This window comes from Oncorhynchus kisutch, linkage group LG7, assembly GCF_002021735.2.
Source record: "Oncorhynchus kisutch isolate 150728-3 linkage group LG7, Okis_V2, whole genome shotgun sequence".
NCBI lineage: Eukaryota > Metazoa > Chordata > Actinopteri > Salmoniformes > Salmonidae > Oncorhynchus > Oncorhynchus kisutch.
Genome location: NC_034180.2, coordinates 989650 through 1133828, shown reverse-complemented (window position 1 = coordinate 1133828; position 144179 = coordinate 989650). Strand labels below are relative to the sequence as shown.

Genomic DNA, 144179 nt, shown 5'->3' with positions numbered 1-144179 from the left:
GAATGTGTAATGCAGTTTAAAACCATTATATTTCCATAATCCACCTCTATGCCATTGTATAAATTAGGCAATACCATGGTATTATTTAGGTGCATGGCAGTACCATCATACTTCAAAGCTAAAACCACAGTACATTTCCATGATTCAGATCTATACCATGGTGTAAATGATGCAATACCATGGTCATATTTAGGTACAATGGTAATTTCATGGTAGTACCATCATACTTCAAGGCTAAAACCATGGTACATTTGCTGAGATTAAGACTGTACCATGGTATTAGTGAAAATACAATAAGGTTACCATGGTTATGAATTAAAGTACCATAGTGGTACCATGGTACATTTTTGTAAGGGATAGTTTGAAGGCATGTACTGCAGAAAGATTATCTGGTTACATTGGAGACTGCCTGATTCACTGACTAAAAGTCTCATCAAAGAGAGAGAACTTCTACGATCAAGACAAGATTTTTTTTTAAATGCCTCAGAAGATAACAAAGCACTTCATGTAGTTACTTTCTTCTGAACTTGTTTATGGTACTTTCTAGTACGTCAAGCTAGTTTACAGAGTATCTAGCTAACTAGCCAGCTAGCTTTGTACCTATGAATTGTTAATCTTCCATTGTTTAGCGAAGTAGCTAGCTGGTTGATGTTTTCCTTCTGTAACCAGGACAGATTTAAGTAACAATCACCTCCCTAAATGCTGTTTACATTGATATCCATACTGAATGAAGCAGTTATGGACCTCATGGGCACCCTTAACTTTTCACTTAATTTAAGAGGGAATTCACCTTAAAATTATTTGTGCAATTGACTTAAAGTTAAGGAAACTTTAAGGGAAATGTTAAGGGGAAATTAACTTAAGTTGTTTTATGCAACTGGGCCCTATTGCCCGTTTTGTTGCCCAGTGTATTTCTCATACTATGACCCGAACAGATTGTCTACTTCAAGAGAACAGTAAGTAACCTATAATTGACTAATTGGTGTTTCTGTTACAGGTGAGGAGATTGGCATGCTGGAGGACATGGAGGTGGGCATCTCAGACCTGCACCGGGTGGCCTTCAAGATCACCCAGGCCAAGACAGACAACCCCTGTGACCTGCAACCTGTAGTCATCGGCAGGCGGTGAGACTCTATTACCCAGCATCCTTTAACCAGTGGTTTTGTCATTACATGGGAGATTACATAGTGTGAAATAGTTTTTTTTTTTTTAGATCAGCTTGTGGACTTCATACATCATATCATATCATACTGTAATACAGAGTAAGACATTATTATTGATCCAACTTGGCAAATTGTTTTGTCAGGTGTATCAGGTGTATAGCTTTTCCTATTCTCTCTTGGACAGATCTCAGTAAACATAGCTAGTAGCGAGAAATGTGATGGGTGGAATAATGAGTAGCAGTGGTTCCTGTGTTTGGGTTTTTCGTCACTGGTTATTTGGACAAATCATGATTTCGCAGGTGTTAGCCTATTTCAAATTTAGAAAGGGGAGTGCGCCTCCCGGGAGGCGAAGTAGTCTAAGGCACTGCATCGCAGCGCTAGCTGTGCCAGCAGAGATTCTGGGTTTGAGCCCAGGCTCTGTCGCAGCCGGCTGCGCCCGGGAGGACCATGGGGCGGCGCACAATTGGCCCAGCGTTGTCCAGGTTAGGGAGGGTTTGGCCAGAAGGGATATCCTTGTCTCATTTTGCACTAGCGACTCCTGTGGTCGCCAGGTGTACGGTGTTTCCTCCGACACATTGGTGCGGCTGGCTTCCGGGTTAGATGTGCACTGTGTCAAGAAGTAGTGCGGCAAACAGTGCGGCTTGGTTGGGTCGTGTTTCGGGGGACGCATGGCTCTCGACCTTCGCCTCTCCCGAGTCCGTACGGGAGTTGCAGCAATGAGACAAGTCTGTAACTACTAACAATTGGATAACACAAAATTGGGGAGGAAAATGTTGTTTTTTATAATGGGGAGGGCACATTTAGCCTGTAGAGAGGCTGGAGCTCCCCGTTCTGGTTCCGCTCCTCGTTCTAGCATCTCTTCTCTTAACACGTATGGACCCAGAACTTAATCGAGCAGCTGACCAATTACATGAGACTTTAGTTCTGGGTTAACCGAGATTAAGCTTTTCCAATTTAACCAATTCTACCTACTGATTGAGGTGGTGTAGATGATAGTCTACTTATTCCGAAAGCAGTAGACATACTGCAGCGAATTTGGGAGGTAACCAGGGTTGAAAAGTCCTTAAAAACATTTTTTCAAAAACAGATTTTCCATCTGACAATAATGAATAGGTTAACTTCCACATGACTTACAGTGAGCCATTTCCTGTTATCCAGGCTAATCTACTTCAAGTCGATTGTAAAAAATAAAACACCTGTTTTGATTGGTCGTGACTCATGAGTCAAAAGTTAAATAGGCAACAAAGTCTATATCAATAAAGATGATTTGTGTTAGGAGCTTTTCTCAGCATGACACAAAAAATATTGTATAGCAGATCATCAAAAAAATCAAAAATCAAAAAGTGAGACATTTGGTTTTCATTATTTCGTTATTTGGAAATATCCCACTGAAGCCTGACTGTGTTTGTTTAAACAACTGATCCTGTATCTCAGTAACGGGAGTTGCAACACATTTGTCTTAATGCTGACGTGTGCTGTTAACCAGTAAACCTGTCAGATGGGTGATAAATAGTGAAGAAATACTATCAGACCAATCAGTACCATGTCAAGGCCCAGTGAAAGTTGTGTGGACATCACGCCATCCTACTTACTGTAACTTCAGACTCCACCAAGCCTCTGTTCAGGCTTGTGCTCAGATTTGAAGTGTTAAAAGAATGGGTGTGAAGTGCTTCAACGTTGGTATGTGATGCTTTCATGTCCACGCATATCAAATCTCTGTTTACACTTTCTCTTTCACACTTCGCTCCTCCCTCCCTGCCTCTCTCCTTCCTTTGTTCTTTCCTTCTTTCCTTCCTAACTTCCTTCGTACCTCCAACTCTCTCTCTCTCTTTCCCCTCCTCCCATTTTCCCTTCCTCTCCCTCTCTCCTTCCCTCTCTCCCTCCCGCCTACCTCCCTCCAGCGACCATTATACTGTAGAAGTGCCATTACCACGGCTGGCCTTCCAGACGTTACCCCATGAGATCAAAGAGGGCAAGGCGTTGCAGGTTTACCCGGTGCTCTTCAACGTGGGAATCAACGAACAGCAGACAATAGCAGACAGGTACTGGAACACTTTTCTCTTTTACGGGCGAATCATACTTTAGTACCACTTTAGTTACAAATGTTCACTTATTCTCCCATTGACATCAGTTCATGATTAAGTGACATTTTGACTGAAGTAGAAGTTCAGTCAACCAGCCTTTACTGATCCCTCAGTTTCTTCTTACACACTATGGGAGAAAAAAACATTTGTTTTGGATGAGATTATGTTGTCTATAGAGTCATTTCCCATCATGTACCCAAGGTCATTGTCACCCAGTGTAATGTTATCACCTTTGGAGCATCGAATAGGATTGTTTCTATCCAGCCAGTAAGCCTGGTTTGAGACAGGATATCGTGGCCATGATGTTAGGCTCACATTCAGAAAGAAACTGTGTTAGTGGTCATTTATTGCAATCATTTCAAGACTGCCAGACCTAAGTCACTTCTGGAATGCACACAATCAGTCTCCCTGACCCGCAACTTGTACTTTCATTGTGGAGGGGGTCTGTGGATCTGTCTCCATCCATTAGAACATTGCTCACATGTGATATCTCAGACTTGGGTGAGATATGCCATAGAGATCCGGCATTTACAAAATCACACTGATTGCCGTAACGGGAGGTGCTATAGTAATCAACTGACATTCCAAACTGAACAAGCATGTCTCCTGTTCCGTCATAAAATGTGATTCATATATGCAGCCTCTCATGACCAACACGTTTCTCATAAGGACCTATAAGGTCCCCCCCATTGGTTTTTCTGCTAATTAGACTTTTTCCCCCACCAAACATTGAACAAGCATATCTCCCATTACGACCTATATAATTTCGGTACTTAAAATTAAATGATGCAATAATTGTCACTAACTGACATAAGAAGGAGCGCTCTGTCATTCGTGGAGGACAACATGTTTACTGTAGACTTGTTCTCTCTTTCTCCCTGTACAGATTAATTTGTCCTTTCAAGTTCTCTGTACAGATTAATTTGTCCTTTCAGGTGCTCTTTCTCCCTGTACAGATTAATTTGTCCTTTCAGGCGCTCTTTCTCCCTGTACAGATTAATTTGTCCTTTCATGTTCTCATTCTCCCTGTACAGATTAATTTGTCCTTTCATGTTCTCATTCTCCCTGTACAGATTCGGAGACATCTCTTTGCAAGAGAGGATAAACCAGAGGAACTTTGAAATTTTAGACAGTTATTACAAATCACTAAGCGATAAGGTGCCATCAGAATGTAAGTGCATCAACTGCCACTTTAACATAAAAACATCAGAAGTATATAAATGTCATCAATCATCATGCAATAGTATCCATCTTGCTTTTTTATAGAACACATTTTGACTTCATCCCACAGAAGAAAATGAGTTCTGTATATTGTAACGATCCATGCCCATTTGTATATAAGCAACATACACTGAGTGTACAAAACATTAAGAACATCTTCCTAGTATTGAATTGCACTCCCCGACTTTTGCCCTTTTGAACAGCCTCAATTGGTCGGGGCATAGACTCTACAAGGTGTCGAAGCGTTCCTCAGGGATGCTGGCCCATGTTGACTCCAATGCTTCCCACGGGTGTCAAGTTGGCTGGATGTCCTTTGGGTGGTGGACCATTCTTGATTTACACAGGAAACTGTTGAATCCTTCCAGTTCTTGACACAACCGGTGGCACATAATTCCATCCCCCGTTCAAAGGCACTTAAATATTTTGCCTTGCCCATTCACCCTCTGAATGGCACGCATACACAATCCATGTCTCAATTGTCTCAAGGCTTAGAAATCCTTCTTTAACCCGTCTCCTCCCCTTCATCTACACTGATTGAAGTGGATTTAACAAGTGACATCAATAAGGGATCATAGCTTTCACCTGGATCCACCTGGTCAGTCTGTGTCATGGAAAGAGCAGGTGTTTTGTACACTCAATGTAGTTTTATTACAGACATAAGATACAATGTGTCTTTATTTTACTGTCCAAACACACACACACACACACCAGTATTTCCATTTCCCGTCTATCATCGATTCAGCTCCTGTAAAATACACCCACGTGGGTCAGATTTGCAGACAGATACACGACAACAGAGATCTACGTTTGTGATGATGTTATTGTTGTTCCACACAACAGCTCCTGTCATCCATCTGTCAGTAGTTTCCATAGATGTCCTCATTCTCGTTGTCAGTGTACCGTATCTTTATCTTATCAATACCTGCATCCTTCCTGTCGCATGAACACACACACACGCACACGCACACACACACACACACACACACACACACACACACACACACACACACACACACACACACACACACACACACACACAACTCCTTCCTGTTACAGCTCTGTCGAGCAGCCAAATGAACCGACCAAAGCCAACTCGCGTTTCGTTTCCTTTCACAGGTCTGCCATGTTTTCAAACGCAGACGGACTTGAAAGATTTACTCAAAACCCTGGGCCAGAATGTAGTGACGAAGAAGAGGAAGAATGTGGAGATACTGTGGCTCGCTGGAACGGTGAGGATAGAATAAGATATATAACAAGTGGATCTATTCTTAGACATCTGGCTTGACGTCATTCATGCAAACTCGTCAGCCTGCTCATGTCCCTACGTATGGAGGTTGATACATTGGTGCCCTGAGGAGAAGTTTTGAACTTGTGAATGCAATGCACCTGCTACACTGAAGACTTCATAAACATATTCGACATCTGGCAGAAGACCATGCAAGGCTCCAAATAACCCTGATGATTTAGGAGAAATCTCCCAGAGAATGGGCATCCGATTACCTAATCACATAGGTAGGCATAGAGCAGCAATGGAAGCTACACGTGACCGATTTATATCATAAACTGTATCCAGCCAAACCAATCCGGAAAACCCCACACACACATGATTAATAACACTATTGTTAAAGGAGTTGTTGAACACACACATTCCTTTCCAGGTAGTTATTCCTCTGGTATTTGGCTAATGATTCTTCTGGTATTTCCAAAGACTTCAGACAGTCTTTGGAAAATGAAAGCAGATCCCTTCTGGTTGTAATGAGCTTCCTTCTCTTTCCCTCCCTGGTCTCTGGACTTACCTGAGCCCGAAAAGGAAGTCTGGGAAACATCATATAAGCAGCTGCATAGAAAGTAGTGCACTTTCACTTTTGATGTGAAAATGATTTTCATAAGAACAAAAACATGTTTTCATTGAATTCCCAGTGGAGTTTCCAGGGTACTTTTCTTCCCAATTCTACCTCACAGTCAGAGTAGTTTTCAGTTATGCATTATGTTTAAAATAGTTTGTTTTTGTTTACGTTATTGAGGTGTTTTCTTCTGCTTCTCCCTTGGTCCAGATCTGCCGACGGCTGAACGGGATCAGGTTCACCAGCTGTAAAAGTGCCAAAGACAGGACGTCGATGTCTGTAACCCTGGAGCAGTGTGCCCTGCTGAGAGACGAGCACCAGCTCAACAAGGATTACTTCATACGAGCCCTGGACTGCATGCGGAGGTGAGAGAGAGAAACTCAACTTTGGGGGAGAGGTCTTTAAAGTTATTTCCTGATTTATAGTAGGGCTCCTCGTGTTCTCTCTCCTCGCGTCTTCTCTCCTTGCCTCATTCTCAAAAGGAAGGAATGGAGTGGGAAGTGAGCATTGAAGGGGGAAATCTGAGCACAGGAACCTCCAATCTGCTACACCGCTGCTTGCATCACTTCCCTCTAATGTTGTGGTTGTGGTGGTGAGTGAATGGGAGGAGGTCTACCGAAGGAATCAGAGATGGACTTTTGAGATTCCCCTTAATGTCTCTGGGCCCTGAAGTTGATTGGGTAACCTGGTCAGGAAACCTCCTGGTCCTAATTATAATAAGCCCCAGGAGTCTTTCCTGGCTAAGTAACCAACCTCACTGGGGAAAAACTCCAGGCTCTACGTATGCCAATATTCCCACATTGTGAAAAGTAACTAATGTTTGAAAGGACAGAGGAATTGGCAAACATCCTGCTGATGTGGCTGCCAACTGGCTAATGGAGCTCAGTGGCATGTGCAAATACGCAGCAGCATGTCTATCACACTGTTCACTGGCTCCAGCCATTTCACCACCCCTAGTTGGTATCAGCAGCCACGCATCCGCCCTGAAAGCCTGCCTCATCCCATTTGACTTGGTCAAAGTTCACATCAGAGCCACTTTGTAGCTTGGCATGGGCCCTGCTCGAATACTTTAGAAATGTGTCATTCCCTCCCTTCCTTCTCTCAAATAAATCACCGATCTGATGTGACTGGGTGGGTGAAAGCTACAGTGCTGTAACTAAAGGAACCCATGTTGTCACCTATCCAGTGTTGTGAGATCAGTGATAACCTAATATAGCATTTCTACAGCATTTGAACAGGGCCTATAGTGCATCATGATGTCACCCAGGCACATTCCCATAATCACCCTCTCCACTGTCTGTCCTCGTGATGTCAGAAGCCCTCAACCATGTGACCTGAGGTTACCCAGAGATGAGAGCATACAATTCTGTCAACAGAGAAGTTTGGCAGAAGAACACATGATCACCACAACTTTCTTTTTTACATTTATTTATTTAATTATACCCATTTTTCTCCCCATTTTTGTGGTATCCAATTGGTAGTTACAGTCTTGTCCCATTGTTGCAACCCCCGTACGGACTCAGGAGAGGTGAAGGTCGAGAGCTGTGTGTCCTTCGAAACACAACCCAGCGAAGCTACACTGCTTATTGGCACAATGCCCACTTAACCCGGAAGCCAGCCACACCAATGTGTCGGAGGAAACACCCTACACCTGGCGAGTTTCTGGGTGCTTGAGTATGTAAGGAATCTTTGTTTCATCTGTGCATCAATTGTAACATTTCAGCACTTTGCCCTCGAATGGATTGAATGAAATTCAACCTCAAACAAAGAGTGATTAATCAGAGCTTGAGAATGGATATGCTTTCCCATGTGTTCCAGTGTCAAGATGGTTCAGAGTGACACTGGAAGATGGCTGTAGGCTTGACCCGTCTATGCAAAGTTGGACCGGTAACTTTCAATCTTCAGTAAATATGTTTTAGTACTGAGCAGCTGTAAATATCAAATCAAATTTGATTTGTCACATGCGCCGAATATAACAGGTGTAGACTTTACCGTGAAATGCTTACTTACAAGTCCTTAACCAACAATGCAGTTCAAGAAATAGAGATAATTAAGTGTGATAGATCTTTCTTTCAACATAGTTTGGTCAGAATAGCCTGTATACTGTGCACCACATAATGTAAATGGTCAGTTGAATGTGGCTAGTTAGTGATATTCCCATGAGTAAAAAAGTGTGGATCAAATATCTGGGGAAGTCAAATGGCAGTCTTTTGCTTACAGAAATGCTATCACACCCACTGTGTGCAACTGCATACACTGTGTTCACACGTGAAAGGGGGATACCTAGTCAGTTGTCTAACTGAATGTATTCAACTGAAATGTGTCTTTCGCAATTAACGCAACCGCTCTGAATCAGAGAGCTGCGGGGGGCTGCCTTAATCGACATCCACGTCTTCAGCACCCGGGGAACAGTGGGTTAACTGCCTTGCTCAGGGGCAGAACGACAATTGTAACAAGGGCAACAAAGATACAGCTCAGATGATCACTAAAGCAGAGTCTGAGAGAACTAAGTCATTTCTAAAAACCTGTTAGATAAAACTGGTTTATGTTTGGAGAAAAAGGAGTGCTTTGATTATATCGAGGGTCGTTATGAGGCTTGTAGAACCGGTTATGGTTAGACAGTGTTGTGGCTTTGGAGCGGTCCAAGAATAAACCGGCTCTACAACAAGCCTATGGCTATAAAATGTCATCATCATTAGAGACTATGTGACTACTAATAATCGAAAACGTCAGAGTTACTTAACTCAGCAAAAAAAGAAACAGCCCTTTTTCAGGACCCTGTCTTTCAAAGATCATTCGTAAAAATCCAAATAACTTCACAGATCTTCATTGTAAAGGGTTTAACTTGACAAGTTTGTTCTCTACTTTGCTTTACTACTTTCTCTCACCTTGTAGTGACTCATGTATAAGACGGGTTGGCTGACGAAACGGATGATGTGGCCGGGTGGTGTGTGTTGTTATGATTGTGATAGCTAGCGTCAATGACAAAACGTTGCCATGGGGGAAACCGTGTGTGGCTAGTTGTTATTGAAACCATGTCTTGTTTTGAGGTGTTTGGACTAAATATAGTTTGCATGTTGTTAAAAACTACTTGGCACCACACGTCCCGCTAGGGCACCTCCCCCCACTGCTCAACTGACACAGTAGCACACAGAACGCAAAAAATATTCTTAGAAATATTTAACCTCCACACATTAACAAGTCCAATAGCTCAAATGAAAGATAAACACCTTGTTCATCTAGCCACCAAGTCAGATTTCTAAAATGTTTTACGGCGAAAACATAGCACATATTTATGTCAAACCACCACCAAAGATAGGCTAATTTACATAGCCATTTTGTAGAACAATAGATGCAATCACAAAAGCAGGATTAAAAGTAAAATAATTCACTAACCTTTTGAATATCTTCATCAGATGACAGGAATAGGACATGTTATACAGTACATTTATGTTTTTTTCAATAATATGCTAATTATATCCATAAATCACGGTTTACATAGAAGGTCATGGCTAAAAAATGCTACAACAATGCCTGGAGAAATTATGGTAACTCTGCCAGATAACAGAAATACACATCATTAACGTTGACTAAATATACATGTTCTACATATACTTAGAAAGATACACTTCTTCTTAATAAAACAGCTGTGTTACATTTATTTTTAACTTTACAGATTTCGTTCACTAGGCTATAATGTGAGTCGGCGCTCAGGAATTAGCATTTTGGCTCCTCCACAGAAACCCAAATTTAACACATAAATGTTCGCTTACCTTTGCTGTTCTTCCATCAGAAGACCTGGAAGGGTTTATACTTACCAAAAACAGCTTTAGTTTTGAAGTCTGTGTCTTTCGGTTATCAAACACGACATATTTCGGTTGAAATGCAGCCAAAAAGTAAAGTTAGTTCGCACCAAAACGTCGAAATTACATATTATATGTCGACTAAACTTGTCAAACTTGGTTCAGAACACAGCGTTAGCATGCTATATAGCTTCACCGCAATTCTCAGGACAAAGAGAAACACACGCATCGTTTAATCAATCTTGAAAGAAAGACAGCACAGGCGCAGATTGCGCTTGAGAGTAACCTGTATTCCCGCGCGACCGAAAGGATTCGGCCCGTCATTAATCTCGTGAGCGCGCGATTCACACAATGAGAAGCCCCATTGAAAGCGGACACTCCGCTGAAGGCATAGGAAGTGTTCCCAGGACCGTAGGTGCTTGGGAAGGGTGGGGGCGATGACGTCAAAGTTGGGCCAACTTTTTGGATGACAAGAGAGAGTTTGGGAGAATGAGTGCCCTGAGAGTTCTGCTTTACTTACAGACATAATTTAAACGGTTTTAGAAGCTTTAGAGTGTTTTCTATTCAATAATATTTATTATATGCATATATTAGCAATTTCTTACAGATTTTTCTTCTGTTTACTATGGGCACGCATTTCACCAACGGGGGCAGTATTCTGCCCTAGCCATAAACAGTCTAAGGCAACCAAGTCTGTTTTTCCCCATAGTGGCGCATGCATTGGTTTTGTTGCTAAACAACCAACCCCTCCATACAGTATAGTTGGTTGCCTTAACCACAGACATACTGGGAGTATTCATGTTCATGAATTTCTTCCCAGTGATAAACATGACTCATTGCCATATTTTCCACTGCTGTAGGCATACAGTACAGTGCTTAAAGTAACTACTCAATAAAAATCTGTTTTAAGAGTGAATCATCTGTTAACGCATGCCCAAATAATGTTGTTGACTCACCCTATACTACACTCTAAAAACCCCACCTCAAACTTCTCAAACAGACCATTTAAAAAATGCTTGCTATTTCCTCATGAGGAGGATGAGCTGGCCAATCAGTGGTTTAGAGGAGGATGAGCTGGCCAATTAGCCGTCTACGTGCATGACTATTTTTAATGACCAGTATACGCCCACACCATTCTGTTGTTGGGGTACACCCACACCATTCTGTTGTTGGGGTACACCCACACCATTCTGTTGTTGGGGTACACCCCCACCATTCTGTTGTGGGGGTACACCCACACCATTCTGTTGTTGGAATACACCCAACCCATTCTGTTGTTGAGGTACACCCACACCATTCTGTTGTTGGGGTACACCCACACCATTCTGTTGTTGGGGTACACCCACACCATTCTGTTGTTGGGGTACACCCACACCATTCTGTTGTTGGGGTACACCCACACCATTCCAACACAGACACGCTGCTTTTTAACATTACCATTTTTTAGAAGTACAGTGAGTGTACAAAACATTAGGAACACATTCCTAATATTTAGTTGCACCCCCTTTAGTCCTCAGAACAGTCTCAATTTGTCGGTCCATGGACTCTACAAGGTGTCAAAAGCGTTGCTGGCCCAACAGAGATGCTGGCCCATGTTGACCCCAATGCTTCCCACAGTTGTGTCAAGTTGGCTGGATGTCCTTTGGGTGGTGGACCATTCATGTTACACATGGGAAACTGTTGAGCTTGGAAAAACCAGCAGCGTTGCATTCGAAGGAATCTTTGTTTCATCTGTGCATCAATTGTAACATTTCAGCACTTTGCCCTCGAATGGATTGAATGAAATTCAACCTCAAACAAAGAGTGATTAATCAGAGCTTGAGAATGGATATGCTTTCCCATGTGCTCCAGTGTCAAGATGGTTCAGAGTGACACTGGAAGATAGCTGTAGGCTTGACCCGTCTATGCAAAGTTGGACCGGTAACTTTCAATCTTCAGTAAATACATTTAAGTACTGAGCAGCTGTAAGTATGATGGATCATTCTTTCAATGTAGTTTTGTCAGAATAGCCTGTGCGATCACCACATAATGTAAATGGTCAGTTGAATGTGGCTTGTTGTTGATATTCCCATGAGTAAAACAGATGTGGATCAAATATCTGGGGAAGTCAAATGCCAGTCTTTTGCCTGCAGAAATGCTATCACACCCACTATGTGCAACAACATACACCGTGTGAAATGTAACAAAAACGATACAGCACAGATGATACCCCGTTCAAAGGCACTTCAATCTTTTGTCTTGCCCATTCACCCTCTGAATGGCACACAAACACAATCCATGTCTCAATTGTCTCAAGGCTTATAAATCCTTCTTAAACCTGTCTCCTCCCCTTCATCTACATTCTACACTGATTGAAGTAGATTTAACAAGTGACATCAATGGATCATAGCTTTCACCTGGATTCAACTGGTCAGTCTGTCATGGAAAAAGCAGGTGTTCCTAATGTTTTGTACACTCAGTGTAGGTCATAGTTCATATAAATCTGGAAACACTGGACAGTTAACTTTAACATAAAGTACAATAAGTACTGTAAGTGATAAATAACACTAGATCAACTCCCCGAGCTGACAAGGTAAAAATCTGTCGTTCTGTCCCTGAAGAAGGCAGTTAACCCACTGTTCCTAGGTTGTCATTGTAAATAAGAATTTGTTCTTAACTGACTTGCCTAGTTAAATAAATATTAAATGTTCATGAAGCTTGACTATCTCTCTGTCAATAAATTTACTGACACTGTTCCCTTATTTTATCCATGTCTTGTTTAAATATTGACATAGTCTGAACCCAAGTGTACATTCTAACTCCACAATGGTCTGGTTTCACCATGGCTTGTTCTGGATATGTGGGGGTAAGGCTTATCACATTTCCTTAAGTTTTGGGTTGAGATCTTTAAATGTCCCTTTCTGTTGGCTACATGAAATCAAACAGGTGCAACAGAATGCATCCAAAGCTTTGTCCAAATCATTTTCAAGTAAATCATTGAAAGAGGAGAGATCCAGATACATGATCGTGCCTGCCTCTACTCACCCCCTTCATACTTCAACTCCTCTATTCATGTGGGACTTACACTCTTCCATTCATCTTTCCATTTACCCATTTACCCATTCATCTTTCCATTTACCCATTCATCCATTCATCTTTCCATTTACCCATTCATCTTTCCATTTACCCATTCATCCATTCATCTTTCAATTTACCCATTCATCCATTCATCTTTCCATTTGCCCATTCATCCATTCATCTTTCCATTTACCCATTCATCTTTCCATTTACCCATTCATCCATTCATCTTTCCATTTACCCATTATTCCATTCATCTTTCCATTTACCCATTCATCCATTCATCTTTCCATTTACCCATTCATCCATTCATCTTTCCATTTACCCATTCATCTTTCCATTTACCCATTCATCCATTAATCCATCCATTCATGCGTCTGTGCTTGCTGGTTGTCTTTGGCCCATGTCAGCGGTCTCTCCTTTACTAACCCAACGGTTCTTTCTGTCTATTCTCTGTCTCACCTCCTCGCCCCTCGCCCCCTCGCCCTGCAGTCGGCACACCCAGGGAGAAGTAGTGTGTCAGTGGGATTCGGACCCCGAGGCGGCGTGCTCTGTAGCGGAGAACAAGCCGGCCTCGCGACACTTCTACCCCATCGCCCTACTGCTTGTCAGCTCACACCTGCTGGTCGTGTGGTTAATTTTAAGTCTTGTTTTTCTGCTTGCAAAATATCAATAAAGTTGCTGATGATGCCATGTACTAACCTTGTGTGCGTCAGGTGGTGATTTTTGTCTGTGCAGCTTGTTTTTTGGGAGGGAGGGAGTCTGGAATTTGTGTGATTTCATTGATTTTGCTTTGAAAAGGTAATTGGGTGGATACATAATTTAATTTGTACAATCAAACACAAGCTTTCGACTGTTAATCCGACTAGCAGGCTTGAGGATAGGATGGAATCGATTTAGAATGTAAGGGATTAAGAAAATCAATTCTCTCCGCTAAGACATATTAGCTTTCTCTATTTTCACAGATACCATACTGTTGAACCTTGGAGTCTTTTTTTCTCCCCTACCAAAAGCATTGGCCATATAATACTATCAGAAGGACTGGCGATAAACAGTTATCTCTTCTTGTCAATGACAGAGAGCTAACGTTCTGAGAGCTAGCATTGCGTTCTGGTTGGCTGCTCTGGCACAGATACCAAAGTGCTAACAGCGTAACTGAAGCCGATCACACTGTTACACACTCCAGTATTAACTCCAAGCAGCTCCAAGCAGCACGTTCTTATCATAACCTCCAGTTGACCTCTGTCAGTTGAGGGACCCTCCTCTTCATAGAGACTGTGATTTATTTACTAAGATTCTACATTTTAGTAATGTACTACATCTTTTCAACGATTCCTATGTCCTCTGGAATAGTGGAAGTGTAACCCCCTCACTCTTCTTCCCCACTCCAACTATCTCCCCCTTTACTCTAAAGTAGAGCATAGTAGGATCCTGATGAGCAGGGGGAAAATAGAGCCGTATAAATCAGTACTGATATGCTCCAGGACACTTCAAAAGCAGTTGTTTTCTCTCTCTCCGTTAGACTGCTGTTAGTGTGTATAGACTGTTAGACTGCTGTTAGTGTGTATAGACTGTTAGACTGCTGTTAGTGTGTATAGACTGTTAGACTGATGTTAGTGTGTATAGACTGTTAGACTGCTGTTAGTGTGTATAGACTGTTAGACTGCTGTTAGTGTGTATAGACTGTTAGACTGCTGTTAGTGTGTATAGACTGTTAGACTGCTGTTAGTGTGTATAGACTGTTAGACTGCTGTTAGTGTGTTTAGACGGTTAGACTGCTGTTAGTGTGTTTAGATGGTTAGACTGCTGTTAGTGTGTATAGACTGTTAGACTGCTGTTAGTGTGTATAGACTGTTAGACTGCTGTTAGTGTGTTTAGACGGTTAGACTGCTGTTAGTGTGTTTAGACGGTTAGACTGCTGTTAGTGTGTTTAGATGGTTAGACTGCTGTTAGTGTGTTTAGACGGTTAGACTGCTGTTAGTGTGTTTAGATGGTTAGACTGCTGTTAGTGTGTATAGACTGTTAGACTGCTACTGTTATTCTGTCTCTAAAACAGCAACTGCAGGAGTGATCCCAGAATGTAGGAGCGATCCCAGAATGTAGGAGCGATCCCAGGGAATAGGAATGATCCCAGAATGTAGGAGCGATCCCAGGGAATAGGAATGGTCCCAGAATGTAGGAGCGATCCCAGGGAATAGGAATGGTCCCAAAGTGTAGGAGCGATCCCAGGGAATAGGAATGATCCCAGAATGTAGGTGCGATCCCAGGGAATAGGAATGATCCCAGAATGTAGGAGCGATCCCAGGGAATAGGAATGGTCCCAGAGTGTAGGAGTGATTTCAGCTAACAGTGCAGGCACAGTGCACAAACATTTCTCAGTCTCAGCCAGGTATGGGATGGGATGTTTACAGACTAGAGGGAGGGAGGAAGGGAGATCAAAGATAATTATCCACTAATAAAATCCAAACGAGTTGACAGAATTGGAAAATGATTCACTTGGACATGCTGCCAGGTATGGGATGTGCGCTACTGACTGAGCAAACGGGTATGGGATGTTTACAGACTAGAGGGAGGGAGGAAGGGAGACAGAATAACAGTAGCAGTCTAACAGTCTATACACACTAACAGCAGTCTAACCGTCTAAACACACTAACAGCAGTCTAACAGTCTATACACACTAACAGCAGTCTAACCATCTAAACACACGAACAGCAGTCTAACCGTCTAAACACACTAACAGCAGTCTAACCATCTAAACACACTAACAGCAGTCTAACCGTCTATACACACTAACAGCAGTCTAACCATCTATACACACTAACAGCAGTCTAACAGTCTATACACACTAACAGCAGTCTAACAGTCTATACACACTAACAGCAGTCTAACAGTCTATACACACTAACAGCAGTCTAACAGTCTATACACACTAACAGCAGTCTAACAGTCTATACACACTAACAGCAGTCTAACAGTCTATACACACGAACAGTTCTGAATTTATGGGCCGGATGCATGCAAAAATGTGGCTATTTACATTGACTGGAATTAAATATAGATAGGCGTCATTTATTTTATCTTGGCCTGCGAATCGCTTTCTCCAGCTGGCTACACTGAGCTCTAACACCAAACATCATAGTTTCTAAAATCAAGTACTGCAAGACAGTGTTTCAAACTAATATATATATATATATAGATAGATAGTATGGGCTGATATAGGCAAATAATGTTAGATAGTCGTATAATGGACCACATGAGAATTTCTGGTAACATATCCTCTATCTGTGGAAAAAGGGGGCACATTTTGATCTTGCCTAGGCTGCAGAATTGCTGGGATTTTGGTTGTTTGTCCCTCCCTAGACGTAGTTTGACAAACCCAGTTTTAAATAATAATTTGCACGGGCATCATGTTGCACCAAGAGCTCCATGGCCATTGAGAGGCCATAAGGAGAGTAAGCTTGTCCATGGTGGTCTGCGAACCCACGACCTTCCAGCTCGCAATCAAAATCCCAATGTCGCCATGTAACACTCTCGAGGTGAAAAAACGGTTTGTCAATCTGTATATCTAAGGCTCTGGTCTGTCCTAGGAGTGGGGGGAAAGGTAGGCATGTTCTTAGCTATACTACGTTTAATTATTATTTTGGATAGAGGGAGGATCACTTTTTTCAAGCGTTCAGGGAGGGTCAAGTGAAAATATATTTGGACTAAATTAGGGTCATCCATTTTAATTTCAGAGAGGTCTGATTTTCTCGATGTATCCCTTATTATGAATAACGTACAGTCCCTTACCTTAGCTGTCCTACGGGTGATACTTAATTGTTGTCTGTCTGTCATCTGCTTCCCATCTGTCCGTCTGTTACTCAGTTGTTGGTTGTTGTTTTCCATACTCAAAACACAGACCCCCTTTTTGAGAAAATTATTCATAATTTCATTTCATTCTTCTTCCCTCCTTTTTGTCATCATGGCCACACCACCAAACCAGGGAGGGATGTCGGATTGAGAATGTGCAAAAGAATATTAAATGCCGGAAGTATGCCTTCAACATGCTGCAGCTGATGGCATTCCCCAAGATCTACCGGCCGCCGGAGGGGACCTATGGGAAGGTTGACTCCTGAACCCAACCTATATGTAGGAACTAAGATGGCTACGTCCTGATTCTCCACCCTCCACAGGGAGTGTGCATGTGCACACTTTGGGAGAAGTGTAGGGAAACAGGACACAGCCGGTGTAAAAACAAACCATATGATTCCTGACGTAAATCTAATCCAAGCAGTAAATATAGTAGCAATATAAATTGTCTATAGCCATGCGCTGCAGGTCCAGATGTAAAAAAGAAATGAAAGGTTGTAGGTGATATTGGCCCTGTTATGTAACGTTGCTAGGACACACTGTTTTGTCTGAGTTAAGTTTGTCCGTATTTCTTGTTCAGGTGTTCCTTTGTCATTTTCTTCTTCGCTGAGTCATCGTTTGTAATATCTGCGAAGCGGGTTGCTTGCCAATTGAGCATACTTTCTCATGCTCTGTTTATGAAATGCCTTATACTTTGTCATGCTCTGTTTATGAAATGCCTTTAAGGTTAGTCACATTGGCACATGTAAACACAGTAACTAATTTGCGTCAGACATGGCTTGAAGGAAGCCTTGAAAAGGTTCTATATGTTCGCGAAAAAGCTGAACAGACTTTCACGTTTAGCTTGTTGTTCATGTTCCCTCAGGTCTCTTTTGTAGAAGGCTGTCTGTCCCTTAAGGAGCCTGAGTGAGCTTACTGTAAATATGATTTAATTCCATGAATATGTTCTCCTCTCATTCTCAATCATGGTTGCTTTTAAGACCACCTCATATTTTTTTGTACAATAATAAACTCAATCGTAATGTGTCTCACAAAATTTGTTGAATTACTATCTATCACATGCTGTATATAACTTTACTTTTGTTTAAAAAATATTGTTTTCCTTTATTTTCCCTCCACAATCAGTCAATTGAAAACCAAACCATAACCCCTTTGTATCATAATATTTATTTTTATATCCTTTTTTATTCTGTTTTTATGCTTTATCCAAGGTCACTGTCTTGGATTCAAAAGCATCCAAAGCTCTTCCTGTATGTTAAATATCTTTGTTTGCGCTTTGCAATGTGTTGCATTCCTGTCTGATTAAATTGCTTGGGATGGATGTTAATATCTGTGTTCATCTTTTCATAATGTCTGTATCTTATTAGGGCAATGGATGTTGATCTCTCTGCGGCAGGAATGTCCAAATAAGAACACGCACGTGCGCACACACATTCTCGCCTCATTGTTTCCTAGTAGGGAACTGATCTACTGAGGTAGTTCGACGCCGAGGACATCTGCTGCAGGGTGGGGAACAGCAAGAAGACCGGTAGGATGATGGACTACTTAGCCGAGAACCCCAGGGGCCTCGTGGAGTCCATACGCCGAGTGAGGACCAAGGACTTTGTCATCGGGAAGATCACCAGCGAAGTCGAGGTGGTGAAGATGGAGAGGAGAGAGGCGACCATCTTGTCAGCAGCAGGTAGTTCTTCGCCGGTCTGTATATGTAAAGAGAGAACTCCCTTTGTGTCGTTGCAGAGTGGCAGTAGTGAAGGCACAGTCCATCCAAACCTCTCTGTCCAACTCCGAAGACAAGTGGGGTCAAAATGAAGCATCCTTTTCCTAGAGTGCCCTTCCTGAAGGAGTTAGTGTCTCTTCTCTGCACAGTCTCCCAAAACCAGGAGAGCAGGGCGCCCCTTCAGTGCCCCTTGAGGACTCCGAGCCCGGGACCTTAGTCTGAGAGCAGTGACCAGTTTCACACCATCCGTTCCTTTTCGTTCCTTTTTGTTCTAGCAATAAAATGTTTTACTGAAAACGTTATTTTATTGAAATGCAAAAAAAATCCTGTAGTTCTCCATCATGAAAAAAACAGAACTATTACAAAATGGATGCGTGCCAGAAAGTTGTACTGGAGAGCTTTAGTTTCATATCGTCATCTGCCACAGTATCAGGAAATGGAGCACGGCACAGCTTCCTGTTTCTTTGAGGCACAGTCCCACTTCATGTCCTTATTTCAACTTCTGCCAGGCACCCATATTCTAGGAAATGATCAAATCAACATGTTTATGTTTTCTGGGATTTTATTTTGATTCAGGATGCGCAATTTTGACATACTGACAAGAACTCAAGGGAAACTAGTTAGTGACAATTAGTGACAGTTAGTGTGTATATGACATGGACGATGAAACAAAAACATGTAAAGCTCCAAATAGGCATTTCAATAAAATGTGTTAATAAATATGACAAAAGTACAGATGTAAAAGTTATATTTGATTATATACAAAAATATAAACAGCTAGTTACAATTACACTTGAACTGAGAGGTAATATACATTTGGACACGAGCACTAGCTGTCACAATTTCTTCACATACTATCATGACCAAAGGTAGAATAACACACACATGACATTGTTTGCTACATTATTTATGAAAAACAATTTAAACACATATTTACAATATATTCAACTGACAGTTTGCCCTATTCTCTCCAAAAGGCGCTCCAGGTTGTAGAGGAATATTGTGGAGTTGGCAACTCTCTGTGCCTCACACGGTGAGCATCTAGAACTGTTCTGTAAATGCAGAAAAAAAAGAGAAGCAATTGGAAAGCAGAGTGACATTGGCATTCAAAATACTGTTGCTGCTAATCAAATGAATGCCAATCAAAAATGTATTGTTGTTGAACCATTGGAAGTATGGAGAGTCAGGACTTTTCACAACACATATTTGGGATAAACTTCAGAACTTTATTTAAAGGTTGACTTACATATTGGCGTTCATGTTCTTCCAATTGTTTTTTCCGATGGTAGATGGATGTTTTTATTTCGTCATGGTAGTTATCTGTGACCGACATGTCCTCGAACAGGACAACCTCCAACTCCAATAAATAACAGTGCATGAACTTAAAGATGCAGTTGTCCTGGGGAAGAACAGAACCACAGGCTGTGTTACAGTATATACACAGACTATAAAACATTGATCTGGAAATCTATAAAAGTATGCAAAAGAGGTGTGTTCTAATCATGGCATTACAAACAGGGGAGGACTGGGACCAGAAATCGGCCCTGGCATTTCTAACACACTGGACCCTTTTTTTCCATGACGCCCCACACCGCATTTTCAAAGGACCAAAAAAAAAAAAGTTATATTTATTGCATATTGCTACAAGAACTTACATTGTAGATGTCATCGTTGGTAGGAGCATACAAACAGGCATCTGATTTCTGACAAGAAAGAAAACCATTTGTATGAATTATTTTTTCTTATCCGTCAATGTCACACACATGTTACTAGTCCTTTGAAAATTCCGCCTTTACCCTCATTTCACACCAAATGCGCCATACCAGGACTACAGGATATTCATTAGCTGTAGTCTTACTTCTATGGTACTTTTCAAGTTTTTCAACTCTGACTGAAGCTCTTTAACGTCATGTATTGTCATCCCGTGTGTTTCAGCAGCACCAGCAATGGGCAAATGTGCGGTGGCACTCAGGCAGCTTTAATAGAAGAGGTACGGATGAATACAGGGATGATACACAACGTAACACACAACACAATGAACTAATATGTCCTTCGTTTATTTTGTTATGATTGTGGTAATCTCTCTAAGCTATTTATAAGTCATATGGTAAAAAAATACAAATGAAATTGCCAAATCAGGAGTCTGAAATAATACAGGTTGTGACTTTATAATCCAGGCTGTATCACAACTGGCCGTGATTGGGAGTGGTGGCGCACAATTGGGTGGAGCACAATTGGCCCAGCGTCGTCCGTGTTAGGGTTTGGCCGGGGAAGGCCATCATTGTAAATCAGAATTTGTTCTTAAAACTGACTTGCTTAGTAAAATAAAGGTTAAATAAATACAACAAAAATGTCACAAAGGCATGTATGTATTCATATTTTTATTAGGGGTGCACAAATCAGCTCCTCAAGTTCCACTTGCTGGTTCTTGTTTCTCCCTGGTCCCTAATTGATTAATGCACTGTACCTGTCAAAATTTTGGACACACCTACTCATTCAAGGATTTCTTTGTTTTTACTATTTTCTACATTGTAGAATAATAGTGACGACATCAAACTATGAAATAACACATATGGAATCATGTAGTGACCAAAAAAGTGTTAAACAAATCAAAATATGTTACATTTGAGATTCTTCAAAGTAGCCACCCTTTGCCTTGATGACAGCTTTGCACACTCTTGGCATTCTATCAACCAGCTTCATGAGGTAGTCACCTGGAATGCATTTCAATTAACAGGTGTTCCTTGTTAAAAGTTAATTTGTGGAATTTCTTTCCTTCTTAATGCGTTTGAGCCAATCAGTTGTATTGTGACAAGGTAGGGGTGGTATCCAGAAGATCCAAGTCCAAGTCCATATTATGGCAAAAACTGCTCAAATAAGAAAAAGTAATGATGGACTGTCGTTTCTCTTAAGACATGAAGGTCAGTCAATCTGGAAAATGTCAAGAACTTTGAAAGTTTCTTCAAGTGAAGTCGCTAAAACCATCAAGCGCCAACATGAAACTGACTCTCACGAGGACCGCCACAGGAAAGGAAGACCCAGAGTTACCGCTGCTGCAAAAGATAAGTTCATTAGAGTTAACTGCACCTCAATTTGCAGTGAAATGCTTCACAGACTTCAAGTAACAGACACATCTCAACATCAACTGTTCGGAGGAGACTGCGTGATTCAGGCCTTTATGGTCAAATTGCTGCAAAGAAACCACTATTTTTTTTATTTAACTAGGCAAGTCAGTTAAGAACAAATTCTTATTTACAATGATAGCCTACAGTGGAACAGTGGGTTAACTGCCTTATTCAGGGGCAGAATGACATTTTTACCTTGTCAGCTCAGGGATTCGATCCAACACCCTTTCGGTTACTGGCCCAACGCTCTAACCACTAGACTACCTACCGCCCCAAATCTAAAGGACACCAATGGAACCAAAATTTCAGATTTTTGGTTCCAAACGCTGTGTCTTTGTGAGACGCAAAGTAGGTGAACGGATGATCTCCGAATGTGTGGTTCCCACTGAGAATAATGGAGGAGGCAGTGTGATGGCGCTTTGCTGGTGACACTGTCTGTGATTTATTTAGAATTCAAGGCACACTTAGCCAGCATGGCTACCACAGCATTATGCAGCAATCATTTGTTTTTCAACAGGACAATGACCCAAAACACACCTCCAGGCTGTGTCAGGGCTATTTGAACAATAAGGAGAGTGATGAGTGCTGCATCAGATGACCTGGCCTCCACAATCACCTGACCTCAACCCAATTGAGATGGTTTGGGATGAGTTGGACCGCAGAGTGAAGGGATGCTCAGGATATGTGGGAACTCCTTCAAGACTGTTGAAAAAGCATTCCAGGTGAAGCTGGTTGAGAGAATTCAGCTTGTCACCAAAAGCACTCACAAACCTTTACAGATGCACAATCAAGAGCATCCTGTCGGGCTGTATCACCGCCTGGTACGGCAACTGCTCCGCCCACAACCGTAAGGCTCTCCAAAGGGTAGTGAGGTCTGCTCAACGCATCACCGGGACACCTACACCACCCGATGTCACAGGAAGGCCATAAAGGATAACAACCACCCGAGCCACTGCCTGTTCACCCCGCTATCATCCAGAAGGCGAGGTCAGTACAGGTGCAAGCAGGGACCGAGAGACTGAAAAACAGCTTCTATCTCAAGGCCATCTGACTGTTAAACAGCCACCACTAACATTGAGTGGCTGCTGCCAACATACTGACTCAAATCCAGCCACTTTAATAAATGGAAAAATTGATGTAAAAAAATATCACTAGCCACTTTAAACAATGCCACTTAATATATTGTCTACATACCCTACATTACTCATCTCATATGTATATACTGTACTCGATACCATCTACTGCATCTTGCCTATGCCATTCTGTACCATCACTCATTCATATATCTTTATGTACATGTTCTTCATTCCTTTACACTTGTGTGTATAAGGTAGTTGTGAAATTGTTAGGTTAGATTACTCGTTGGTTATTACTGCATTGTCGGAACTAGAAGCACAAGCATTTCGCTACACTCACATTAACATCTGTTAACCATGTGTATGTGACAAATAAAATTTGATTTGAATACCAATAGTCTGCAAAGCTAGGCAAATGGTGGCTACTTTGAAGAATCTAAAATACATATTGATTTGTTTAACACTTTTTGGGTTAGTACATTATTCCATATGTGTTATTTCATAGTTTTTATGTCTTCAGTATTATTCTACAATGTAGAAAATAGTTCAAATTATGAAAAACAATAGAATGGGTAGGTGTGTCCAAACTTTTGCCTGCTACTGTATGTCATTGGATGACTGAAGGAATACCAAACTGTGGCCCTTGAGGACAGGAGTGGTGCACCCCGGCATGTATGTTTGAAGCATTCAAATTCCCAAATATATATTCTAATGGCATGGAACCAAGTGTCAATCCCACTCTGGGCACCATTACAATACAGAGATTTCCCAGTGTGCAATAGTGATGTAATGAAGACATAACAACATTATTGGATTTACCCTCAAAGCAGTAAAATGAATGATGTCATCGCCCGGCTGTTTTAATAAATGAATCGTAATCTTAGCAATGCACTTGACTCGTGAAAGTGAAAGTGTATAGATAAACCTCAGGGCTTGGTGTCATACAATAACAGCTACACTCCTGCCTATGCAAGGTTAATGCTACATTACAAGCGCTCTGTTAAAAACATACGGTGGTATACCTTAATATTATGAAGCAATTCCAGAGCTCAATGTTCAGACACTGGTGTTGATAGTAATGGAAACCCCAGAAGAGACAGATCCATCGCACACTTTTCTAGAAACAATCACAAAAAAAGAAGACACACTGGAATGCCTTGTAGTTCAAAATCCACAGGAAGGTTTTTTTCTAGCGCTGGTCAACGCCCAGAGCTAGATGTTTTCCCCAAGCTGGATCACAGCCAAAACTATGTGAAAGTGAAAGTACTTTAACTATTGACAGCTTCTGGGAGAAAGTCACTTTTTTTATACATTCATTGGAAAATAACAGAAGAACATACAGTTCTGGCATTTATCACTAAATATTCTTAATAAACCCGTTTTTAGTTGATAGATCTGAACGTTAACACAGAGCGAGCTTTCTTCTTGAATTTCTGAAATAGGTAACAATGTTTACTGGTTAGGGATAGCTTCTAAAGCCACAACGGTTATTGTAACTTTAAGAGTCAGATACTCTCCAGATCAAGGCAAAATAGCCTGCTAGTTGTCTGATCTACAGACGTGTTACTTCAGCACCAATTGGTTTAAATGTCATTTACAGTTAATTGACCAATAAGTCAATTGTGCCACGTGTCCCGTGTGAGGACAAGCTATTGAAAAAAAACGTGTTTTTAATATCTTTTTAACGTCAATGTCAGTAGGCTGGATGAGTCATCACAAGTCAACAATCTATTTCCAAACTCCTGTGATTGACAAAGGCATATGTCGGTTATAAACAGTGGCAGTGTGCCACGCGTGGACTTTGTTTCATAAAGAAGCACTTCGATCCGATCATTTCACTGTGTGGCTGAATAATATGACAGAAGGCAATGTAAAAAGAAGCCGTGGTTTAGGCTAAATACATTTAATCACCAGGCATATGCATTGGGCATACAACAAAACAAGTTTAGAAGTCAGACTGTCGCAGGAACTCCCTAGAACCTTTACTTTTTAGTGATAAACTTGTAGTTTGTCAAATATCCAATATTGTACCCGAACATAACCTACACAATGTAGGCTAATGGTAGACAATTGAATATTTGTAAATACCTTTGTCCTGCGCTCCAATAAACGAATGCAAAAAAGGAGCACTGTCAAAAAACCTGTCATCAGCGTTGTTCGCTGCCCCCCGAGCAGTTAGGGCAAAAGCCAAGATCACATTTTAACATTATCCGAGAGTTATCCGTTTCACGTGTCGTAAATTCCAACCATGCGTTATTATGACAAGTATACCGATAAAAGAAACGTTTGGCTCATGTATTGCACGAGGACATAAACTCTGTGCCCTCGCCCTGAACACATGATGTGCGCAATGGCGCGCTCACCAGCGCTGGGTTTGCTGTAGCCTAAATGTTGCACCCACCCTCACACAATCGTCATACTCGCATGGAAGCCGGTGTTTGATGTCAATCCCCAACGTCTATGAATGACTATTTAATTCAAATGACCTCTAATACTGTAAATGTTTCATTCTAATCCAATTATACTTTGCAGTGAAAGAACGTCGAAAGAAAGGCTATATGAAATTCCCGGAGATTACACAAATAATGTCTCCATTAATATAGTGTTTTAGTCCACCAGAACCTATTCTAAAACCCGGTTCAAGGAGAGTAAACATTTAGTACCCACTCATGTACCACACCCGTGTTTGATGATGCCTATAATGGGTGATGGATGGCTCCACAATGCGAATAAAATATTTCCAAAGTATTCCCACGCATAAGAGAGAGAAACATTTGATCGTATACAAACGTAACACGGTTTTAAATTATGTTTAGTCAAACAATATCTGTTTGGGCATCATGCAGTCAATTTGCCTTCTACAAATTATTTGTATTATGTTCCGCCCCACCGACCATCCGCTCAAGAAAAAAAACGTCCCGCGGCTTAATCTAGTTGATGATCACTAGAGTAGGGTTTGACCATTGACTGGAGGTAGATGGGAGTGGTTGATCGCCTGTCATGAATTTTAGACTTACTTATCATTCAATATGTATGACTGCCCATAACCAAGTAGCCTACATCTGATACTACATTACACTGACAAATCACTACTCAAACTATCATTGTAGTGCCACTAGAGTAGACTATTGTATACAAAAATGAATCTACAGTTAACATAGGCCTACAGAAAGAGCATAACGTTTATTGGGGTTTTAGATCCTATTGACTTAGCAGTGATAGGGCAGCTACAGCTTCCACACAGTTTACAGATTCCAGACCTGCCAACCTTGAATGAGCCTAATGTTTTAGTGTACCACTTCATCGCAGTGGCGGCACCCTGGCCCCACACTGCTCAAATCATAGGCAAATGCACCTTTTTAAGCCTAATAATGCTGTTGGCAGAAGACTGGCTCAATATGAATGGTAGGCTATAAACTGTTGGTAATTGTCTGCTCTTCAGCAGCGAACATACTGTATGTTTAAATGTAAAATCTGGGGTGTAATTAGTCCAGTTGCAAAATGTTCTGTTTTGCAACTAAATCGTGAGTTTCTATTGGAAAACTACAGGTAAGTCCGCTTAATAAACATTTTGCAACAGATCGGCGGAATGAATACACTCCAGGGTTCTTCCTAGTATTGTCTGACAAGGTGGAGATTCTGTAGGTCTAAAGTTGGGTAGGGGAGGTCTGGATTGGGTCAGTCAATTTCCCTCATGAAGTTTTGCTAAAAAAAAAAAGAAAAGCCATTTCCTGAAAGCGCAAGCTCTTAAAGCGCAACTATGCCACTTTTCAAAATCATATTCATTAAGGCTAGGGCCTATATATCTAGCATCAAAACGGTGTCTACATACAGTATGTGAAAATGCAGCATTTCTATGATCTGTGGTTAAAAATATAAGTTCCTAAAAACAATTCTCTGTGACATCACAGTGTGGGATTAATAGTTTAAAAAAAATAAATACCTTATTTACATAAGTATTCAGACCCTTTGCAATGAGACTCAAAATTGAGCTCAGGTGCAACCTGTTTCTATTGATCATCCATGAGATCTTCTTCAACTTGATTGGCGTCCACCTGTGGTAAATTCAATTGATTGGAAATTATTTGGAAAGGCACACAGCTGTCTATATAAATCAAACTGTATTTGTCACATGCGCTGAATACAACAGGTGTAGACCTTACAGTGAATGCTTACTTACAAGCTCTTGGAGGCCAAGCAGTTGCCATACCAGGCAGTGATGCAACCCGTCGGGATGCTCTTGATGGTCAAATCAAATCAAATCAAATGTATTTATATAGCCCTTCGTACATCAGCTGATATCTCAAAGTGCTGTACAGAAACCCAGCCTAAAACCCCAAACAGCAAGCAATGCAGGTGTAGAAGCACGGTGGCTAGGAAAAACTCCCTAGAAAGGCCAAAACCTAGGAAGAAACCTAGAGAGGAACCAGGCTATGTGGGGTGGCCAGTCCTCTTCTGGCTGTGCCGGGTGGAGATTATAACAGAACATGGCCAAGATGTTCAAATGTTCATAAATGACCAGCATGGTCGAATAATAATAAGGCAGAACAGTTGAAACTGGAGCAGCAGCACGGCCAGGTGGACTGGGGACAGCAAGGAGTCATCATGTCAGATGGTCCTAGGGCTAAGGTCCTCCGAGAGAGAGAAAGAAAGAGAGAAGGAGAGAATTAGAGAGCGCACACTTAGATTCACACAGGACACCGAATAGGACAGGAGAAGTACTCCAGATATAACAAACTGACCCTAGCCCCCCGACACATAAACTACTGCAGCATAAATACTGGAGGCTGAGACAGGAGGGGTCAGGAGACACTGTGGACCCATCCGATGGTGCCGCTGTAAAACATTTTGAGGTTCTGAGGACCCATGCCAAATCTTTTCAGTCTCCTGAGGAGAATAAGTTTTGTTGTGCCCGCTTCACAACTGTCTTGGTATGCTTGGACGATGTTAGTTTGTTGGTGATGTGGACGCCAAGGAACTTGAAGCTCTCAACCTGCTCCACTACAGCCCCGTCGATGATAATGGGGGCGTGCTTGGTCCTCCTTTTCCTGTAGTCCACAATCAACTCCTTTGTCTTGATGACGTTGAGGGAGAAGTTGTTGTCCTTGCAGCACACAGTCAGGTCTCTGACCCCCTCCCTATAGGCTGTCTCATCGTTGTCGGTGATCAGGTCTACCACTGTTGTGTTATCGGCAAACTTAATGATGGTGTTGGAGTCGTGCAGTCATGATTAAACAGGGAGTACAGGAGGGGACTGAGCACTCACACCTGAGGGCCCCCCGTGTTGAGGATCAGCGTGGTGGATGTGTTGTTACCTACCCTTACCACCTGGGGGCGGCCCGTCAGGAAGTCCAGGATCCAGTTGCAGAGGGAGGCGTTTAGTCCCCGGGTCCTTAGGTTAGTGATGAGCTTTGAGGGCACTATGGTGTTGGACGCTGAGCTGTAGTCAATGAATAGCATTCTTACATAGGTGATCCTGCTACGTGTTATTGTTACCATGTCCGTTGGTCCTGTGAGTACCTGTGCTGTTGTTTCGGCTTCCATGCTACGTGTTATTGTTACCATGTCCGTTGGTCCTGTGAGTACCTGTGCTGTTGTTTCGGCTTCCATGCTACGTGTTATTGTTACCATGTCCGTTGGTCCTGTGAGTACCTGTGCCGTTGTATCGGCTTCCATGCTACGTGTTATTGTTACCATGTCCGTTGGTCCTGTGAGTACCTGTGCTGTTGTTTCGGCTTCCATGCTACGTGTTATTGTTACCATGTCCGTTGGTCCTGTGAGTACCTGTGCTGTTGTTTCGGCTTCCATGCTACGTGTTATTGTTACCATGTCCGTTGGTCCTGTGAGTACCTGTGCTGTTGTTTCGGCTTCCATGCTACGTGTTATTGTTACCATGTCCGTTGGTCCTGTGAGTACCTGTGCTGTTGTTTCGGCTTCCATGCTACGTGTTATTGTTACCATGTCCGTTGGTCCTGTGAGTACCTGTGCCGTTGTATCGGCTTCCATGCTACGTGTTATTGTTACCATGTCCATTGGTCCTGTGAGTACCTGTGCTGTTGTTTCGGCTTCCATGCTACGTGTTATTGTTACCATGTCCGTTGGTCCTGTGAGTACCTGTGCTGTTGTTTCGGCTTCCATGCTACGTGTTATTGTTACCATGTCCGTTGGTCCTGTGAGTACCTGTGCTGTTGTTTCGGCTTCCATGCTACGTGTTATTGTTACCATGTCCGTTGGTCCTGTGAGTACCTGTGCTGTTGTTTCGGCTTCCATGCTACGTGTTATTGTTACCATGTCCGTTGGTCCTGTGAGTACCTGTGCTGTTGTTTCGGCTTCCATGCTACGTGTTATTGTTACCATGTCCGTTGGTCCTGTGAGTACCTGTGCTGTTGTATCGGCTTCCATGCTACGTGTTATTGTTACCATGTCCGTTGGTCCTGTGAGTACCTGTGCTGTTGTTTCGGCTTCCATGCTACGTGTTATTGTTACCATGTCCGTTGGTCCTGTGAGTACCTGTGCTGTTGTTTCGGCTTCCATGCTACGTGTTATTGTTACCATGTCCGTTGGTCCTGTGAGTACCTGTGCTGTTGTTTCGGCTTCCATGCTACGTGTTATTGTTACCATGTCCGTTGGTCCTGTGAGTACCTGTGCCGTTGTTTCGGCTTCCATGCTACGTGTTATTGTTACCATGTCCGTTGGTCCTGTGAGTACCTGTGCCGTTGTATCGGCTTCCATGCTACGTGTTATTGTTACCATGTCCATTGGTCCTGTGAGTACCTGTGCCGTTGTTTCGGCTTCCATGCTACGTGTTATTGTTACCATGTCCGTTGGTCCTGTGAGTACCTGTGCTGTTGTTTCGGCTTCCATGCTACGTGTTATTGTTACCATGTCCGTTGGTCCTGTGAGTACCTGTGCTGTTGTTTCGGCTTCCATGCTACGTGTTATTGTTACCATGTCCATTGGTCCTGTGAGTACCTGTGCTGTTGTTTCGGCTTCCATGCTACGTGTTATTGTTACCATGTCCGTTGGTCCTGTGAGTACCTGTGCTGTTGTTTCGGCTTCCATGCTACGTGTTATTGTTACCATGTCCGTTGGTCCTGTGAGTACCTGTGCTGTTGTATCGGCTTCCATGCTACGTGTTATTGTTACCATGTCCGTTGGTCCTGTGAGTACCTGTGCTGTTGTTTCGGCTTCCATGCTACGTGTTATTGTTACCATGTCCGTTGGTCCTGTGAGTACCTGTGCTGTTGTATCGGCTTCCATGCTACGTGTTATTGTTACCATGTCCGTTGGTCCTGTGAGTACCTGTGCTGTTGTATCGGCTTCCATGCTACGTGTTACTGTTACCATGTCCGTTGGTCCTGTGAGTACCTGTGCTGTTGTTTCGGCTTCCATGCTACGTGTTGTTGTGTACTTGTTTTACGGGTCTCGTCCCGTGTATTATTTAGAGTTTTACATCTCGCTCTTTTGTTTGGGTGGAGAGAATAAAACCCCCTATTACGTATTCCTGCGCCTGTCTCCAATCATTAGACAATGTGACAGCAGCTCGTGTTAGACATTGCAAGTGAAGGAACAAGACGCACATTTCTACGATAACGGGATCTTTAGTCTACCAGAAGCTATAGGAAATATGAAGTGTAGCTGAGGTTACTGAGAAACATGAGGACGATAGACGGAACGCAAGTGGATACAGTGAATGCAACAGCGAGATAGCAGAGGTACAAATCACAGGAGAGTGCACCCATGAGAGGTCAGGTGACATTACATGACAAAAACAAAATAGCGTGGTAACAATCACAGGTGAGTAGAGAGCAATGCCCAGCTTATGGCAAAACATGCAGGTCTTGTGGCCTGCATGTTGAGGCAGGGACAGATTAGGCCTAGTAAAGAAAGTGCATGTTGCGGAGGATAATATACAGAGAGGGAGAAGCTCTGACAATGATGAACCGGTCTACACCACGGAATGCATCAGTAAGGCTCACTCTCAGGGACAGAAATGGTTGGTGCAGCTAAGACTGAATAATAAAAGATAAGAAGGCCAGCTTGACAATGTAATGAGCAAGAGAGTGAAAGAGAGAATATCACCAATTATAAACTGGGTGGTTCAAGCCCTGAATGCTGATTGGCTGACAGCCATGGTATATCAGACCATTTCCCATAGGGATGGCAAAATATAAAACATTTTACTGCTCAAGCACAGACTACTCTTTGAACTTGTTGAGACGGACCAAAATCCACCACTCTCTGGTTCTACATGTTAGCGCTTAGGACCCATGACTGAGACAATACCAGCAGAGTGAAACAAAGTGGAGCAGTGTCTCAAATGACCAAAGAACAGCTGCTGAGTTATTATGACGTTTTCAACGATCCAGTGGTCTGTGCAAAGGAGATGTCCACTTCATACGGGACCCAAGTTTCACCCCTGTACAATGTGCACCACGGAATGTGCCTGTAGCCTTGAAGGCACGAGTGAAAGCCCAACTGGAGAAATGTGAACATGATGGATATATCACCCCAGTGACTGTGCCGACGCCCTGGATAAGCAACATGGTCATAGCCTGAGATCAGATTATGTATGGACCCAAAACCCCTTAAATGAAGCACTGAAAAGATCTCACTACCGTATGCCAATATTAGAGGATGTGTTGTACAAACCGTCTAAGCGTATTTACGCTGGTGGATGCCAGAGATGCCTTTCTCCAGTGTAAACTGGATGAGGACAGCAGCAGGATGATGACGTTCTGGTTGCCATGGGACAAGATGAGATGGCTGAAACGTCCCTTTGGGCTGTCCGTGGTCCCCGAGATGTATCAACGTAAGCAACGTGAACTGATGGGGGACCTCGAGCCTATCGCAGATGATATTCTTGTTGCCGGATGCGGGGACTCCAATGAAAAGGCAGAGCGTGAAAACGCCAACAATCTGCAGCAGGCACTGATGGAGCGGTGCCGGGAGGTGAGACTCAGGCTCAGTGTGCTAAAGCTGCAGTTCAGTTTCATGGACACGAGGGCCTGAGAATAGACCCAGAAAAGACCAGGGCTGTACTGAACATGCTGGCGCCCACGGATGCCAAGGTAGTACAGCTCTTCATTGGATTTGTGACATACCTGGCCACGATCCTGCCCAAGCTGTCTGAAGTGTTTGAGCCACTCCAACGGCTGCTGGACAAGAACAGTGTGTGGCACTGGCTCCCTAAACTTGACCAAGCTGTACGGGAAATAAAACGCCTGAAGTCTATCACGCCTATTCTGAGGTACTATGACGTCTTGAAACCGGTCACTGTGCAGAGCGACTCAAGTAAGAATGGCTTGCTGCCTAACGCAACAGGGACAGCCTGTGGAGTTTGCTTTGTGAGCATTGACGCCAACGGATCAAAAATAGACAAGGAATGTTTGAGTATTGTATTTGCTTCGTAGAGATTTCATCAGTATCTCTCTGGCAGAGGGTTAATAACAGCTGAGACAGATCATTAACAGTTGTCACTCCTCTGTGCCCCTAAGCGTCTCCAAGGTATGTTAATGCAGCTGCAAAAACTACAACGTGGGTGTCATCTACAAGCCTGGGCTGGAAATGTACATCAGCAACAACAGAAGGCAGGAGGACAGACGCACCACACACACACACACAACACACTGTGAGCAACGCAGAGAGTGAGCAGGCTGCATTCACACACATTGACCAGGCAAGGCATCTCAATATTACAAACCACAGGTTCTGTCCGATTTTACAGTACACTGAGGTCGATGAAGACTTTACAAGACTTAAAGTCAGTTGTTCTCTCAGGATGGCCAGCGGTGAAAGAGGACACCTCTCTGAGTGGAAGAGATTATTAGTCATTTTGTGATGAAATCAACATGCAGAACGGGGTGCTGTACAGAGGACAGTGTGTTATTATTCCAAGGGCACTGAGGGCGGAAATGTTGAGCCGCATACATGCTAGCCACAATGGCGGGGAGGCATGCTATAGACAGGCAAGTGACACTTTTCCGGCCGAACATGAGCGAGGAAATCAAGGACTATGTATCCAACTGCTCAGCCTGTAATGAATATGCAGGAGCACAGCAAAACAAATCCACGGTGTCACATGACATCCCAGAGCGCCCCTGGCAAACAGTGAGCATGGACCTTTTTGCCTATGCAGGGAAGGACTTCCTGATCATGGTTGATCATTACTCAGATTACTGGGAGGTGAAGCCACTGCTAAACGTGTCAGCTGACACAGTGTAAATTCCAGTTTGCCCGCCAAGGGCAACCAGACTGTGTAATCACGGACAATGTCGGGTGCTATGAATCAGCCAGATTCAAAACATTTGCAGAGAAGTGGAGATTCACTCATATCACCTCCTCCCCTCACCATCCACAAGCCAATGGAAAGGCAGAGTCAGCGGTCAAGAAAGTGAAAGGCCTAGACAGCACGGACGTATAGTCAGCTTTTCTGCAGTGGCGCAACACACCCACGGAGGGGATGGACAGTAGCCCAGCATCTCATGTCACACAGATTCAAGTCATCGCTGCCGGTGGCACCCAGCCTGCTGCAGCCCTCTGTGGTTGTGTGTGTCACTGAGAAATGTAGACAGAAAAGGAGGATTGCCAAATCACACTAACGTGGCTGCCAGAGACCTCCCTGACTTGAACGTTGGAGATCAGAATGTGACCGTTATCAGGTGACCGCACAGGACGGTGGCGGCTCGGTTCCTGTCCGAAGAGGGTCGCTCCTCAGTCATTTCTTGTGGATGGCACACTCTACAGACGCAACAGAGTGGACCTTCGAGTGGCAGAACAGGCCACACAGAGGCACAGGGATTCAACTAATTTAACACCACAGCATGAGAAATTTGAGCGTGGTCAGCCAGACTCAGACAGGGCAGTCAGAACTGGAAAGTCTGGAAATGAGGCTGAGAAGCTGAAGGACTGTGAAGAAGGGCAAATGGGGGAACCACATAACACACAGGCATATGTGCCAAGAGCACATTGCTCACCTAGACCACAAATATATCAAAGGCAATAGTAAAAAAAAAGGAAAGGGACCGAAACAGACCAAGAAATGACGGAAAGAACCTCTGACCATGACACCTCAGGAAGAAGGTAGGCTTGCTCACATCCTCTAAGTGATCAAAGAAGGCAATGACTCCCTCACAACACAATTGAACTTAAATGGTTCAGCTGCTCCATCTCAGCACAGTAGGCTGAAATCAAACTTAATCTCAGGTTTGACAATGACTATCAGCACGCTAGGATCACTAATAGAAGAAGCTGAAGAGCATATCAACACTGCTGAGGACAAGATAGAAGGAATGGGGACGACTATTTGGAAAACTACAGTAGGCGAAGCAACATTAGAATTATCAGCCTCCACAAGGACTGTGAGGGGACGGAGCCCATTGATTTCTCTGCTGCCATTATCCCCTCTTTACTGGGTAAAGAACATTTTGGTGAACCTCTGGATATCGAACGGGCACACAGGTCACTCGCCCATCCCCTGATCAGAACCCACAACCCTTATACGTTTGGTTCCTGAGGTTCCAGGACAGAAAGAAAGTTATGATCCAGAACAACGGGGAGGCAATTCAATTCTTTCCAGACATCAGCCCTCGAAATGGTGAAACGCAGGAAGGAATTCGAACATTTGAAAAAAATAACTCACCTCCAAGAGCATTCCCTTTGAGCTGCTTCAACCTGCAACGATGAGAATCATCCATGAGAGAAGATTCTTCAAAATCACAGAGAAGATTCTTCAAAACGAAGGCGCAACTTTTCTCCTCAGACTGCAGGCAATCTGCTCAGGACTGGGTTATTTTAACTGCTAGCTGGGCTATGTCCCACTAGTCTGTTTTATTACTGGCATAACCGGTAGGACTACTTTGCTGGATTATACTCTAGTTTACTGACAGATCAATGAGGTAAGATCCCAGTATCCATGTAAACAAACTATTTGTTTTTACCAGAGTGACATTGTGATGTTATTTGGGACAGGCATGGGGGGGGGGGTGAATTGTTTGTGTTGTTTACTTTATATTACAGTAGTGTTTTGTGAGAGACCTTCCCTTTATAATATGGGTTTGACTACAGGCTACACCGAAAATAGACAATAGAATATCCAACACCCTTATTGGACATACTCCTGACATTTGCATGCATGTATTGAGTGAACAATATGACTAAGATAGTAAATCATAGATAGTAAATCATAGATAGTAAATCATGCATCATTAAACGTTAATGGACCTGTTAAATGAAAACGAGTCTTTATGTACTTGAAAAAGCTAAAGACTGAGTTGCTTTTAAACAAGAAACACAGGGGCAGAACATAAGTTAGAGGGAATGGGTAGGACAGGTCTTTGCCTCTTCATATAACACAAAGACACGTGGAGTAGCTGTGTTGATTAATAAGAATGGACCCTTCTGTGTAACCAAAACAATTATTGATCCACTGGGACGTTATGTAGTTGTCCATGGCAGAATGTGTTCTTGGACCTTGCTGAATGTACAGTTGAAGTCGGACGTTTACATACACTTAGGCTGGAGTCATTAAAACTCATTTTTCAATCACTCCACAAATTTCTTGTTCACAAACTACAGTTTTGGCAAGTCGGTTAGGACATCTACTTTGTGCGTGACACAATTTTTCTAACAATTGTTTACAGACAGATTATTTCACTTATAATCACTGCATCACAATTCCAGTGGGTCAGAAGTTTACATACACTAAGTTGACTGTGCCTTTAAACAGCTTGGAGAATTCCAGAAAATCATGTCATGGCTTTAGAAGATTCTGATAGGCTAATTGACACAATTTGAGTCAATTGGAGGTGTACCTGTGGATGTATTTCAAGGCCTACCTTCAAACTCAGTGCCTCTTTGCTTGACATCATGGAAAAATCCAAATAAATCAGCCAAGACCTCCACAAGTCTGGTTCATCCTTGGGAGCAATTTCCAAATGCCTGAATGTACCACGTTCATCCCTTACAAACAATAGTACGCAAGTATAAACACCATCTGAACACGCAGCCGTTATACCGCTCAGGAAGGAGACGCGTTCTGTCTCCTAGAGATGAATGTACTTTGGTGCAAAAAGTGAAAATCAATCCCAGGACAACAGCAAAGGACTTTGTGAAGATGGTGGAGGAAACAGGTACAAAAGTATCCATATCCACAGTAAAATTTGTCCTACATCGACATAACCTGAAAGGCCGCTCAGTAAGGAAGAAGCCACTGCTCCAAAACCACCATAAAAAGCCAGACTACGGTTTGCAACTGCACACAGGGACAAAGATCGTACTTTTTGGAGAAATGTCCTCTGGTCTGATGAAACAAAAATGTTTGGCCATAATGACCATCGTTATGTTTGGAGGAAAAAGGGGAAGACTTGCAAGCCGTGAAGCACGGGGGTGGCAGCATCATGTTGTGGGGGTGCTTTGCTGCAGGAGGGACTGGCGCACTTCACAAAATAGATGGCAACATGAGGAAGGAAAATCATGTGAATATATTGGAGTAACATTTCAACACGTCAGTCAGGAAGTTAAAGCTTGGTCACAAATGGGTCTTCCAAATGGACAAATACCCCAAGTAAACTTACAATGTTGTGGAAAAATGGCTTAAGGACTACAAAGTCAAGGTAATGGAGTGGCTATCACAAAACCCTGACCTCAAACTTATAGAAGATTTGCGGGCAGAACTGAAAAAGCGTGTGCGAGCAAGGAGGCCTACAAACCTGACTCGGTTACACCAGCTCTGTCAGGAGGAATGGGCCAAAATTCACCCAACTTATTGTGGGAAGCTTGTGGAAGGCTACACAAAATGTTTGACCCTAGTTCAACAATTTAAAGGCAATGCTACCAAATACTAATTGAGTGTGTGTAAACTTCTGACCCACTGGGAATGTGATGAAAGAAATAAAAGCTGAAATACATCATTCTCTCTACTATTATTCTGACATTTCACATTCTTAAAATAAAGTGGTGATCCTAACTGACCTAAAACAGGGCATTTTTACTAGGATTAAATGTCAGGAATTGTGAAACTGAGTTTAAATGTATTTGGTTAAGGTGTATGTAAACTTCCGACTTCAAATGTAATTATATTTTTTAATCAAAATATATTCCTCAAGGTAGCAGAATTTCAGGGAACACTAAGTTGGGGCGACTTAAAAAATTATTCTGGATAGATCCTCAACAAAAGCAACCTCGTTGACTAAGTCAGCCAAATGCACTCTATCTTTAATGAAAGACTTACATTTGAAAGACATGGAGACAGCTCCACCCCCAAGATTGGGATTACTCATTCTACTCCTGCCCTCATTACTCTCATACCCGGATTTATTATTTTCTCCCATCAGTACAGGTAACCCATAGAGTTTTGGAAACAGATCATTCTCTTCTCACACTTTCTGTTTGGATGCCGGATGGAGTTCAAGGGACCTATAGATGTCGCCTAAACCAAACTCTTTTGAAACAGGCATAATTTTGTCAATTTATCAGAGACCAAATTACGTTTTTCTGTGAAACAAACTGTCCGTACTCTCCCATTTTGTACTCTGGGATACATTAAAAGCCTTTCTTAGGGGTCAAATAATTTCCTATACCAAAGGTCTCAAAAAGAAATACAATGCTGAATTGAAGGAATTAGATAATTAAATCCTACTACAAAAATAACAAATCTGTCTCTAAAGAAACATACTGCTCATTGATGAATAAAACATTTAAATAAAATACCCTAAGTACATACAAAACTTCGATCTAGGCAAAGATATTATGAATTGGGGGAGAAAACACACAAAGTCTTGGCCTGGCAGATAAAAGCTGAGGACACAGAACGGTCAAGTGTCTCACAACCAGGAAGAGATGAATGATTCATTTAAACAATATTTTTCTAAGTTACACACTTCTGATGGAACAGAACCAGCAATGAGACACATTTCTATCTACTATTGAACTACTGCACCTCATACAGGAAGCCCAAAACTAACTAGATCGCCCCTTTACAAAAACAGAAATTGAAAAAAAACAATCCCCACTACAAACCTGGAAAATCAGCAAGAGACGATGGCTTTCCCCCAGAGTTTTATGAAGCGTGTAAGGATTTGATTATTCCTCTCTTGATCATTGTTCTAAATTTAGCTGCTGGGATGCAGAGCCTACCAGACTCCTTTTCCACGGCTATTATAACAGTTATAAAATAAAGATCCTCTTCCTATAGGCAGATCTTGACCTTCAATGCCGACTAGTAATCCATTTCTAAGGCGATGGCTAATAGATTAGGACAATATTTACCAAGCCTGATTAACACCGCTCAAACAAGCTTTACACAGAAAAAATATTTTGCACAGGTTATTCAACGTAATTCACATGGCCAGTGTGAGGAGCGATCCGAGTATAGCAGCATCTCTAGATGTCCGAAAAGGCCTTTGATAGGCTGGAGCAGCCATACCTATTCAAGGTCCTTGCTAAATTTAACTTAGGTCCTTTGTTTGCCCACTGGGTTAAGATTTTATACCATAAACCGCAAGCCAAGATCACAACTAATGGTATGATGACAGCCACATTCCCACTCTTAAGGAGGTAGTAGACAGGGCTGTTTACTTGCCCCACTTTACTTTCCCTACTCCTTTTTGTGCGAGCCTTAGAACCCCTGGCGGAGGCCATAAGAACAGATCCTGGCATAAAGGGCTTTCAGGTTGGCCAGATAACGCATAAGATCTCATTGTTTGCAGACAGCATTATTTTGTTCCTCGCTGACCCGACCCCTCTCAAAGCTACAGACGCTTTTGGATACATACAGCTCGATATCAGGTTACATAGTCAACATGGGCTAAAGTGAAATACTTCCACTGACTCGCTTTGACCATAGTGTCTGTGAACGAATGGATCCCTTCAGATGGTCGCCACAGGGGTTCAAATATCTAGGAATCACAGTTGACAATGACTTAAGAAATGTTGGTTCAGAAGGTGGTGGACAACTTGAATAGATGGATAGATCTACCTCTTACAGTATTTGGGAGAATTAGCTGTATTAAGATGAACGTTATGCCTAAAATGATGCACCTATTTCAATCTTAACCCATATCCCTACCCAAAAGTTTCTTAAAGTCCCTTAACAAGACCATGAGACAATTTGGATGGAACTGTAAAACTCCAAAGGTGAGCCAGGACAAGTTAACATGGGATTATAGTCTAGGAGGTCTCTGCCTACCAAATGTCAAGATGTATTACTGGGCAGTGCAAATTAGATTCATTTCATTCTGATTTGAACCTGAACCAGTCCCTTTCTTGGACTCAGATGGAAATGTTAGCTCTTAATGAAGAGATTGGGAGTAATATTATCTACAAAAATGAGCAATCCCGGTAAAATCAATTTAGTAAGATCTTGATATGAAATTCGTAAGTTATTTGGTCTGAAACAAGACTTGTCACCCAAAACAACCCTGTGGCAAAACAGACTCCTGCCAATGATCTTGGATAGCAACATTTTTCAACATTGGCATGAGAAGGGAATAACTGTTAAAGGAATTTAATTCCTATATGTTCATCAACCAATTCAATTAAAAGACTCTGCCCATTTCTAAGAATTTGTAAGATACTTATTTGTATAAAATAGACAGAGACCCGTCTCAAAATCAATCAATAGCGTTTATTCTCGAGAGTACTGATCATAGTACAATATACATCAGGTTATATACTAGAAATGAGGTCATAGGTTTTAAAATGTCCTTCCTCCACTCCAATACAATGGCAGTATAGTTCACAATTCTTCCCACATTGTCTGCCACCTGTTAAATAATCTACTACTAGCCGGTCTGACGATAACTCCATTTGTTTCTAACAAGGAACAGACAGTCCTTGTTCCAATTCTTGATTATAATTACACACATTATATTCAGTACTATGATTATAATAAGATTCATACATCCATACAGTAACATAGTAGTATTCTGTTTAGTTGTAGTTTTAAGCTAAATGTATACATAATTTAGTCATTATTCATCAAAATCCCATGACAATAACGCATTTAGAGCATTGTCATATTATTATTATTATACATTGCTTATGTCATTTGAGCAACTGAAAAATAAATACCAATTATCCAATAATCATTTATTTGGTTATTTACAGATAAGAAACCCTCTCAGAAGCAGTCTTGGAGATATGACTTTACCAAATCAACTACTCCATGACTCATATAGATGTATATCCAGTGTACTCCTTGCTAATGCAACAATGCCCAAAACCAGATGTACATAAGTCAAGAGAGCGATGGGAATCCGATTTTAATACTACAATTGATGAGGGGCTATGGTCAGACCTGTGCCAAGATAGTGTGTCAGCAACCATCAACTCTAGATACAGACTTCTACATTAAAACTTCCTCCACCAACTCCATCTGACACCTCCGAGTTTACATAGATATCACCTTGAAATATCAGAAATGTGTTTTAGATATGGAACAACAGAAGGCACTTTTTGTCATTCTACTTGGCAGTGTACTAAATTACAAGCCTGCTGGCATGATGTTTGTGATACCCTGACCTTTATTATAGAGGTCCTTTCCCCACTTGACCCTGAAATATGCCTTCTGGGTAACTTCACAATTGTGAATTTGAGGAATAACTTCCAACATAAAATGTACAGAAATCACCCTTGCCACTGTAAGAAATTGTGTTAGATTGACATGGAAATCAGATTCCTCTCTCAATTACAAGATGGCTCTCTGAAATAAGTGTATTCCTTTGGAGATTACCTATGATTTAACAAATAAATGTAACTACTTTGTGAAAATACGGCAAACCTTCCTGGACTATATGGAAACACGTCCCTTGGGGTTGGTGGATGTGAGCTTGGAGATCAATGTAGATTGATGTAGCTATTGTCTCTCTGTAATGTACTGTTTCTATTGTAATGTTGTTATCTCTTGTCATTTGTCTTATTTAGTCATTATTAGTATTATTACTATTCTAATTGTATTTCTTTTTCTTTTGTGATTTGTCATTGTTTCAATATTTTCTTTATTTTGGGGGGTGGGGAGGGTTGAATGACCTTTGTTGTATTTACACTTGCTGTATTGTATTGTTCTGCTGTTAAACAATTCAAAAATAAAATATTAAACAAGTATTAAAGTAATAATAGTATTCAGAGCCTTTACTCAGTACTTTGTTGAAGCACCGTTGGCAGCGATTACAGCCTCGAGTCTTCTTGGGTATGACGCTACAAGCTTGGCACACCTGTATTTGGGGAGTTTCTCTCATTCTTCTCTGCAGATCCTCTCAAGCTCTCAGGTTGGATGGGGAGCATCACTGCACAGCTATTTTCAGGTCTCTCCAGAGATGTTCCATCGAGATCAAGTCCGGGCTCTGGCTGGGCCACTTAAGGACATTCAGAGACTTGTCCCAAAGCCACTCCTGTGTTGTCTTGGCTGTGTGCTTAGGGTCGTTGTCCTGTTGGAAGGTGAACCTTTGCCCCAGTCTGAGGTCCTGAGTTCTCTGATGCAGGTTTTCATCAAGGATCTCTTGAGAAGCCAATGAATTCAATCTTGATAGCAACATTAGTCCAGATAGCAATTCAGGAGGGATTTCACACCTGGCACAAATTATTGTCTAGTTCTGTTTTTCCTGCCGAGGGGTGCCCTATACCTGCACCCAGAGGGGAGTAGTTTAAAGTCCGGGTACAGGGGGTGGCTTGTGTCTAAAATTATTTTGTGAGCCTTGGGGAGGGCTCATCCAGGCCTTAAAGATCTCATCCAGGCCTGTTTGACTCCAAGTACCTTGCTCTGGTGATAATGCTTCTCAGCACATTTCTCTGGCTGACAGTTGCATTGTCAAACCAACAAACAATACAACTTAAAATACTCTCAATAAAAGATTTGTAAAACAGAGTCAGTATAGTACAGTCGTGGTCAAAAGTTTTGAGAATGACAAGTATTCATTTTCATAACATCTGCTGCCTCAGTTTGTATGATGGCAATTTGCATATACTCCAGAAAGGTATGAAGAGTTTTCAGATTAATTGCAAAGTCCCTCTTTGCCATGCAAATTAACTGAATCCCCCCAAAAAATTCCACTGCATTTTAGCCCTGTCACAAAAGGACCAGTTGACATCATGTCAGTTATTCTCTCGTTAACACAGGTGTGAGTGTTGACGAGGACAAGGCTGGAGATCACTCTGTCATGCTGATTGAGTTCAAATAACAGACTGGAAGCTTCAAAAGGAGGGTGGTGCTTGGAATCATTGTTCTTCCTCTGTCGGCCATGGTTACCTGCAAGGAAACACGTGCCGTCATCACTGCTGTGCACAAAAAAGGGCTTCACAGGCAAGGATATTGCTGCCAGTAAGACTGCACCTAAATCAAACATTTATCGGATCATCAAGAACTTCAAGGAGAGTGGTTCAATTGTTGTGAAGACGGCTTCAGGGCGCCCAAGAAAGTCCAGCAAGCGCCAGGACCGTCTCCTAAAGTTGATTCAGCTGCAGGGTCGGGCACCACCAGTACAGAGCTTGCTCAGGAATAGCAGCAGGCAGGTGTGAGTGCATCTGCACGCACAGTGAAGCAAAGACTTTTGGAGGATGGCCTGGTGTCAAGAAGGGCAGCAAAGAAGCCCCTTCTCTCCAGGAAAAACATCAGGGACAGACTGATATTCTGCAAAACGTACAGGGATTGGACTGCTGAGGACTGGGGTAAAGTCATTTTCTCTGATGAATCCCCTTTCCGATTGTTTGGGGCATCCGGAAAAAAGCTTGTCCGGAGAAGACAAGGTGAGTGCTACCATCAGTCCTGTGTCATGCCAACAGTAAAGCATCCTGAGACCATTCATATGTGGGGTTGCTTCTCAGCCAAGGGAGTGGGCTCACTCACAATTTTGCCTAAAAACACAGCCATGAATAAAGAATGGTACCAACACATCCTCCGAGAGCAACTTCTCCCAACCATCCAGGAACAGTTTGTTGACGAACAATGCCTTTTCCAGCATGATGGAGCACCTTTCCATAAGGCAAAGTGACAACTAAGTGGCTCGGGGAACAAAACATCGATATTTTGGGTCCATTGCCAGGAAACTCCCCAGACCTTAATCCCATTGAGAACTTGTGGTCAATCCTCAAGAGGCGGGTGGACAAACAAAAACCCACAAATTCGGACAAACTCCAAGCATTGATTATGCAAGAATGGGCTGCCATCAGTCAGGATGTGGCCCAGAAGTTAATTGACAGCATGCCAGGGCGGATTGCAGAGGTCTTGAAAAAGAAGGGTCAACACTGAAAATGTTGATTCTTTGCATCAACTTCATTTAATTGTCAATAAAAGCCTTTGACACTTATGAAATGCTTTTGATTATACTTCAGTATTCCATAGTAACATCTGACAAAAATATCTAAACACAATGAAGCAGCAAACTTTGTGAAAATGTATATTTGTGTCATTCAATACTTTTGGCCACGACTGTACAGTCAACATTCAAATATCACAGCTTTCTGAGAAAGTACAGTCTCTGTTGACTCTTTTTGTAGATCAGGTCTGTACATTTTCTCCACTGAAGCTTATTGTCCAAAAGGACACCCAGATATTTATAATCCTCTACAATCTCTATGTTCTGACCTCTGATAGATGTTGCAGAGGTAGGTGTTGTACACTTTCTGAAGTCTATGCACATCTCTTTGGTCTTGTTGGTATTGAGAACCAAGTGTGATTCGTCACACCACTGTACAAAGTCATTTAGGACCGGGTCATGGTGTTCCTAGTCATCATGCATCAGGCTGATCAAGGCAGTGTCATCAGCGAACTTAACAAGGTGTCTGTCAGGATGGGAACTAGTACAACTATTAGTGTACAAGATGTACAGGAGTGGGGACAAAACATGAGCCTGTGTTGGCGGTGCGTATGTTCCACATGTGGGGACATACTTTAACCCGCTGTGACCTCTGGCTCAGGAAGTCCAACAGCCATAAAACCAGCCCCCCCATCTAAGGAGAGGTCCCGAATGAGTCTCTGTGCCAGAATGTAGGGCTGGATTGTGTTGAAGGCAGAAGAAAAGTCAACAAACCGTACCCTGCTATGGGATTTGGCACCATCTAGATGTCTATAGAGCATACTGATGAGAGTAAGAATGGCATCATCAACTCCTCTGCTGGGCGGATAGGCAAACTGAAACGGGTCAAGGAGCTTCTGGGTGGCGCTGAGAATAGGACTTTTCACAATGATATAAAGGCGACAGGGCGGTAGTCATTCAGCACAGAGGGATTAGGTGCTTTAGGAACGGGTATAATTATTGAGTTTTTCTACAATACTGGCACGTGTTGCTAGTCGAGCGAGGATTTTAACTTATCTAAAAACATCAGCCAATTATTCAGCACAGTACCTCTCCCTATGACTATATCCTCCACAATCTATGCTCCCAGACGCAGAGAAGAGAGATCAACAGCTCAGCTCATCAAATTGTCCAATCTCTGGAGGGGCCAACAGACATTGCTCAATCTACGCTTGATTAGGCCCATGTGCCACCCAGCCAAAACGGACGAATACATAAATTCTTTAGCTATTGTATTGTAACATTTTGTGTGAATTTCATACAAGCTTGCAAGTTGTTACATTATTGCTTTGTAACTCTCAGACAAAAATAATATCCTGTAATCGTGTCCCTCGGGGCTACAATGTTAAATGTCAAACTCCATTCTCTTATATGCCAAGGTGGTGGACAGTGGCCCACCAGCACTCAGTATGTAACCTGACACCACTGGAGGTGAACTGATGGACAGTGGCCCACCAGCACTCAGTATGTAACCTGACACCACTGGAGGTGAACTGATGGATAGTGGCCCAGCTGCACTCAGTATGTAACCGGACACCACTGGAGGTCTTGATGGTATTTGTGTAGAACAAGAAAGAAAACCAGTAGGTGGCCGTTACAAGCAGGCAACTTTAGTGAACAATTTACAGATTTACATTTTAGTCATTTAGCAGACGCTCTTATCCAGAGCGACTTACAGTAGAGAGCATACATTTTATTACATTTTAAATACTGGTCCCCCGTGGGAATTGAACCCACAACCCTGGCGTTGCAAGCGCCATGCTCTGCCAACTGAGCCACAAATACAAAATAATTCATAGTAGTAGGAGAAGATGGGCCTATAGTTTACAGCACCATGAACGTGACCATATCCCTGGCCAACTGCAGTAGCTCAGACAGCTTCATCCCAAGGCCGATGTCCACGTACCCCAGACCTCCCTCATCCCCATACCACTCTTCCCGTATGTCCTGCTTGCCCATCAGGAGGGCCCACTGAAGCTCCCCTCCTGCATTACACCAGGGTGCCAGGGGAGGGCTGGCAGGTCATCCAAAATAGACAAAGCAAGGATATTTGTAAACTATGTGCTTGTAACATTTGTTTGGTAGGGCACTGGGTACAAAACATAACAGCCCTGTCCTAGTTCTATGTGACAGCATTTGTTTCACCAATAGGGAAAATGATATTGATATGTTTTAGATGCCATCCACCATAGCTTTAAAGAGTTAATGTATAGAGAGAAGCACATCATAGACCAAGGCTATATGTTTTATACGAGGATGCAGGATGTTTTGACATTTTTCCCTTCAATTTAATTGAATTACATTTCTTGCAAAGTTGTTCTTAGTTAAAATACTTTTTTTTAACATAAATATTATTTGAACCAATCTTACTCTGATTAAGCAATTGATTGTTTTGGAATAGCAGGACATAAAGTACCCCATGCTGATCTCATATTGAAGAGACAGGTTGAAGATACAGGAGGGGGCTAGAGAGGAAGGTCCCCATGTAGTCACAGAAAACTTAATTAATCAGACATCGCTCCTAATATTGGTTTGACGTCACTCACAGTGTCGGTGGCTACACATGTTGTTGTGAGCGTCTTATAGAATCCTGTTGGAGATGATAAACCAATACCACAAAAGCTTTTAGCAAATACTATATGCCTACATTTCTTCACATTCTGTTATACGGGGTGACTGTACTGATTGCTAGACTGATTAATTGGGACACAGCTCGAATTATAAGCTTGGTTTGTTAATAGGTCACAATTGCATAGGTTTTTAGTAACGTTTTCAATAACTTCCTTTTGAAACAAGTCGTGATTGTTGTGTTAAATAGAAAATATCATCCAACTGTCTCATGAGGTGCACATATAGAGCAACCTGCAGCAGTCCTCTTAGTCCTGAATCATTTACTTGCAAATACACAAAAAAACCATTTGATTTTACTCTGCTGCTACTCACTGTTTATTATCTATGCAGTCACTTTACTCCTACCTACATGTACAAATGACCTCGACTAACCTGTACCCCTCGTATATAGCCTCTATTGTTTATTTTGTTACTTTAGTTTATTAGTAAATATTTTCTTAACTCTATTTCTTGAACTACATTGTTGGTTAAGGGCTTGTAAGAGAATTTCACGGTAAAGTCTACACCTGTTGTATTCGGCACATGTGACAAATACAATATGATATGTTCATGTTTCCAGTGGGTTTGGTTTTTTCCCCCAGTGGTTATGTCAGGGTTGTGTGGTGGTGCTTCCTGCCTGCAGATTTCCCCTCCTCCACTTATCCAGATACACAACCCTGCTCTTAGCTCTCACATACATGCGGTCTGCTGAGCTCAGTGCTAGTGGGCATGTACTAATGGGCTCCTGTAACCAGAAATAGCAAGATGCCAGCCCGCACGAATCAGTTTATGCGACCCTGAGTAGATTACGTTGAAAATAATGGTCGACCATTTGAGGCTGTCTCTAGTTCTTATTCTAGTTCAATGTGAGCTACATTGCCAATGAATCAATCAGGAACATCACTTGCAGCTTGGGTCAAAGCAGCCAGGCCTTATGAGGAGTGGAGTTTTTATTCAATCAGATCCGCATGGCGGTGTCGGAGGTGGAGCTGTCAAATCCACAAGCGGCTATTGGCATTACACCTAAAGTGGACATTGCCATTGACTGCACGGACTTGCATTAAGAGCAATCTCATTCAAAAATCCCTGAACACTGGAATGTGAGATGTAATCTACACCTGGATTAGTTTAATAGAAATCCTCATTTAGTTTAAAGGCCCCATGGAGTCTTTGTAAATGTACTTTAAAATCATCACTGCATGTCTAATAAATGAAAAATAACCCAACATTTATTTTTTATAATTTATTTCCCTGAGCCTCCTTTGGCCATTGAAATGCTCAGTCTGATTGTGTGGGCATTAGGAAACACCATTTTAGAATATTTACATACACCGCCCTGATTGGCTAATAGGATGGTCTAGAGCCCACCCCCTTACCCAGATGAACATGTCATTGGTCTATTACAATCAGATCACATTGTGACGTCAGGACAACTTTTGGTCCACATATCTGAACATGCTGAAATTCCAGGCATTTATTTTCAACCTCTGTGTGGAAATATCATTAAAAAACTGTAAATTAATGTTAACTGCACTGCCCCTTTAACAATTTTCAATTGGACATCTTTATTTATATGGCATACACTTTATCATTCTGAACTTCAAACCCAAGAGGGACGTTGTGGCTTTGTGATAATGATCAAGAGCAGCTATTCACTGATTTGACAGCTCAGAGAAGTTACACCTTCAACATCACCTAAAAACATCAGCTAGGATCTTTTTAAACATAGCTCTTTATTAGCTAGTTATAACTGGCATGTTCACACGTCTCCTGCCATGATCAACTGAAGATGACCTCACATAGAATGCATCCAATTACAAGTCAGTATGTTGACACATGAATATTACATGCGGGAGTCCACTATCGCCGGTTAACGCTTGATCTGGTTGAATCTAGGCGGGAATTATACACTAGCCAGGTAGCTGGAACTTATTTAATGAAACAATACCATAACTAGAGATAGGTAGCAATGGTAAACATGCATAAAGATGGCAGAATTAAGGTATTGATTTCGCTCTATCCACGCATACTTTTTAAAACTATGGCGTTTCTAGTGTACTGATGATTTCCAAGAGCATCAATGGGGAACTGAAAGAAATATGGAACTACCCAGACTCTGCCTAGCGCTGGCCAGCTGACCAAACTGAGCAACTGGGAAAGAAGAAACTTGATCAAGAACACAATGACCACTGACAGAACTACAGAGTTCCTTAGCTGAGACGGGAGAACCTGCCAGACGGACAATAGTCTCTACAACACTTTACCAATCTGGGCTTTATGGGAGTGGCCAGACGGAAGCCACTCCTGAGAAAAAAAATCATATGGCAGCCTGCCTAGAGGCACGTGAGACAGACACTGGTGAGGATAGAGGGAACAATGAATGAAGCAAAATATATGTAAATCTTCTTCAGAGTGCAAATGACCTTAGACTGGGTGAAGATTTATGTTCCAACAGGACAACCCCAAGCACACAGCCAAAGCAACACTTGAATGGCTTCAGAAGAAGAATGTGAGTCATTGAGTGGCCCAGCCAAAGCCCAGAATAGTCTCATTGAAAATCTGTGGAAAGATTTGAAGTTTGCCATTCATCTAACTTAACAGAGCTTGAGAAAATCTGAAAGGAAGAACGTGAAAAAAATTCCCCAAATCCAGAAGTGTAAAGCTGATAGACATACCCAAAATGACTCAAAGCTGTAATTGCCGCCAATGGTTCTTCTACAAAGTATTGATTCAGGGATGTGAATACTTATGTAAATGAGAGATCTGTAATTTAATTTCAATATCTTTGCTAAAATGTAATTATGGGGTGTGTGTAGATGGGTTAGGAAAAAAAAACATTTAATCCATTTTGAATTCAAACTAGTAACGAAACGTGGAATAAGTCAAAGGGTATGAATACGATCTGAAGGCACTGTACTCTTGCTAATGACCATACAAAATGATTAATGTAACTGATCATAACATATTGCTGAATAAACTTAGGTTATGGATTGAGAGATAACAAAAACCCTTTGTTTTATTAGAAAGTTAACAGAAGGCTCTCATGCAAATTCCATTGAGTGTGGTGTACCACAGGGTAGCTGGCTAAGGACATTGTTTTCAGTTTTTACAAATAACCTTCCCCTGACCTTGAACAAAGCCTATGTGCCTAGGTACGCTGACGACTCAACAGTATACATGACGGTTGCAACAGTAAAATAAATAACAGACACGTAACATACCCATTCTAAAACTGACTGGAGCTGTAACTAGCAATAGGCTTGTGCTAAATATCTCAAACTAAAAGCATCATTTTTAGGACAAATCACTCGCTTAACCCTAAACCTCATTTAGATCTATTATTGAATAATGTCGCTATTGAGCTAACTGAGGCTAAAATGCTAGGTGTAACTCTAAATAACAAGCTTCCATGGTAAAATCATATAGACTCAATGGTTGCTAAAAATGGGAAGAAGTCTGTCCACGATAGGGCGTTACTCTGCCTTCTTGACATCTCAGTCGACCAGAAAGCTCCTACAGGCCCTAGTTGTCGCACCTAGACTACTGCCCTGTTGTGTGGTCATGTGTGGCAAAGAAGGAAATAGGTAAATTGCAGTTGTCCAGAACAAAGCAGCATGTATCGCACTTAGATGTACACGGATGTGTCAGTAACATGCATGTCAGTTTCTCCTGGCTCAACATTGAGAGATTGACTGCATCACTATTGGTCTTTGTGCTAGGTATTGATGTGTTGAAGGTACCGAACTGTCTGTTCAAGCAGTTGGCACACAGTTCAGACACTCATCGGTACAACACAAGACATGCAACCAGAGGTCTCTTCACAGCCCCCAGGTTCAGAACAGAGGCTTGGAAACGCAAAGCATTAAATAGAGCCATAACTACATGGAACTCTACTAGGGTGCCCATATTACTTCCACACCTGCGGTCAAATTCCATGTAATTAGGCTTCTCCAAGCTCTGATGCTGCTGGTCAGTAGTAGCCTACCAAACTTGATAAATGTCTTGTACTCAGCACTCTATTGTCCCTCTAATCACTCTGACATCAATGAAAATGTAATTGAAAATGTAACCAAACACTTCATGAGAGCCCATGAGCTCACGTTGTGCAACATTTCAATAGGCTAAGCAGAGGATGGCATCAGCTTTCTATAGGCTAGGCCTGCTGTATTTATCTACCAACTTCTCTAATATTAAGCACATTGCTTCTCTTTACAACAGCATTATAGCACACCTGGCCTGAATGAAAATGAACCACGGAAAAAGCGTCCTCCCTTCCATATTTAAGTGCATAGATGACATGTATTTTTTTCCCCATGCCCCAGTTGAGACAGGTGCATGATAACGGTCCATTCTAAATCAAAATACATTTTACACATATTCTTTAGTATATGTAAAGACATTCAATTAAAAATAATTAATGGGTGACAATATTAGCCTATCACTTGTTTATTTCACCTTTATTTAACCAGGTAGGCAAGTTGAGAACAAGTTCTCATTTACAATTGCGACCTGGCCAAGATAAAGCAAAGCAGTTTGACACATACAACAACAGAGTTACACATGGAGTAAAACAAACATACAGTCAATAATACAGTATAAACAAGTCTATATACGATGTGAGCAAATGGGGTGAGATAAGGGAGGTAAAGGCAAAAAAAGGCCATGGTGGCAAAGTAAATACAATATAGCAAGTAAAACACTGGATTGGTAGATTTGCAATGGAAGAATATGCAAAGTAGAAATAAAAATAATGGGGTGCAAAGGAGCAACATAAATAAATAAAATACAGTAGGGAAAGAGGTAGTTGTTTGGGCTAACTTATAGGTGGGCTATGTACATGGTGCAGTAATCTGTGAGCTGCTCTGACAGTTGGTGCTTAAAGCTAGTGAGGGAGATAAGTGTTTCCAGTTTCAGAGATTTTTGTAGTTCATTCCAGTCATTGGCAGCAGAGAACTGGAATGAGAGGCGGCCAAAGAATTGGTTTTGGGGGTGACTAGAGAGATATACCTGCTGGAGCGTGTGCTACAGGTGGGAGATGCTCCGGTGACCAGCGAGCTGAGATAAGGGGGGACTTTACCTAGCAGGGTCTTGTAGATGACATGGAGCCAGTGGGTTTGGCGACGAGTATGAAGCGAGGGCCAGCCAACGAGAGCGTACAGGTCACAATGGTGGGTAGTATATGGGGCTTTGGTGACTAAACGGATTGCACTGTGATAGACTGCATCCAATTTGTTGAGTAGGGTATTGGAGGCTATTTTGTAAATGACATCGCCAAAGTCGAGGATTGGTAGGATGGTCAGTTTTACAAGGGTATGTTTGGCAGCATGAGTGAAGGATGCTTTGTTGCGAAAATAGGAAGCCAATTCTAGATTTAACTTTGGATTGGAGATGTTTGATATGGGTCTGGAAGGAGAGTTTACAGTCTAACCAGACACCTAAGTATTTGTAGTTGTCCACGTATTCTAAGTCAGAGCCGTCCAGAGTAGTGATGTTGGACAGGCAGGTAGGTGCAGGTAGCGATTGGTTGAAGAGCATGCATTTAGTTTTACTTGTATTTAAGAGCAATTGGAGGCCACGGAAGGAGAGTTGTATGGCATTGAAGCTTGCCTGGAGGGTTGTTAATGAATGATTGTGAATGATGCCCAGCTTGTGTGCAGTAAGGCAAGAAACAGCTTGCCTTTTTTTTGGCTACTTTTTAAATCATAGTCACACACCTACCTCATGTAGCCTAGCCTATAGACCTATATGTTTTGATAAGGTTTGTGAAGTGGCCAAATAACTTCTTATACTTGGAGCACATTTAATATGCTTTATAACCGGTGCAGAGCCTAACTGGCATACACAGGATGCGTGTGAGTTTCAAGTTTAATCGCATTTGTCCTCACTATTAAGAACAGTGCGAATGCAATCGAAAAATCACATCAAAACATCCTATAATACTTTTACAACTCACCTCACTGTGATGATCCATTTAAAGAAGAAGTTCCACAGCAGGCTGAAGCAGTGTAAACAAAATGGACAGCACTTTCTAAGGTGATAATTAATTCAAAACAACCATATGCATATTAGTTTATGGAGAGGCTTATGAGCCCAAGGCCGAATCAATAACCCAAATAAAAATTATGATTGTGCCATTATACAATACATAACCTACCGCATATTATGCATGGCAGAAAAACAAAACAGATTTAAGATGTCTTTGATACATCATTTGTGGAATTTCTTTCCTTAATGCGTTTGAGCCAATCAGTTGTGTTGTGACAAGGTAGGGGTGGTATACAGAAGATAGCCCTAATTGGTAAAAGGCCAAGTCCGTTTCATAGCAAGAATAGCTCAAATAAGCAAAGAGAAACGACAGTCCGTCATTACTTTAAGACAAAGGTCAGTCAATGCGGAAAATGTCAAGAACTCTGAAAGTTTCATCAAGTGCAGTCGCAAAAACCATCAAGGGCTATGATGAAACTGGCTCTCATGAGGACAACAGGAAAGGAAGACCCAGAGTTACCTCTGCTGCAGAGGATTAGTTCATTAGAGTTACCAGCCTCAGAAATTGCAGCCCAAATGTGTCAGAGTTCAAGTAACACACATCTCAACATCAACTGTTCAGAGGAGACTGTGTGAATCAGGCGTTCATGATCGAATTGCTGCAACAACAAAAAAAAAAACACTACTAAAAGGACACCAATAAGGATAAGAGACTTGCTTGATCTAAGAAAAACGAGCAATGGACATTAGACCGGTGGAAATCTGTCCTTTGGTCTGATGAGTCCAAATTTGAGATTTTTGGTTCCAACCGCCGTGTCTTTGTGAGACGCTGAGTAGGTGAACAGATGATCTCTGCATGTGTGGTTCCCACCGTAAAGCATGGAGGAGATGTGATGGTGCTTCGCTGGTTTTATATCCTATTCAAGGCACACTTAACCAGCATGGCCACCACAGCATTCCGCAGCGATATGCCATCCCATCTGGTTAGGGCTTTTTTGATTTTCAACAGGACACTTCAGGACACTTTCTGCTATTTTACCAAGGAGAGTGATGGAGTGCTGCGTCAGATGACCTGGCCTCCACAATCACCTGACCTCAACCCAATTGAGATGGTTTGGGATGAGTTGGACTGCAGAGTGAAGGAAAAGCAGCCAACAAGTGCTCAGCATATGTGGAGGTACCACAAGTCAGCACAAAGACAACAGGAGCACTGCCAGTTATTACAGCGCCATTTCAGCTTAAACATAAAATACTTTAATACACTGAAAACCAACTTAAAAAGACACCCAAAACTATTTAGTCCAATCAATGTTGCTAAATATTGTGTGGCTGTCCTGTTTCCTGTCTGTGTGTGTGCGCAAGTAAAACTAAACATGGACTCACCCACTTGTAGAACACCAATGTCATCCTCATCTTTTTCATGTTGGCAGAACGGTCTATGGCTTTGTCATACAGTACACTTTTAGTTTTTGTTGTCATAGGCTACCTGGCTAAGATGCTTGCTAGCCTAACGTCCTCGCATTTGCAACAACGAACCAGCTAAGTCTGCCAGCTAATTAACATGAGCCTACATCTCAGGTCAGTGGCACAACATTCATTTATTGTTAGATTATAATCATTGGCCTGTACAGTGAATTAAGTCAAAACCACAAGTCCAAATCCATGGATTAAGGGATGATTTTGCAAGCTAATTATATATATATATATATATTTTAAATGTATAAAGGGAGGCCAAAAGCTTGCTAGCATCAATCAATCAAATGCTACACTAACAACATGTCACACTCTTTTGGTCCAGACAGCATCAGATACATGGGCTACACATACTGAGACAGAGGGGTACTGTTTCCCTCACTCTGATGATTTCTCTGGTGAGATTCCAGCACCTTTGGAATTGACGGAACATTTTGAAAACCCTGGAGATACGAAAAGTAAATGTAATCATTTAAAATGTTTTAATGGTCAAATATTTGGGGAAGCCTGGCTTCCATGAATACAACCTACTGTTAAGCTGTCTGATAAGTTACATTATTTTAGCCTAAAACTTAAAAAGGATATTTCACCAATGTTAGGCAGGAGCCATACAGAAATTTTGGATTACTGACTATCTTTTTTAAACGTGCTAATGTCCAAATACAGAAACAATCAAGCAGTACACATATGGTGATGAACTATCACTTTAAACAGCTTATTACAGTGTACTGCAATGCATTGCACACACACTCCTTGTATATATCTAGTCCTCTTCTTTGGGAAGCGGAGAGGTGGAGAGATGTGATGGGAACCAACCTCCGCCTAAGGAACTGCTTCGATCACGAGGGTCCCTTCAATTTTAAGACCGGCCAGAGAGTCAGCTATCGCTTCTTCCTCCTCCTCATCATCCTCCTCCTCCTCCTCTTCCTCCTCGTCATCCTCCTCGTCATCATCATCATCATCTCCGCCATCTTCTGCCTGATCTCCCTCCCCTCCTCCGGACGATGACACGTTCTTCCAGTAGGAGTCATAGCCAGAGGCTCCATAACCTCCATAGCCATAGCTATCCTCGTCAGCACCACTCTGTCGGCCAAACTTTGTCGTACGGGCTGCAGGGTGAATACAGGAATACAGACATGAGCTGAGAGTTGAGTACTAATCCCCATCCAGGGAGTGCATATATATACAACAATTAAAAGGTGTTGAATGTGGCGGGATACATTTGAGGTTTAAGATCTGACATCTTCTACAAGAAAAGAGTATGAAAACAAGTGATTTGTAATGATGCAAAAATGACTCAATCAACATCTAAAATGATGATACTACAGTATACATACAACTGCACTGCCAACAGTACTCAGTTTCTCTTAATGACTGAAGAGTTTTAATCCATGACTGACTTGAGCACTGATTAGATGTTAGATGGCAGACTCACTGGACATGCTGAGGTCCTTAGTCTCCTGGGTCTCATGGCCACACTTGGGGCAGGGAGGATTTTTACCCTTGTCCTGTTTGAACACCTTACTCTTCACATGGTCGTCACAGAAACAGGCCTTGGAAGGGGGGGACACAGTTCAACCCAAATGGGCCTTGTTACTATAGGTTACAGTCATGCGTCAAATCCAGGAAATGTATTGCCTGTCCAAATGGTAAATGGTTGTAACTAGAGGGAATACAGCCATGACTGGAAGTGACTTTTCATAGCAGATTAGGATACATTTTTTATTTTAGCTAACCTTAACCTAATTCTCCAAACCTGCTGCAAAAAACGTAACCTCTAGTTGTAGCTGTATTCCACTTCAGAAGCCTGGTAAACGGGTGCTTATTTACCGGAAAAATCAACTAATTTAACAGTGCAACTGGGAATCTACACATTTTCCCCTGAACCAACACCCTTGCCTTTCTTGCACGAACACTTGCCTTTTCTTACGAGCACCGACTGCTGAGGGACTGATTATCTCACCTAATTACCTTAAGACGAATGCACTCACTGTAATGCCGGGCGTACACGACACAACTTTCAAAAATCCTAGCAATGCTGAGCCTCGAGCATAAACAACCGTATTTCCTATAGTAAACCATCTGGCAGAGACGGGTGTCGACACACTACAAGATTCTTCACTCGGTCGGGAGGATTCTCCATACCACCCCGTCTCGCCAAAACAGTGTGAATAGATTGTAGCTAGCTACGTTAACAACGAGCTGTGGCTCTAAGTTCAGTCAGACAAACACACTTGCCCTACAGTGTTGAAATATCTTGCCAATACATTTTGGACCAAATAACATTCGGTGTGAACTTCAGAGCTGTAACCATTTTACATTTGGGCTTTGGTGAAAGGCAAGTGCAAACCCATACTAGTAGTAGTTATCGCTCCTGCTCGAGCGAGTGCACATTCTGGGTGATGCGAATCAAGAACTTGGTCTTCTTCCCTGGCTAGCTCTCATTTGGCTATCGCTGATCGCCGTTCTCAAAACTGGTCGTGGTACATCTCACATTACAAGAGAGTTGCAGATTTTGTGCCGATAAAACCAAACACGGGATCGGTAGCCCTCAGATTGTGACACTGACGCTCATTTTAATGTGAGCGGGTCAGTGGCAGCTACGAGTAGGCGACAACATGGGGATTTTGTCTCCGATCTCAAAAAGTTGTCTGGGACAGCTAAAACCAGGGCCGTGTAGTGTACGCACGGCTCAAGTCGCTCTGGAGAAGAGCGTCTGCTAAATGACTCACATGTACATGTAGATCTCTCGGTCAATGTGTATAGAGTCAACAGCCGTAACAAACAACTACACTGGCATGAGGAACAGTGGGAGAGACAACACTGTGTTGATTTAATGCCTTAAGTAGCTTCACATTTCATTGTGTTAAAAAGTGGGATTCAAAAAAAAGTTATATTTTTCTCAACAACCAAATGTCTAACATTTAAGATGAATAGAAATGATAGTTGTTGCTTAAGTATTCAGCTTCCCAAGTCAATACATGTTAAAATCACCTTTGGCAGCAATTACAGCTGGGAGTCTTCTTGGGTAGATTTCTAAGAGATTTACACACCTGGATTGTGCAATGTTAGCCGATTCATCTTTTCATAATTCTTCAAGCTCTGTCAATATTTTGGGGATCATGGCTAGACAATTTCCAAGTCTTGTCTCTCAAGAACATTCACTGTCTTCTTGGTAAGCAACACCAGCATAGATTTGGCCTTGCGTTGTAAGTTATTGTCCTGCTGAAAGGTGGATTTGTCTCCCAGAATCTCTTGTAAAGCAGACTGAACCAGGTATTCCTCTAGGATGTTGTCTGTTAGATCAATGGTTCTCAATATGGGTCCTGGGGACCCTGATTGGCGCACATTTAGTTTTTAGCACTCCACAGCTAATTCAAATGATCAACTCACCATCAAGCTTTAATCATTTGAATCAGTTGTGTAGTGCTAAGGCAAAAACAAAATGTGCACCACTTTGGGTCCCCAGGATCAGGGTTGAGAACCGCTGGCTTAGATCCATCCCGTTTCTTTTCATCCTGAAAACCTCCCTGGTATTTGCCGATGTCAAGCATACCCATACCATGATGCAGCCACCACCATGCTTGAAAATAAGGAGGCAGTTACTCAGTGATGTGTTGGATAGCGCGCCAAACACAAGGCTTTGCATTTAGGCCAAAAAGTGAATTCCTTGGATCGGTATAATAATTATTAACTAGACCATTCTTAAAGAGACATCCAAAGTCTTATTTGTTATTTTTACCCATCTACCAATCACTGCCCTTTATGAGGCGTTTGAAAAGATCCTTTGTCTTTGTAGTTGAATCTGCGCTTGAAATTTGACTTAGGGACCTTACAGATGTTTTATGTATGGGGGACAGAGGAAGGGTTAGTCATTCAAAAACCATGTCAACCCCTATTATTTCACACAGAGGGAGTCCATTTAACTTGTGTGATTTGTTAAGCCAAATGTTACTTCTGAGCTAATTTAGGATACTTCTCAATTGTATTAATCTTTTTTTTTTTTATTAGAATTGTTATTCCACTGACAGAGTATATTGACTAGATTGTGGACAAAAAAAATAATTAAATCCATGCTAAATCAGAACATTTTGGGGAAGTGATAAGGGAATTATATGCTTAAAAGGTAATGATTAGAATATTCCACCCTGAAACCATATAATTGTATGAAATTTATTAGAATCATAAAACTATAATCTGATGGTGTGTAGTTTTAGTCAGAATTAGAACAATGACTGTTTGTTCCTTTTTAGTACGTAAACAGGGTGCAAGTGTGAAACAAATGATAAGAGGAGCCATCAACAGACAAGCTGGACTACTGTGTTCCTTACAGGACATTGTCTCCACCCATGGAGAAGAGAAACTGTTAGGCTTGCAGAAAATTATGAAACATGTTGCAGATTAAACAGACTGTCTAAGCAAGGCATAGTTTAAGATTTTAACTTGTTTGTGTGTGTTATAAAGACCGGGGTTGCATTTTTGATGTTAGTACATTTTATTCACGAGAACGTTATATATTTTTGCATAAGTTGAGTCTTTGACTAATTATTATTAAACCCATGGTCTTACAGATCTCGGGGATTGGTCAGAGCTATTGATTGGCAGTTATTATCATTGAAAATTCTCACAACAGGAAGAAATCCAAGGGGTATGAATACTTGGATCTTCATTTTCCATTACCTTGCAACGCAGGCAGGAGTGTTGCCCCAGTCTGTTGCAGGAAGCACCTGAAATTAACATGGGGGAAAACACAGTATACATTAACACATTGAAAATGTTTATTTAAAATCACTATAGCTAGGGATGAACCTTTCTCTAAACTTTCAACTGGTAGAATGCCTACTTTTCTATACGTAACATGGTATTCCTCATGTCTGCCAAAGTATGCCCTAAGGCTAAACGTCAACAGGTTATAGTGTTGAAAACTCTTGATTTCTCATGAGCCAACACAATGTGGATGTTTGACAGGTGAGAAAGACACCATAATTGCTCACATTTGTAAGTCTCCGCCTCCAGGACTTGGCAACTGGCTTGGTGCTCAAACTGGTCATCCTCACACAGGAAGTTGTGGCAGAAGGAGCAACGGTATACCCTTCCCCCTGTGTCAGATAGGAAAAAAGGGGGAATGATTACAAAGGGGAAACAAGGTGGATGGCAAACAGCATTTGGGTGCATGTACGGACATAAAAAAGCCTTGTTTAGTTTTGCAGACCAGGCAGGTTGGATAATATTATAAAATGGCATAAGTTACCATGGTCCCATACACAGCGTTCACACTCGATACAGTCGGCATCCATGAGAGGACATGTGCAAGCGTGGGTACTGAGGCACTTTCTCCCGTGGCACACCCAGGCCTCACAGAAGTCACACACTGCCCCCTTGTGGACAGAGACAGCACTTCACATATCAAAAGACATCCAATGATAAACTCGTGATTGTTTACAATCTGGGCACATATCACAATGTTAAATAGATGTAGGTCTTCACCAGGGGTGTATTCATTACGCCTGGCAATGGAAACCATTTGCCATTTAAGAACCAAACGGAAGCAAACAGAAAACGAAACAGGGCGGGACCTACCTTCAATTTGTGCAATAGAAACAAAACATTTTTCATTTGGAGTAAATGGTTACAATTGAAGAATGATTTGCAACAGAATCGGCATAATGAATACATCCCGTGGTCATATTCACTAGAAACCAAAGGAGGCAAATATCGGGGACTACCTGAATTTGACCGATAAGAAACACTTGTTTTCCATTGCGAAACGTTTTGCTATGGTGTGCATTAATGATTACTACTGAGAATTTATTACTCCAATCTCAATAAAAGTTCTTCAAACGGCTCTCATTTCTTACCACCATGCCCATTCCCGTAGCGTGGATCCCTGGGTGCTTGATGACACAGTCTGATGACTTCATGCATTTGGTTTTGCCTTTAGTTGGAATACAGGAAGACAGTATCACACCACAACATAATACATGGTTCTTGCACTCCTATACAAACATCTTACATGTAACATTGTGCAATATATTTCTTTGCCACTTGAGGGGATAAATCAAGTTGTATCGAATTAAGTTGGCCTCAAAGAGCTCAAGGGATTTTAAAATCAGAAACATGCCATGCGTCACAATTTATCTTAGACTCACCACATTGACCGCACTGGGGCAGCTTCTGAACATTTGCACAGAAGTAGCAGAAAGCTCTGTTCTTCTGCCGTCTTGGGTGTCATTGAAACAGGGGAACAAAGTGTCAAAGCCTCCATCACCTGTAGATTATAGTTGCTAATAAAGAAATAATGCATCTTGTTCAAATAGTTGAATTGTGTTCCCACTATTTAACTGGGCAACTCAGTTAAGAACAAATTCTTATTTACAATGACGGCCTACCCCGGCCAAACCCTAACGACGCTGGGCAAATTGTGCACCCCCTTATGGTTCTCCCAATCACGTCTGATTGTGATACAGCCTGGAATTGAACCAGGGTCTGTAGTGACGCCTCTAGCACTGAGATGCAGTGCCTTAGGCCACTACGCCACTCGGGAGCCCCAATGTTATCCATTAAGATGAATGTAAAAAAATATTAATTGAAGATGTCTTACCTCTGGCATTTGTCACATTCCTGCAACACAAGATGAGGACTACAGTAAGTACTAGGGAAATAATCATGATTTACAGTCATTGTTGGCTATCCATTTCATATTGTGCTGTGATGAGAACATGTATATTATTCCATACCATTGCTGAATTGCAAGGGGACTTTGCAACGTCAACAAAGCCCTTGTTGGCTCGAGTCTGTTTCTCCCGTTCCTTGCGGTTCTCTGCCTTCTTGCGTGCACCAGTCTTCTTTTTCGGCATCTTTCAGTTTCAGTAGCTGGCTTTACCTGAAGGCATGTGGGGGATTAGCCAACCATTAACTAACGAACCAAGCCAGCTCAGTCAATGGCATCACACCTTGACAGACTGGACACACATCATTAGTCTAGGTCCTTACGAAAATATAAATGTTTTAAAACTGTATTGGCTAGTTAACTAGGTATCTACGTAAAAAATGAAAAAATGAGCTATTTAGGCATCTAACGTTATAACTAAACGTTACTGTACGTGTGCTGAGCAACACGGTTCAAACACGCGCTAACTAGCTTGACTTCATGGAAATCAGATGCAGCAACGACATGTCATTTTATAATTAACAGATAAAAGCCTTAAGCGATGTGTGCTGTTTATACATTTTTTAACACAGTATAACCCGAAATGTAAAGAGAGATTTACCAGGAATGTTGCAATCCACGGCTGGCTCAGCTGAAAACGGAAGTTACAGAACGGATATTTAGTCCGACTGAGAATTCTTCTCGCCTGAATTATAATCCGCCTTAATCGTTCCTATGTGAGTTCCTATATTTCTATTGTACATTAATTTCCCTTGTGCTCAATGAAATGTTATATTAAAGTATGAATTGTATATTACATCATGGTTTGGCCAATTAAGCCTGTTATTATCAACGCTAGTTCAAAAATGCATACTTATTGTATTTATATTATATTCTAAAGTCACTTCAGTCTCCTGCCACCATGACCCATGAATGTTGTTAAAATTAATTGGGTTTTTACCAATGAAGCCTTTGCAATGTTTATTTCTGTAACGTAAACTACAGTGAATGGGTTAACAATGCCCCAGGAGATGGCAGTAAACCATTATTTTCATCACACATGCTTGAGGTTTTGGAGGTTCCTTTAGCCTTATCAATCAGTGGAGGCTGGTGGGAGGAGCTACAGGAGGGCGGGCTCATTGTTATGGCTGGACTAAAATGGACGGTATCAAACACATCACACATATGGAAACCACATGTTTGACACATTCCATTCCAGCCATTACAGTGAGCCTATCTTCCTATAGCTCCTCACACCAGTCTCCTCTGATGTCTATGTTTCACACCAGTAGTTCTCTGTACCGTCCGCCCCCCAACCCCATTTTGTACCTTGATATTATCTGATAGGGGGACAGACAAACATTGATGGCTGATGGTGGAACAGTATCTGCTTAAGAACTATACAGGGGAATGTGTGATGGAGGCACTAACCTCTGTTCTGCAGCCAGGAATGAGTGAATGTTTCACTGTATCCAGAACAACATAGGCTAACTGCAGTGGTGCAAAACAATATCTCACCATTATCACACAATGGGTCAGTCAGCAAGGCCCTTGGAACTTAAGTCTACCTCTTAAGGATACGCCCCCCCCCTTTTTTTCTTCTAAAATGACATACCCAAAACTAACTGCCTGAAGCTCAGGCCCTGAAGCAAGGATAAGCATATTCTTGGTACCATTTGAAAGGAAACACTTTGAACTTTGTGGAAATGTGAAAGGAATGTAGGAGAATATAACAGAATAGATCTGGTAAAAGATAATACGAAGAAAAAAAAAGTTATTTTGTATTTTTTTTTTGTACCATCTTTGAAATGCAAGAGAAAGGCCATAATGTATTATTCCAGACCAGGTGCAATTTAGATTCTGTCCACTAGATGGCAGCAGTGTATGTGCAGCGTTTTAGACTGATCGAATGAACCATTGTATTTTTGTTAAAATTGTATCAAGACTGCCAAAATATGTTTATTAATCATTTTTCATGTTCAAAATGATGCACTCTTCTCAAACATTAGCATGGTATTATTTCACTGTAATAGCTACTGTAAATTGGACAGTGCAGTTAGATTAACACGAATTTAAGCTTTCTGCCAATATCAGATATGTCTATGTCCTTGGAAATGTTCTTGTTACTTACAATCTCATGCTAATCGCATTAGCCTACGTTAGCTCAACCGTCCCGTGGAAGGGACACAAATCCCGAAGAAGGTTCTACACCTGGTCTGCAGAACACAGGCCTAACACACCTTCACATCAAAAGAAATAGGCTACAGTACTAGGCTACTACATGTCTGTAAATGTATACTAGACAAAAATATACATGCAACATGCAACAATTTCAACGATTTTACTGAGTTTCAGTTCACATAAGGAAATCAGTCAATTGAAATAAATTCATTAGGCCCTAATCTATGGATATCACATGACTGGGAATACAGATATGAATCTGAGTTGAGTTGAGTTTGAGTTTATTTTTTATTTTCACAGAGTTAAAGCTGAGTCGGTTCAAACATAGGTCAACCTGTTATGGCTGCATCCCTTTGTTTTCAATTTTCGCCTGAAGACATACCCTAATCTAACTGCCTGTAGCTCAGCCCCAGAGGCAAGGATATGCATATTCTTTTTATTTTATTTTTTAAACTCTGTTTATTAAGTTTTACACAGACACAGACAGGACAACCCAAAGCAATATAAATAATATACTCAACTAGAAAAAAAATACAAAGAAAAAAATAGCTTTAAAGATACCAGTCTGGCCACAAACTGACCATCCACTGGACCAAAAATAAAGTTTACAATGCTTTAAAATAAAAAAAATTAAATTATTATTCATGTAGGCATGAACGAAATGTAAAAATAAAAATAACTGGGAAAAACAAGCTCACACTTCAGTCTCTGCCCGGTCAAGATGAACAAGGCATCCGCGGGGCACAATCAATAAGCACATGAACTTTAATGCCCCCCCCCCCCCCCCCCCCAGCAAAAACACAGAGAAAAGCTCCTCCAACCCGTCACAGGGGGGTCAAATACAGACTTATTTTAGTTTAAATTGGAATGCCATCAGAGGATGGACTGTTTAAAGTAAGACCGGAATGGAGCCCAAGCCTCATTAAACAGTTTGGGGTTCCCACGTGAATTGAATTGAATTTTTTCTAGTTTCAGAGAGCACAGTTTCTAGTCTGGAGATAGCGGAAAAAGTGGGATTGGGGGAGATTGAACTTTTCCCGCAGCTGAGAAAAAGAGGCAAATGTATCATCAAAAAATAATTGGGCTAGCGAGAAGAGGCCTAGTGAGTGCCAAATGCCAAAAGCCCCATCATTCAAAGATGGAGGAAATAAAATGTTCTGATTGATTGGGCCTGATAGAGAAAAGCCTCGGAGGCTAAAGGCTAAACGGAACTGATTCCAAATTTTAAGAGACTGCTTAACAATTGGGTTGACACACCTTTTGCCTAGGGACACTGGGAGAGACGAGCACAACACAGAGGAAAGTGCTGCAATTTACACGATTCAGACTCCATCTGGACCCAGAGTGGTCTAGGGCCAGTAGGATCCGTCTGCAGCCAGTACAGAACGGCTCTGAAATTTGCAGCCCAGTAGTATGTCTGAGAATTTGGTCGAGCTAAACCCCTCAATGACCTAGGCTTCTGTAAATGTTTTCTACCAATCTGTGGTACCTTGCCATCCCAAATAAAATGCATGAATGTTTGATCCAGTGAAATAAAAAAAGATTTTTGGAATAAAAATGGGTAAACATTGAAATAAATATAAACATTTGGGCAACACATTGATTTTAACGACATTAATCCTTCCGATAAGAGAAAGGAGTAGCGAATTCCAAAAAGTAAAAGATTGTTTCAAACTGTCTGCTAGAGCAACAAAGTTTTCCTGAAACAAATTGGAATATTTCCTTGTTACTTTAACTCCCAAGTAGGTGAATTGATCCCGGACAATCCTAAACTGAGAACTTGTAAAAGAGCACTTTAAAGCAGCCTTGTTTACCAGAAAAAGCTCACTCTTACCTAGATTCAGCAAGTACCCTGAGATTGATCCAAACTTTTTAAGAACAGATAGGGCACGTGGCAATGAGGTATCAGGGTTGGAGATAAACAAAAAGGAGGTCGTCAGCATATAGCAAGACTTTCTGCTCCAAGCCCGCCCTGGTTATACCTTGAATGGCATCATTAGAGCGTAGTGCAATGGCGAGAGGCTCGATTGCCAAAGCAAACAACAAGGGGGAGAGTGGACAACCCTGTCTGGATCCGCAATGCAAGGGAAAATAGTCAGAGGACAAGTTATTAGTCCGTACCAAAGCCATGGGAGAAAAATAAAGAATCTTTGTCCACGCAATGAATTTTGGGCCAAAGCCAAATCTATAAAGGGCAGCTGTTAGGTAATCCGACTCAACGCGGTCAAATGCTTTTTCCGCATCAAGTGAGACCACCACCTCCGGGTCCTCCGACGCTGGGGAGTACAGTATATTCATAAGGCGCCTAATATTGAAAAATAAATGCCAGTTTCTCACAAAGCCAGTCTGGTCAGAGTGTATTACTTGGTGCAGCAAGCCTTCCATACGGATGGCTAAAAGCTTGGCTAGGATTTTGTAATCACAGTTTAAAAGCGAGATTGGGCGATAGGATCCACATTCCAGGGGGTCTTTGTTTTTCTTTAATAGTAATGAAATTGAAGCCTGATAAAGACTAGGTGGTAGCTTTGAAGTATTAAGGCACTCTGCAAATAGTCGAGACAAGTATGGGCAAAGCAGACCAGAAGACGTCCTGTAAAATTAGGTTGGAAAACAGTCCGGACCCGTTGATTTACCACTTTTCATTGCGGGCACTGCTGTTGCAATCTCCTCAGGCGTAAATTCTTCTTCTAGACAGTCATGGGAGTCTGTATCAATTGAAGGCATATTCAAGCCATTAAATGCTTACCATCTACAGTGCCTTGCGAAAGTATTCGGCCCCCTTGAACTTTGCGACCTTTTGCCACATTTCAGGCTTCAAACATAAAGATATAAAACTGTATTTTTTGTGTAGAATCAACAACAAGTGGGACACAATCATGAAGTGGAGCGACATTTTTTGGATATTTTCAAACTTTTTTAACAAATCAAAAACTGAAAAATTGGCCGTGCAAAATTATTCAGCCCCCTTAAGTTAATACTTTGTAGCGCCACCTTTTGCTGCGATTACAGCTGTAAGTCGCTTGGGGTATGTCTCTATCAGTTTTGCACATCGAGAGACTGAATTTTTTTCCCATTCCTCCTTGCAAAACAGCTCGAGCTCAGTGAGGTTGGATGGAGAGCATTTGTGAACAGCAGTTTTCAGTTCTTTCCACAGATTCTCGATTGGATTCAGGTCTGGACTTTGACTTGGCCATTCTAACACCTGGATATGTTTATTTTTGAACAATTCCATTGTAGATTTTGCTTTATGTTTTGGATCATTGTCTTGTTGGAAGACAAATCTCCGTCCCCAGTCTCAGGTCTTTTGCATTCTTCCAGAATGGTCCTGTATTTGGCTCCATCCATCTTCCCATCAATTTTAACCATCTTCCCTGTCCCTGCTGAAGAAAAGCAGGCCCAAACCATGATGCTGCCACCACCATGTTTGACAGTGGGGATGGTGTGTTCAGGGTGATGAGCTGTGTTGCTTTTACACCAAACATCACGTTTTGCATTGTTGCCAAAAAGTTCAATTTTGGTTTCATCTGACCAGAGCACCTTCTTCCACATGTTTGGTGTGTCTCCCAGGTGGCTTGTGGCAAACATTAAATGACACTTTTTATGGATATCTTTAAGAAATGGCTTTCTTCTTGCCACTCTTCCATAAAGGCCAGATTTGTGCAATATACGACTGATTGTTGTCCTATGGACAGAGTCTCCCACCTCAGCTGTAGATCTCTGCAGTTCATCCAGAGTGATCATGGGCCTCTTGGCTGCATCTCTGATCAGTCTTCTCCTTGTATGTGTATGGATTTCTATTTGTGTTTTCTCCTTTCTCGAAACTTTATCTATAGCGTTGACTGTCGATCGGATATTAGGTCTTACCTATACAACTATAAGCCATTACCCATGGGTCATAAATCCCTAGTTAACCTCTTATTTCGGGTTGTGTCGGAGGATTTTTAAAGTACACCAATATCTCGTATCTCCCTTCACTACTTAGGCTTCCCTCTCCTCCTTTTTTGGACACTATCCATATGATGAGTAGGTTAAATTATCCTGTTAGTTATTATTTGTACAAGACATCCGTCCTACCTAACAACACACATTTAGTATCCCGGCTTAATCTCGGGCGAACGGGCCTCTGTTATTAAGTTTAGTTTTATTTATGGTAGCGCACCTTACCTCAGGTCATCGCGGACCTGTTACAACTGTGTATATTGGTCATACAAAACCCTGTTTATCTGTTTGGAATAATGAAGCTCCTATTGTTGATAAATTCTAAACATTTTTAGAACATCAAATCAAAGATATCTTAAATCATTCCCCCCAAATTCGAGAATAAAGACCATTTACCGTCGTCTTGTAGACTGGGAAAAGCAATGTTTGTGAGATTCCGTCACCGTCTCTGTTGGCCTTAGATATTATACCGGCCTGTTTTCGGCGTGCTACCTTCGGACGACAGGGACAGATTTTGGAAATCCACGCAAAAAGGACCAAATTGTCAAAGGAATTTAACAATTCCTAGATGTGTTCATTAACCAATTCAATTAAAATCACTGTCTGTTTCTAAGAATTTGTAAGATCCTTATTTGCATAAAATAGAAAGAGGCCAGTCTACCAAAATTAGCCAATAGCATTTATTCTCGATAGCGCTGCTCATAGAACCATGTACAACATCTTATATATCACATATGACGTCATAGGTTATAACATGTATCTCCTCCTCTCGACCAGGACAAAGCAGGTTCAAAAGTTCATTCCAACTCACTAGCACCCATACCTGACACACTGTATCTGGATTAACTCCTGAAGTCTCACCACAGTTTATTACCACTTAGCAGACAGTTCCAGATAAGGAAAACCTGGAGGGGCTCTCGCTGTCTTATTTGATCGCCACAGAGTTATAGCTGAGTCGGTTCAAACATAGGTTAATGACCTCTTTGCTTACTTTAGACACACACACACATACATCCTTCTTCCACAATGGTTATCATTTCCAATTACCCCTTATCCATGCTACAGAACCTCTAATCCCTACTGGTTAAGTTTCTGAGTAGAATTATTTAATCATTCATGTTAAACCTTGATAAAATATCTTAACAGTAATCACTTACACATGTATGAGTTTTAGTGGTGTTCCCATGTAGGCTAATTATCTCTCATTCTTTCCACATTCTTTCCACTAGAAGTATCCCTGTCCTCCCATGAGTGCCCTAAAATTTCCCACCTGGTTCTCCTTTCCAGAAAGCCATTCTAATGTGTCGGGCTCCTGAGTGGCGCAGTGGTCTAAGGAACTACATCTCAGTGCTAGAGGCGTCACCACAGACCCTGGTTTGATTCCAGGCTGCATCACAACTGGCTGTGATTTGGAGTACCATAGGGCGGTGCCCAATTGGCCTAGCATCATCTGGGTTAGGCCGGGGTATGCCGTCACTGTAATAAGAATTTGTTCTTAACTGAATTGCCTAGTTGAATAAAAAAGTGTAACTAACCGTATTAGGTGGCTCAAATTACAATGCTATGTGAGAGGGTGCGATGGCATCCGCCAAACACAGATTTGTCCGTCAACTGCCAGATGGTGAAGCATAATTCATTACTCCAGAGAACGCATTTTCACTGCTCCAGAGTCCAATAGCGGCAAGCTTTACACCACTCCAGCCGACGCTTGGCATTGTGATCATAGGCTTGTGCGTGGCTGAGCCGCTGTTGCTCGTAGACGTTTCCACTTCATAATAGCAGTGCTTACAATTGACCGTGGCAGCTCTAGCAAGGCAGAAATTTGACAAACTGACTTGTTGGAAAGGTGGCATCCTATGACGTCGCCACGTTGACAGTTACTGAGATCTTCAGTATGGGCCATTCTACTGCCAATGTTTGAATATGGAGATTGCAAGGGTGGGTGCTCGATGTTATACACCCGTCAGCAATGGGTGTGACAGAAACCACTAATTTGAAGGTGTGTCCACATACTTTTGGCCATGTAGTGTAGTGTGCTAGTGTGCATATCGTAACGAAACAGCAGAGACCAGCTTATATCGTTGGAACATATGATGGTCCTTTACATATTGGCCAATGAATCGTGTCAGAATAAATCATCTCAATAGCATTGGCTCACCCTAACGGTATCAGAGAGGGTTGACATAAACATTATTGACAATAACGAAATAGAAACCAGACAGCTTCACCACAGTTGGAAAAACTCACAATCATTGACTCACACACATGCAACATTGTACTATAGAACTGTACTGTATATCATTAACACTGCCCAAAATATTTACATATTCCTCTATATAACAAAATAGCAATACTGTAGAGTTCTGCTAGATATAGCATACAACATTTTCATAACATTCCCCAAACCCACAGCTGGTATACAAGTCTAGATAAAATAACACAGACTCTTAAACAGCACATATACAGTGACAATTATGTAATGTGCCATTTCCAATATTGTAGCCATCTCTCTTAAAAACATGGTTGTGTCAACTGTCAACCGCATTTAAGGTCAACCGTATTCAAAAGATGTTTTGTGCCATTTCGTTGTAGTATACAGAACTCTCCTTCAAGTGAAAAAGTGCATTCTAGGTAGTACACAACTGGTACACAACCAGTTAAAGACAGAGAACTCAAAGCTATATTTAAATGATGAGTTTCTATTATGTAATTTTATGTATACCTAACATAATTATACCATCATTGGGGTAAACAATAACCTACTATAAAGATTATAATATGTGCATTCATTACTTTATATTTGGAAGAACACCCCGGTTTCTATAAGTGTTCATTACGAATATCACAGATATTCATTCAAATTACGTTCAAATCAAGGCCTTCGCTTCTTCATGATCATTTAAAAAAAGAGTTGTTGGAATAAGTGGACGTAAGAAGTTTGAGAATGAGAGAATGACCTTTCAGGAAGTCAAGTCAATTAAACACGACCCCTTGCATGAAACAGGAAACAATTAAAGGCTTTTAAATGTTCTGGCTTCACACAAGTGAAGATGTCAAACACACACACACACACAGTACAATCAGGATCTATCAAAACCCTCCTTCTGGTACAAAATGCCCCCTGAGCTTAATTGCTTCCTCTTATCTTGTCCCCCTGTGCAATACAAACAAATGGGCACATGGAAACTGTGTAGTGTGTGTGTGTGAAACCAACTCCCAGAGGGAAATCAAATGCTGTTAGTTGTTTCTAGGGCCCTCAGCCCATAGTATCAACTGTAGAGCTGTGTGTGGAGAGGCTAGATGAGACTACCATATTTTAATGGATCTCTAGTATTCTGGCCAAGGATACCATGAGTTATGGTGGCACACACCTCCATGACTCAATCCCCATTCTCTTCCCTTCTCCCATACCGTGCAGTTCCCATCACTGATTTAAAAGCACTGGATTGGTGTAAACATTGGCTGGAGGGCGTTTCCACCATTATAAAATCCATTACGTGAAGTGTGCACACTTAGTGAAAAGTGTGGAGAATTGGAACGCAAAAAGTGACCATAACTGAGAAGAATATGCTTTTAACTGAGGCATGTTCAATGCATCACTCTTCAGTCTCCATTCAGTCGATTAATCAAAATATACATTTATGACGCTTATACAATATTAATCACACAGATGTAGTGTATTTCACAAACTGATACTGCAAAACAAAGCTAACTGTAAGGAGTCTGACACACTAGGAGGGCATACAGATGTACCTAATGCATAAGCATGGGAGATATCAACAGCTAAATGTAAGGAGTCTGACACACTAGGAGGGCATACAGATGTACCTAATGCATAAGCATGGGAGATATCAACAGCTAACTGTAAGGAGTCTGACACACTAGGAGGGCATACAGATGTACCTAATGCATAAGCATGGGAGATATCAACAGCTAAATGTAAGGAGTCTGACACACTAGGAGGGCATACAGATGTACCTAATGCATAAGCGTGGGAGATATCAACATTCTCCCATAGATTCTGTAATCCTTCTCTAATTGACATGGACATGTGGGGGTTATGGGTAATATGAGCTTCTTACATAACTGGGAGTTGATTGGTTGTTGATTGGTTGGCGGCCTAAAGGAACCAATGATTAAATGAACGAACGCATAGTAAGGAAGAGAAACGCAGTATCAAATAGTAGATGCTTGATGACAACAGTGGCCTTGTGCCATTTCATGCAGATTTTAGTCCGAAAATCTAATCTAAGTTGCATATTAAAGTAATATAGGATTATCATATGTTAAGGATGAAAGTACACATTTGTAAATAAATGAATGTGTTGAGAACCTTGAGGGGACCCCAAAGGAGAGAGGAATCAAACTCAAATAAAAAAAATGGCCTTTGATACAATTACAGAGCAGTAGTCAAAATCGGGGGAGGAAGGACATAAACCATGAATTAATACATGTCATTCAAAATGCATTAGCATTACCAGTGAGCTCTTGAAACCAGGCAACTATTCTCTTTCTCCATTTCTCCTGGACTGTAAACATTTACCTCCATTTTCTTTTTCTTACAAAAATAAACTTATATTCATACTAAAATAAATGCTGTTCGTCAGACTTTCGTTTCCCTACACGACGAATGTACAAAAAAAACGGCCATTTTGAAATTCATCATAGGAAGAAAAAAAAAGTTTTATCCTCAGAAGAAATGACTAAGGAGGTACAAACTATCTGCAACAGGGTTTAGTCAACTATTTCATAATGAATTCACAGTCAACCAAAGCCACAACCAATGCATGGTATTCCTTCACCAAGGGGCTATCTAGTCTCTCTAGATGGACCAGTTGCTTCCCACAATGTACCAATGTTCCAGCATACTAGTGCGGTTGCCCTAGGTCTGGGATGTCTCAGACGAGGGGCTATCTAATACACCGAGTTCAGATATAGTCAAATGTCATTTACTTTTATCAACAGACAACTTCGATGTGCTTTTCACTATCCAACCAATGGGTGAACTCAACAACACCCACAATGCCATCTTGCTTTGGCTTCTAGAAACAGAAGCAACATCAATACAAAAAACTAAAACTGCAAGAACTTGGCACAGAGCAAATGCACATCACTGCAGACACACGTTATGTTAGGTAACAGAAGATTGCACCACATGCTATTGGGTGGCTCGACTGGGAGATGACGTGACATTAAAATGGAATTAAATTCCCATCTGTTCTTCATGAACAAACAGCCACTACTATTGCCTCCTGTGCGGTGTTACTGGCGGTGCTAATAAAGCTTTAGCAGTTTGAAACAGGGCTGTAGCTGATGTCATCACTATAAATCTCCATTACCGTGGTCTGTGATTCTCAACTGGTGTGGTAAAACAAACTCGTAGTTGGTCCCCACAACACAGGGTGTACAGTACTTCAGAAGTGGAAATAAACGATAGTCCTAAAGACCCCTAAATTAAGGATAAGGATGCAATTTAACAATCGGATATTCAGAAATTCTTGACAACATGTGCATAGTATAAATGCTACAATACCAACAGCGTTGAATGTTATGGAAATTATTTCAAGCAGAGATGGTGAAAAAATATCAGCTTCAAGTTTACCACATGTAAATGCTGGTCACTCAGAACACGCACTAACTGTTTATGACACTCAAAGCCCATGCTACAGGAGGCTTATATTGACCATACACAGTATAAATAGATATTCCTATAACATGGTGTAAAGATTTCCGTGTTTAATTCTGGAATACGTTGGCAGTGAGGATCTCGTAGAAAGAAATCAAAATGTCACATGTCCAAAGAGTCAATAAAGTGATGGTGACATGGAGACAACTAACAGAGGTGCTAAACTATACCCCCAGTCCAGAGGCTAATGACAAGAGCTGTGATTGGCTGCCTGGTTTCCATGGGCACTGAACGTGACAGCAGTCAGAAAAGGGAGGCAGGACAGGAGGACCCTGTAGATGAGGCAGTGGGGACAGATAGGTGCGTTGCACAGCTATGGGTTCTATTGCTTGCTTGTCTCTTATTTATTTGGAGCCACTACCTCCCATCAGGGGGCCAGGCGCTGCCCCTTCGGTCCCGTTTCTCATCTCCAAGTCGACCCCGGGAGCTTCCTTCCTACTTGGCTCTGATTGGCTCAGGACTTGACCTCGTCACGGTCGTGCCCGAGGGAGAGCTCCATGTCGGAAAGACCCACCTCCACAGCCAAGATAAGGGAGGTGTCCGAGTCGCTGCTCAGTGGGGGCTGGTGCTCACCTGCAGGGAGAGAGAGACCGGTCAGCACAGACACAACATGGTGGTCACCTTTTAAAGAGAGGGTGATACAAGTAAACCTGAGTGGACCCAAAAATGACGGTTAATGTGCAGTAGAAGAGACAAGATGAGGCGACTGATGAGGGCATAGTAGGGAACCTGACGAGTTGTAAACTGCTCTGTAAGTGCTGTGATGTCCACTTGACTAAAGACAGACTGCACGACACCAGGCCTTAGGAGATAGCAGCGCTACACCAGGCCTTAGGAGATAGCAGCGCTACACCGGGCCTTAGGAGATAGCAGCGCTACACCGGGCCTTAGGAGATAGCAGCGCTACACCGGGCCTTAGGAGATAGCAGCGCTACACCGGGCCTTAGGAGATAGCAGCGCTACACAGTCAGATGAATAGAAAACAACTAGAGAAGTACAGGGGACCATCAATCTACTTCACATATGCTCTCTATGGACTAACACCACTCCTGTCCCACTTTTCTGCAGCAAATCTGGCCTTTTTTTGGCAACATGCTGTAGCACGGTCCAAAGTGAAGGATAACCGTAATAAGTTAACAGACAGCACTCGCTGTTTACCCTGCTGGGCATGGCGTGCACCGCGATCTGTCACTGCAACATGGCAATTCAGCAGAACACTGATAGATCAGATCCTTCATCTCAGAGCGGTTGTCAGGCGGCACCGTGAGCTAGTTAGCACCGCGACAAACAAACAACAGAACTCCCATTAACTCCCAGCTAATTGATGCAGGAAGAACAGACTGTGTGACGGGCTGATAATGAGTCTCACTTGACAACCAACACAACAGAACGAAACAGTGTGTGTGTGTGTTAATTACACATCATCCATTTCCAAATACACTGGCATAAGCTATTTGAATTACTTAGTGAAAGTGGAACCAATTTTACAACGATACAAGTTGCAAGCAGGCACCAAACATGAGCTGTATCCTCAAGGAGGTAAATGCCAACCTAATACTAATATATAACAGTTCAATCCTATCTGTCCATGGCTCCATTTTGTCATGGTTATATAAAGGCAAGGAGGGAGGGAGAGAGAGAGGGCAGGGAGTCTGAAGGCGTGCCCTGAAAGGCTCTGGCACAGCAGCAGGAGTTCAGGCTCTAAGTGATGCCAGCTGCTATTCACAGAGACTGGTGAGGAACAGCGAGAGAGAGAGACTGGTGAGGAACAGCGAGAGAGAGAGAGACTGGTGAGGAACAGAGAGAGAGAGACTGGTGAGGAACAGCGAGAGAGAGAGAGACTGGTGAGGAACAGAGAGAGAGAGACTGGTGAGGAACAGCGAGAGAGAGAGCGAGAGAGAGAGAGACTGGTGAGGAACAGCGAGAGAGAGAGAGACTGGTGAGGAACAGCGAGAGAGAGAGACTGGTGAGGAACAGCGAGAGAGAGAGAGACTGGTGAGGAACAGCGAGAGAGAGAGAGACTGGTGAGGAACATCGAGAGAGAGAGAGAGAGAGAGAGACTGGTGAGGAACAGCGAGAGAGAGAGAGAGAGAGAGACTGGTGAGGAACAGCGAGAGAGAGAGAGAGAGACTGGTGAGGAACAGCGAGAGAGAGAGAGAGAGAGAGAGAGAGACTGGTGAGGAACAGCGAGAGAGAGAGAGACTGGTGAGGAAGAGCGAGAGAGAGAGAGAGAGAGACTGGTGAGGAACAGCGAGAGAGAGAGAGAGAGAGAGACTGGTGAGGAACAGCGAGAGAGAGAGAGAGAGAGAGAGAGAGAGAGAGAGAGAGAGAGACTGGTGAGGAACAGCAAGAGAGAGAGAGACTGGTGAGGAACAGAGAGAGAGAGAGACTGGTGAGGAACAGCGAGAGAGAGAGACTGGTGAGGAACAGCGAGAGAGAGAGAGACTGGTGAGGAACAGCGAGAGAGAGAGAGAGAAAGAGAGAGACTGGTGAGGAACAGCGAGAGAGAGAGAGACTGGTGAGGAACAGCGAGAGAGAGAGAGACTGGTGAGGAACAGCGAGAGAGAGAGAGAGAGACTGGTGAGGAACAGCGAGAGAGAGAGAGAGAGACTGGTGAGGAACAGCGAGAGAGAGAGAGAGACTGGTGAGGAACAGCGCGAGAGAGAGAGAGAAAGAGAGAGAGACTGGTGAGGAACAGCGAGAGAGAGGGAGAGAGAGAGACTGGTGAGGAACAGCGAGAGAGAGAGAGACTGGTGAGGAACAGCGAGAGAGAGAGAGACTGGTGAGGAATAGCGAGAGAGAGAGAGAGAGAGAGAGAGAGAGAGAGAGAGAGAGAGAGAGAGAGAGAGAGAGAGAGAGAGAGAGAGAGAGAGAGAGAGAGAGAGAGAGAGAGAGAGAGAGAGAGAGAGAGACTGGTGAGGAACAGCGAGAGAGAGACTGGCGAGGAACAGAGAGAGAGAGACTGGCGAGGAACAGAGAGAGAGAGACTGGTGAGGAACAGAGAGAGAGAGAGACTGGTGAGGAACATAGAGAGAGAGAGACTGGTGAGGAACATAGAGAGAGAGAGACTGGTGAGGAACAGAGAGAGAGAGACTGGTGAGGAACAGAGAGAGAGAGAGACTGGTGAGGAACAGAGAGAGAGAGACTGGTGAGGAACAGAGAGAGAGAGACTGGTGAGGAACAGAGAGAGAGAGACTGGTGAGGAACAGAGAGAGAGAGACTGATGAGGAACAGAGAGAGAGAGACTGGTGAGGAACAGAGAGAGAGAGACTGGTGAGGAACAGAGAGAGAGATGTGAGAGGAGAGGTTAATGCTTGCGTTAGGAGAGTCAGTAGCTCTAGTCTAAGGAAGAGAGAGAGAGAGAAAGAGAGAGAGATTGATAAAGAGAGAAACAGTCTGAATGTTATTGGGAGAAAGGAAGAAAGAGGGAGGAGAGAAAGGAAGAAAGTGTGTGCCTGCCCCTGTAACCATGACAACCCCTCCAGATGGGTTGATGTGTGTCCAGTGGGGGTAAGCTATCACTGGGAGGAGCCAGGACCCTGTCTCAGCACTGCAGAATCGCTCTAGTACACAGGCAAACACACATCTCATCATCTATTCTCACACACACACACACACACACACACACACACACACACACACACACACACACACACCTCTTAGAAGCCAGGCTGACAGACCTATGGCTGCCAGGAGCCTCTGTTAGCAGTGCTACCTATCTATTATAACATCACTAGTGTGATCAAACAATTTTATCAGATAGGAAAGACCAGGAGCACTTGGTATGACTCAGGAGGCTTATTTGTCCTGTATGACTCAACATGAACAGCTCTGCTGGTTGTCACTTCAAATCAGAGAGGTATAATGCAAAGCAGGTTCAAGCAGTTAGCCAGCTAACTTGCCTGAATATTCTGAAATATCTTTATATATATTTTTATAAAGATAAACTTGAAATGGGCATATGGTCTAACTGAGCCAACAAACAAAAACACATCCCTAAACTTAGCTTTCCTACTGAACCAGAAAATAAACAGTTACTTCTGGTTGTTTATCAAAGTCAGCTGGCTAACTCCTCCTACTTAGTAGTGTACCCCTAAGACATACTGCGTTACTCTTCGAGGAGAGTACTGATCTAGGATCAGTTTAGCAGTTTAGATAGTAGTAAATACCATTATATGTACAGCCTTCCTATTTCGAGACACTGTGAATATGGGCCTGGAGCTTTCTTTCTCCTTACCCCAAATGTCATCCCCCTCAGTGCGCGCCAAGTTTGTTTTACTGCCTATACTGCAGTAAGCTATCGTGCTGGTGACAGCCAGACTACAATAAGGCTAAAGGCCTAGAGTGGCAGTACTGCCATGCCATGCCATAAGCAATGACTCAGCCCGATTGGGCTCTGCGTTTTGCACAACCCACAAATCGCTCTCCCTGACATCGCAGATCCATCCTGGGGCTTAAAATAAACAGCAGGTGGGGGATTTTGAATACGCTCCGGGATGGAACCGAGAAAGCTAATATTTAACACAAAGGTAGGTGTGACAAGCAATGCCAAGGCTCGAAATGGGGACAAGCTGTGCACAGTTGAAAGACATACAGGCATTTAAACGCAGTGTAAAAAGTGTTCAACTACCTTGAACGTACAACATTGACTGGCATTCATGGGAGCGCAAGAAGTCGGCTTGTGTTATGGGAATGGGAGGGATAAAAAAAAAGTACAAGGTTCTCCCTAGTTTTCTAATGTTTTGAAGGGGCTTAGCAGGTTGACGCTGTCCAAAGTGTTTACCAGGTCTTTAAGGTACAGTAGAGACCTCAGGAAGCTAATAAGACGCTGTCACAAAGGCAGCAGTAACTTGTTCCATTGGCACAAGAGACTCGAGAGGCGAGCGTTTTGGTCGGAGGCCCCGCCAACTGCAGGTGGAATTTCAGCACGGTGGGCAGGACAGGAAGTGGGCCACGCCAGCATCAACACACTCCTGCCCCACTCTCTGGGCCGACTGCAGGCAGACACACACACACACACCGCCTAAAAAGTTCCATGTGCTAACCAGATGTTAAACAAACAGGCTACCTCAAAAAACACAATGTGCCTATCAATGGCTCAGTGCTGTAGTGCCTTATGCTAATAAGTTGCTAATAGCAAGCACCGCAACTTTAAAACATACTCTGATGCTACGTATGTAAACCATGCCAATGCATTTGGGTTAGCTTGTGACTTGGAAAAAAGGGAGCACTAATCCTTCTTTCCTGCTCTGGCCAGGGACTGGGCTAGCTAAGCCACGCCAGTACAGCAGTCCTGGGCTAGCTAAGCCACGCCAGTACAACAGCCCTGGGCTAGCTAAGCCACGCCAGTACAACAGCCCTGGGCTAGCTAAGCCACGCCAATAGAGCAGCCCTGGGCTAGCTAAGCCACGCCAGTACAGCAGCCCTGGGCTAGCTAAGCCACGCCAGTACAGCAGCCCTGGGCTAGCTAAGCCACGCCAGTACAGCAGCCCTGGGCTAGCTAAGCCACGCCAGTACAGCAGCCCTGGGCTAGCTAAGCCACGCCAGTATAAGGCTGCATTTGAAATGGTACCGTATTACCTATATAGTGCCCTACTTTTAACTAGAGCCCTATGACCCCTGGTCAAAAATAGTGCACTATATAGGTAATAGGGTGTTGTTGTGGACGCACATGTGAAGAACCAGGACATTGTGGTCTCTTAGAGAGAGCAACTACTCTCTGTTCTGGTGGAGACAGAGAGGACACTGTGGTCTATTTCAGAATACAGTACTCCTCTTATTTCCCACCATAGCACAGCTCTGAACATGACAGGTATGGGGGAGTGTTCTGGTGTGAGTTCACTGGTTTGTGTTGAGGAAGTACAGATTAGTTGAAGAAGTTCTGTTAGTGCTGGGATGGAACCAAAGCATAGGTGTGTGAGAGAGATTGTGTTACATGTACAGTGGGGCAAAAAAGTATTTAGACAGCCACCAATTGTGCAAGTTCTCCCAATTAAAAATATGAGAGAGGCCTGTAATTTCCAACATAGGTACACTTCCACTAGGACAGACATAATTAGAAGAAAAAAAATCCTGAATTTATTTGCAAATTATGGTGGAAAAAAAGTATTTGGTCAATAACAAAAGTTTCTCAATACTTTGTTATGTACGCTTTGTTGGCAATGACAGAGGTCAAACGTTTTCTGTAAGTCTTCACAAGGTTTTCACACACTGTTGCTGGTATTTTGGCCCATTCCTCCATGCAGATCTCCTCTAGAGCAGTGATGTTTTGGGGCTGTTGCTGGGCGTGTCCTCCAAACACGACGAGTTGAGTTTTTACCAAAACGTTTTATTTTGGTTTCATCTGACCATATGACATTCTCCCAATCTTCTTCTGGATCATCCAAATGCTCTCTAGCAAACTTCAGACGGGCCTGGACATGTACTGGCTTAAGCAGGGGGACACGTCTGGCACTGCAGGATTTGAGTCCCTGGCGGCGTAGTGTGTTACTGATGGTAGGCTTTGTTACTTAGGTCCCAGCTCTCTGCAGGTCATTCACTAGGTCCCCCCGTGTGGTTCTGGGATTTTTGCTTACCGTTCTTGTGATCATTTTGACCCCACGGGTGAGATCTTGTGTGGAGCCCCAGATCGAGGGAGATTATCAGTAGTCTTGTATGTCTTCCATTTCCTAATAATTGCTCCCACAGTTGATTTCTTCAAACCAAGCTGCTTACCTATTGCAGATTCAGTCTTCCCAGCCTGGTGCAGGTCTACAATTTTGTTTCTGGTGTCCTTTGACAGCTCTTTGGTCTTGGCCATAGTGGAGTTTGGAGTGTGACTGTTTGAGGTTGTAGACAGGTGTCTTTTACACTGATAACAAGTTCAAACAGGTGCCATTAATACAGGTGACGAGTGGAAGACAGAGGAGCCTCTTAAAGAAGAAGTTACAGGTCTGTGAGAGCCAGAAATCTTGCTTGTTTGTAGGTGACCAAATACTTATTTTCCACCATAATTAGCAAATAAATTCATAAAAAATCATACAATGTGATTTTCTGCATTTCTTTTCTCATTTTGTCTGTCATAGTTGAAGTGTACCTATGATGAAAATTACAGGCCTCTCTCATCTTTTGTGGGAGAACTTGCAGTTGGTGGCTGACTAAATACTTTTTTTGCCCCACTGTATATGCGTATATATGTGTGTATGTTGATTCGCATATGTTTGTTTGTGTGTGTGTTGATGTGCAGATGTGTGTGTGTGTGTGTGTGTGTGTGTGTGTGTGTGTGTGTGTGTGTATGTGTATGTGTAGGTGTGTGTGTGTAGGTGCATAGGTGTGTGTCTATACTCACTGCTGGCGATGTGTCGGCTGTCCCCAGCCTGTGGTAGTGTCTCGTGGGCGTCGTGGTAGACCTGAGGCAGCCCTATAGTCCTGTCCATGTCCGTGTCCAGCACCCCCGAGCTCTCCTCCCCGTTCACCGTGATGTCTCTGGCCCCTGTGATTGCGTTGGTGGGCGGGCCTCCCACTGACATCTCATAGTCTGGCGGAATGTCATCTCCACAGTCAAAGTTGGGCTGAAATCAATCAATCAAATATAAACAAAAACACTTTCCAAAAAACAAAAACTTTCCAAAAATAAAATCTCTCCAGGATCAGGGTTGGGAATGAAAGAGAGATGGATAGATGTTGAAAGACAGAACCTCCTTACTGGTATTCCCAGCGCTTTGAGGATGTTCATTTTACACATAGGACAGGTCCGATGGTCCAGAAGCCAGGGGTCCACACAGCTTTTATGGAAGATGTGCCTGAGGACAGAGTCACACACACGAACACGCACAGCCTTGATGATGTCATCCGTAGTAACAGTCTCCTTGGTAACATAGCATCACTCACCATGCTCTACATATGCTCTCAGGTACAGAACAGTAAATTATTGTGGCATATTAATGGCTACCAATCATTCCCAATAGACCTACTGCAACACATGATCTATAGGAGACAATGATAGTAATGGGTGTCTGCTCTCTCTAGTTACACTGACAAATGGGAGAGGCTGTCGTACCTGCACGGCAATATCCTAACAACATCATTCGCTTTATAGCCCTCGATGCACACAGCACAGTTGTCAAAGTCAGACTCCGTTTCCTAGAACACCAAACACACAGGAGACATTTGGTTGGTTGTCTAGTCTCCTTTTCATTTCCTGGAAGGTGAATAAAGCAGAGCGGATCAAAAGCCATGCAGCCTGTATAATTCATTCAAATTTAAACACACACACACACACACACACACACACACACACACACACACACACACACACACACGCCATGCAGCCTGTATAATTCATTCAAATTTAAGCACAAACACACACACACACTAGCCATGCAGCCTGTATAATTTCATTCCAATTTAAACACACACACAGAAAATAAAAACGAGTCAGTCATTATCATTGGGCTGATGGAAGTTCATTACCAAATGCTGCGCTTAGCAGGAGCGTGAGGAAACGGTTCGCTTCGGTTTAGAACCATATCACTGCTACTTAAATAGGTGCTTTTGGAAACACTTTACTTGAAGAGGGTCTATACATAAGGCATTCATAACCCCTTCATGAAACCAGTCATGAAACCTTTATGAGTGTGGCAGTATCATTCATAACAACCTTCGTAACACATTTATCCAACGTCATAGAAGAGGTTCGTAAAGAACGCAGCCAGGTGTACCTTGTCTCCTTTCCTGATGGTTCGTACTTGGAGCTTACTGATGGCCTTCTTGGCTGCGTCTCCGAGACGTCTCTGCTCATAGAAGATCAAAGAACAACAAAGAAGGTGGGGGAAAGATAAGCACCCAACCTGGCAACCCAAAAGAGAGAAAAGAATGTCTGGAATTTCCTATATATCCAATAACCGCTGACAAGGCAAGGAATGGACATGTTTCAAGGTTAGAGAAAGGGCCTGAGATGCACTGTCTCCATCTGAACCATGGTGGACCATATTACTGGTTAATAGATCTGAAGGAGACGTTCTGAGAGGCTGTGTAATGTTTTAACCCGGCAGGATGAACAGTCACTTAGTGATGTTGACATAGCAGCACCTCTGAGCTGACAGTTAACCCCTTGTTGCAGACCAGAGCAGAACACACAGGCCGAGTCAGGTCACCGAGTTGTGCAAGGTATGAAAAAAGGGAAAGAGAGAGAAAAAGAGAGGGAGGGAGCGATAGAGAGCTAAATGCATGAGGGAGAGAGAGATTGAGTGGATGATAAATACTAAGAGACATTGAGAGAAAGGTAGGCTGTTAACCCTCGCTATCTAGGTCTACTCTCACTGTGGAAAAGACCTGCCTCAGACCAGGCCACTGCCCACAGCTGCTCTCAATCAATCATCAAGGAAAGTCATTGTGACATCAACAGAGAACAGATTTGTGGTTTCAGGCCTGGCGAGTTCTTGGAGTGAATCGCAATTCAACTCCAGCAGGTATGAAAAAAAAAAACTATTGTCACCATGGTGCCCATTCCCCTTGAAAACCCATGTGGTTGTCTGTAACATTTGTGTCAACATCAGACAATCTTAGAAAAAGGTTTCTTCAGCTGTCCCCATAGGAAAACCCTTTGAAGAACCCTTTTTAGTTCCATGTAGAACCCTCTGTAGAAAGGGTTCCACATGCAACCCAAATGGTTTTACCTGGAACCAAAATAATTCTCCCTGCAACCAAAAAGGGTTCTTCAAAGGGTTCTCCTATGGGGACAGCCGAAGAACCCTTTAAGGTTCTAGATTGCACCTTTTTTTGTAAGAGTGTGGGCCATGGTGTGTGCATTAACTACACTGTCCAACAGGACTACACGGTTGACGGTACAACAGGTTTCCGCTAGCAAACCCAGCTGTCGCGCTATTTTTAATTTTGGCCTTCATTTCTGGATGGAAAAAGCAGGGAAAGGTTTAGAGTAGACGAATCACCTCAGAGAAAAGCAACTGCTCTACATATAGATATAGAAAAAGTATGTTCATACTGTGGTCAAACTGCTAGTTTCCGCTGTCATTACGGTCATACCATACCTGGTTGCGGTCACGAGCGTTGGCATATCTGAACCGCTGTATATAGTAGCAGACAACCTGTGTGTGATCAGAGACACACTGAAATAAAGTAGGATGACATTACCAACCATGTCTTTATGTTATAATCCCGTCAGACGGTTGGTTACAATGCTACACTCACTATGTTCCTCACATTGACCCAGTACCCCCTGTATATAGCCTCGTTATTGTTATTTGGGGGGGGGGTGTACAAATGACTACATTCATGTGTCTGTACAGTGAACCGTACCTGATTGCGGTCGCGAGCGTTGGCGTATCTGAACCGCTGTATATAGTAGAAGATGAGCCATGCCAGGGAGATGATCATCAGGACGATAAAGGAGATGGAGACAAACACCACCGACGTTCTGCTCACATACTTCTGAAGGTTCCTCGTTCCTATGGTGATGTGCATGGTCACCGTGACGTTGCGTTCTAGTAGAGCAGCGATCTCCCGACCCTTGAGTTCCGGAATCATGATCGCCACGATATCCCCCGTACCTGTTGGAATAGGAATTTCCAGGTGAACAAAAAGATGAGCAGTCGTTGGTAAAGTCAATCAAATACTTATCCGGTTTGTTAAAAGTTGCAAACGGGAGACATTTCTAGAGCAGAGCAGAGAAAATGTCTAAACGGGCCTCTTGGAGATGGGCACTGTATTTTCTAAATCACACAACCACAAATGTTGTGTGAACACCAGGCTGGTAGGAAGTCAAGAAGTCAGCTGCTACAAAATGTATCCAACCAGGCCTCCTGGGTGGCGCAGTGGTTAAGGGCGCTGTACTGCAGCGCCAGCTGTGCCATCAGAGACTCTGGGTTCGTGCCCAGGCTGCGAGCGGGAGGTCCGTGGGGCAACGCACAATTGGCCTAGCGTCATCCGGGTTAGGGAGGGTTTGGCCGGTAGGGATATCCTTGTCTCATCGCGCACCAGCAACTCCTGTGGCGCGCTAACCAAGGTTGCCAGGTGCACGGTGTTTCCTCCGACACATTGGTGCGGCTGGCTTCCGGGTTGGATGTGCGCTGTGTTGTGCGGCTTGGTTGAGTTGTGCGGCTTGGTTGGGTATCGGAGGACGCATGACTTTCAACCTTTGTCTCTCCCGAGCCCGTACGGGAGTTGTAGCGATGAGACAAGATTGTAGCTACTAAACAATTGGATACCACGAAATTGTGGAGAAAAAGGGGTAAAAAAATAATAATAATAATAGTAAAAAAAACAACTACTGTAAATATGTTGTAGTTCATTGGAAATAAACTTAATAAAGGATCTGTTGAGACAACCTACACATCCATATTCATGTGCCAATTTTTTTGTGTGTATAGGACAGAGATCTGCAACATGTGGCTGTGGGAGTGCATGTGGCTCTTTAATTGCTCCTTTGTGGCTTCATTAGATCCCATTCATTTGTATGGGATTTGAAACCTCTCTGTGGAGGTATCAGACCCCTATTGTGTATCAGGGTTGAGCTAAACTATAAATAACCTGTATTCACAGAACACTGTCTGTAGAACACAGTGAGTAATTAGCATTAGGCTAGCCTACTGGGAGTTCATTCAGGCAGAGACAGGACGCAGAGTTAACAAAACAAACCCCTGACTATCCATGTCTGGGTCAGAGCCCTGTGGTCCTGTTCAGAAGGGAGTAAACGTTACAGATTTACAACAAATCTGTATCTGTCGAACAGAGATGATTTGTCTGTCACAGAGTAAGGAATCATATTAGCTGACATTTCTATCAGCAATGTTTTGAACATCCGCTTTGATAACACAGCCCAATTGACAATTAGGTCAGGCCCAGCTGCCACTAAAAAGGTTTGATCGGTAGCTCATTTAGGGTCAAACAAAGTACAACACACACCCCCCAGACACTCTACAAGGGAACATAATTTCATAGCAAAGCCATTAGTTCACACCACCAGATAGTCAACAGAGTGGAAAATTGTAGGATATTTTAACACTTTCACAACTGAGTTGAAGGTTGTTGAGTTGAATGTTATCAAGGTCATGGACAACAGAAGTGCCACTTTAACACGTTGTGTTTTAAGTCCTTTCAGAGTTGAAACTAGCAAGTTCTGACAGGGCCTCCCACCAGACATTATTCTCATCCGCACCTCTCATCTAGCCCCTCTCCCTATGGCCTGTGACCTGACACTTCACACAATCCTCAACCGTCACACCAAAAGATACTAGAGCTTCAATATACCCTTTCTTCACACAGAAAATTATAATTACAGTGATAAAATATCCTTCAAGTAGGCAAAGTCCTAAGCTAACGCACTAAATAAACACAATCGACACCCCTCAAGATTTCAAAATGGTCACCATTCACGTTCATAAGGAGCAGGCCAAAAAGCTTCAGCGAGGCAAGACTCCGAGTGCCTTAACTTGCAGCTACAGTATGTACTGCCTAACTGTCTATCAGACACGGACACACTTTAACCACTGACTGAAGCATTGGGAGGTGAGGTGAGAGTGATAGATAGGAAGTATAGCCTAACAGAGGTGTCTGAGTGGTTTAAAATCCCAGACAAGAGATTACACTTCATGGTCACTCCATCTGCAGCCACACATTGATGTGGGATGATGTCTGTGTCGTCAAGGGCCTAAGTGACTCATTAGCCTTTGGAACTCGGTGACATCATTTCCTCTAGCACTCTGCGGCCTTGTTACCGTGGCGTCTGTGCGGAGCCACAGGAACACAGAAGCCCCAGGGTGCTTCACTTGCTTTATCTTGGCCAGGTTGCAGTTGTAAATGAGAACTTGGCATCAACTGGCCTGCCTGGTTAAATAAAAGTGAAATAAAATGTAAAAAACGCATTGCCTACAGTCAGAAGGTGCCGCAATTTGGGCAGCGCCTGGCAAATAGCCACATAGATGATTGTTGAGTTGCGAATGTCAGTGAAAAGTAGAACCCCAGCCAGGCATATCGCAATATTTTAACATCCAATTGAAGGAAAACATAACTTGGAATGCAAATGTCTATTGCTGTAAAGAAAAGACAATGAAAAGACTAATCTGCCTTTTAGTTATCAAAATTCTCAATTTAATCGAGTGAACAGTATAGCCTTTCTTATTAGCACCAGCCGAAAGTTTGTCCTATTCCCGGTGAGTGCGCATATTCACTCTTTCATGGTTGGGTATGTGCTACTTGAAAGTTAGTTTTTGGAGTGAGAATAGGTCAAATTAGAGTGGGTGAAAGAGGGTGGTCCAAAGACAGAGGGAAGAGATGGAGGAGACAGAATACAACTCGTTTCTCTGTACTCTCGGTCGGTCGCCATGGCTCCCAGTTTCATGCCGCGATCCTGGAAATAAACCCAGAGGTATGTGTGTGTGACGCAGGGACTGATCCCCCATGGACAGCACACATTTCATATGGGAAAGGCGCAATGCATTATTATGCTCATAAATCTCCATATGTAACTAGTTTGTCGTAAGAGACATACAGCCACAGGTTTATGGGGAGAAAAGAGAGCAGATCAACAGATAATCTACATAATAATAATCTTTATTAGCCCAACTCTTCGTATGGGTCCAAAAGCTGCCGTTTTGAAGCTTTTTCTCATAGGCTTAAATGGCTACTGGCAGTGTGCTATTTTTCAGCTTCAGATTGCCTAATTGTTTCCAAAAAACTACAACGAGTAGACTAAATCTAATAATACATAGCAGTCTAACGAAATAAGCGCATCAGGAACGAAGAGCTCTGGAGCCAATGTCCTGGCATAGACGGGGCCTAAATCACATTGTGACGTATCACAATGGGTGCACAATGGGTAGTAGGCCGGAGGCTACTGTGTTATCCTGCAAATAGGGTTTACACACAGCAAGGCACAATGTATTAGGTCCAAGGACGTCACATATAGGCCTATATGCAAACAAGCGCACACACACTCACACAAGTTGGCTGAATTAGCAAAGACCATTGCAGCAGCACCGTGGTTTGTTCATACATAACGGTAGCCACTCTTAATGCAATCAGCGGCACAATCACCGACTGAAAAACAAGGCTGTGTGTGCACGGTAAACAGATCTCACCGCTGCTAATACTATTACGTTAACACTGAGCCCTACACCCTGACAAACGCTACACAGCTTAAAAAAAAACATCATGGGCTTTCTAACCTAACCAGATAACCCTCAACTGATGAATAAAAAAAACTGATATGCATAAAAAAATCCAACATGGATGACAAAAGATTAGTAGCAACACATGGCCTCAAGAAGTGGATTCACTTCTTCACCTCTATGAGCCTCGAGAACAATATGGCCATGGTAAGGGAACACATTGACAAAGTTCTACGTCTGCAAAGCTGCTTTTGCACACTGGCCATGCTTCAGCTGTTAAGTATGAGATCTAAAGTAGGTAGTGCAGAGTAGACTCAAGGTTTTAGCCATCTTTGGGTGGGATTTTGGATTACATAGACTGGTCCCTGATCTGTTTGTGCTGTCTTGCCAACTCCTATGGTCATAGTCACGTCAATAACCACAGGAGTTGGCAAGACACTACAAACAGATCTTGTACCAGGCTAGAAATTACAACCCAGATGAAGGAGACAAGAATACAGACACAAAGATATTCCACAAGGGGCAAGATGTCATACACATGTTATCACCACTGTCTGCAAGTAGTTGGCGAATCCATTTCATTTAGAAAGAGAGAAAGAACAAGAAAACGGAAATAGCTGCTTCTAAAAATCAAAGCAGTGTGTAATATCAACCGATGGCCCGACAGAGGCTGAACTGGACCAAAATCTCTCCTCTTTGTGGACACCCTTTAGCAAGAATGGTGCATAATCAGCCACGATGGTGCATAATAAAGGCACGATGGTGCATAATAAGGCAAGCCAGGTGGAATAGAGAGCGAGTGAGCAGTTGATTTTTAGAGGAAGGGCGCTAACCTGTTTAGTGCTGCTGAGGATTAGCTTTTGCTAGCAGCCTTGAGGGCAGCATAACCTGCTGTGTAGTGGATAATAGTATTTGGTTAGCTGTAATTAAACAGCACAAATCCTCATTCAATATCAACGGTGTTAGTCTGTCCAGCAAAAATGTGCATAAAAATATCAAATAATTAATACATGTAGGCACCGAAATTTGCATAGCCAAGATGGCCGACAAAATAACTGCCTAAAAAACCATGGTCAGGAAAGAAAAACTGAAAGGATCTGGCAGAGGAAGGGAGCCACGTCATACAGAAATCTAGTGATTCATTCCAGCTCTCAGAAAATGTCTTCCACGTCGCTCTCCCTCCATATAAAAGCCAGACTGCAAATGTCTAGTCTTTCATAAAGATCAGCCCTGATAGGATTCATATGTGTCCTGTCCACACAGAGGTCTGAGTGTTCTCATACAAAAAGGCCTTGTATGCGTTCTTTGTCACAGGTGGGGCCAACCTAATTAAGATGAGAGAGAGAGAGAACGAGATTCTTGGCTCTCGGTTACCCTGGCCGATACAGTCCACTTCTGTTGGCTCTGGAGGACTGTTCTTTCTCTCGCTTTCTTTTAGTCCCCCTTTCCCTCATCATTGCTCTCTCTCTCTCCCCCATCTCTGTCCGTTCGTCTCAGGGCTGGGAGTATGAGTCTTAGCAGCCCCAGAAATAGCACAATCTCCTCTTTTCCGTAGGTACCAAGGGACTTCCGGCCCAATGTACCCTCTCAGCAGGAAGGGTATGTGTGTGTGTGTGTGTGGTGGCTCGTATCCACATGCTTCCCAGACAAAATAGTTTGGAAGAGTTAGTGCATATATAATGTCGACTTTTTGTGGCGTTTTTGTTCACTTCAGTTGTTCAGGCATACAACAATTTCTTTGGAGGCAAGCCGAAGTCAGTAGCCGAAGTGTACGCCCCTTTGTCGGTGATTGGTCAATAATAGGGAATATACAAGCACACTTGTTCAGTTCACCTAGCCGAGCTCGGCGCCAGCCAAGCTGAAGAATGCTGACGCCTTAACAGACACATCTCCTGGGCTGTGCCAGCCAAGCAGGGAGGGACCCAATGGGGGTCTCAGAGAGCTCGCCAGGGGTGGCCACCCACCCCCGAAACCCCTCTCCTCGGCTGGCCCCATGTGTCTGAGGCATCTGGTAGTGCCTTCCATCATCTCTCCTCACTTCCCCATTAGGAGCCAGCATGCAGGCACGCCACTGTCCAGTCCAGGAGATGATGCAGATAGGGCTTGGAATCTGTCAGAGACTGCCAGTGAATGTGAACAAAGGGGTTTATATGAATGTAATGACCTGTTTTAGTCCACATGGCGTAATCCTCAGTTAAAAGAAGGCAAAACGTCAGCAATGGTAACCATTCCATTAATGCCAACCCGATCACCTGCACAGCTTGGAAGCCCATACAGACAGACACCACTCTGTATTGGTTGGAGGAGGTGTGTCAGTGCTTTTGCAGCAGGCTAATGCAGTTTGGCAGCGTGCTAACAGGGTGATAGTGTATAACCTACCTGTCAGCCCATTGTGAAGGAGGGTGCTACATTTTACAGCACGTTGTCAAACCAGTCGCACAGTCAGGTTGTTTTAAGACACAGACATGGTTCGTTTAGTTTCAATCCATTAACACGATCTGTCTCAGTAAACAGAGCTACAGTAAAAACAAAGGAGTGTAGCCGAGCTCAAAACGCATGTGGGCAACCATACATACACACACACACGTCAGTCATACAGTGCTTTCGAAAAGTATTCAGACCCCTTGACTTTTTCAAAATGTTGTTACATTACAGCCGTATTCTAAAATGGATTAAATAGTTTTTCCCCCCTCATCAATCTAAACACAATACACCAAAATGACAAAGCAAAATCAGGTTATCATTTTTGCAAATTTATATTAAAAAAACACGTTAATATCACATTTACATAAGTATTCAGACCCTTTATTCAGTACTTTATGAAGCATCTTTGGCAGCGATTAAAGCCTCAAGTGTTCTTGGGTTTGACGCTACATGTTCGGCACATCTGTATTTGGGGAGTTTTTCCCCCATTCCTCTCTGGAGATCCTCTCAAGCTCTGTCAGGTTGGATGGGGAGCGTCGCTGCACAGTTATTTTCAGGTATCTCCAGAGATGTTCGATCAGGTTAGTCCGGGCCCTGGCTGGGCCACTCAGGGACATTTAGAGACTTGTCCCGAAGTCACTCCTGCATTGTATTGGCTGTGTGCTTAGGGTCATTGTCCTGATGGAAGGTGAACCTTCACCCCAGGCTGAGGTGCTTAGCAGGTTTTCATCAAGGATCTCTCTGTGCTTTACTCCGTTCGTCTTTGCCTCAATCCTGACAAGTCTCCCTGTCCCTGCCGCTGAAAAGCATCCCCACAGCATGATGCTGCCACCACCATGCTTCCCCGTAGGGATGGTGCCAGGTTTCCTCCAGATGTGACGCTTGGCATTCAGGCCAAATAGTTCAATCTCGGTTTCATCAGATCAGAGAACCTTGTCATTTGCTTTTTATTGAGGAGTGGCTTCCGTCTGGCCACTCTACAATAAAGGTTTGATTGGTGGAGTGCTACAGAGATGGTTGTCCTTCTGGAAGGTTCTCCCATCTCCACAGAGGAACTCTAGAGCCCTGTCAAGGCCCTTCTCCCCTGATTGCTCAGTTTGGCCAGGTGGCCAGCACTATGAAGAGTCTTGGTGTTTCCAAACTTCTTCCATTTAAGAATTATGGAGGCCACTGTGTTGTTGGGGACCTTCAATGCTGCAGACATGTTTTGGTACCCTTCCCCAGATCTGTGCCTCAACACAATCCTGTCTTGGAGCTCTATGTAAATTCCTTGTGGCTCATGGCTTGGTTTTTGCTCTGACATGCACTGTCAACTGTGGAACCATATATTCACAGATGTGTGCCTTTCTAAATCATGTCCAATCAATTGAATTTACAACAGGTGGACTCCAATGAAGTTGTAGAAACATCTCAAGGATGATCAATGGAAACAGGATGCACCTGAGCTCAATTGAGTCTCATAGCAAAGAGTCTGAATACTTATCTAAATAAGGTGTTTTTTATTTGTAATAAATTAGCAAAAAAAATCTAAAAACCCAAGTTTCGCTTTGTCATTATGGGGTAGTGTGTAGATTGCTGAGGAAAACTAAATATTTAATACATTTTAGAATAAGGCTGTAATGTAATAAAATGTGGAAAAAGTCAAGGGGTCTGAATACTTTCCACGGTACTGTATATGAAGAGTAGACTGCATGTGAAAAGATAAGGAATGTGGAGAGAAGGTATGGATCATGGATGATCAGGGATAGAGAGGAGAGGAGGGTGTTTCGTGTAGGACGGACTTATAAGATGCCCGAACCCTAGGTTTCTCCTAAGATCTTTTCCTTTGCAGCGATGGTGAAAGAGTTTAGAGTGGCCAGAGCCCACCACCACCAAACTGTCACTTGCAGAGCTATGGGGGCCTACCCAGCCTAGATATGAAAGAGAGCGGTCGACAGTGGAAACTTGGCAGCCAGTTAACACCAGTTTTCTCTATTAAAGCCTTCACTGCTGGCTCCACTATTGGACCCGGACCAGACACAGAAACACCTTCAACTGAGGGATAACATACCCAACTGATTAAAATGTCCATTGGATGTGCTTGGGGTGAAATGGCTGACTCAGATATTCCATTGGACAGACTCTCCAAGCTGGCTCGTCTTAAACATGGTCACCCATCACTACGCAGTGATAGTTAAATTAAAAGCACGTCATGAAATCAGATGTCTAAGAAAAGTTGTCATAGTAACCGCCGCTTTCTGTAGATGTTCAAGCCAAGGCTAAACAGAGATTACTCAATTAGTACATTTGAATTAGTCTGTCGACCCCATTAATACACAAAGTGTATTTATGTTACTTCAGTGTCACCATTGAATTGGGTAGGTTTTACGAAAACAAACAAACACTCTTCTACATGCACACACACTAAGTTGACAGAAGCTGTACCAATATGGATTTCCATTTGGATCTCTTGCAAAGCAGGACTCAGTTTTACAACCCAAAAATGTAAATCATTTTGGGTTGAAATCGTAACTGTGCTAAATCCGTCTTCCATTAATATTTATGTCCACCCAAAACTAAAATCCTCCTACTTCCTGTCCCCTCTGCTCCTCTTTGTCCTTGATTCTTTCCTACATGGCTCAGGGTGAGAGCAGGAGAGACAGGTTCTAAATTGTATTTAAAAAATCTCCCTTCATCTGCACTGATTGGAACATACCTGACAAGTGAAAACAATAATGGTGGAAGCTCATCATGAGGCTGGCTTTCACCTGGTCAGTTGTCAGTGCTGAAGAAGGACAGGGAGCGAAGTGAGGTCAGATGTTGATGCAGTCAAGAATGAGCCAGAGAGAGAAATTACAGGAGAACTCTTTAGCTTACACAACAGCCTCAGCCTGATCTGAGCCAGTACCATGCCAATCCCTGACTCAACATTTGGCCCAGTTCAGAATCAGCTAGATTTAGATATGCATTACAATTAGATATAGGCTAAAATGTATAGGGAATGTGTAGGATATCAGAGCTTGACTGATGAGCTATCCCAATGCAGTCAGAAACATGCATCAATAGTCTATACGAGCTGGGTGGATACAACTCCCAGAGGGTCATGGTGAGTTCATGCATGGGCTATGCAGCATAATATCAACATTGATATTTTACACAATGGGCCCATTCCCTTAAAAAAGGTAGGCCTGCAATCCAAAATCTAGTTTTGTGGAGAAAAGTTGTTCATTGATCATTATCACACAGCTAGGAGGGAGGAAGAGGGATGCCGGTTTACTGTTGAAAAATAAACAGCTGCAATACATTACCAGTTCACCAAACAATTGTCTTGAGAGACAATGACACATCAAAATGGTTTAGGGTTTGAGGACTGCATTGAGCTTACATCTTGTTATGATTTGCACTTGTAGGCACAACTGGCAGCAAATGGACAATGTGCTTCTTTGTTGATTAGTTCAATATATAATAGTGAGTTTGACAGTTTTGAGCTTGTAGCTTACGGACATCAATGCCTTGCCAGTCTTCAACAGCCTAAAACAGTGTGCCATTGCCATAACGACATGATAACAGGGCAGAGTACTTGTAAACTGTCACCAAGTCACAACAGTGACAAGTACAGTGTCTCATACAAGTGATAGAGTGCATCGCATACAGTCATGAAAGCTTGATGAATTGCTCCCCCGAAAGTGTAGTTTACCTTGATGAGGCATTGTTATGGTATCGTTGATATTAGTGGAGCCCACGTTATAAATTATGACTGCAGATGCGTTGTGGAATGCAGCGACGTTGCGAATTTTATCTCTGAATGTACAATTCCCCGCAGCTATCAACGCCATCCAAGCATTGTTTTGATAAGGCAGGGGATACTTAGCGTTCGGGTCGCAAGCTTGTCTCTCTTGCAAAAGCAAAGGCATCAACACTTGCCCTCTTGCTTCTTTCTTGGGAGAGTGCTCGCCATATCTTCCACACTCAGTCTTCTCTGTTTTGATTTCTGAAGTCAGGGGATCCACATAAGTAACGTTGACAAACGCGGTGTACCATTCTTCTTTCTCCGCCACCGTAAAGTCCAGGCACAGCAAATGCACGAAGCAAAAGGATAGCAGCCATGTTGAGAGAGCTAGACTGCGGCAGGCTTGGATGAGGGACATTGCCATGTTCAGTCCGAGGATATAGCGAGTGTTTCCCTCTCCACCAAGCCTAAAAGCTGCCTCTCGCTGGTAGCCTCCCCCCTTTCCAAGCTCGACGACTACGATTTCGGACTACCCTGAAGTTGAAATATTTGAAAAGTGATTAAAGGTAGCTTCTGGTTGTTGACAGAAATGTTTTTAAACAGTTGGTTGTAAAGGCGTGCTTCTCCCCCCTGCCTACTGCTACCTAAGCGACCGGCCTGCAATGTTGTTATCAGTCAGCTGGACAAGCTTTCTAAACATGTGACCTGGGCGGGGATCACGAAGATAGTCGAACCTGTCCCCCATAATAAAGGCTAGTGTTCGCCGATACAGGGATCGGCAATAGTTCCTCGTGAGAGCCAGTTTCATCATAGCCCTTGATGGTTTTTGCGATTGCACTTGAAGAAACTTTCAAAATTCTTGAGATTTTCTGGATTTACTGACTTTTATGTCTGAAAGTAATGATGGACTGTCATTTCTCTTTACTTATTTGAGCTGTTCCTTTTATAATATGGACTTGTTTTTTTGGTACCAAATAGGGCTATCTTCTGTATACCCCCCCCCCCCCACCCCCCACACACACACACACACACACACACACATACACATAAATACCGTGTCACAACACAACTGATTGGCTCAAACGCATTAAGAAGGACAGAAATTCCATAAATTAACTTTTAAGAAGGCACACCTGTTAATTGAAATGCATTCCAGGTGACTACCTCATGAAGCTGGTTGAGAGAATGTTAAGAGTGTGCACATCTGTCATCAAGGCAAAGGGTGGCTATTTGAAGAATCTCAAATATAAAATATATTTTGATTTGTTTTAAACTTTTATGGTTACTACATGATTCATTATGTGTTATTTCATCGTTTTGATGTCTTCACTATTATTCTACAGTGTAGAAAATAGTCAAAATAAAGAAAAACCCTTGAATAAGTAGGTGTTTGAACTTTTGACCGGTATATATATATATATATATATATATATATATATGTATGTATGTTTGTATGTATATATATATTATATATATATTTGCAATAGGTAATTACAATATTTACCCAGCAGAGGGCAATGTTGTTTACTTGATTACAGGTCACAGATCCCCCCCACGCACACAATTTACATTGGGGGTTTCGAATTACAGGTTAATATTGTCAGGACACGTTGCAGAAAAATAACATGATCATAGCCGTGGGTCTGTGACCTGTAATCGAGTAAACATTGCCCTCTGCTGGGTAAATATTGTGATTACATATTGCAAGCAGTTCTTCAAGTTGACCTCAAGAGAGCAGTATATCCTACTACATGTCCATCATCATGCTAGCCTTTGGAAGAGAGAATACAGGATGAGTGCGTCATAGGCCCAATATACGTCCCAATTAATCACATTCTTTCCAATGAAAGGAAGTCTAGATAAATGCAGTCTAATAATAGTTTCACATGAACTCAAATCAAATGTTATTTGTCACACGCTTTGTAAACAACAGGTGTAGACCAACAGTGAAGCGCTTACTTACGGGCCCTTCACTTAGCAGCAATGCAGAAAGGAAGAAAATAGAGGAATAATAGAAAGTAAAACACATAATAATAAAACAAATAATACACAATGAGTAACGATATACCCGGGGTACTAGTACAGAGTCAATGTGCAGGGGTGCGAGGTAATTGAGGTAGATATGTACATACAACTAGGAATAAAGTGACATATAATAAACAATACTATATACTACATGTACATACAGTTTGTGTCTACAGCAGTGTTGAGGTGGCTCTGGGTAAATCCACACTAGCATACCACCTGAATGCATGCCGAATATGGCTTCATGCTAAGAGATATGTTAGTGTGGATATTGGAACCGAGCCATACAGTCTCAGGCTTGTTGCGTTGCCACTATTGATGTGTAATTATTCTGAACGCCCAAAATACAGCAAGTTATCAATATGAAGTTAGATTTGAACACAAGACTCGTAACAAACGTTTTATGAACCATGGAGAAATGTAGCCATAAAACAACATGTGCTTCTGTGAAAAATCTGATTGACCACATATTTCGTGAACACGTTTCTAGGCGAGGCTGGATACCAGGAGGATCTGAGAATGACAGACTGTTGTTTAGTACAGTAGCCTACACACACACCATTGTGTTCATATGGACAGATGGAGATAGATACAGTAAACCTACATGAGGTCAGATGAGATGGTATATTTCCTCTAGAGAGTATTTTTGTACAGTAATAAGGTGACAGGTCGTTGCATTTCCACAGCACAGCCTTGGGAAGGGAGATTTCGCTGGAAATAACTAGGCCATGTCTCCATCTAATCACCCTCCTAACCATTTTGAAGTAGGAAACCTAAAGTATTTTATGCCATTGCCACCACATATGAAATGACCAAATCTATTCCATTTGATCTGGATTTGCCAAGACGTAAAACTATTGACGTAATACTTTGAGTCAATTCAATCAAACCCACAGTGCAATATTTGTACAAGACCGTATGAATTTGGCCCTCAGTCAGTGGTCAGATGCCTTGGTAATAGTAAACAAATTGTGAAATATATATCTCTTGCAGAAGCTGACAGCTAGCTGACTGTCAGAGTCCTTTAAGAACAGTGGGTTTGGAGTCAGGCGCAGAGAGCAGAGGGTTCGAATGAATGTATATTTTATTTCCGGAAAAAACGGTCACGCCAAAAACACAAGGCACATCAACTGACCGGCCCATACACAGGACCCAAAATCCCAGAAAAATAAAATACAATACAATACAACTAACAGTAAAACAATCCCGCACAAACCTAGGCGGGCCTAACCGGCTTAAATATACAGAAATTAAGAAACACAACGAACAGAAAAGGAAAAAGGGATCGGTGGCTGCTAGTAGACCAGCGACGACGACCACCGAGCACCGCCGGAACAGGCAGGGGAGCCACCTTCGGTAGGAGTCGTGACACTGACATTCATTATGTTGGTATCAGAGACATGGGCGAACTTTAAGGAAATGACTCAGAACACAGAATGACACAGAACACATCAACAACAGCACAGTTTCTGTTTGAGCCATCCCATGATACTTTGTGGTCGTTACAGCACCTACACAAAATAACCCCATAATGTCAAAGGGGAATTGTATTTGTCTTTTTTCTACAAATCAATTAAATATGAAAAGCTGAAATGTCTTGAGTCAATAAGTATTCAACCCCTTTGTTATGGTAAGCCTAAATAAGTTCAGGAATAAGAATGTGCTTAAAGTCACAGAAACAGTAGGTTACATGGACTCACTATGTGCAATAATAGTATTTTAATACTGTAGTGGGCTAAATCAGGGTCACCGTGATTATTGGTAGTCTTAAACAAATCTACATTGAAACAAGTATATACCTCACACACATGGTTATGAGCTTAAAAAAAAGACACCTATACCATGTCAGATATAGAGTTGATGTATTACATTTTGATTTTGCATCCCAATATTACACTTTATATACATCACAGAATACTTTTTTATTTTTTTATTTTAATTTTACCCCCTTTTTCTCCCCAATTTCGTGGTATCCAATTGTTGTCTCATCGCTACAACTCCCGTATGGGCTTGGGAGAGATGAAGGTCGAAAGTCATGCATCCTCCGATACACAACTCAACCAAGCCGCACTGCTTCTTAACACAGCGCGCATCCAACCCGGAAGCCAGCCGCACCAATATGTCGGAGGAAACACCTTGCACCTAGCAACCTTGGTTAGCGCGCACTGCGCCCGGCCCGCCACAGGAGTCGCTGCTGTGCGATGAGACAAGGATATCCCTGGGTGGGAGGCACCGGTGCACAACTGAGCAAGACAAGAAGTACATTAGAGTGTCTAGTTAGAGAAACAGACAAGTCCTCAACTCACAAGTCCTCACAGGTCCTCAACTACCCGCAAAACACCAGTCTCAACGTCAACAGTGAAGAGGTGACTCCGGGATGCTGGCCTTCTAGGCAGAGTTCCTCTGTCCAGTGTCTGTGTTCTTTTGTCTATCTTAATCTTTCCTTTTTATTGGCCAGTCTGCCTAGAAGGCCAGGAATTTGAATTAGGAATTTTCTATTACTGTATCTGTACTTTTACAGAATTATGACAATTGGATACCTTTTCCACCACCAACAACAATAACACATCATTTTCAAGCAGGCCGACTGTTCTCTTTCTTCAAGGCTTCACTATTCGACCCGTTTAATCTGCATGTGGTCTTTTCCATTTCTCAAAAGCCCCCTTCACTCCTTGAATGTGGAACGAATCTGTCAATTACCAATAATAAACTGCCCTTTTAGATTTAGGTTCCCTACACCCAGTGGTGGAAAATGTAGCAGTTGTCAGACTTAAGTAAACATTTAGATACCTTAATAGAAAGTAGAAAGTTCCTTGAAAGTCACCCAGTAAAATACTACATGAGTAAAAGTCTAAAAGTATTTGGATCTGAATATACTTAAGTGTCAAAAGTAAATGTAATTTCTAAAATATACTGAAACATCAAAAGTCAAAGTATAAGTATAAATCATTTAAAATTTATTATATTACGCAAAACAGGTGGCACCATTTTCTTGTTTTGAAAATGTACAGATAGCCAGAGGCGGATGACCACGTGTTCTCTTGATAAGTGCGTGAATTGGACAATTTTCCTGTTCTGCTAAGCGTTCAAAATGTAACGAGTACTTTTGGGTGTCAGGGAAAGTGAATGGAGAAAAAAGTACATTACTTTCTTTAGGAATGTAGTGAAGTAAAAGCGAAAGTTGTCAAACATATAAATAGTTAAGTAAAGTACAGATACCCCAAAAACCTACTTAATTAAGTAGTACTTTAAATAATTTGTACTTAAGTACTTTACACCACTGCCTACACCCTAGAAATAGCCTAAATATGACATACCCTAACTATGCTATTCTGGGGTGCCCAGGTAGCCTAGCAGTTAAGAGTGTGGGGCCAGTAACTGAATTGTCTCTGGTTTGAATCCCGAGTCGGCAAGATGGAAAAATCTGGTCTTCTGCCCTTGAGCAAGGCAGTTAAACAACAACTGCGTCGATGACATGGGATAAGGCAGCTCCTTGCACCTCTCTGATTTAGAGGGGTTGGGTAAAATGCGGAAGACACATTTGGATTGAATGCATTCAGTTGTGCAGCTGACTAGGTCTCCTCCTTTCCTTATTCAGTTATATACTGAGGAAATCCTTACTTTAGGTGTTTTCTGCTTCAAGGAGTGTTTACCGTAGCACCACTGTCTTGATTTCGGGGTTTTGGCAGCTCACAACAGAACAAGGAGAGGAAAAGGAACATTTCCTTAGAATGGGAACCCTTGTTTCAGTTCTGCTTCTGTTTTTTTTAAGGGAAGGACTGCTTCTAAAATGGGGATATGAGGATGTGTTAGATGCAAAGCTATGGAACAGATAGTTCTGTTTTGGTTCTGTGATGGTAAGAGAAGGCAGGGAGGAAGGCCCTACTGCCAAGCAGAAAGCAGCTCTCCGCGATCAACTCAACCATGAAGGGTTTAACTCGACTGGGACTGAGAGTGAAGCTTGAAAGCCTCAATCCCTGATGTCTGCCTGACAGTAAAAAAACATTGAAGAAATCCCCATCTCTGTCAGGAGAGCTTGTCTCAGTAGGAGATGGAAGTCTAAGCCATTTAAACTGACAACTATTTCAGTAATGGGATGAAAAAAATCTAACTAACTGGTTGGATTAGTTTAGAAAAATGTGTTATTTATTTTTGGGTAGCATAACATTTAATCAACTCTACACATAAACCTAATCCAAATATGAATGAATTTGCCCCTCTGCCCACTAAATGGCAGAAAGGTGAGCCTAACTTGAATCCTGCCCTAGATTTAAGGTGCTTTTGAGCGACATCAGAAGAAAACTTGAGGCTAGAAACACAAAAAGTGTAGATGAAACAGGGTGAAACTAAGAGGGACTTTTCGATCTAGTGGAAGAGTGCAAAAGGTATCTTTAGGAGAGAAAAGAGAACGGAGTAAACTTCAGTTGGAAATGAGATCTTGTGAACTCAAGTACACGTATTTAGGGGGTCCCTTTGAGTCGGCATTATGTCAGTGGGTTTGTTTGTTAGTCCTAAATGTCAAGTTTCCATCCCCCACATCTGTGGATGAAACTGCTCCTCCAGACTATGTACACAAACACTGACTGAACAGAGCCCCTGACATAGCCCCACTGTGGTTACTGGTGAATAGGTGGAGGGTAAAAACAAATAGTGCACATTGCTTGTCCCTACCTTCAGCCTCAGTCTAAACCGACAACAACAGAAAGTGTAGTGACAAAAACAAAAAGTGTAGTGACATCGGTCTAGTCTCTGCAGCTCCGAATCCCTTTTACTTAATGTGGTCTGTTGAAGGAAAGTCGAGCAACCTCAGACAAGGTCTCCCACGCGTCGATGGAAGCTGTGAAACCTTAAAGTGCAGTCAGTTTAGCAAAGCTAAACCCACACACATATATATATATATATATAAAAACAAGCACAGTTAAGTACAGGCCTTTAGCAGACCATCGACCACATACTGTAGACAGAGAGACGTTGTGGAATATAAACCATTTCTATCTCCATCAACTCCCACATATTTACCAAACATGTTGACACACACACATTTGTTGACTCATGTCTGACAGGTTTGTGGGTGTGTGGTGTTGAAGGAACTGATGTTTGAAACTGGATGATTTTCGTGTACCTTTTCAGCCCTCTGACTAACTGGGAATTTACTAATTCAACGTTTTCATTCTTAAACACCCCTTTCTCAAGATTTTAAGAAATCCCAAATGTGTGTGGCATGTCATTGTAAAACTCCTACCCACTGGACATAGGTGTAAGTTATGGCAATTGTATTTGCTTATAAAATGCTTTGATGATATTTGCATCAAAGAATAAAGTACAGATGAAAGAAACAATGGAAACCATTACAATTGATCCACTAATTGGTACCAGGGGCCTGTTGCACAAAACTAGGATAAGGGATTAAGCCAGGATATCTTGGTGATCCTGGCTCAATTGATCCGTAATCCGGTTGCACTAAAGATGGATAGGGGGCAGGAGGATATGTTATGGTATAAATTACCATGGAGATTTATTCTGTGGAGCTAGCCTGCTCCAGACCAGGCTAAATTCCAGGATCTATTTAATCTCATCCCTAATGTCAGTCAGCAGTCACCACAAATGGAAACCAATAGTTATTTCACTGCTCACTATACATTGTTATCACATAGAACTAGACCCACTGTTATTATTTAAACGTTTGTGATCATTAATTTCAATGATTTTGGATAAAAAATGATTTTTAGATGATGTTGCTATCATTAGATAATTTACAGTTTCCCATAGACTATAAGGCTATATATAAAATGATAGAATATTAGGGCCACAGAGGGGAAAAAAAACACAAGTCATAATATTGTAACCAGTTGTTTTAAAGGAGGACAGTTGTTAAAATGACAGATGTGGGGCATTTCGTGAAATTGTACTTCAGTATGGTTTCATAAACAAAGACATGCTGATGTGCCAGAATATTAAGTATCACATTGTCATAAGTATCAAAACAATATGTAGCTTTTCTGCAGAAAGAACCAGCCTCATAAATTTATGACTTTATCCTTTTTCTTCAGTGTGGCCCTAGTACTCTGTCATATAAACAAATACACATTCCATATGAATATAAAAACACAATGTGTAACATTATGTTCCTTTATTGAATAAGGACAAAACAAAGCAGGTAAACCATCAGCTCCTTTCGAAACTGAAGTCACAGTGACTCTACAAGATGGAAAGCACAGAATCCAAGCATATAATACAAAATGATACATACACATTCAAAGGTCTGTATATAACACACCCTGCATGTCTGCACACTAAAATAAATGCAGGACAAATCCATACACATCAACTGAACAGACAAATGAATGGATGCAGTAGCCTCCCTGCAGCCTTGTATTACACACAGTATACCGCACAAACATCATAAGAGGCCAAATTCGTCAAAAAACGAACCCAAAAAAAACCTAATTCCTCTGCCACCGCAGGACATATTTAACCAAAATTGAAAGCACACATACTAACTAAAATAATTCAACACATATTGGTCCCTCAGCAGCCGACCACTGTCGTCATCAGGGAAGATTGCCGGATTGTCCCAGTCCATGGCTGGTGGCACTCTGGGGGCCCTCTCCTTCCTCAGGCAGGCCACATTGTGGAGGACAGCACAAGCCACAGTAATATCACATGCCCTAACAGGGCTGACCCTTAATTTGTGAAGGCAGTGAAAGCGTGCCTTCAGGAGGCCAAAGGTCATTTCAACTCTGGCCCTGGCATGGGCATGGTTGTAGGCCTGCTGTGCTTCCTGGGGGTCTGTGAAAGGTGTCAGGAGAAAAGGCTGGCAGCCATACCCCCTGTCTCCCAGCAACACACCAGAGAATTCACCTGTCAACACAAAATCTCATCATTACTACCTCATAAACACAGTGATATTCTTGACACAGCCATGATGGTTATAAATAGGGGTTGTGTGGCTTACCTTGTGATAGATTTCAGAGGCCCGAAAGATTCTGGAGTCATGGACTGAGCCAGGCCATTTTGCCACAACATTGCTGATCACACAGTCAGCATTGCAGACCATCTGAAATCATAAGATGAGGAATATTACACCAATCAATGCACATCACTGGCAATGCAGAGTGTTCGTCAATGGACAATATCAAAAAGTTATGTTCACCTGAACATTAATGCTGTGAAAGGATTTCCTATTCACAAAATCGGCCTCATGGGCACCTGAGGGGGCTTTTATCCTTATGTGTGTGCAGTCCACTGCACCAATGACATTGGGGAAACCTGTCACACAAAGTAATGAGTATCCTACTATGTGTTAACAGTTGTCCTGTAATTTGTAGATCCTCTTACCTGCAATCCTATAGAACTCCTCTTTGATGTCACAGAGTCTTCTGTGGCCAGGGAAGGAGATGAAGACATCTGCTAATGCTTTGATAGCCAGACACACACTCCTTATTGTGCGGCAGATTGTGGCCTTGTTCAGCTGTTCTGCATCCCCCACTGAGTACAGGAAGGCTCCACTAGCAAAAAAAGCGCAAGGCCACACAAACCATTTGCTCCACACTCAGGGCATGGCTCCGTGCAGTGCGGTGCTTAATCCTGGGACCCAGTAGTCTGCATAGATACCTGATGCCATCTGCAGAAAACCTGTATCTTTCATATAGATGGTCATCAGGGAAGGCCAGTGGGTCCAACCGGTCCCTGAAGACCCTTTCTCGCCTGAAGGCTCTCCTCAGCACAAGTGCTTCTTCATCCACCACATCTCGCACGAATGGGCATGCCATTGTCAGAGCAGAAAGGAACACACAATTTTGGGCCTTCATATAGGCTAGTGGCCACACCTGGTGCTGGGGGGGTGGGCAAAAGAGGGCGATGCCTTATAACGATGACTTGGTTGTACTGATTGCTGGGAAAATAAAAAAAACCTTAGAAAGATGCCACCGTCCTGTGTGCTCACAATAAGAGCTCATATGTCATGGCTCACTTGACTTTACGAGAATATACCTAATTTTTATTTTGAGCTGTGTCATCTTCTTGGAGCTGGGGGAGGAAAGAAAAATAATGATTAATACATTTGTGTTACAGTTAGCATACAGTGTACATTGAAGGCATATCTCACCTCCCTCTCAAGTTTTTTTATTTCAAGGTCCAGTTTCCTAATTGTCCTCTTTTTTATTTCGAACTCCAGTGCAAGATTTTCCATCTTTTTCTTCTTGTACTGAATGTCTATGTCTGCCAGTTCTATTTGGCGCCGGAGGTGGTTGCCATACAACTTTCTGATAGCTTGTGAGCTCTGTGAACACAATACAATTAGCGCAGCTGGAATTTGGCAGGATGTGGTGTCCTTTTATTAATACGCACTATGTTGCCAGGCTGGTTTTCCCACTGTATAGCATCTGGGTCCTGTAAAAGAATTAGATTTTTTGATTTTGATGAGGACTCCTCACCATTGTAGAGTAAATAGTACTTTCACAGTCTTAACATGATACCTCATGCCTTCTGGAATCCAGAGAGATGGTCTCCTCCTCATCATCGTCTCCATCATGTGCTGTTGCTGCTGCACTGGGGCCTTCACCCTATCACATTTAATCGGATTCATATTGAAGCTAGTAGACAAGACATGCCAGGCCTACAGTATGCCTTTGATGGAGTACTCACTGGATCAGCATCGTCTGGTGCTTGTGCTGGTGGCTCTAACAGGAACACAGTGCTGCCAGACACTGCAAGGCAATAGGTAAACCAAAGTCAGACAGTCCAAATTGATTCAATATGAATGTGGTTGTATCCCATGTAGAGATGGAAGGACATACCTTGAATGAAGCGGGTGGCATCTTGGGAGGAACCTATGCTCGTCTCTTTCCCCCCAGGGATCCCCTCTAAGACGGGCCTGCCTTTATTTAGCTCCAAGGCCATGTCCTCTGCTGGGGTAAGGTCAGCCTTAGGTGACCCACCACCCGTGCCTTGTCTGTGGGTATTCTTTTTCACTGCTAAAACAGTACAGACAATGTGTGAGCAGGCACCTTCTGGGTACAATATATGCTTGTGCTTTGTTAAATATTAGTCAGGGACCATACCATTCTGCAGAATGTTCTTGTATTTGATTTTGACCTGCTGCCATGTCCGTTTTGGCCCGTTCATGTTTAATCTACACACACACACACACACCACACACACACACACACACACACATTTAATGGAGTCACACTGCAAAAAATTACTTGGTATTTTTGTCTTGTTTTCAGTAAAAATATCAAAAAATTTATCATAGCTTTATACAGTGTGATGGAGTTACTTTACACAATTTCACTCATATCTGCAGTGCATTTCAATAAAACAATTTACCGTTTCATAATTACAGTACAACTGCATTTTTGGAGATGTGAATTAAATATTTGAATTGTAATTGTGATGTTTAAGCGGAGCGGTGAGTGTGTAATTGTGCACTACTTACGCATTCAGGCGGTCTGCAATACTTTGCCACGCTTTTTCTCTTTGCTTTATCACTGTGGCGGTGTTGCCTTTCTTCTTAATTATATCTTTTACCTCCACGTATGCCTCCATGAGGATTTGTGCTTCCGACGGGGAAAAGTACGCGGCTCTAGTTGCCATGGTAAATCAGTTAATCTGTGATCTGTGGCGGGGTCTATTTGAGTGAGCCGTGAGCGCGCACCTATCCAGGATTGGTTTCACCTGGCTTAATGAATCCGTGTCTGCTCATCCTGGCTTGGTCTTTGTGCAACCAATTAAGCCTGGACGCACATGTTTTGGCTTCATTGAGCTCAGCTGAGTCATTTATCCCGGATGTCTTAATTCTACTTTTGTGCAACAGGCCCCAGGTGGCAAAAACAACAAATGCAAAACAGCAAGAGCCAGCAGTGACAGCTTTGCGCCTGAAGACAGCTTCGACACTTGGCATTTGTAAACAGTAGCCAAGTCGTGTCGACGAACAACTTTAGTAATTTGAATTATACTTTATTACCACGTAGGGCCTAGGCTATAATTATACAACCAACTCCCAGAAAGTTGACGTAACGATGTGGCCACTCTATGACGCGTGTTGTTGATACAGAGCTGTGCCGTAGCGGCGCTAGAGAGTGGGTTGCATTAAATTACATTGTTGTTCGATGTGGAGGCAGGCAGCATACATATATGTTGGATAGTAGGTTGTAAATAGCCTAATGGATATAACGTGCTTGTGTGCACATTATTTAGCGTCCAACCATCGCTCATTCTGAAATATCTGACGACCGATGAACGAGGACTCGTCGGCGATATCCACCTGACAGCGGTTACAACACAGATAATAAACAACAAAGACCGAACCGAAGTGTCCTCTCAGATCCATCCCTACAGAAATCTGTCAGATTCGGTTGTTTTAATGCGAAACCTGCTTTATTGTGCCACCTAGTAATTTAGTTCCACTGATTGTATTGCACACATTTTTTTTTGCATATTTGGCGTACACGGCTGGAATCCAATCACCTCTCACGCGGCCGTGCATGGAAGTTTGGAGAGCGTGTTTTTAGCGAATAAATAGGGTCTTTATGCTCTCATAGTTCTATACCTACACTGTAACCAAGTTGTCCTTGTCCAATTGTACGTGTTATTCGGTGGACCTGCATCGAGCCTCAGCCCCTGGACTGACCGAACCAGCATTCCAGTTCATTTGACAGGCACCGCCTGAATCAGCTGGATTTGATGTGCTTTTAGAATCCGCTGGGCGAAGATGTGGGTGCATCCTGAAGAGGTGTTGCAGGCGGGTGCGTTGTGGATAACCGAGCGAGCAAATCCGTATTTCATCCTCCAGAAACGCAAGGGCCACGGGGACGGCAGAGGAGGACTAGCGGGTGAGATACATATAACTGTCTCTCTCTCGGTCTCTAAATCATGGATTATTGTAGCCAAGCATAGCTCAACTCCACGAATGTTCTATCGTCGAGTTCAGATATACTTGGCTAGGATTATTTAACGCTATTACAGCTGTGATGCAAGCAGTGCCAAGCCAAATTATTGTTCTCTGGCCGGGTCTCTCGCTTGGTTTGGGAGATTATTCATGCCTCACAAATGTTTAGTGATGGAGAGAAGATTGCATGCATAGTGAGGGATAGAGGTCCGGTCACTCGGGTGACAATGGCATGAGGGGATGTAGACCTGTATGAATGAATAGACACGTGACCCTAATAGCCCCTACTACTATATGTTATTTATTTAACTAGGCATGTCAGTTAATAACAAATTCTTATTTTACAACCCTCCCATAACACGGATGACGCTGGGCCAATTGCTCCCCGTCCTATGGGACTCCCGATCACAGCCAGTTGTGATACAGCCCGGGATCGAACCATGGTCTGTAGTGACGCTGCTAGCATTGAGATGCAGTGCCTTAGGCCGCTGTGTCACTCGGGAGCTACTATAACTAGACACATGCCGGTGTGATTTTATCTGAATGAGGTTTTAGGCTCAGAATAGTCATAGGGCCATTGTTGTACGTTAATGGACCTCCTCCCATAGAACTACATACAATGGGCATTCAGCAGCTAATGTACCCTATTGATCAGCATCCCAAGATCTGGGCTATTTATGTAGGCCTTGTACTTTAGGTGATCCTGGAAAATTGTAACTGATATTGTTGCAAAGAGTAAGCCTTCTATATACACTTTCAACCATTAACAAAACAAGGAAAGAAATGCATAGATTTGTTAAATAGATAATCATTGACTGTGCTTAGTTCACTCCAATTGTAATCTCATTAGGCTACTAGCTAGCTAACATAAGGCTGGACACATCTCCCCTGACAGGGAAGACAAATTCCAGCACTTGGGACCATTAAAAGGCTCCAATAAATGGAAATGAACCTGTGATTGATTAGAGCCCAGCACGCCCAGAGAATGTTAAAATGGCTGGTGATGTGTCATTCCCCGTACTGAATTTTGAATGCCACCGAGACAACCCATACACAAGGAGACATGCAGAGCAAAGGCACACTCTTTCTTCCCGGCAGGAGTAGTACATGCTGAATCATCTCTCCCTCTCCTTTCTCTACTCATCTCCTCCTCTTCTACTTCACTCACTCCATCCAAATTCGTCCACAGTCACTAGGAGGACTGCTACATCAGGGAGGAGCAATCATTTTAAGGACCGTAGGTGGTGGCGACTGTCTGCATCTGAAGTGGTGCACTATTTCCTATGTAGTGCACTACTTTTGACCAGGGCTCATGGGGTTCTGGTCAAAGGTAGTGCTTAATGTAGGGCATAGGGTGCCATCCCAATCAGGCTGACCTGGATTCAGTCTGTCTGTTGAACTCGTCGCAACTCTGAGAATGATGCGAATGATGCTACCTTGTTAAAAAAAAGGATAGAACATGTACAGTTGAAAAGTCAGTCGGGTTCATTAAAGGTACAGTAGATTCAGTCCAAGTCTTTGACTCTGAGCCATAGAGATGACTCTGTATGGATATATCTATAGCCCTCTATACAGTATCTATGTAGCCCTGCTTTGACTAGACTGGCCGTCGCAGTCATGGTGGGTCAAAGAGAGTTGAACTGTGTGCTGCTGTCCTCAGTGCCAGTCAGTCACTCCCTCTTCAGTGTCAGCCAGCCAGTAATGAATATGACAAGGGGAGCCAAAATGGCCTGCAAGTATCTCACTTCATTGGTCAGCAACAAGACATTTCGCTGACATTTTACTGAAGGACGGAGATATAGTTTTTTCCCGCATGCAAGCGACTGAAAGTTAGCCCCTCGAACCAACACTCTGCCTCTCCCTATTGTCTCAGGATAGCGACACAAAGCGTGCGGTGGTGATATGTGATGATGTCATTGTTATGTGAATACTGAGTGGACTGTGTGGTGTGCCAGTTGGCCTGCTGAGGAGGAGAGAGAGCCTGGGCACAATGACTGACACTGCCCCGTAAACACCCCTTTTCAGCGGGCAGAGAAAGCCAAGCGAGCATCTGGTCCTCCTGGGGCATATGGAAGGGCACCAGGACCAACGCTTTTTGATTTATAGCCATATTTATGAGGCTACTTGATATGAGGAAAAGTCAACATTATAATTTTTTTAAATTTAATTGATTTATAGAGACTGAGAAACAGAAAAAATAATACAGTTTTTCATTATAGATGACTAGTTCCCCTAAAATCAATCTTAAGTCATAAGATTTGAAAAATGTCAAGCTTCAATTTTGAAATGTTGACTATGGTAATTTGGTAGGTGCTTATATTTTTTCTATTTCCCTCTTGTACAATTGTGTATTAATACGCATGTGAATTGGAAATGTTTGTTTTTGCATATCCCCACTCTCCTTGAGACCCCCTCAGAGAGTGGTGTCTCTGCCAGGGTCTGCCATTATCTACAGCGACACTGGAGCAATTTGGGCTAAGTGCTTTGCTCAAGGGCACATGGGCAGATTTTTCACCTTGTCAGTTCGGGAGTTAGAACTAGCAACCTTTCGGGTGCTGGCCCAATGCTCTAACCGCTAGGCTACCTTCCACCACAAATGTTGTATTGGAGCTTATTCACCATATGATACTTTCAATGCAGAAATTACACTATCCAAGGGACAATAAGCTAACCTATATTACCTAACATTTCACAATAGTGTGACATTTTGGAGTCGTTATGACCTGAAACTCTACTAGGCCTACATGTGTTGGGTGACTAACATCACGTATACATGATGACATCGCCCTCAATAGACACTTGGACTAGACTTCTAACCATCGACCTCTTTGACCATCGAACATTACCCACACTATCATCTGCTGCGTTTACGTCACCTATCTATCTTATCTGGTGACCTCTGACCTGGAGGTACACATTGAGGCTTGGGAAAGAAGAAAAGGAATATCACTACAGCTGTGTTACAGTGGGTTAGGTTAGAGAAACATGACTTCAAATAACATGTATGGTGTTACTTCGTATCAGGTTCTTGTTATTTGAAACAATATAGATTCTCAGCCAGTGGGGTGATTAGGTGCAGTGTCAGTACTTGGGAGAATATAGACCAGTTTCCTCTGTAGCCATTTAGCTGTGGTGCTGCTCCACAGCGAAATCATTACCGCCACGTCAAAACAATATGGAACATGAGAAAATATTTCTGCCAATGCTAGAACAGTCCACATGTAATTTTCCTCTGCAAACAAACAAGTCATGAATATAAAAATCGGGTAACCCCATAGTAGAATAGTTAATATTTTATAGTCAGCTTGTTTTTGTGTGTTCTTTGCAAGATGCATATTATTCTCATGGCACATTCAAGTTACAAGTGCCATGAGGAGGGAAACAGGCATTCTGACAAGCAGTCGATGCATGTGTATTTCTCAACTCCTAAATATGCAAGAACTGCACCAGGCAGTTTTTAGTGCGTGGGGGATATTTGGGATAAATGTAACACTGGTCAATTGTAGGATAGCTTTGAGGTAAAACACCACCCTACCTCAAGTACAGGCAGGGGGTGTGTTACCCTACCAGGTAGCTAGCTCTACACTATATTCACTGTGTTTATGCATAATAACTAGTTACCCTATTGGGCTAATCATTAACCAATTAGTTTAACTGCAGACAGGTAGTCATGCTTCAGCCTATTTATTTGCTCTTCTCTGCATCAGTTGGGCTACAAGTGATAATGCTTATTGCTAATAGCATACCTGATAATATGGACCATGCATAGACTATATGCATTGTCCTATATGTTAAAATCTTTTTTTCAAAATAATTTTACAAATGTTTTATTGCGCTCATTTCTGGAGGTGGAAATTATATTTGAAATGGTGTCAGCATAATTGTATTTTTGTTAATTTTTGCAGTAGAAAGTCATTTTTTTAATAAGTCACCAGTACTGAGCTTCTCAGTCCTTCTCCATAAAAAATTATCTGGCAGGGAACACAGACCCCCAAAGCAAGGGTGGGACCCTTCATTCAATCCCCATTGGAACTTCGCCCCCACTGCAATATATTTTTCCAGATGAAACACTGAAATAGACCCAACAGAAAGCAGGATGGAGACCGATGAAAAGGAGAGGAAAACCGATTGTTTTTGCTCTAAGATGGTGTTTTTTCCCACTCTTGAGTGGAAAGTAGGAACTAGCTGTCTCAACTGAACAAAGAATGGAGCTTTGCTAAGTAACAATAGGCAGCCCAGCTTCTGACCTTGTTTCTTGGCTTCTCCAATCTATAAAAAGTCCAAAACATCACATGATGCTGGTCTGTTCTCCAGTCTACTGTATGTAGACTCGGGCTCGTTTCTTTCCATCCCCACCCACAAGAAAGGAAGCATTTCTCATCATTGGAGCTTAGTTTCTGTACGTCTTGTTTTTCTTTGGTCGTGTGTGTGTGTGTGTGTGTGTGTGTGTGTGTGTGTGTGTGTGTGTGTGTTAGTTACGTTGGGGGTGTTGAAAGTACAATCAAATGTATAGGAACATATAGTCACAGACAATTGTGTGGTTTCCCAAAGTTCATGTTATGGATTAAAGGGTCAACACTAGGCTATAGGTCTGGGGTCCTTCTCTTCACCATTACAAAACACCATAGTACAGTAGCTCATGTTAACTCTTGTTATTATAGCATGGTGGAGGATCATGTGTTCTGAGGGGGAAAGCAGGGAAAGTAGCCCTCTGATCAAAACAAGTAATATTGTCACGATGATGTAGGGTGCACTAATTCCTTCTTCATAAAATACCGTGCATACTAATCCTCTCCATTGCTGTTGATATCTTAACTGTGCAGATTATTTGGAGTGAGCGGTTTGAGCTGTAGGTTGCATGTAGTCGTGGAAGTCACAGGATGTTGTGGTGTCATCCTTCAGTGGGTCTCACTCGTCAGTGGTCTCTTTTGTTGTGCTTGACACCTGTGCTTCCTGTGTTAACCCCTAACACACATCCCTGCAACACCGCTGGGATCAGGTCATGCCCTGCCTATCCAACTGAGGTGCTTCACAGATATTTGTTCAGTGTTCTGCAACTCCATGTCTTGAGGTAACTCCCATGGTTGCACATTTTGTTCCAGCCCAGCACTAGCACACTCAATTCAACTAGTCCACTCATCATGTTCTTAGTTGAATGTGGTGTTAGTGCTGGGCTAGACCAAAAATGTGCAACCCTGGGGGTGCAGAACTGGATTTAACACTGTTCAACAGAAACAACCGGTTGAAGTTTGAAACTGAAAATGTCCTTTTATGCCCACAACATGTTTGTCAGAAAGGCCCAGATCCTGTATCCTTGCATTAGCCAGCCCCAAGTTACAACAACAGCTTTGTTGTCTGTGCTAACCCTTTGAAATGGAGGCTAACACACAAACCTTTTGCATATCGGCCAAGCTGTTCTGTTCTCTCCCATCTAATTTATTTTCTGTTTCCCCGTGATTTCGTACTGTAGCTCTGTGTTTGTTCTGCTTTTGCCATTGCAGTTAACACTTGAAACAAATAAATATTATAACGTTTCTGTACAGTTATCAATGGTGACTAATGTGAAGATACAGTTGAAAGTTTGTCTGTTGGTTTTGTTCACGGTGAGTTGCAACTACAGGTATAGTTCAGATGGGAAATCTCAAGCCCTTACACTTGTCAGAACCGACGGCCATATTGATTACGACCATCCAGTGTGAAACCTGAATTGCCCTTACTGCCTATTAAAGGCCCACACTGTGATATATACAGGCATTTTTGATCATATTCAATTAACATGTTAATGATATATTAATTATCTATTTGCCTTTAATCATTATTTAAGCACTTCTCATTGAATTCGTCCTAACCTTTGATTGCGCCCTGCATAGGATTAAAAGAGAGAGAACAGGAGGGAGAGGGAAATGAATCCCCATGGATGTAATTGTATTCAGATGTCTTTATTAGAGCAGCTAGTGGAGATGAGTGTTGTCCCAGAAGTCCTCCAGCAGACATCATGTATGGACGGAAGAATATCATCCAGACTGGCCGTTTTGGTTTCTCTTGCTCCCTTTCTGCATGTCTGTCTCTGTCCCCCTCTCTCCCCATATTGCTCTTTTCATCTATCTCGGTCTGTGTGACTCATAGAATTCTATGCGTCTGATGCGCCACTGGCAAAAAGCTGTCATGGTAAAATTCCCAACAGGGAATAGTTTCGGGGTGACTGTGGAATATGGCAGTCAAAAAGCTTCTTTCTATCAAAGGTTGATTTTGTTGGAGGAGTGTCATTTCCACTAAAACTTTGATGACAACATATTAGTTTAGACCCCAAGACAAAAAAAAAAAAACTAGACTTATCACTAATCACAACAAAAGCCTTTCAGCAAGACTAGCGTATTCATCACTTCAGATGTTTTTCCTCCACTTAAAAAAAAAAAAAATATATATATATATATTTTTTTTTTTCTTCTTTTTTTTGGGGGGGGGGATTGTGGTACCAGTTTCTTCTTATTTTATGATCTTGTGATCTTTTATGACAATAGACAGTAGCTAGACACTAGTCATGTATTATTACTGTATCGTATCAGAGATAAGAAGCACTAGAGTAATTTAACAACTCTTTAAAAGAGACGGGAGTTATTGGCTTCTTTCAGCTGTCATGAGTTCATAATATGTCTATCTATCTCTCCACTTCCCTCATTCATTAGATTATAGGGGATTCATCCCTCATTCATTAGATTATAGGGGATTCATCCCTCATTCATTAGATTATAGGGGATTCATCCCTCATTCATTAGATTATAGGGGATTCATCCCTCATTCATTAGATTATAGGGGATTCATCCCTCATTCATTAGATTATAGGGGATTCATCCCTCATTCATTAGATTATAGGGGATTCATCCCTCATTCATTAGATTATAGGGGATTCATCCCTCATTCATTAGATTATAGGGGATTCATCCCTCATTCATTAGATTATAGGGGATTCATCCCTCATTCATTAGATTATAGGGGATTCATCCCTCATTCATTAGATTATAGGGGATTCATCCCTCATTCATTAGATTATAGGGGATTCATCCCTCATTCATTAGATTATAGGGGATTCATCCCTCATTCATTAGATTATAGGGGATTCATCCCTCATTCATTAGATTATAGGGGATTCATCCCTCATTCATTAGATTATAGGGGATTCATCCCTCATTCATTAGATTATAGGGGATTCATTCATTAGATTATAGGGGATTCATTCATTAGATTATAGGGGATTCATTCATTAGATTATAGGGGATTCATTCATTAGATTATAGGGGATTCATTCATTAGATTATAGGGGATTCATTCATTAGATTATAGGGGATTCATTCATTAGATTATAGGGGATTCATTCATTAGATTATAGGGGATTCATTCATTAGATTATAGGGGATTCATTCATTAGATTATAGGGGATTCATCCCTCGGTCATTAGATTATAGGGGATTCGTCCTTTTTATTCCAGGTGACTTTACTCTCACCTTCTGCTCTCCGCATCGATCTGTCACATGGGAAATCTGAGCTCTGTGCCATCTGCCCATCCACCCCACTTCTCCATACAAAAACATTGATACCAGACTCACACATTAGTGCCAACCTGAACCGTACTGTGCTGGCTGGGATATTTCTTCACAGTTTTTTTCCAGCACAGTTCCAGCAACTAGGGTGGATGTGTAACCAGGCCAGCCCAGACCCCATCCACTAAATGTCTCAGAGTAGGAGTGCTGATTTAAGATCAGGTCCCCACCTGTCCATATAAACATATCTAATTATGATCTAAAAGGCTAAACTGATCTGAGTTCAGCACTCCTACTCTGAGATGCTTTGTAGATACGGGCACAGCCCTGGTTTGTGTGGCTCGGTTTGGTCCTATAATATAAATTGGGCATGAAGCAGTCAGGACAGGAAAGCCACAGCTGCCCGTCAGCCCTAAATACCCCTTCCTCCTCCCTCTATTTCATAAGTGGTGATCTCATAGCCAGAGGGCTCCATCAAGGGCCTTTCGAGGAGAGCATAAGTGGTCTAACAAGGGTTAATGTCCCAGAACGGTCTGCTGTCTCACATGGTGGAGGGGACTGCTTTGTTACGTGTCCGAAATGGGCTAAAACAGAAACTCTTTTGTTGTGTTTAGCTTTGAAGTCATTTTTTTAGGGGGAGGATTCATGACTTGTTTGTATTTGCTTTTTAAGTTCTTGGATCACTGACAGGTTTTATTTTCCATCCTCAAGACAATCAATGCATTATATATTCAACGTCCAAACAATGTTGTATAGACTATCATGATATTCCCACAGTGTCTCCCTCCCTAACCCACAGTATTCCCTGCTCCTCCCACCGCAGGTCTGTTGGTGGGAACACTGGACGTGGTGCTGGACTCCAGTGCTCGAGTGGCCCCCTACAGAATCCTTTACCAGACACCTGACTCCCTAATCTACTGGATCATTGCTCATGGTGTGTACTGCGTGTGTCTAGTTCTCTCTCGCTCTTTCTTTCTCTCCCCCCTCCCCTTTGCACACAAGGCCCTCTCTTCCTGCACCATGTTCTCACTTCCTGCTAATGCCAAGCATCACGTCATGGCCCACTGCTCTTAAAGGGCTAGACTGGGGAGAAACGGATACCAGGAATGGGAATCGATGGTGATTCGCTCAAAATACGAGGGGCTGTCATGCATTTTTTTTTAGCTAGCTAGCATAGTAAAGCTTACATTACATCTGCTGACTTCATCTGTTAACACTGTTTCTTTGCATGTTAAAGGGTTAACCACCCTAATGTCCTATATGGAAAAGCTAAGGTTAACTAAGGGCTGTAAATGTAAGATATTGACACGATCTCAATCAAATGGGCTATCTCATCACACCTATTTTGGCTAGTTACAATGGTTTGTGACATCACAGAAACCCCAATCTTCACCTTCCTCTTTCCTTGAGCAGTTATGTCACACAAATAATTTATTACTCTGGAGGAGCCATAATGCAATCCCACGGACCCATGACAAGCGGACAGGAAAGGAAGGATTTATTTTTAAAGAGGGATCATTGTGTAAGTAAGGAGAGGCTTCAGAACTATACTCTCCAGACGTAATGAACAATGGCTCTGTTTTTAAATGAACGGCGAGAGAGCGGAGAGACACACTGCAACGGTTTTGACTGACTCTTGAGTTTAGTTTTAGTTAGGGGGTCACGGGTGCCAGGTAGGTCATGCCTACCGGTAATGTTTTCATTTCTCCTTTTTGTTTGTGAGTCAGTCTCATCTGTCAGACATATAGTCTAGAACAATACAAAGGACTGATGACAAAGTCGGTATTAGAATGTAAACTTTTATAACATTGATAGAAATAACTTTGTTATTTTACATTGTATGACCCAAAATGAAATGATCACGGAAATAATAAGATCAAAACACAAATTGCATCACAACAATTTGACTTTTCTAGTCACAAAATAATATAAGTTGACTTAGGAAAGTCCTGCACACACACAGCATCCATGATACAATAGAAAGGGCTGTAGCTCAATCTGGCTTTATGGGGGGGACGGAGATGGTGGATCGAAAAGTCTGTTGTGTTGGAGGACTTTGAATTGTGTGTGACTACGAGCATGTGTATTTGCCTTAGTGAGTGGTCCTATATGGAAAAAGGAGTAGGGGAAAGAAACCAGAGAGAAGACCCTCTCTGAAATGGAAGCCCAGAGAAGAAGACTCCTGAGGGCTGGCCTTGAAATGGCAACCACTCCTCCCTCCCCTCTCCCTGTCCGCCCATCCTCCAGCACAGAGGGAGCATGGAGCAGTCTGTCTGCCAGACGTCATCACTAATGTAGCTAAGAGATGAGCAGCAGTGGGCTACTTACAGGGTAGATGGATGACGGATGAGGCCTCTAACGATAATGGACACTGAGGTTTCTGTGCTAGCAGGCTCTGCCTGGACTGGCTCTCAGATTTCACTAGCACTAAGTAGCTGCTAACAAGTAGCCACCGTAGCACCAATAGGGATTTGCCTGACAATACTATTCAAAATTCTCCATGAATTTTAAGGTGTGCTGTATTGCAGGGAATTATTATTTCACCTTTTTAAGTAGGATCGTAACATATCTGAAGCTAATTAGCCAATAGCGCTCTAGCCATGAGCTTATCGCCTTATGTGTGGTAGTAAATGTAGGCCGAGCAGAGGGGATGGCCAAGTAATGTCAGTGGCTGGGCTGTCTAGATTTAATCAAACTTTAATTTATATTGCACATTTCTTACAGGATGCGTTTCAAAGTGATGAACAAATAAAAGGTGAGAAAGATAAATACAAATAACTAAGACAATAAAACATTTAAGAGAACTTAAAATAACAGTACACATGAGACTAATGCGTAAAAATAAATGTGATTTATATATGGGGATAAGATATTAAAAGAACCCTAAGTAAAAGCATGTCTAGAGGCTGTTCTAAAGGCCAGGACCATAGTGGCTGAAGGCAGCCTCACCAAACGTTGTGGTTCTGAGTGACCTTTGGAACAGCTGAAAGGCCAGTTACAGAGGATTAGAGGGACAACCCGGCACATTTGCTTTTAAGATATCAGACATGTATTCAGGTGCAAACCCACGTAGTGCTTTAAAAATCAATAAAGCAATTTTAAAATCCACTCTAAAACTAACTGGCTTACCAATGCAGTGACTTTAAAATAGGTGGTGTGTGTGTGTGTGTGTGTGATCTCCTCCTGGCCTTTGTAAGCACACGTGCTGCTGCATTCTGAATTCATTAAAGCTGGCCAATTGTTTTGTTGTTGAGGGGGGAGACCAGACAGGAGTGCATTGCAATAATCAAGCCTGTCAGTAATTAAAACATGCATTAGTCAGTGTGGGCTTGACAGAGGAATTGTCACACTTTGACAATATTTCTAAGGTAATTAAAAAGCTGATTTGGGCACATTTCTGATGTGGGCCAGTAAACGAAAGGTTGCTAGATTGAATCCCCGAGCTGACAGTTTAAAAATCTGTTCTGCCCCTGAACAAATCAAATCAAATTTATTTATATAGCCCTTCGTACATCAGCTGATATCTCAAAGTGCTGTACAGAAACCCAGCCTAAAACCCCAAACAGCAAGCAATGCAGGTGTAGAAGCACGGTGGCTAGGAAAAACTCCCTAGAAAGGCCAAAACCTAGGAAGAAACCTAGAGAGGAACCAGGCTATGTGGGTTGACCAGTCCTCTTCTGGCTGTGCCGGGTGGAGATTATAACAGAACATGGCCAAGATGTTCAAATGTTCATAAATTACCAGCATGGTCGTATAATAATAAGGCAGAATGGACTTAGGCAGATGGACTGGGGACAGTAAGGACTTAGGCAGAATGGACTTAGGCAGATGGACTGGGGACAGCAAGGAGTCATCATGTCAGGTAATCCTGGGGCATGGTCCTAGGGCTCAGGTCCTCCGAGAGAAAGAGAGAAAGAGAGAAGGAGAGAATTAGAGAACGCACACTTAGATTCACACAGGACACCGAATAGGACAGGAGAAGTACTCCAGATATAACAAACTGACCCTAGCACCCCGACACATAAACTACTGCAGCATAAATACTGGAGGCTGAGACAGGAGGGGTCAGGAGACACTGGACCCATCCGAGGACACCCCCGGACAGGGCCAAACAGGAAGGATATAACCCCACCCACTTTGCCAAAGCACAGCCCCCACACCACTAGAGGCAGTTAACCCACTGTTGCTAGGCCGTCAATAAGAATTTGTACTTAAATTTAACCAGGCAAAGTCAGTTATTTTTTTTAGGTCAGTCTAAAATAACACCGAGGTTTATAGCCTGGTGGGTTGTCTAGTAGTCTTGATTAGCCGTCTGAACCGCTTGTTACTGCTCTCAGTACTGTCTTTCCCCTCGTCTGTCACTGGTCCTGAATCATGTACCTTCATACTACTTAGTATCCAGAAGAGTAGGTTAGGATTCCAAGTATGCTAAACATGTTAAATTTGCATACAATTGTAAGAATGATGAAGAGCGTCTCAGTCGACATGCTGTAATGTCTCAAAAAAAAAAGAATAATGGGTGAAACTCCATGCCTCCACATTCTCCTGGGAGCCTCTTGTAATCAAGTTCCCTGATTCACCCCTGTCTCCTCCTCCTCTCTCTTCTCCCCTCCCTCGTTCCATAGGCTGCTCCCGTAAGGAGATCACAGAGCACTGGGAGTGGCTGGAGCAGAACCTCCTGCAGACACTGTCCATCTTTGAGAACGAGAATGACATCACTACCTTTGTCAAGGGCAAAGTTCAGGTACTGTTTAGGGTATATATGAGTCACTTAGCAGATGCTTGTCTCTAAAGAAACAGTATGGACTTCTCTGGGATTTGGAAGGTTGGTTGTGTGTAGAAGGGTTGCATGGTGGGGTTTGTGGAATTTCACAAATCTTTTTGTAATGGTGTTTGTGACAATAGTAATTGTGGTTGTCAGCAATTCATTTTGACAGTTTTGACATTGAAACGTATGACGTTTGACTGTGACATGTTTGTCATGCCAGGTGTAATATTAGTCCAGCATGTAGTCAAACTAGTATTGTCAAAATTACTCCTGCCAGGGGCCAAATAACGAAGCCCGGCTGTATTTACTATTGTAACCTAAGAACAGGTCCAGCTACTGACACAGCCTCTAAATCAGATTCTGTATGGCGATAAAGTAGTTCTTACTCAATGAATAGATTACAAAAGCTAGCCAGATAAGATTTATTTTGCTCTCTCACTTTGTCTGCCTCTCACTTTCTAGCTATCTCTATTTTAAAATGAATTGTTGAACTTTTATTGATTGTCTCTCTCAAAGTCCTTCACTCCCTCTATTTCTCTCTTGCTCCCAGGGTATTATCGCCGAGTACAACAAGAACCACGACGTGAAGGAGGACGATGACACTGACAAATTCAAGGAGGCCATCTGTACGTTCCGTAAGCTGTTTGGCATGCCTGAAGAGGAGAAGCTGGTTAACTACTACTCCTGTAGCTACTGGAAGGGCCATGTGCCCCGGCAGGGCTGGCTCTACCTCAGCATCAACCACATCTGCTTCTACTCTTACCTGCTGGGGAAAGAAGGTAGGGACCACTGGCATGCTGGCACAGGTACACACACCACTGCATAACTGGTTAGTACTACATACCGATTATGCATAGCTTTTGAAGAGCCTTCATAAGTCCCAAAAATAGTACAGCCCCTTGATATTTTCTCTGTGTGGATACAATGTTTTTTTTTAAGATGACGTGATGTATATTTCAAACAATCGGCTTTTATGCAACCCAAAAATGTATAAATGCAACCATCTTCAATTTCTCTTTCGCTCGCTCTCTCGCTCTCTGTTTCTCTCTCCGTCTCTCTTTCTTCTCCCCTCAGCCAAGCTGGTGATCCGCTGGGCTGACATCACCCAGCTGGAGAAAAGCGCCACGCTCCTCCTCCCTGATGCAGTCAAGGTGAACCTTGTAAATAATATCAACTATACTGCATGTTACCCTCGCTTTAATGTCTCTTTATCTATCCATACACCCCTCTTAACCTTCATTCATGCTTCCATTCATCTGTCAAGGTGAGCACGCGGGTGGCTGAGCACGTCTTCTCTGTCTTCCTCAACATCAACGAGACCTTCAAGCTGATGGAGCAACTGGCCAACATCGCCATGAGACAGCTCCTTGACAACAAGGGCTTTGAGCAGGACCGCTCTCTGCCCAAACTCAAGAGGAAGACACCCAAAAAGGTGTCTGCCCTCAAGAGGTGAGGTTTGGTGGAGGGCGTTCTGGGAAGGTTTGGTGAGGCTGGATGTTGTAGTTGATAGATTTTTGTTGGACTCCCCTCAATAGGTTCGGTTGATAGTTGAGGAGGATTGGTTTTCTGGGGAGATGTAGTCATTTATAATGCTGCACAAAATTCTTTGCTGCGGGTGACCTATAACCATTCACAGCCATTCCATGTGGTTGCATGACATTGTACGTTTTACACAGTTTAATAAACCATATACCACGACTAAATGACTACATAAGACCACCAAGAAACAACAAAAATGACTTCAGAGGAAAGATATGTATAGTCCAGCTGAGGAGGCATTAGTAGTATATTTAAACTGGGTTCCTTTCTAGTAGTTTGGCTCACAGACACTTTTGCATTCTTTAAATCTACAGCACGACTTTGTCATAATCCTTTCAGGTACAGCTGAACTTTTACTGGCGCTATTAACTTTGAACACCCAAGTTTGCTTCATTAGCCCAAGACTTTCAAATGTATTTCCCTCAAGACAGATTCCAACTCTCTAACTACTACTCATACTGTTGCCCTATATAGATGTCTATTGTAGAAGTAACTGTTGCCCCATCCAGATGGCTGTTGTAGTAGTAACTGTTGCCCCATCCAGATGGCTGTTGTAGTAGTAACTGTTGCCCCATCCAGATGGCTATTGTAGTAGTAACTGTTGCCCTATATAGATGTCTATTGTAGTAGTAACTGTTGCCCTATATAGATGTCTGTTGTAGTAGTAATTGTTTCCCCATCCAGATGTCTATTGTAGTAGTAACTGTTGCCCCATCCAGATGTCTATTGTAGTAGTAACTGTTGCCCCATCCAGATGTCTATTGTAGTAGTAACTGTTGCCCCATCCAGATGGCTATTGTAGTAGTAACTGTTGCCCTATATAGATGGCTATTGTAGTAGTAACTGTTGCCCCATCCAGATGGCTATTGTAGTAGTAACTGTTGCCCTATAAAGATGTCTATTGTAGTAGTAACTGTTGCCCCATCCAGATGTCTGTTGTAGTAGTAACTGTTGCCCCATCCAGATGGCTATTGTAGTAGTAACTGTTGCCCCATCCAGATGGCTATTGTAGTAGTAACTGTTGCCCCATCCAGATGTCTGTTGTAGTAGTAACTGTTGCCCTATATAGATGTCTATTGTAGTAGTAACTGTTGCCCCATCCAGATGTCTATTGTAGTAGTAACTGTTGCCCCATCCAGATGTCTATGTAGTAGTAACTGTTGCCCCATCCAGATGTCTATTGTAGTAGTAACTGTTGCCCTATATAGATGTCTATTGTAGTAGTAACTGTTGCCCCATCCAGATGTCTATTGTAGTAGTAACTGTTGCCCCATCCAGATGTCTATTGTAGTAGTAACCGTTGCCCCATCCAGATGTCTATTGTAGTAATAACTGTTGCCCCATCCAGATGTCTATTGTAGTAGTAACTGTTGCCCCATCCAGATGTCTATTGTAGTAGTAACTGTTGCCCCATCCAGATGTCTATTGTAGTAGTAACTGTTGCCCCATCCAGATGTCTATTGTAGTAGTAACTGTTGCCCCATCCAGATGTCTATTGTAGTAGTAACTGTTGCCCCATCCAGATGTCTATTGTAGTAGTAACTGTTGCCCCATCCAGATGGCTATTGTAGTAGTAACTGTTTCCCCATCCAGATGGCTATTGTAGTAGTAACTGTTGCCCCATCCAGATGTCTATTGTAGTAGTAACTGTTGCCCCATCCAGATGGCTATTGTAGTAGTAACTGTTTCCCCATCCAGATGTCTATTGTAGTAGTAACTGTTGCCCCATCCAGATGTCTATTGTAGTAGTAACTGTTGCCCCATCCAGATGTCTATTGTAGTAGTAACTGTTGCCCCATCCAGATGGCTATTGTAGTAGTAACTGTTGCCCTATATAGATGTCTATTGTAGTAGTAACTGTTGCCCCATCCAGATGTCTATTGTAGTAGTAACTGTTGCCCCATCCAGATGGCTATTGTAGTAGTAACTGTTGCCCCATCCAGATGTCTATTGTAGTAGTAACTGTTGCCCCATCCAGATGTCTATTGTAGTAGTAACTGTTTCCCCATCCAGATGGCTATTGTAGTAGTAACTGTTTCCCCATCCAGATGGCTATTGTAGTAGTAACTGTTGCCCCATCCAGATGTCTATTGTAGTAGTAACTGTTGCCCCATCCAGATGGCTATTGTAGTAGTAACTGTTTCCCCATCCAGATGTCTATTGTAGTAGTAACTGTTGCCCCATCCAGATGTCTATTGTAGTAGTAACTGTTGCCCCATCCAGATGTCTATTGTAGTAGTAACTGTTGCCCCATCCAGATGGCTATTGTAGTAGTAACTGTTGCCCTATATAGATGTCTATTGTAGTAGTAACTGTTGCCCCATCCAGATGTCTATTGTAGTAGTAACTGTTGCCCCATCCAGATGGCTATTGTAGTAGTAACTGTTGCCCCATCCAGATGGCTATTGTAGTAGTAACTGTTTCCCCATCCAGATGTCTGTTGTAGTAGTAACTGTTGCCCTATATAGATGTCTGTTGTAGTAGTAATTGTTTCCCCATCCAGATGTCTATTGTAGTAGTAACTGTTGCCCCATCCAGATGTCTATTGTAGTAGTAACTGTTTCCCCATCCAGATGTCTGTTGTAGTAGTAACTGTTGCCCTATATAGATGTCTGTTGTAGTAGTAATTGTTTCCCCATCCAGATGTCTATTGTAGTAGTAACTGTTGCCCCATCCAGATGTCTATTGTAGTAGTAACTGTTTCCCCATCCAGATGTCTATTGTAGTAGTAACTGTTGCCCTATATAGATGTCTATTGTAGTAGTAACTGTTGCCCCATCCAGATGTCTATTGTAGTAGTAACTGTTGCCCCATCCAGATGTCTATTGTAGTAGTAACTGTTGCCCCATCCAGATGGCTATTGTAGTAGTAACTGTTGCCCTATATAGATGGCTATTGTAGTAGTAACTGTTGCCCCATCCAGATGTCTATTGTAGTAGTAACTGTTGCCCCATCCAGATGTCTATTGTAGTAGTAACTGTTGCCCTATAAAGATGTCTATTGTAGTAGTAACTGTTTCCCCATCCAGATGTCTATTGTAGTAGTAACTGTTGCCCTATATAGATGTCTGTTGTAGTAGTAATTGTTTCCCCATCCAGATGTCTATTGTAGTAGTAACTGTTTCCCCATCCAGATGTCTATTGTAGTAGTAACTGTTGCCCTATATAGATGTCTATTGTAGTAGTAACTGTTGCCCCATCCAGATGGCTATTGTAGTAGTAACTGTTGCCCTATATAGATGTCTATTGTAGTAGTAACTGTTGCCCCATCCAGATGTCTATTGTAGTAGTAACTGTTTCCCCATCCAGATGTCTATTGTAGTAGTAACTGTTGCCCTATATAGATGTCTATTGTAGTAGTAACTGTTGCCCCATCCAGATGTCTATTGTAGTAGTAACTGTTGCCCCATCCAGATGTCTATTGTAGTAGTAACTGTTGCCCCATCCAGATGGCTATTGTAGTAGTAACTGTTGCCCTATATAGATGGCTATTGTAGTAGTAACTGTTGCCCCATCCAGATGTCTATTGTAGTAGTAACTGTTGCCCCATCCAGATGTCTATTGTAGTAGTAACTGTTGCCCTATAAAGATGTCTATTGTAGTAGTAACTGTTTCCCCATCCAGATGTCTATTGTAGTAGTAACTGTTGCCCTATATAGATGTCTGTTGTAGTAGTAATTGTTTCCCCATCCAGATGTCTATTGTAGTAGTAACTGTTTCCCCATCCAGATGTCTATTGTAGTAGTAACTGTTGCCCTATATAGATGTCTATTGTAGTAGTAACTGTTGCCCCATCCAGATGGCTATTGTAGTAGTAACTGTTGCCCTATATAGATGTCTATTGTAGTAGTAACTGTTGCCCCATCCAGATGTCTATTGTAGTAGTAACTGTTGCCCCATCCAGATGTCTATTGTAGTAGTAACTGTTGCCCTATATAGATGTCTATTGTAGTAGTAACTGTTGCCCCATCCAGATGTCTATTGTAGTAGTAACTGTTGCCCCATCCAGATGTCTATTGTAGTAGTAACTGTTGCCCCATCCAGATGGCTATTGTAGTAGTAACTGTTGCCCTATATAGATGGCTATTGTAGTAGTAACTGTTGCCCCATCCAGATGTCTATTGTAGTAGTAACTGTTGCCCCATCCAGATGTCTATTGTAGTAGTAACTGTTGCCCTATAAAGATGTCTATTGTAGTAGTAACTGTTTCCCCATCCAGATGTCTATTGTAGTAGTAACTGTTGCCCTATATAGATGTCTGTTGTAGTAGTAATTGTTTCCCCATCCAGATGTCTATTGTAGTAGTAACTGTTTCCCCATCCAGATGTCTATTGTAGTAGTAACTGTTGCCCTATATAGATGTCTATTGTAGTAGTAACTGTTGCCCCATCCAGATGGCTATTGTAGTAGTAACTGTTGCCCTATATAGATGTCTATTGTAGTAGTAACTGTTGCCCCATCCAGATGTCTATTGTAGTAGTAACTGTTGCCCCATCCAGATGTCTATTGTAGTAGTAACTGTTGCCCTATATAGATGTCTATTGTAGTAGTAACTGTTGCCCCATCCAGATGTCTATTGTAGTAGTAACTGTTGCCCCATCCAGATGGCTATTGTAGTAGTAACTGTTGCCCCCATCCAGATGGCTATTGTAGTAGTAACTGTTGCCCCATCCAGATGGCTATTGTAGTAGTAACTGTTGCCCCATCCAGATGTCTGTTGTAGTAGTAACTGTTGCCCTATATAGATGTCTGTTGTAGTAGTAATTGTTTCCCCATCCAGATGTCTATTGTAGTAGTAACTGTTGCCCCATCCAGATGTCTATTGTAGTAGTAACTGTTGCCCTATATAGATGTCTATTGTAGTAGTAACTGTTGCCCTATATAGATGTCTATTGTAGTAGTAACTGTTGCCCCATCCAGATGTCTATTGTAGTAGTAACTGTTGCCCCATCCAGATGTCTATTGTAGTAGTAACTGTTGCCCCATCCAGATGTCTATTGTAGTAGTAACTGTTGCCCCATCCAGATGTCTATTGTAGTAGTAACTGTTGCCCTATATAGATGTCTATTGTAGTAGTAACTGTTGCCCCATCCAGATGTCTATTGTAGTAGTAACTGTTGCCCCATCCAGATGTCTATTGTAGTAGTAACTGTTGCCCCATCCAGATGTCTATTGTAGTAGTAGTAACTGTTGCCCCATCCAGATGTCTATTGTAGTAGTAGTAACTGTTGCCCCATCCAGATGTCTATTATAGTAGTAGTAACTGTTGCCCCATCCAGATGTCTATTGTAGTAGTAACTGTTGCCCCATCCAGATGTCTATTGTAGTAGTAACTGTTGCCCCATCCAGATGTCTATTGTAGTAGTAACTGTTGCCCCATCCAGATGGCTATTGTAGTAGTAACTGTTGCCCCATCCAGATGGCTATTGTAGTAGTAACTGTTGCCCCATCCAGATGGCTATTGTAGTAGTAACTGTTGCCCCATCCAGATGGCTATTGTAGTAGTAACTGTTGCCCCATCCAGATGGCTATTGTAGTAGTAACTGTTGCCCCATCCAGATGGCTATTGTAGTAGTAACTGTTGCCCCCATCCAGATGGCTATTGTAGTAGTAACTGTTGCCCCCATCCAGATGGCTATTGTAGTAGTAACTGTTGCCCCCATCCAGATGGCTATTGTAGTAGTAACTGTTGCCCCCATCCAGATGGCTATTGTAGTAGTAACTGTTGCCCCCATCCAGATGGCTATTGTAGTAGTAACTGTTGCCCCCATCCAGATGGCTATTGTAGTAGTAACTGTTGCCCCATCCAGATGGCTATTGTAGTAGTAACTGTTGCCCCATCCAGATGGCTATTGTAGTAGTAACTGTTGCCCCATCCAGATGGCTATTGTAGTAGTAACTGTTGCCCCATCCAGATGGCTATTGTAGTAGTAACTGTTGCCCCATCCAGATGGCTATTGTAGTAGTAACTGTTGCCCCATCCAGATGTCTAATGTAGTAGTAACTGTTGCCCCATCCAGATGGCTATTGTAGTAGTAACTGTTGCCCCATCCAGATGGCTATTGTAGTAGTAACTGTTGCCCCATCCAGATGGCTATTGTAGTATTATACTGTCATACTTGGTTGCAAATTGCTCTTTCACTACATTGACCTGATTTTATTTTATTTTTCATCCAAAGAAAGTTTTTGGGATGCATTTTAGGATACATGGGAAATGTAAAACATTTGCCAAATGTATTTTAATGTGTGACATACATTTGTAAAGGTATTTGGAATATATACATTTGTATAGAAATACACTGCATACAAAACATTAAGAATGCCTGCTCTTTCCATGATTTAGACTGAAGTGGAGGAGAAAGGTTAAAGAAGGATTTTCAAGCCTTGAGACAGTTGAGTCATGGATTGTGTGTGTGTGCTATTCACAGCATGAATGGGCAAGACAATAGATTTAAGGGCCTTTTGAACAGGTTATGGTAGTAGGTGCCAGGCGCACCAGTTTGTGTCAAGAACTGCACCGAAAGTTAGTCTCAATTTACTGCTGCTATTTAAAGACAACAGATTATGTTCCGAATTAGATTCTTGACCGTCTCTAGACTAGACAATCTCTTGAACCTTGTTGTCTCACCCAGGGACCTGGATGCCAGGGCTAAGAGCGAGCGTTACCGGGCCTTGTTCCGTCTGCCCAAGGATGAGAAGCTGGACGGACACACAGGCTGCACCCTTTGGACCCCCTTCAACAAGATGCACATCCTGGGCCAGATGTTTGTCTCTACTAACTACATCTGCTTCACTTCCAAGGAGGAGACCCTGTGCAGCCTCATCATCCCCCTTAGAGAGGTGAGTCTGGCTGGGTACAGACTCTGGTGATAGACTGTAGTCCTGGAGCTTAGTGTTGGCCCGGAGCAGTAGTCTGCACTGACTGGAGCTCTCTGGGAGTTCGGGTTGGTGACCGTTGAACTAGACTTTTGTGACAATGTTGGATGATGCCAAGACATAAATCAATGTGGGACCACTATAGATTTGAGATTTTCCATCAGGAAAGATAGGTTACCTTTGACAAGTTGTGCTGTGTGCTGCTGTAGGGGGTTACTAGCAGGGCAGTTAGAAAGAGCAGCAGCCGGCTTAACACTGGTAGGGGCTGTCACTCCCAATCTGCTTTAGTCACTGGCTGCCCCTCGCCCAGCCATTGCCATGCCAATCAGGACCCCACCCCCCCCACCCACCCTGTCACATCCTATCCCCATCAGCCATCTTAAACTACCAATCGCTGGCAGGGCAGAACGTGGATCGACTACTAATGTCTAGTGTTACGATGTGTGGCACTGAATCAATTCAGTCACCTAGTATGTGGGTTGAAGTGTTATGGTGAAATCTATTGTGTGCTTGGTATGGTATGTTGGCCTTAGGTCATTGCACATGAGAATATTGACCTATGTGGTTAGATGGTGAAATAAATCAATACACATGTGATGGGTTACTGTAATTTGTGTTCTACATCAGACACTTTCTCATATCAAATAGATGTATATCTTATGTTGCATACTCATATCTTATGACTGACGTGACTGGCGTATCTGTTGTCTGACACAACCGGGTGGTAGCAGGCTACCACCCGATTACTCAACCCTGCACCTCAGAGGCTGCTGCCCAAAATACATGGAATCACTGGTCGCTTTAATAATGTTTACTTACTGCGTTTACTCATCTCATATAATATATTTTATACTGTGTTCAATTTACTAGTATTTTAGTCAATGCCACTCCGACATTGCTCGTCCTAATATTTATATATTTTCTTAACTCCATTCTTTTACTTTAGATTTGTGTGTATTGTTGTGAATTGTTAGATACTACTGCACTGTTGGAGCTAGGAACACAAGCATTATGCTACACCTGCAATAACATCTGCTAAATATGTTTATGTGACCAATAACATTTGATTTGTTATGACTGGCATATCTGTTGTCTGACATATGACTGACATCTATTGTGACTGACATATCTGTTGTGACTGATACATGAATGACATATCTGTTGTGACAGACCTCTGTGTGTCTGTCCCTTCCAGGTGACGATAGTGGAGAAGGCAGACAGCTCCAACTTTTTCCCCAGCCCAGTGTCCATCAGCACCAAGAACAGGATGACCTTCCTGTTCGCCAACCTCAAGGACCGTGACTTCCTGGTCCAGAGGATCTCTGACTTCCTGCAGCAGACCACCTCCAAGATCTACTTCGAGAGGGAGACCACCGGGAGTGTGAACAGCTCCGACGATGAGGTGAGGGCACATCTATGTCATTGTATATCTAGGATGTTGTACATCATTTAGGTCTATACTCATCCACAACTGCTCCCCAAGTTTGCTGATAAGTCTCCCTCTACTCCAGGTCTTCAGTAAATACTTAGCATGATTATTATCACAGGTCTCTGATCAGCTCTTATCATAAAGCACACTGCATTAACTATCCTTACCCTGATCCTGGACTTGTTCTTCTCTCCACCAGGTGTATTCTCAGTATTATTAGTTTGGCATCTCATCACAGGTCTCAGAACAGTTGTTATGATAAACTCATGATAATTGACTGCATTAACAATCTCCTAATTCTGATCCTGTGTCTCTCTCTCCCCTAGGTGTACTCCCAGCAGGGCTCTCTCCTCTCCAGCAGTCCCCAACGCAGCAGTCTGGGCTCAGAGGGCTCCTCCGAGGGTGAGCGCCAGTTTAACCTCAATGACAACAGCGTGCCCACCGCCACCCAGGCCCTCATGACCATGTACCGCCGCCGCTCGCCGGAGGAGTTCAACCCCAAACTGGTACGGTCAATAAATGTTCTGTTCACATGTTGGGGGCTCCTGAGTGGCGCAGCGGTCTAAGGCACTGCATCTCAGTGCTAGAGGTGTCACTACAGACCCTGGTTCGATTCCAGGCTGTATCACAACCGGCTGTGATTGGAAGTCTCATAGGACAGCGCACAATTGGCCCAGCGTCATCCGGGTTTGGTTGGGGTAGGAATGTTCTAATTGTAAATTAGAATTTGTCCTTAACTGACATGCCTAGTTAAATAAACATGTGGTCGAACACAAGAAGATGCTATAGTAGAGAATTGGAATGATTGCACATGATTGATGGAACTGAACTTGGACTAAATTCATTGAGTTGAAACATTTATTTACAGTGACAAAATATTGTAACAAACTGTAATTGCGTGTATATACCTGCATGCTGAATAATCCATTGGGAATCCAATTTCTGCATGTAGTAACCTGAGGCTTTTCCCAAGCCTCAAATCAAATTGTATTGCTTGCGTACAACTATTTAGCAGATGTGATTGCGGGTATAGCGAAGTGCTTGTGTTCCGAGCTCCAACAGTGTGGTAATATCTAACAATACACAACAAAGCGAAGTTGCTTAGGAGCCAGAAACAGAGCGGCCATGTCTGTCGGTGCCATCAGTGTGTCAACCTTGATCTAAAACAAAGCTTGGCTTAGTCAGTGTGTTCTGTTCCTGCGCTAACCTCCAGCTGGCTTTGCATTGCACAGTACAAAGGCCTGCAGGGAAGTTGCAGATGTAGACCAAGGAAGGGGGAAGTGTGTGGAAAGTATATTAAATCCGAGTTAATTGAAGTAAATAAAGCCTTAATGAAATTCTTCAGAGACCTCTAGGGGAGTATTTGTGCTGCATACGTCTGTCGAAAGTTAGAGATATTGTTTAGGCTTTGAAGGCTCTCTGGCTCGTTATTTAATGAGGTGGTTTTTTGCCTCCTACGAACCATCCTGATCTCTCTCGCTTACATTCTGCGTGTATTGAAACAATGTAAGCGTGTCTACTTTCTCTCACTCTCTCTGTCCTTGAACATCATTCTGTAGTTCTCTCTAAGGGGAGCTTTACTGGCATGAAATGTCTCGACATTTCTCTTTCTTTCTCCAACACATGCAAGATTATTAACTGTCAATGACAATTTTTCCCCAGGCCAAGGAGTTCCTGAAGGAACAGGCGTGGAAGAACCACATCACTGAGTACGGCCAGGGGGTGTGTATGTACCGTACAGAGAAGACCAAGGACCTGGTGCTTAAAGGCATCCCAGAGAACATGAGGGGAGAGCTGTGGCTGCTCTTCTCCGGTGAGGCCAACAGTCGCACGCGTTCTCACAAACAGTCCGGCGTGGGCATGATCTCACAATGCGCACTCTCATTCACTGTACATAGTCATTTGTATATTACATTATGCCCCCCGGTTCTTGACATTCATATACTCGACTTTCACTCATTCGGTATCTCCACAAGCCGTGCTGACACACACACTCAAAGACCACAGATAGACAGTACTACGTGCTCATACACCAACTCCTAACCTGCATTCGGCATCGTGTGGTGGGACCACACATCTCATTACTATAGTTATTGTTATCACAGGAGGAAAAACACATCAGATTTTAGTTTTGGGTTTTCCCAAACCACCTTTTGTGGTATGAGCACAGAATGGTTCATCATCCAGGTGTATTAGAAGTATTGACAGTCAAATATTAGCTTTTCTTTCAGTGTACATATGGATTTGGGTAGCCTCATTAAACATGCATTAGCTTGGCCTTGGCAACGCATTCCATTCTCATCTCCTGCCTGAGCAGCAGTATCGTACTGTATCTAACCTGTAACTGGGCTGCATGCTTCACGTCCACTGCTACAGCATATTACAGTGAGAGCACACATTCTATAGTCTGCTTACTGTACGCCAAACTGAACACTGTCAGTCTGGTTTAACCAGGCTTTACAAACACAGCAGCTTATATAGGGGTTGTGTTAGAGACGTAGGCCTACATTGTGACCACTGTAGCTGACCTATATAAATAAACCTGAAGAACCAGTTGGCCTACAGGGAGAGTCACTGCTGAGATCACCAAACGATGTTTTATACTTCAGCCTCTTCTTCCTGGAGGAAATGCCTTGCACCCACGCGACAGCACTAACAGTTAGCGACTATCTACCTGCTCTTTCCGTCCCCTAGTGACCTACTTGTGGTACCTTCCGCAGTCGCCATGGCAGCCATACATCTGCACTTCCTGGATGGACTGGTGTGTTTACATGTTAGCCTAGCGTCTCTGTTGGCGAAGCTCGCTAGCTGTGTTTTTATGTGGAAGAAGATGCAGCATTTGAATGCAAACTCTATACTTTTCCCTCTACTCACACTCACTGTCACAGTGGGAACTGTTGATAAGCCTGAGTTTGACTGCGCTAGAAGAGTGAGTTTGAGGGTGTTATGATTCAACAGACTTTTACCCAGGACCGCCCCCCCCACCCCCTCCCCTCTTAATGGTTTAGCCTGTGTTGTTGTTACTGCTTCCACAGCTGGGAGTACGGAAGGGGAGGGCTATAAAGGCACTAAGGTTTCAGTGTAGAAGGGATTCTGCCTAAAGTGAGAGTGGAAGGCTTACAACTGCATGTCTACTGGCTGCTTACCACATCCCTCCGTTAGTAGAGATGGAGTGAGCAATGGCTTGAGTTCTGGTTTCATCACTCTAACCATTTCTGAAACTGATTACATTGAATATGCAATGCCATTGCAATGCTAGCCTAACTTAGCCAGGTGTAAAATAATCCCCTATATGGTCTTGAAGATAATCAAAAAATAACTGTTGGGGGGAGGTTCTCTTCTGCACCAATCCAGTAAATGTGGAGGAGTTAAGATGTTGCGTTAACGTCCAATTGCGGAAGTCGCATCACAGGCTCTCTTTCCATTTCCCCCTGAAAACCTTGGGCCTGACATTAACTTTGTTTCACCAGACCAATTTTTTTAAACAGCAATTGGCTGATGGTCTGGTGCCAATGGGCCTCGTTTAACACTATACTAACTGTGGTAACTATATCCCGCCCCAGGGGCGATCAACGAGATGGCGACCCACCCTGGCTACTATGAGGACCTGGTAGAGAAGTCTATGGGAAAGTACAACCTGGCCACAGAGGAGATCGAGAGAGACCTGCACCGCTCCCTCCCTGAACACCCAGCCTTCCAGAACGAGATGGGGATCGCTGCCCTACGAAGGGTCCTTACTGCCTACGCCTTCAGAAACCCCAACATAGGCTACTGCCAGGTACACGCATGGTATATAGTAGACACGCATGGTATATAGTAGACACGCATGGTATATAGTAGACACGCATGGTATATAGTAGACACGCATGGTATATAGTAGACACGCATGGTATATAGTAGACACGCATGGTATATACACTGCTCAAAAAAAATAAAGGGAACACTAAAATAACACATCCTAGATCTGAATGAATGAAATATTCTTATTAAATACTTTTTTCTTTACATAGTTGAATGTGCTGACAACAAAATCACACACAAATTATCAATGGAAATCAAACTTATCAACCCATGGAGGTCTGGATTTGGAGTCACACTCAAAATTAAAGTGGAAAACCACACTACAGGCTGATCCAACTTTGATGTAATGTTCTTAAAACAAGTCAATATGAGGCTCAGTAGTGTCTGTGGCCTCCACGTGCCTGTATGACCTCCCTATAACGCCTGGGCATGCTCCTGATAAGGTGGCGGATGGTCTCCTGAGGGATCTCCTCCCAGACCTGGAATAAAGCATCCGCCAACTCCTGGACAGTCTGTGGTGCACCTTGGTGTTGGTGGATGGAGCGAGACATGATGTCCCAGATGTGCTCAATTGGATTCAGGTCTGGGGAACAGCATCAATGCCTTCCTCTTGCAAGAACTGCTGACACACTCCAGCCACATGAGGTCAAGCATTGTCTTGCATTAGGAGGAACCCAGGGTCAACCGCACCAGCATATGGTCTCACAAGGGGTCTGAGGATCTCATCTCGGTACCTAATGGCAGTCAGGCTACCTCTGGCGAGCACATGGAGGGCTGTGCGGCCCCCCCAAAGAAATGCCACCCCACACCGGTCATGCTGGAGGATGTTGCAGGCAGCAGAACGTTCTCCAGACTCTGTCACATGTGCTCAGTGTGAACCTGCTTTCATCTGTGAAGAGCACAGGGCGCCAGTGGCGAATTTGCCACTCTTGGTGTTCTCTGGCAAATGACAAACGTCCTGCACGGTGTTGGGCTGTAAGCACAACCCCCACCTGTGGACGTCGGGCCCTCATACCACCCTCATGGAGTCTGTTTCTGACCGTTTGAGCAGACACATGCACATTTGTGGCCTGCTGGAGGTCATTTTGCAGGGCTCTGGCAGTGCTCCTCCTTGCACAAAGGCGGAGGTAGTGGTCCTGCTGCTGGGTTGTTGCCTACTCCACGTCTCCTGATGTACTGGCCTGTCTCCTGGTAGCGCCTCCATGCTCTGGACACTACGCTGACAGACACAGCAAACCTTCTTGCCACAGCTCGCATTGATGTGCCATCCTGGATGAGCTGCACTACCTGAGCCACTTGTGTGGGTTGTAGACTCCGTCTCATGCTACCACTAGAGTGAAAGCACCGCCAGCATTCAAAAGTGACCAAAACATCAGCCAGGAAGCATAGGAATTGAGAAGTGGTCTGTGGTCCCCACCTGCAGAACCACTCCTTTATTGGGGGTGTCTTGCTAATTGCCTATAATTTCCACCTGTTGTCTATTCCAATTGCACAACAGCATGTGAAATGTATTGTCAATCAGTGTTGCTTCCTAAGTGGACAGTTTGATTTCACAGAAGTGTGATTGACTTGGAATTACATTGTTGTTTAAGTGTTCCCTTTATTTTTTTGAGCAGTGTAGTATACACACATGGTATATAGTATACACACATGATATATAGTATACGCACACAGACGCACCAGTCCTGTCACTCAAGATCCACTGCCAAAGTAGACGTCCGTCCAGGTAAGCAGAACGTCACAAGATTACTTCAAAACCGGCCTCTAGGGGCAATGTTGGCGCTATTACCTTTAAGTCCTGTGGACAGGGATGGCGGATGGGCGTAAGCTGCGAGCTCCGGCTCTGAAAGTCACGTGTTCAGTCCCAGCGCTAAGCACTATTTTTGTCTATCCCAAACCTTAACCCTTAACTTAACCATTCAGAATGAATGCCTAATCTTCAAAATGTTATGTTTGTGGACAAACATCTGATTCTGCAGTGAGATCGTGAGAGCTTGTTACACACACACTTATTTTACAACACAAACATTCACACTGCTCTTCAGTTTATAAATGGTCAAGTCACATAGTAGTTTGCCACTTCTATAGCTGTCCTGACTCCCCCACGGGTCCCTAATCTTGGTTCCCCCTGCGGGTCGAAGCCATGCAGTTCCCTCTTGACTGCTGGTCCATCTGTTAGCAGCTTGAAACTCTGAAGACGTTTAACCCAGGCTGAACACTGTAGTCCAGACCTACTGTCACATAGCTGTTTAAATAGATTTTTGTTTTGCTTTTTGAAGGGCTTTGAGATTCTGTGAAGAAAAGCGCTATAGAAGTTGAATGTATTATTCTGAATAATCTTGGTGGTTCTTCCTAGGCCATGAACATTGTGACGTCGGTGCTGCTGCTGTATGCTAAAGAGGAGGAGGCCTTCTGGCTGCTGGTGGCTCTGTGTGAGCGAATGCTGCCTGACTACTACAACACCAGGGTCGTAGGTCAGTTGGAAGCTTCTGGAATGAGGCTGTAGTAGGGCAATGGGTGGCTTTGTGGTCGACTGGTGTGTTTGCCTCTGAGTTTTTAACTTCTCAGTCTCAGTGTCTCTATTTTATGTTTTGTGTTCAGATGTGTGTATGTGTCCCTCAGTCTTTGTGCATATCTGTTGGCATCGTTCTCCCTCTTACTGCATCAGTGTCCGCATAGGCCTATTTTTTTCTGTCTTGCTAACCTCCCACTTCTCCTTCTCCAGGAGCTCTGGTAGACCAGGGTGTTTTTGAGGAGCTGGCCAGGGAGTACGTCCCTGAACTCTACGACTGCATGCAGGACCTGGGAGTCATCTCTACCATTTCCCTCTCCTGGTTCCTCACCCTGTTCCTCAGTGTCATGCCCTTCGAGAGTGCCGTGGTGGTGGTCGACTGCTTCTTCTACGAGGGCATCAAGGTCATCTTCCAGCTGGCGCTCAACGTGCTGCACGCCAACATCCACCAGCTGCTGGGGGCCAAGGACGATGGAGAGGCCATGACCGTGCTGGGAAGGTGAGGACGGGTGGGGGTGGAAGACCGACAAGGGGCCAAAGATATTAAAACGGGGCTTTTCAATTTCGGTCCTGGAGGGCAGAAACACTTCTTGATTTGTTTCTACCTGGTAGTTAATTGTATTCACCTGGTGCACCAGGTCTGATGAAAACCAGAAGGGTTTTTAGCCCTGCAGTACCAGAATTCGAACAGCCCTGGACTAAAGGGACATGATTGGTAGGCCAACTCATGACTGGAACCCTGAACCTAACCTGAACTAAAACTAAAACCCTAACCTTTTCCCTGACCTTAATCCTAACCATAACCAATTAGGTCATTCAACATGGGTTTGCTGGTCAGTCATGGTACTTTAGTTTTTCACTCAAAGAGCAGACCCCATGAGTCGGGTCAAAGGTCAAATTGTGTTGGCGGAAGTGACACGAGAGATAATCTTGTTTTGAAACACTGCAGTAAGAAGACTTCTTAATTCAATTAAAGCTTGATATTGATAAGCTGTCAATATAAAGGATTTGGTTGTGTGACACGTTTGTGTGTAGGTACCTGGACAGCGTGTCCAATAAGGACAGCACCCTGCCTCCCATCCCCCACCTGCACTCCCTGCTGACAGACGATGGGGATCCCCACCCGGAGGTGGACATCTTCAAGCTGGTCCGCAGCTCCTACGAGGTGAGTCTCCTCAACATGACCAGGGCATCGTCATTCAATTACTCCTTCAATCTGTCAGAGATGGGGTCAATTAAGTTTAAATGGAATTCAGCCCAACCCTGCTTCCTAGACCCAAGTGTATTCACTGGTAGAACTGTCACTCTGTTTTGACCTTTACTCTGGCTGGTGATTATGCAGTCTCAGTGAATATCCCAGCCGTAGGATAGCAGCAGTGTTGACATCTCTCTCTCGGTCCCGTGTGGCTGTTTGTAGAAGTTTGGCTCCATCCGGGCAGACGTGATCGAGCAGATGCGCTTCAAACAGAGGCTAAGGGTCATCCAGACCATCGAGGATACCACCAAACGCAACGTGGTAACGACCCCTGCTATTACACACACTGTATGGTACAACAGATGTTGGGTGTGGAGGATTTCAAGTCATTTTAAGCCATTGTTTCTGATTGTATTCAATGCTGGTTAGTTCTGATGTCCTCACACAGGTCCTAAATCCACTGTTCTCTTTCAGGTCAGAACCATTGTCACGGAGACTGCCTTCAGCATCGACGAACTGGAGGAGCTCTACGTTCTGTTCAAGGTGAGTGACAGCCATGCTGTAGCCAATATGAACTAAATGGAACTGACCTCTAACCAATAGGAACTTAAAGGAACTCATCTCTTCCTGTATTGCTTTTCCTCAGCCTCCCTTTCTCTTTGGCAGGGCGTCTCATTTCTCCTAGCTCTCACATAGTGCCCTGCTGCCACGGCAACGCTGAATTATGGGCTGTAGTTGGAGCCGGTACTTAATATCCATAGAGACAGACCTAAAACCCTGGCAATAGCATTTTACTCTTCATCCATTAACACAACGGACGCTCACTGCTCAGTCCTGTTAGAGGACATGGAGAAAGACGGATGAGTCTTCAGCACAGTTCTAATGGTCAGGGGTGCTGGTATAAGATGTGAGAAGTAGAGAACTTTTAATACCCAATGTTGTGCAATGTTCGCATTGTTCTCTGTTGATATCATGTACTTATCCATTAGAAACTTGTGCAAAGCAATTCAGCGGTATCTATATGCATTTCCTCACCTTGGGTGACCACATTTCCCCACATTTTGCATAGGTATCACCATTTGGTCTCATTCCACCTCGCTTCTTTATACTTCAACATTTTATAGAAAACTGCTACATAAATGTAATATATTTCTTTCATTCACATTAAAACCCTGTTGAATCTATCAAATCTATTTCTACCATCTTCATTCTCCAGGCGGAACACCTGACCAGCTGCTATTGGGGCGGAACGGGTGGCAGCAACCCTACGGAGCGCCACGACCCCAGCCTGCCCTACCTGGAGCAGTACCGCATCGACCTGGAGCAGTTCAGGGGGCTGTTCTCTCTGCTCTTCCCCTGGGCCCCTGTCAACGGGGCCCAAGCAGACCCCCTGGCCCTGCGCTTCTTCAGGCTCCTGGACCATAACGGAGACTCTCTGATTAATTTCCGGGAGTTTATTAGTGGACTGAGTGAGTATTGGTGGAGGTGGGTGAGGGGGTGTATCAAATAGAAGTTGACTAATGATTGTAGCAACTGGTCAAAATGGATATTAAGTCTATATACAGTGCCTTGTGAAAGTATTCGGCCCCCTTGAACTTTGCGACCTTTTGCCACATTTCAGGCTTCAAACATAAAGATATAAAACTGTATTTTTTTGTGAAGAATCAACAACAAGTGGGACACAATCATGAAGTGGAACGACATTTATTGGATATTTCAAACTTTTTTAACAAATCAAAAACTGAAAAATTGGGCGTGCAAAATTATTCAGCCCCTTTACTTTCAGTGCAGCAAACTCTCTCCAGAAGTTCAGTGAGGATCTCTGAATGATCCAATGTTGACCTAAATGACTAATGATGATAAATACAATCCATCTGTGTGTAATCAAGTCTCCGTATAAATGCACCTGCACTGTGATAGTCTCAGAGGTCCGTTAAAAGCGCAGAGAGCATCATGAAGAACAAGGAACACACCAGGCAGGTCCGAGATACTGTTGTGAACATCCCAAGGAGCACTGTGCAAGCGATAATATTGAAATGGAAGGAGTATCAGACCACTGCAAATCTACCAAGACCTGGCCGTCCCTCTAAACTTTCAGCTCATACAAGGAGAAGACTGATCAGAGATGCAGCCAAGAGGCCCATGATCACTCTGGATGAACTGCAGAAATCTACAGCTGAGGTGGGAGACTCTGTCCATAGGACAACAATCAGTCGTATATTGCACAAATCTGGCCTTTATGGAAGAGTGGCAAGAAGAAAGCCATTTCTTAAAGATATCCATAAAAAGTGTCGTTTAAAGTTTGCCACAAGCCACCTGGGAGATACACCAAACATGTGGAAGAAGGTGCTCTGGTCAGATGAAACCAAAATTGAACTTTTTGGCAACAATGCAAAACGTTATGTTTGGCGTAAAAGCAACACAGCCCATCACCCTGAACACACCATCCCCACTGTCAAACATGGTGGTGGCAGCATCATGGTTTGGGCCTGCTTTTCTTCAGCAGGGACAGGGAAGATGGTTAAAATTGATGGGAAGATGGATGGAGCCAAATACAGGACCATTCTGGAAGAACCTGATGGAGTCTGCAAAAGACCTGAGACTGGGACGGAGATTTGTCTTCCAACAAGACAATGATCCAAAACATAAAGCAAAATCTACAATGGAATGGTTCAAAAATAAACATATCCAGGTGTTAGAATGGCCAAGTCAAAGTCCAGACCTGAATCCAATCGAGAATCTGTGGAAAGAACTGAAAACTGCTGTTCTCAAATGCTCTCCATCCAACCTCACTGAGCTCGAGCTGTTTTGCAAGGAGGAATGGGAAAAAATGTCAGTCTCTCGATGTGCAAAACTGATAGACATACCCCAAGCGACTTACAGCTGTAATCGCAGCAAAAGGTGGCGCTACAAAGTATTAACTTAAGGGGGCTGAATAATTTTGCACGCCCAATTTCTCCGTTTTTGATTTGTTAAAAAAGTTTGAAATATCCAATAAATGTCATTCCACTTCATGATTGTGTCCCACTTGTTGTTGATTCTTCACAAAAAAATACAGTTTTATATCTTTATCTTTGAAGCCTGAAATGTGGCAAAAGGTCGCAAAGTTCAAGGGGGCCGAATACTTTCGCAAGGCACTGTAGACATAATGAAATGTTATGACAAATTATCACATCTATGGTGTATTTCAGGTGTTTTATGCCATGGGGATCTGACTGAGAAACTGAAGCTCCTGTACAAGATGCATGTGATTCCTGGTAAGTATGTGTGTGTGTACTGTTCACAGAGAGGGAAAGAAGTCCAGAGGGAAATCTATACTCCTTATATGCTGTCATAACTGAGTGAGGGGGAGGATGTTTTAAGGATAGGGGATTGGATTTCTTTACTGTAAAGGAGCAAAGATGAATTATTTTGTTCTCTCCCTCGCTTGGTTGAGCATATGGAGCACCAACCGCAGCTTCCCTTCTCAAGACACACACAGCAGTATTTTCACTCTGCTGGAAATCTACCTCTCAATCAGAAGAGCTTTCATGGCTCTCTGGCTCAGGTCGCGTTAAATCCCTGTATAACAGCAAAGCCTGAAGCAGCTATTGTTTTGGTTCTCGGAATGATGGGGTTAGCTTTTTTCCTTTGCCAGCCTCAAGGAAACATGGAAATATTGTCTCTGGCAGAATGATATATGTTGAGAACTAACAGATGTTTAGCGAGAAGAGGATATAGAAATGACTTCAGACTTATGATCAAACATTGGGATGTGTGAGGCCTCGAGGGAAAGATAATGATAAATGGATACAATTTATATTGCACTTTTTCAACTGCAGTGTTTGAGGCGTTATGATAACGCCCCTTACAGCACTTGGAAAGGTGCTATATAAATGCTATCAATTATAATACAACATTTTAGGCCTTAACATTTTTATCTTCCTGTCCCCTCCCAGAGGTGACCCATGAGCAGGAACCAGACTCTGCCTTCGAGGCCACCCAGTACTTCTTTGAGGACATCACCCCAGAAACTTCCAATGGTAGGCCATGTCCTCATCAACACGCCAGAGGTTACACAATGTTTGCACCCCAAATTGCACCCTTTTCCCTGTATAGTCCACTAATGTTGACCAGAGCCTTATGTGCTCTCAATCACAGTCACACTCCACTCATGGCATGCATCAACCTATTTCAACCTCCCACTTTTTTTGTCTTCTCCAGATAACTTCCTAATGTGTCCTTTGACCTTTGCACTCTTGACCTTTCCCTTCCTCCAGGCCTTGACCCCAAGTGCAAGAGCGAGAAGGATGATGGCTTTGTCAGGGTCACGTTCAAGACTGAGAAAGGTACGCACTGCTATGAAACAGTTATGAGACATGCGTATCTATCGCTAGTTTGTAAATGCTCCAATCTAAATGATAATACCTTAAGCCACAAAGTCTACCATTCATGTTCCTTTTTTTGTTGCAAAGGTCTTTATTTACTGTACCTCAAGAACACCCATTTCACTGTAAGGAACTTAGCTGTAGCTCTCTAATCTCCCTCCTATTTGAAATGATTTCAAACCATTTGACTCCATACACACACATCCCAAAAGTCTGGGATGAAAAGGGGAAGCACTGTTACTTTTCTATGTATCATGTTTTCTTGGAGCAAAAATTGTCTACGGTCGCTGATTAGGGACGATATACTTACTGATTTTCCAGACAATAAAATTCCCATTAAAGCAATAGATTCCTAATAGAATTGAACAGTCTCAAAGTGCAACTGGGAGTGTTGCATGTTAAATGGTCCCCAAGCTAGGCCTGCATGCCACTTCAGTTTATTGAGGGCATTATTGGTGCATGTTCTCTTATTCATTCAACACTTTTTACTTGACAACAGCACATACATTAGTTGTTGTTATGGCCTCCTATAAATAGTCTGTGCCAGGCTGCTAGCTTTTAACTCTTAACGGCCACCTCTGTTTCTACAGTGAAGAAACTGCACACCCCTGACTACCGCCACTACCTGAGGCTGTGGAACCAGGGCACCAAGAACAAACTGGACAACATGAAGGATCTGCCCAAACTCAACCAGGTAAGAGCATTAAGAACCACTCTACCTCCCCAGGGGGAGTCAGTGGAGTCCACTTGATCAATGTGGCTGTGTGAGGCTATGAAATTGTGTGCCGTGCCAATGAATCTACCTCATCTTCCTTCCCAGGCTAACCTGTATGTCTTCCTCTCTCTCTCTCCTTCAGAGCCAGTTCATAGAGCTGTGCAAGACACTGTACAACATGTTCAGCGAGGACGCCCAGGAGCAGGAGCTGTACCACGCCACGGCCACCGTCACCAGCCTGCTGCTGGAAATGGGCGAGGTGGGCAAGCTCTTCTGCCATTCCAAGGACCAGGAGGAGCAGGACCAGGATGATCCAGAGGAGGCCAAAACCAGTGGGCCAGCCCGAGATGGAGGGACCAGGCCTGGGGGTGTCTTCCAGCAGAGGGGCCAGGGAGAGGGAGAGAAGGAGAGCCAGGCCAGGCCCTGTGGCCCTGCGAAGAGGGATGGCAGGGGCGAGCAGCTGTCTGCCATGGAGGACATTAAGCTGGAGGACTCGTCCCCGAAGGACACAGGGACATCGTCCTCCATGCTCATCTCAGATGACGAGACCAAAGATGACACGTCCATGTCGTCCTACTCTGTGCTCAGCGGTGGCTCCCATGAGCTCGACGACAAGCTTCACTGCGAGGACATTAATGACGACACGGTCCTGGTGCGCAGCAAGAACGGGCCCCATGGTGGAGGGGTAGGGAACGGGCTTCACGGTGAAGGTGGGCCCCATGGCAGAGATGGGGGGCTGCCTCACAGCACCAGCATAGATAAAGACTGGGCCATCACCTTTGAGCAGTTCCTGGCATCGGTGCTCACTGAGCAGGCCCTGGTGCTTTACTTCGAGAAGCCAGTGGAGGTGGCCGCACGTATCACCAATGCCAAGAATGTGAGGAAAGTGGGGTGCTCCCTACTGTCCGCTAGCGACTATGAGATCTCCCTGTCTGGGTAACTAATGCCTCAATGAAAAAGAGAATTTACAGAGACAGACTCTTGCTCTGTAGGTTGACTGCTTCGGAAAACAGGGAAACATGTCATGTAAATGTACAACGTGAAAAACCAAGTCTTCTCCTCTTTGTTGGGTGACAAGAATGACAGTCTGCTAGAACTGATAAGTCTAACATTTGTGTGCAATACTATAAGAGTAAAAAAATCAAATAAATACCTGCTCTTAGCAATGTATTTTACCAGATGTCAACAACCTGTTTTATCTTTAGGGTTAGAAGATTCTGTGCACAGATGGACCAGGGAAGGACAAAAAGGGCTTTATTGACCTTTGACCTCAAAAGGAATTCAGGCAGAGCTGTGGTGTGTGTACTGTACATGTATTAGCTGTGCTTGCTGTACTTTATATGAAGTCATGTATACATGTTACTACTAATAATAGCTAAACCAGTTAGACTACTACGTATCATGATGTTTAAGTCTTACAGACCACCAGCCCAGTCCAGGAGTGGCCTGTCACAGTCCCAGAGGAACACTGCTCAGTCGTTGTAGAGTTCTGTCACCTGCTTACTCATTAGCCGCTAGGCTAATTGACTAACAGCAACCTGTGGGGCAGTTGTACTCACTGCTAATCTATTAGCCGCTAATTTACACTAGAAACAATGGTTAAGCGGGGTAGCATCCGTTAGCTACAATGAAGTGACTGTACTTCTAGAGTTGGGAAGATTAGTTGCTGCCGCTTCAGGATAACCCACACTTGCACTGGAATGAAATATGAATGGTGGTGAAAGCTTTATCTGACTAGATGTACTTCAGTAAATTCACTAAGGAAAACACTGTTTAGATTTCATTCGTGTGGTAGCTTAGCCTGCATACTGAACTGTAGAGCACACGCACTTTGTTTTATCAGGAAAAAATGACATTTACAACATCTTTCCTTTTAATTCCATAAGCATGTTTTCTGCCTTTTTTCTGTGCCACTCCTGCACTCGTCGTCAGCACACTCCAAAAGCTTTTCTTTTCTTTTTTTAAACAAAGTTTTTGAACTTTTTGCTCTGTATATTTTTACGCTGTTTTATATATTTTTTTGTTCCAATGTGAATGATTTTGTCATGTACAAAGGTCATGATTTTAAGTGTACCACTTCAACTAATTAAAACATGTAGAATGAACGGTCTTACGCTACATATTAAAAATGTCTCGTCTCTTTATGGGATTTATCAGTTAGGGTTGCTCATACTGTAGCCTGGGATAAATATTGATACGCTCTGTTTCGACATTGAGAGGGGAAGACAGATCTATACAGAGATGGAGACAGAGCACCCTCTGCTGGAGAAGAGAATGTTCCAGAATCAGACCCAAAATCCTGTAATGCCACCAAAGAGAAGGATAAATGAGGATGCTTTCATAAGGCTGTTTATCATTGAAAGAATGTCAGTTCCTGTCTACTTAAGGGGGTGGCTCTCCCATAGACACCAATGCGATAGCAGTTGGGTCTGGTCTACTCAGCTCCATTTGAAACAAGAAAAAAATGAGGGAGTAGAATATCTGATGCCACCACTGCAAATACTTTTCTCTTTTCTACCTAAGTGAAGGGTTAATGGCTAACATTTTTCCAATTCTCTAGCTTCGACAATGGTGCGCAGTGTCAGTGTGGGAGACATGCTGAAATAGAGACTTTGTCACATACAGGTTGTTTGTGAAATCTCTCGCTTCTCATCTGCTGCTCTGCAGATGCTTGGGGGTGTGGTTCAGGTTGACCAATAAGAGCTTGCCATTGTAATGCATATGGGAACATTCTCTAGCAATGATTAATCCATTAACGTAGTAATGGATTGGGTTGAAGTGTTTACTGGTCTGCTAATACGTCATTCTCTGTCCTCCTTTGACTGCAGTTATGTAATAATTGTTCATCCCAGGACCTGAGCAAACGCATCATGTCCCTAAATTATGGATTCAAAGGTCATTAGAATGTAGAACAGGGTTTCCCAAACTCGGTCCTGGGGCCCCCCTGGGTACACGTGTTTGCCCTTGCACTACACAGCTGATTCAGGACCGACTTTGGGAAACTGATGTAGAACACTGGATTTTAATTCATGTTCTGTGTTAGGATAAAGAATTTGATTTATTAAATTATTAACATCTAATTAATCATGTGTGATGCTGAATGATAGTGTAGATTTCTTTTTTTACCATTCGTCCCAGAGCCTACACGGTAGAGAGCCTACATAGTCTTATGTGTGGTAGCAAACAATGTCCCCAATTCCCTCTTGCTTTTAGGATTATTTTCTGTTTTTTACTCCAATCACTGTTTTTTCCTCTTTGTCCACAGGGGTAATATGTTAACCAATAATGTTCTGTTTATCAAGTTCTCATTCCTGTGTGTTTACCATGAACCTGGGTGGTCAGCCTAAACTCGCTTCTTAACACCCGGAAGCTAGCCGCACCAATGTGCCTGAGGAAGCACTGTTCAACTGACGCCCGAGGTCGGCATGCAGGTTGCAGGTGTTTTCCCTCTCTCCCTCTTCAGCTCAGCTACTGAGAAACGCCACCTTATGTAAAAGACATGATCGGGAGTCAACCCTCCCCCCAACCCGGATGATGCTGGCCCAATTGTGTGCTGCGCTATGGGACTCACGATCATGGCCGGTTGTGATACAGCCTGGGATCGAACCCGGGTCTGTAGTGATGCCTCTAGCACTGCCTTAGTGCCTTAGACCTCTGTGCCACTCGGGAGGCCCAGGGTCAGTTTTGTCTTTTACATAAGGTGGCGTTTCTCAGTAGCTGAGCTGAAGAGGGAGAGAGGGAAAACACCCTGCTGTTAGGCAATACTCTTATCAGCCCCATTTGACATTTAGTCCCTAGTTCACGTCACAACCCTCCCACTTCTGTCACCTCTGTATATTGACCGAGAGGCAAACTCTTCACTCAACATGTACCAGCATTACGATTTGAACGGTTCTGGGACATCAGTCCATTCCAACATGTGCTCAAACATTTTGTCTCCCTAAAAACACCAGTGACATGTAACTTATTGTAGAGAATTAAGGTAGCTGCTAGCATGGTTAAACCAGACTGAACACTACAGCCTGGTATGTTTAAACGTCTCTATCAATAGGCAGCCGATCCAAATAAAGCCAACTATCTCACCTGGTCTCTCACAATTTCATCAGGAACACCAGTTACCTTTTGACAGACTGTCATGAATCTGGCTGTTAGCCAATTAAACTCTCCCACCTTAAGCCCCTGTCCTCCACACCCTAACTCCTATTGGCTGAGAGCTTAGACAAGCCTCTCGACAGCTGGTACGATGGGTCCCCTGCTTGTTACTGATGTTATTGCTAGAAATGTTGTAGATAAGCAACATATTGTTGTAATGAAGTTAATGATTACATTCAGTAAACCCATCTTCGTGTTACTGATACTTCTGATATTCATATAGGTCTGCTGGTAGCTGTGGGGTGAACAGAGTAAAAGAGCCCCAGTGGTTCCAAATACTCTGTGGTAGAATACTCTGTCTTTCAAAAATACTCTGTCTTTCAAAGATAATTCGTAAAAATCCAAATAACTTCACAGATCTTCACTGTAAAGGGTTTAACCACA

At 42.9% G+C, this 144179-nt stretch overlaps 5 protein-coding genes, 1 non-coding gene and 1 pseudogene across 9 annotated transcripts in view; 3 read left to right on the top strand and 4 right to left on the bottom strand.

Annotated features, from left to right (window-relative positions):
* The window catches only part of LOC109881902 (type II inositol 3,4-bisphosphate 4-phosphatase-like), a 340632-nt gene extending 326734 nt beyond the window's left edge, over positions 1 to 13898 (top strand). Inside the window, exons 19-24 of the mRNA XM_031828224.1 lie at positions 998 to 1124; positions 3065 to 3205; positions 4321 to 4418; positions 5585 to 5697; positions 6523 to 6677; positions 13665 to 13898. Coding sequence (XP_031684084.1) covers positions 998 to 1124; positions 3065 to 3205; positions 4321 to 4418; positions 5585 to 5697; positions 6523 to 6677; positions 13665 to 13848 — 818 coding nt within the window. The 3' untranslated portion in view covers positions 13849 to 13898. The remainder of the gene's footprint in view (positions 1 to 997; positions 1125 to 3064; positions 3206 to 4320; positions 4419 to 5584; positions 5698 to 6522; positions 6678 to 13664) is intronic.
* Positions 13899 to 17215: 3317 nt separating this feature from the next.
* LOC109881898 (B-cell lymphoma/leukemia 10-like) lies at positions 17216 to 19335 on the top strand (annotated as a pseudogene).
* On the bottom strand, positions 19283 to 25314 carry LOC109881903 (uncharacterized). The gene is made up of 6 exons (XM_020474001.2): positions 25028 to 25314; positions 23962 to 24056; positions 20597 to 20714; positions 20394 to 20441; positions 19985 to 20137; positions 19283 to 19790 (listed from the first exon to the last, which is right to left on the bottom strand). The coding sequence occupies exons 1-6, from the start codon at positions 25085 to 25087 to the stop codon at positions 19683 to 19685; spliced, it is 582 nt and encodes a 193-aa protein (XP_020329590.1). The 5' UTR covers positions 25088 to 25314; the 3' UTR covers positions 19283 to 19682.
* Positions 25315 to 44939: 19625 nt separating this feature from the next.
* Positions 44940 to 45012, bottom strand: trnaa-ugc (transfer RNA alanine (anticodon UGC)). Its single transcript has one exon. It is a non-coding gene; the product is annotated as a tRNA-Ala (tRNA).
* Positions 45013 to 53401: 8389 nt separating this feature from the next.
* Positions 53402 to 60650, bottom strand: LOC109881901 (zinc finger protein 330). Its single transcript, XM_020473999.2, has 10 exons — positions 60567 to 60650; positions 60033 to 60178; positions 59897 to 59916; positions 59445 to 59515; positions 59154 to 59230; positions 58547 to 58673; positions 58290 to 58394; positions 57976 to 58022; positions 54731 to 54848; positions 53402 to 54404 (listed from the first exon to the last, which is right to left on the bottom strand). The coding sequence occupies exons 2-10, from the start codon at positions 60150 to 60152 to the stop codon at positions 54118 to 54120; spliced, it is 972 nt and encodes a 323-aa protein (XP_020329588.2). The 5' UTR covers positions 60153 to 60178; positions 60567 to 60650; the 3' UTR covers positions 53402 to 54117.
* A 7692-nt stretch (positions 60651 to 68342) lies between these two features.
* LOC109881899 (RING finger protein 150-like) lies at positions 68343 to 92685 on the bottom strand. 3 transcript variants are annotated; one of them, XR_004210541.1, is made up of 9 exons: positions 91956 to 92685; positions 82047 to 82297; positions 81779 to 81835; positions 80450 to 80521; positions 79789 to 79871; positions 79435 to 79531; positions 79078 to 79300; positions 70043 to 72323; positions 68343 to 69892 (listed from the first exon to the last, which is right to left on the bottom strand). XR_004210541.1 is itself a non-coding variant. In XM_031828325.1 (8 exons), exons 1-8 carry the CDS (start codon positions 92410 to 92412, stop codon positions 72205 to 72207), a joined length of 1359 nt encoding a protein of 452 aa, XP_031684185.1. In that variant the 5' UTR covers positions 92413 to 92685; the 3' UTR covers positions 68343 to 72204. The 3 variants fall into 3 exon arrangements, 2 of the variants coding, with proteins under 2 accessions (XP_031684185.1, XP_031684186.1); XM_031828325.1 differs by having other exon boundaries at positions 68343 to 72323; XM_031828326.1 differs by lacking the exon at positions 81779 to 81835 and having other exon boundaries at positions 68343 to 72323.
* Positions 92686 to 103776: 11091 nt separating this feature from the next.
* Positions 103777 to 141772, top strand: LOC109881900 (TBC1 domain family member 9). 2 transcript variants are annotated; one of them, XM_031828324.1, is made up of 23 exons: positions 103850 to 103956; positions 104712 to 104848; positions 113266 to 113376; positions 117068 to 117186; positions 117761 to 117989; positions 118285 to 118361; positions 118475 to 118659; positions 125381 to 125588; positions 126820 to 127026; positions 127380 to 127559; positions 128716 to 128866; positions 130617 to 130831; positions 133211 to 133328; positions 133580 to 133865; positions 134402 to 134531; positions 134784 to 134882; positions 135036 to 135104; positions 135778 to 136030; positions 137753 to 137818; positions 138500 to 138583; positions 138821 to 138889; positions 139519 to 139622; positions 139786 to 141772. In XM_031828324.1, exons 2-23 carry the CDS (start codon positions 104728 to 104730, stop codon positions 140581 to 140583), a joined length of 3879 nt encoding a protein of 1292 aa, XP_031684184.1. In that variant the 5' UTR covers positions 103850 to 103956; positions 104712 to 104727; the 3' UTR covers positions 140584 to 141772. The 2 variants fall into 2 exon arrangements, with proteins under 2 accessions (XP_031684183.1, XP_031684184.1); XM_031828323.1 differs by having other exon boundaries at positions 103777 to 104848.
* Positions 141773 to 144179: the final 2407 nt, after the last annotated feature.

Excerpts from the sequence above, each read along its gene's own strand:
- LOC109881899 (XM_031828325.1), bottom strand. The coding sequence starts at position 92,412 with ATGGCAATGTCCCTCATCCAAGCCTGCCGCAGTCTAGCTCTCTCAACA. Across the intron at positions 82,298-91,955 it reads CATAACAATGCCTCATCAAG|GTACGGGGGATATCGTGGCG; the intron begins GTAAACTACACT and ends CTATTCCAACAG. Across the intron at positions 79,872-80,449 it reads CCATCAGGAAAGGAGACAAG|GAAACGGAGTCTGACTTTGA; the intron begins GTACACCTGGCT and ends TTGGTGTTCTAG.
- LOC109881900 (XM_031828323.1), top strand. The coding sequence starts at position 104,728 with ATGTGGGTGCATCCTGAAGAGGTGTTGCAGGCGGGTGCGTTGTGGATA. Across the intron at positions 127,560-128,715 it reads AGGAGTTCAACCCCAAACTG|GCCAAGGAGTTCCTGAAGGA; the intron begins GTACGGTCAATA and ends ATTTTTCCCCAG. Across the intron at positions 136,031-137,752 it reads GGAGTTTATTAGTGGACTGA|GTGTTTTATGCCATGGGGAT; the intron begins GTGAGTATTGGT and ends GGTGTATTTCAG.
- LOC109881901 (XM_020473999.2), bottom strand. The coding sequence starts at position 60,152 with ATGCCGAAAAAGAAGACTGGTGCACGCAAGAAGGCAGAGAACCGCAAG. Across the intron at positions 58,023-58,289 it reads GGAGGCGGAGACTTACAAAT|GTGCTTCCTGCAACAGACTG; the intron begins GTGAGCAATTAT and ends TGTTAATTTCAG. Across the intron at positions 54,405-54,730 it reads TAAGGACCTCAGCATGTCCA|CCCGTACGACAAAGTTTGGC; the intron begins GTGAGTCTGCCA and ends TTCACCCTGCAG.
- LOC109881903 (XM_020474001.2), bottom strand. The coding sequence starts at position 25,087 with ATGACAGGTTTTTTGACAGTGCTCCTTTTTTGCATTCGTTTATTGGAG. Across the intron at positions 24,057-25,027 it reads TATTGGAGCGCAGGACAAAG|AAAAGTGTGCGATGGATCTG; the intron begins GTATTTACAAAT and ends GATTGTTTCTAG. Across the intron at positions 20,138-20,393 it reads CCAACGATGACATCTACAAT|GACAACTGCATCTTTAAGTT; the intron begins GTAAGTTCTTGT and ends GTTCTTCCCCAG.